The sequence below is a fragment of the Marmota marmota genome, unplaced genomic scaffold (genome assembly GCF_001458135.2).
Source record: "Marmota marmota marmota unplaced genomic scaffold, marMar, whole genome shotgun sequence".
Taxonomy (NCBI): domain Eukaryota; kingdom Metazoa; phylum Chordata; class Mammalia; order Rodentia; family Sciuridae; genus Marmota; species Marmota marmota.
Genome location: NW_025999897.1, coordinates 4,880,339 through 4,991,318, shown reverse-complemented (window position 1 = coordinate 4,991,318; position 110,980 = coordinate 4,880,339). Strand labels below are relative to the sequence as shown.

General features: G+C 39.2%; 1 protein-coding gene across 1 annotated transcript; it reads left to right on the top strand.

Moving 5' to 3' along the window:
* Window positions 1–34,418: 34,418 nt before the first annotated feature.
* Window positions 34,419–93,743, top strand: Abca8 (ATP binding cassette subfamily A member 8). Its single transcript, XM_048798189.1, is given in 42 exon segments — window positions 34,419–34,590; window positions 35,715–36,107; window positions 39,323–39,424; window positions 40,475–40,679; window positions 41,303–41,467; window positions 45,467–45,570; window positions 46,200–46,245; window positions 46,248–46,416; window positions 47,956–48,097; window positions 48,413–48,598; window positions 49,718–49,865; window positions 50,761–50,929; window positions 52,200–52,258; window positions 52,943–53,053; window positions 53,852–54,027; window positions 54,398–54,517; window positions 54,917–55,055; window positions 56,410–56,500; window positions 59,638–59,777; window positions 61,292–61,411; window positions 66,262–66,460; window positions 67,671–67,837; window positions 68,937–69,070; window positions 69,820–69,957; window positions 72,436–72,543; window positions 77,153–77,326; window positions 77,519–77,632; window positions 79,509–79,628; window positions 80,399–80,464; window positions 80,919–81,010; window positions 82,321–82,441; window positions 83,080–83,197; window positions 83,840–83,931; window positions 85,831–85,991; window positions 86,413–86,488; window positions 86,562–86,656; window positions 87,424–87,543; window positions 87,750–87,890; window positions 91,819–91,898; window positions 93,192–93,247; window positions 93,376–93,409; window positions 93,412–93,743. Coding segments are annotated over 41 exon segments (4,878 nt in total). The 5' UTR covers window positions 34,419–34,590; window positions 35,715–36,089; the 3' UTR covers window positions 93,474–93,743.
* The last annotated feature ends 17,237 nt before the right edge of the window (window positions 93,744–110,980 follow it).

Below are 110,980 nucleotides of genomic sequence, written 5' to 3'. Positions count from 1 at the left end.
GTCTGGGCAGGCATAGATAGATAATCTGATCTAATCACCGGCCCCTTCAATGTAGAGTGTTTTCTCTGGGTGTAAAGTACTTTGTGGTATTGACTATTGAGATTATTGAGAGTTGGGGCTGCTTACTACAACAGTGGGTTATCACTGCATTGACAAATGCAGTAGTTCATGACAAGGAAAGGGTGAGAGCAAAACCTGGAAAAAGTGATACAATTACCTGGAAAAGTGATACAAATACCCTGTGGTCACTGATGCAGTTGCCCAAGGCCTTGAACTGATCCAAGTTGTCTTTCCCCACTCCTCACCTGGAGCAGAGGCCTGCAAAGGTGACCATTCCCACTGTCTTCTTACGTGGTTAGGGTGTTGATGCTCTGGCAAGCTGAGACTTCTTCCATTCCCAGTCTACCTGAACCATTCCATGCCAAAAATGTCTAGATAGTAACTTGCCTATAACCGGGGTTAATACAATTTTTTTTTCAATTTATTGAGTTCTATCCATGGCAATTTCAAAGCAAAAGAGTTAAAATCTTGGGTTAAAATTGCTATCTTGAAATGGAATTCTTATTGTAAGTTGAAGACTCTTCTAACTTAGTTATACAAAGCTATATAATTTTTTTAATACTGGGAATTGGACCCAGGGATGCTTTACCACTGAGCTATATCCCCAGCCCTTTTTATTTATTTATTCTGAGTCAGGGTTTTGCTAAGTTTTTGAGGGTCTACGTTGCTGAAGCTGGCCTTGAACTTGCAATCCTTCTACTTAAGCCTCCAAAATTGCTGGGATTACAGGCATGTACCATTGTGCCCAGCTAGATATACAAAATTATACCAAATGAATGTTTGGAATATTTGAAGTAAGTGATAAGAATAATTTATTCAGATGGATTAATAAATGAAAATATTACCACGGGGTCATAATTAAATAATTTTACTGATACTAGGTTTAATTATTCTTATAAGAGATGTGAATTTCTCAACACTGGGCCAGTCTATAAAAACCATTCCTTTAGAACAAATCTAATAAATTAACAATGAAAGTGGTAAAAAATCAATAAGATTTGTAGTTCATGACAGAATATTTTCAAGAGAACCCAGGTCTCAGTAATGCTTACACAATAGTCAGTCAATTATTCCTGTGAATGAAGGTAAAAATTCAATGAACTGCAGTATGTACTGTGAATCAGCAAAGCCTCTGCAAATCAAGTTTGTCAAGGACTACCAAAAAAAAAAAAAGTCTATCACATAGGAGTGGCAGTCCACCAGCTATAGACGGCAAAGCTTTTGTGAGGGGGTGGGGCTTAATAGAACAAACAGGTTCCTGTTGAGTGGATATAGCAATTCCTATGTATATAAGTCCTTACACCTTCCTGAAGCCTCACCTGCAGCTTGGGTGTGTGTTTAACCAGCAATACCAAATTACCTCAGAAATTCTGAGAAGGAAAGGACCTCAGAGACCCTACTGCCATTTGCTTATTATATAAGTTAGAACCTGACAGATTCCATTACTTGGTCCTAGAGAACCAACCATGGGAACTTCATCTCAGGGCATGATTAATTTTTGTAGACTTATTTTTTGAAAATGCATGGGTGGATGCAAACTAATTTTTAATATTTCTAGCTACATAAATTGGGATATAAGGTTCTAACACAGGCTGGATAATGGCTTACAATTCTCTTTTTGCTAATGGACGTACATTAAATCATAATTTGATTGGCCAAGAACAAAGTCTCTTTTATGATTCTCTTAATTTGGAATTTCACTCTTCTCTGAATAGTTTCACGATCTTTTTGAACCACATTGTCCAGTGATTCCTTAGGACTCTCAGCATTGAGAACTTTTTAAGGTGGAGCCCGCTGACAGATGGTATGGAGTTCAGGAAGTGATCAACTGGAGATGGTGAAACAACTGTCTTTAAAACAAAAAAGGAATGTACCAGTTAAAAAAATACACAGTGGTACATGCCTACCTGAGGCTTAGGTAGGAGGATCACAAGCTCAAGACCATACTCAGCAACTTAGCAAGGTCCTAAGCAACTTAGTGAGACACTGTCTTAAAATAAAAAATAAAAAGGGCTGGGGATGTGGCTCAGTGGTTAAGTACCCCTGGGTTCAATTCTTGGTACAAAAAGAAAACAATTAAAAATAAACAAATATTTTTAAAAGGATATAAAATTTGTCAAAAATGTTTTTATCAAATAACATATTTTTATCAGTTGTATATTGTTCTTCCAATGTTCATCTTCAGCTAAACTTGTATTATTCTCATGTTAAGTAGCTCAGCTTGTTCACTATTTGATTATATCTTTACTCTCTTCAAATCTTGTCCTAGCAATGTTTTATCTATTTAGAACTTACCACATCTCAAAGCCTGAATATTCTTTGACAGACCTTCCAACCCTAGCCAATTTTGCCCCCCTCCTCTTTTTATTTTTTTTAATCAAATTCTACTTGTTGGCCAGATTTTACCTTCCAACACACCCATCCTAAACTCCCAAACCAGATCCTGAAGGTCTCTATTGTTCCATTTGGGAAACAGAGCATTGCCAGAGAAAATCATTTATCATGCTTGTCAAATGCAGTAAAACTCTATGTACATGTATTTAACTGAAATTGCTCAATAGGCTATAGAATTAATATCCTTGGGGCCCAAGACAAATACCAAGATCACAACATCTCTGCACCATTATGTGTGACATTTTCAGATGCCTAACACCCACCTAGATGATCTCATGTCCTTAGCTTTCTCACTCTCAATGATCTTTCATAGTCCCTGCCCACCATCCCCCCATACACACACCAAAGGGTATAGCCCAATGTACCAACAGTGTTGATGTTGGAAAACCCTGGTACAGGTAAATACTGTGCAAAAAATAATCTAATGATGTGATCAGGTGACAGAAAAGAAGGTTAATCAGAAAAGACCTCTTTGGGGGATAACAATTAAACTGAGGATTCAGTGTCAGTGGTCTGAAAATGGGAGACAGATGGACAGGCCAGAAGAGCATGTGGAACAGGCCAAATTAGAAACAAGTTTGAGTGTTTGACATGATGGTAATGTGGAAGGGCCTGGTAAGATGGGACAGTGAGTACCATGAATTTTAGACCAAGTGGAGTTGAAAACCACTGAAAGGTGTTAAGAGGGAAATTCATATTATCAGATACATATTTAAGAAAACAATAACACTTGCCTCTGAACGGAGAATAGATGGTATGGCCTCCATAGTGGATGTGGGAAAATTCAGTAGGAGGCTGTTGCAATAATGCTGATTGAGAGATAACAGAGCCTTAGAGGGGTGAAGGCTGTGGGTGTGGAGATCGTGGGTGGGTTGGGATATACTTTGGAACTAAAATTAGTAAGACTTGTGGGTGGATTTTCTGTGAGCATCTGGCAGGAATGGAGGTGAAGGGTAGTTAAGATTTTCTTAGCGTGAAAGGGCAGAGGCATTTTCTGAAATAAAGAGTGGGTGAAGGGAGGGAGAAGGTATGATAGGGGAAGCCAGAGAGGGGGAAAAAAATCAAGATTTTGCTTTTTAGAATATTCACAACCTGATTTATATTATCAGACAACATGTCAATCAAAAGATCCAGAACTCCTGGGTAAAAAGACTTTTCTCTAAGCTCTTTACTTTTTGCTCTTTATCTAAAGATAGTGTTTTATGTTTTGAAATCTGTCACTTTTTTCTGGGGCATAGAAAGGAAAAATTAAAAATATTGGATTTCCTCTGCCAAACAGCTCTTTAGGATACTATATCAGGCAGCTCACCAAGTTACACTGGTGGTTCTCTGCTGCAGGAACTGGCTGGAAGTCAATATAAAAAAATTTTGTTGGTCAGTGGTCATGTGAATTCAATGTTCAGCAAGTCAGGAAAACTACAACCATGATCTGCCTCCAAAAACAGCTTGGGAAATTTCAAAGCAGGCGAAACAGATGGAGCCTAGCAAGGATGTTGTTCAGACTAAGAAGAAACATGAACCATTTTCCTGGAAATAATGAGACCCAGGGATTAATTCAGTTTCTAGGTTACTTTCTTCAGATATCCCAAAAGTAAGTTCATATGGTGTTTGTTTTTTTTTCTGTTTTGTTTCTGATTTTTTTTCTGATACATTTCATAGGGCAAAAAGGACTTGGATAATACCTAATTATTAAAAATTGCAATTATTATATCATTGCCATGGTATCCCCCAAAGACTCCTGTATTGAAAGCTCCATCCTCAATGCAACCATGTCCCGTGGTGAAACTCTTGGGAAGTAATTGGATTTTGAAGGCTCTGACTTCATCAGAGAGATAACCCATTGATAGATTAATAATTTAATGGCATTATCAGTAAGTGGTGGAAACTGTAGGAGGTGAAGGAAATAAGTCAGTGCGGTTTTCCCTGGAAGAGTTTTCTCTTCCCCAACCTCTTCCTCTCCACTCAGGCTTCCTGACTGTGTTGAATTGAACAGCTTTTCTCTACTACACCCTTCTGCCATAATGCTTCTGCCAACTGACCATGGACTAAAACCTCTGAAAAGTGAGCCAAAATAAATTTTTGTCCCTTTAGTCGATTTGGTCACAGCAACAGAAAGCTGACTAGAACAATCATGTTAAGCTAAACAACAAAAAATAAGACCAAAGTGTCAATAAGATGGAAATGTGCTCATGAATTAATTATGAAGAACTTAGGTCAATCTTTAGGACATATGTGACATGTGACTGAATGTGAGTGCATTTTCAAATTGCAGGTTTATATACAGACAGATATGATTTTATTACACCGCAATTTGCAGACATTTGGGACATGCTTCCTATAACTGGGAGACTTTTTACTGAACATTTAGAGAAATGTTTTTGTGGTCTCACTCATTTTCAGACTTCTATTTTAAAATATAAAATACTTTCTTGCATCTTTAACTCTTTGAATGTGATGTGTTGAATCCGATTGAGAAATATGTATTTCTCATTACAATAGTATTATTTCAAATCCTTTGCCATTTAGAATACTTTATAGTGAACAGCCTTCTATACTCATGGTAAAACAAAGGGTTTTCTTTCAACATAAACATTAGCATTGCAGGAGAAAAATCAGAATCTTTACATAAACTATGAAATTCACAATAACAAGACCCTGTCTTATTTTATTTTCAGATATGAGCTGAAGAGCCTAATAAATCAGGTGAGGAAAGGAAATAGTATAAGGGATAGTTTAACAAGTGACCTTACACTGTAAGACTGGTTTACAATGGCAAACCTACAGGGTCACAAGTCATAGTTCTTCAGGCTACATGGAGCTGTGGCCGATTCCCTAGTCAGGTGATCCATCACCCCCTTGGCTGTTTCCCCTCCTACATAATCTCCTTAACAGGGTCCACACTGCCAGGGGAAGCCCACGGTCTCTTGGACACCCTGGCTGAAATATCTGTTTCTCCCTTCCACTTTCATTTGTGTGCTTTCTGACCTCTTTTTCCATCTGTTTGAACCTAGACTTGCTCCCAGCCTCAGTGAACAGCCCGTGTAGTTTCTCTCTGGCAATACCCTCTGAGCCTCCCATGGGACCTGGCCCCTGGACGTCTCACCATAGTTTCCACTCTAGGAAACTGTGCCACCCTGTGTGTGATCCTGTCCCATGGCTGTGAGGGCTTCAGGCAGGGACACACATACCATTTACCTCCATGGTAGTATTCTACAACAGTGTAGACCATTTGTGGACAAAATGACATTAAAAATGAGGTCATGTCCATATCAAGACCTAGATTGGCATAAACTAGGATTGAGCTGCTGGCTGTGTGCCTAAAGTCCTGGTGCATTTATGCAAGCATTTATGTGGCCCTCTATTTTTTTTTTATAATTCATACAAAGCAATCTATTCTCATAGGCAATTAAGACCTTTCATAAACATTTAATGAACAGGGTTTTGTTTTGTTTTGTTCATGGACAAGCTCCAAGGAAAATTCAGCAAGTTATATTACGGGATTTGAAAAAGCTATGAAAAAGACATGATATTCAGTGAGGTACTGAAAACTATATTTAAATATAATAAAACATACTTATGAAATATCATTTAAGAAAATACAATTGAAAGTATCTGGATGTGAGAGTAGGAGAGAGGAGGACAGCAGATGGTGGTACCTCATTGCTAAGTTTAGAATTCAAAGAATCTAAGCACTTCCCTGGGAATATAGCGTAATCAGGTAGGACTTGTTGGCAGGAAATTTATTCTTATTAATATCTTAACATTTATTTCCTCTTCTTACTTTATTCATCAACAGAGCAAAAAGTTGAGAGAGAGAGAGAGAGAGAGAGAGAGAGAGAGAGAGAGGTATTTGTTGACAAACATGGGCTTTATCATGCAAGAACTTGCTTACAAAAAAGAAGAACGAGAAGGGACACTGGAGACACTCCTTGTGTATGACTAGGTATCTGTGCTGCTTTGTACATATGATGCCCCTGTGTGGCAAGTATCCTTCATAGATGGTCCCTGAAAAGCAAACCACATCTTTATACAACAGAGGCAGAAGGCCATATGTTGAAGATTAAATATGATAAAGTAGGGCAGCAACTGAGAATTCAATAACTATTTAAAAGCTTACAAAGGCGATTTTTAAAAACTAATATTTGTGCTCATTAATAAATACTAAGATTAGGATGATGGTAATTTTAAGAAATGATGACTGTATTAACCAATAGGTACAGGGAACAAAGATTTTTCATTTTGGGTCTCTTCCCTATTAAAACAGCATTTGGTTTCTTAAGAAAACAGAGACTTTGTGAAATGATAAGAGACTGTGAAGAAAAATCTCCATCAGTTCTTATAATCTGTACCATTAGGTGGTATCTGCTAACTAAGATGTGCTTGGTCTCATCCTCTGTTTCATAGATGTCCTCTTGAGGTCCCCTTATCTTGACTTGTGCTTCTCAATAGCACCTTCATTCAAAAGCATACACAAAAACTATAATGGATATTCATCACATGATTACTGTGTGTTAAGTCTTTACATACAGTTTATCCTCACAATGAATATGTGATCTTTATTTTAAGATTATCAAGGAACAAATGCTTGGTAATTTGCTAATAATCCCAAAGATTTAAGTTATGGACAAAGGATTAAAATCCATTTCTATTAGAGTATTAATGTCTCTTCCCTTTCATGCACAATACCCTCACTCCAATGCAGAGAAACAATAATTCACTTTTATCAGGGGGTCAATGGCCAGCATCTCATTGGGGGTTCTTCTTCCTGCCCAGGAGGGTGTAAGCCACCCTAAAACTTAAAATCTCAAATAATTAGTGAATAACAGAACACAAATACTCAGAGATATATTTACAAAAGGTGAAACCCCTCATATATCTAGTCCACATGGGTTCTGGAACTAAACAAAGAAAAAATGGCACTGGTGGTTTATTTAAGGGGGGACATCAAAAGCAGGGATAAGATTTCAAGGGCAGAATCTCACTTCGTGATGCCTTGCAGTAGCGGTTGATTGACATCTTGGCAGGTCACATCCATCTCAGGTGTTGTGTGGGCCACGGTAGAGCAGGATAGAGATTCACATTGTCCCTGGGCAATTGACCAGAGGAAATGTCCACTGATCATTCCCAGACACCAGATGTCTCTATCCATGGGCGGTGACCTACATGTAATCCATGGACAGCTCCTGACACATTTTATTCTTTCAGTCTTCTTAACACATTTATTTGCATTTATATATAACAGAGTTGAATGCAATATCTCAGGAAAATAGATTATGTTAATAATATCCACTTTGCTTCTCTACTCATTTAAAAACTTTACTGTTTTGGAGCATATCAATCATGCATAACATGTTTTATAAGGAAAATAGACTTGTACAGTGACTTCCACTGAAGGAAATCAGTGCCTAGTTGAGCTATATACACACTCACTATTCTACATTATTTTGGAAATATTTTATGCCTATACTTTTTGTATAAATAATGTAATTGGAATGGACTGATATTTTTGTATCATTAGAATATGCTCATTAATCAGAAATGTGAGACAAAATACCTAATTTTAGTGAACCCTTCTGATTTTATTTTAAACATTGGAAATGCATTTTTCTCATCTTTCATATAAGTGATTTATTCAAGGTCACTGTATGATTTGGGTTCATTTTCATAGAAAACTCTGCATAAGAAGGAATGAAATATGGTTTCCTAAAGTTGTTGTTTCTGGTAATAGACCCTACAAAAAATATTTTCTCTTGAAATGGCCAGAAGAAATCTTAGATAAAATACTTATTTTTAACAGCATTCCTAAACTAAACTCTCATGATGTTAGGAAAATCCAGTAGCCAACAATGGAAGGAACCCCTGTGCTAATGTTTACTGATGTTTCTGAGTTTACCAGTTTTGCAAACAGGAAGTCTGAGCCTCCATAGCAACTTCAGGACAAGTTTACATTGTCTTGGGCTTGCATCAGTTCTAGACCTTTGCATTAGGTTGGAATTTTCAATACAGATACACCTGTAATTCAAGGGAAGGGTCGGGGGAATTGCCCTGTGACAAAGACATAGAAAAAAGAAGCTATGTTCTATGTTTTACCTTGGGCTCCAGGTAAAGTAAAAACTACTCCTTTATATAACTTCTAGCATCTTCCTAGCTTTGTGTAAGGTAATTATCAAACAAGGACTACAAAACAATTCTGACTTAGAGGAAGGAAAAGCGCGCTATCAGAAAGACCAAGAAGATCTGGTAGCAATTGGTTAGAAAAGGAAATTTTTCAAAAGATAGAAACAATAGCAATTATAATAATCTCTGGGAAAGGAAAATTAGCTAAGTAAAGATGAGAAAAGCTTTTTTGAGAAAAATTATAAAACTTCGGTAAATAAATAGCATTAAAAATTTCTATTTATTAAAAGAAATCATGGCAGGGGTCATGTGTTGTGATATTTGTATCAAATGAAACAGACAAAAGATTAATATTCTGAATATATGAAGGATCTTACTAGTGAATTTAAAAAGACATACAGAGAACATACATAAAGTATTAAACTTCTTAGTAAATACTGTTGAGAAATACAAACATCTTGGAAAAAAAAAAGTGTGAAGATGACCACACAATTCAGGAAACTAATTATCATGGGAGGGTGATGGTAGTGAGAAAATAAGGTGGTAGAGGAAACTTTGGGAGATTTCAATCTCCTGATGTTCTATTTCTTAAAATGTGCAGTTAATACACAGATGTTTCTTCCACTTGTCTGCATGTCAGGTGTTACGTACAAAATACGTTTTCATAATTTAAAATGTTTAAAAGTTACTTTAGTACATAAGTAATTTCCTAACCTAATACTGATTCATCTTGCATAAGCAGCAGTTGAACTTTCAATAAAGGGTTAGTTTTGCCTTTTCTTTTTTTTTCTTTCATATCATATATTATATTCTAAGTGTTAAATATAATATCAGACATGGAAATAAGACATGCAATGAAAGCTTTTCAAAATATTTGATTTATATCTGCTACCTAATTATAATCTGTGATCTATATATTACATTTTAATTAAGTCCTTCCAATTTTTGGTCACTGGAAAAATATTCTCCCTCCTCTGAGTTCTCTCATCATTTCTTTAACAGAAGTTATAATTTTTTTTAACTTTTTAAAAAAATTTTATTATTAGTTGTTCAAAACATTACATAGTTCTTGACATATCATATTTCATACATTTGATTCAAGTGGGTTATGAACTCCCAATTTTACCCCGTATACAGATTGCAGAATCACATCAGTTACACATCCACTTTTTTACATAGGGCCATACTAGTGTCTGTTGTATTCTGTTGCCTATCCTATCCTCTACTGTCCCCCCTCCCCTCCCCTCCCATCTTCTCTCTCTACCCCATCTACTGTAATTAATTTCTCTGCCTTTTCATCTTTTACAATAATTTTTCCCAGAGATTTCCTGAGCATTACCTCCTTACAAGTTCCATCCAACCACCGCTGTGTTTTATAAGCAGTGTTTTCCTATTAGAAACTGAAAGGCAAGTGACTCACCGAGATTCAACCAAGAGATTTTATTGGGGGGCTGCCCGAAGGAAAGGAGAGGCAGAGAGTAGAGAGAGGAGAGGAGGAGGGCAGAGAGAGAGAGAAAGAAGAGGAAGAGGGGAAGAGGGCAGAGAGGAAGAGTGCAGAGAGCAAAGAGGAAGAGGGCAGAGAGAAGAGGAAGAGGGTCGAGAGGAAGAGAGGAAAGGACAGCGTGAGCTCACAATCTTGGACTTAAGAAGGGTTGCTTAGGTGACATGGCGGGTGCTGATTGGCGGGGTGACTCAGGAACAGCAAGCAGACACTATGTTCAGCGGAGATTGGTCAAAAAAACCTTTGAATTTGGCGCTCTTCCGCTTGGTGCCCTTTGGAGGAGGCTGGGGGTTAAGGGTTCCGCAGTTGTCCTCGGGAGAAGGTGGAGTCTCCCACATACACAACAGAAACTGCTTTATTTTGGTAGGTTTTTTTTGACTTGTTTTAGACTACTGCCATTTGATATTCATGAAAACTTATTTTAAAACCAGTACAAAAGCAGAAGAAAACAGCTCAAGAAATATCATGAAAGGCAGAGATGCACAGAATATGGGAAAGCTATAGAGTGAATCTAGAATACCCTTATAGTACCTGGTAACTACCATTCTATACTCTCTGCTTCTATGAATTCAACTTTTTTTGATTCCACATATAAATCGGGTCGTGTGTGTGTGTGTGTGTGTGTGTGTGTGTGTGTGTGTCTTCCTTACTGTGCTTGGCTTATTTCAAAATTCATGTTCAGCTCTTACTCATCCATCAATGATCCGCTCATGTTAACTCCTCTGTGAACTGTCATAGATTATACCTGGCTACTTCCAGGGCCCATTTAATTTTTAGCCTATTCCCACAATTATCACCACACTTCTCTTTGGCTTAAAGCAGCTCCAAACTACAGGCAGAAAAAGCCATTTTCGAACAGTGACTTTGATTTTTTTGTGTGTCCCTCCTTTTCTCTTCATTGCCTCATCTAACCAGAAATGCCAAGTTAGAATGAAAAGATAGGGTCAAAAAGGAAGTGAGAAATGTAATTTAATCAATGGAAAGAAAGGGCTGAGTTGTGTGATTAAAAAGTAGTTGGTGACAAATAAGTATAAATTGGATCAGTTTATGAATTATATATTTACCTGATAAAATAAAACCAGGTACATACATTGCCTAAGATTCCAGAGCCATAATAGCACACATAGATAATTAGATTCCCTTCTGTGACCATAATCCTCATCCTCTAATCAGTAGCATTTAATACTTTTTAAATGTTTATCATGAATCACTCACTGGATATGCAACACAAAACATTTTGTTTAGTCTTCAAAATAGCTCTTTTATGTAGATACTATTATTATTTCCATTTCCAGATAATTACATCTGTCAGTTATTAGGTGTGTAAAGGGGAAGATACTCAGAAGCCTATGATGTCATTCATTGGTTCTTCTTATCTCCATAATACTACCTGACCAATTAGGCAAATCTTGATCACTGTAAGGCAGAGACATATTTCCAACTTGTTTCTGTGATTCACAATGAACCTTGTCATTCGAGAGATCTATGTTACCTCATTGTCTAGTTTCCCCATCAGTGGAGTTTCGCTCAGGGATGAGGCTGGTCATCAATCAACACATAAGACACAGCTCACACAAAAGGAATCAGAATCTCTTCCAATGAGACACAGGCATTGTTGAATTTTTAAGTGCCCTGATAATTTTTTTTTTTAACGGGCAGTTGGGGGATACTGGGGATTGAACTCAGGAGCACTCAACACTGAGCCACATCCCCAGCCCTATTTTGTATTTTATTTAGAGACAGGGTCTCACTGAGTTGCTTAGTGTCTCACCATTGCTGAGGCTGGCTTTGAATTCACCATCTTCCTGCCTCAGCCTCCTGAGCCACTGGAATTACAGGTGTGCTAGGTGTCCTGATAATTCTAATGTGGAAAATGCTAATCAAAGTGTGAGTGCCATTTAACCACAACTTAATAAAATTGAAAAGTTCCTCCAGATATTCTTGTACCCAACAGACAAGATTTACCTAACCCTCTCAACAAAACTCAGACTTACTTATAGACTGAAGAAAGTTGACATCTTTAAATAACTTTTTTGGCTCTTTTTTTTTATGGTCAGAATTAAAAATCTTAAAAAATATATAGAAAAGCCTAAAAGTATAGTATATGTTTTTCTATTATAGTCCAATAGCTATCTTTAATACTGTATGTAGTTTATTTTGAGGAGGAGGGAAAATACATTTGGCTCATAGGGCTTCTAGCTACATAATAATTTATTACTTATTTTTTAAAATATTGTCTTTATTTTATTTATTTATTTTTATGTGGTGCTGAGGACTGAACCCAGGGCCTCACCCGTGCTAGGCGAGTGCTCTACCACTGAGCCACAACCCCAGCCCACTTATTTTTAATTTAATAAATTATTATCAAATGGCTATAATATGCCACGCAATGTTGTTGAACCTATGCATATAAACTTGTTCCATTCCTTTAAAATCACCTACTTTCAGAATGTATAAAAGAGGAAGACTGTGGTACAATTTATTTCACAAATGAATGATACATATTGGCAGAAATTATGGCAGTGCAACAGAAACACATAGGCAGCACATAAGTATAGTTGCTTAAAATAAAATACCCATTTACTAATTTTTCGTATAGAAGAGTTTGGCAGTAGCTGCCAGAAACAGCCATGTAACTTGTGGAACCTAGCTCACCCCAGGAAGTTGCTCCGAGAATCATTCCATGAGAGTCTTTTTGAGCTCCTCATTCCTGCTCTGGGACTTTATCTAAGTAGAATAAAGTGTCTCTTGTTCTTCAGTTTCTCTTTCTTGTGATTCAGCTGTCCCATCCTAAATATTAGAAGATTTTTCTTTATTGAGGAGTTGTATTCCACCATTTATTTTCTCTTCAGAGGCATATTTTTGTTGTTTTTATTTTCAGGGTATTCTGAATAATATTAATGAACATCTTTATGAAGTTTTTATTGACAGTTTTTCCTTTTTCTTGAAATTTCTGCTCCCTGTATAAGTGAAGATAGTGTGAGAGTCCGGGTCAAAGAATACTCTTACAGAAGGTTCAATCAAAAGCACATGAGATGGCACTTAGGAGAGATCGCTTAGTTTTTGTTTTACAGATATTGGTATTTTGGAAGATGCATAAGCTGAAGGGACGAGAAACCCAGGGAGGGTTGTTGGCACAGGGCGAGTTGTCTCTTCCCTTAATGGGATGAGTAAGACAAAAGGTTGGCATGGCTCTCTGGTGACAGCAAATCTGGGCAGTTGCCAGGATTCACTTCTTCAAATTAAAACAGAGGAGGAGAGCTCTCTTCACACTGTGAGTATTAAAGTGCCATGGCATCTTGCAGTTGTAGTGTTAAAAAATATCTAATTGGAAAAGCAGAAAAAAATGATAAAATAAATTCCAGTATCTAAACTTCTTGATCACACCTGTTATGTTGGTTGACAGTCATGATCTTTATGTAATTGCACTGACATACTGAATTTGTCATTTGTCGGTGATAGGCAAAAAGCTTGATCATACAAGTTTTCCTCTCTTCCTGTTGCTTCCTCCTTTAAAGTTTCTAAACTGGAGGTGATGGATTGCTATAACAGGGCTTTCATTCCATTTCTCGTAAAGCTATGAATTTAGTTAAGAGAATGCAAGGAGTACTGTTTTCAGGACTATGTGAATTGTATTCATGGCTACAATCATAATGGACTCAAATGGCATTGACTCTTGGCTCTTCGCATAAGCAATGTTTACCAGCAAAGCTCATATCATCTAAAACACATTTCAAAGAACAGAACCAAAGCTTAGGGAATTCACATATCCTTACTGGAATTTTGTAGGATGCACACTCTGAAATTTTTATTTTATTGAAATACAGCAACTCTACTCCTGGCTTTATAAAGCCTTAGTCCAGAGGGCATCAAAGATGATCCCAAAATCAGACACAGCCTATGTCATTTAGTTTGGCCCAATATGGGTTTGATTTTAATTTTAATTATGTGCCAATATTAAAACATTAGGGCATTATTAAATTGCAAGGTTGATTTGTGCTTCTTCAAGGAAAAATAAATTGAAAATCTAGTAATGTACATGGGCCACTCTTCAGTGTTTGCTATATTATCAGTATTCAAAAAGACTATACATTTTACTCACTAATTTATATTTCCTCTTTCAGGATTCATAATCTTTTTGTTATATTTTAGAATTACCACTTTTCATTAGCATATGATAGTAGGAGACTAAGTAGCTTCTTGGTTCTTAAGGATATGTTAGTAACAGGCTACTTGGAATGTTTACTCCATTGTCATTCAAACCAATCCAGCACATTATCTGAGGTGGGTGTATCATCTCATGGACTGTGCTCTGTCGGGAGTTTACCATATGATTCCATTTGGAATGATCTCAATGGATCTTAATGTTATTGAGTAGAGCTCGAGATTATAGATTAGCATTTGGCTGTTTCCTGGTTTCCTGGCTTTGAAAGAACAGTATGCTGTTCAGAGTGTTAATTTTCTAAATGCAAAGGGGAACTGAATCCTCATAAAACTTTGTTTGTTTGTTTTGAGGACTCGGTGAGCTAAAGCATGTGAAATCACTGAGCACTGAAGCACTGAAAGAGCATATATATATATATATATATATATATATATATATATATATATATATATATATATNTATATATATTTAGTATCTAAGCACTGGATGCCACTGTGATCATCCTAAGGTTATTATCGTCTTTATTCATAACAGTACAAAATGGATTTGCTCAAGGCTGTAACAGCTGACTCACTGGTACTTCATCATTACTCCAGATTTTTTCAAATAGTACACATTTCCACTGTTCGCCCAGACCACTGAAGCAGCATCCACTGAAGCAGCATCTCCATATTTGAGGCAAAAAATGTCTGTTTCTTCACAAAATTAGATTTCATGTGATCTAAGTGTGTGTGAAGGAGAACCAAATTACTTATCATCATTTGTAATTATTTGTATTAGTCTAAGATAATTACACTTTTCTCCATTAGTGAGATGTTTGAGCAAAGGGATGCATTTTTTAACAGTACATTATGACCTATAGCTTTGCATAGGGCCAGAACATGGTAAACATTAAATACATATTTGCCAAATAATAAATAAAAGAGGTTGTTAATGTATTTCATGCCCTATTCAAATCTAGATTTCATATAGGGGAAGATATGCCATTAATCCATCTGTATATAGAATTAACCATGTGTCCAACATTATTTTCATATACTCCAGTACAGTCTCAAGTTACTTTCTCATATCATATCTCATTATATGCCCAAGAAATATTCTTTTAAGAGTCCCTTCAGTAAAAAAGTATTAGAAAGTTGATTCCAGGACAAACTTTGGTAATAGTATGTTAAATATTATTTTTCTAACACTATTGCTATTAAAATCTAAAAAAAATGGCTTTTAGATAAAATTTAAAGTTTAGATGAGTTTTCAAAGAATGTTTAAAAATATTGAAAATGAGCCAATAATTTATTTGCTCTGTTTCTATGTGAGTACAGAGAAAACCTCTGGGGTTTTAAAATAACTAATTATTGGACAGTAATGAATTTACACATATGATATCGGGAATAACTGAAGACACCTAGCAAGCACACAATGGAAGTACTAAGGTACTGAGGACAAGCTGGGTCAATATTGTGTGTGTGTGTGTGTGTGTGTGTGTGTGAGAGAGAGAGAGAGAGAGATTCCTTGGTGTGACTTGTCATTTACAGAAACCTGCCACTACTATCAGCTGTCTATACAAGGAGCACCCAAACAAGAAGAAATTCCTCTTTTTTAAGAGAAAGAAGAAAATTGCAATGATAAATACCTCTTCCTGTATTAGAAAAGGTTGGACATGGTACCTATTTTATGTTTGGCTCTGGAAGTTTTTCTAAACTTTAGAGTCCTTGAACAGAGAGTTCTGCACTCAGGAACTCTGCTTTCTCCTGTGCCCTGCAAAGTGGCCTTGATAGTTTCTTCCCCAGTGAAAATTAAACCCTTTGAACAAAGACTCCATTGTGTCTGCACTAAAATTACAAGCTTTCTGTTCACATCAACCCTTATAACTGTGGCCTTTTCATTTATTTGATAGCTGTCCAAGGGGCCAGTGCTGCTCACCAGGGAACTCACTGCAGCTATGCTAGCACATTCTGAATCTTGACCATGGGGTAAGAGGACCCTGTTTCCTGACTTCTGCTTCCTGCATCTGGCACAGCTGGCTTCCCCATCTATGTGCCCTTGGGCAGATAACAAACTCAGAGAGCTGCCAACCCTTGTCTGTCATAGTAACAACTAAACATTATATTGTATATAAAGCACATAGCACTTACTACGTAGGGAGACTTCTGATGCTAGTGGCTGTATTAGTCAGCTTTTTCATCACTGTGACCAAAAGACCTGACAAGAACAATTTTAGAGGAGGAAAATTTATCTGAGGAACCACAGTTTCAGAGGTCTCAATCCATAGATGACTGACTCCATCTGAGCCTAAGGTGAGACAGACCATCCCGGCAGAAGAAAACAGCTCAGGATATGGCAATCAGGAAACAGAGAGAGCTCCGCTCACCAGGAACAAGATATGTACCCCAAAGGCACACCCCCAGCGACCCATTTTCTCCAGCCACACTCTACCTGTCTCCATTTATCACCAAGTTAATCCATTTAAGTGGATTAACGCACTGATTAGGTTTAGACTTTTATAACCCAATCATTTCACCTCTAAGTTTTTCACATTGTCTCACACCTGAGTTTTTTGGAGAACCTCATACTTAAACCATAACAGTTGCTATAATTAATGCACCTTTTTTGTGGTACAAGTTTCAGGGTTATTAGGACATAATGGAGCAGTAAAAGCACATCCATCAAGATGATAATCAGAGAGACAAAACCAACCTCCTGACAGGTGGGTAGACAAGATGAATAGAATTTTTTGCAGCAATTCTCAGGTGGCAACCTGGAAAAATGTTACTCCTTAGTTTTTTAAAGTTAAATAACACATTGAAGAATAAATCAACGAATTCTTATTTAAAGCACATCTGTACAATTCATTGACTGGAGACATGTGTTGACTGTTTTTGTTACCTTTCAGTGTATCAAGAGGGAACATCACCCAAGGTCAGGTAAGGGATCATTATCAACACCATGATGAAGATGAAGATCCCCATGCAAGAGGAGTCTCTATGGAGAAATCCTGAGGCCTCCCCGCAGGTGACTCAGCAGGAAAGGTAAAGAGGGCTCCTGTTTTTTGAAAGGAAAAAAAAAGAAAAGAAAGAAGCTAGTGAAGAAAGGGTAGATTAAGAAGCTGAAGTTGTGTGTGTCTTACTGTGTGCCAGGTATTGTCCTAGTCTTCATCCCGACCTTAAAGTACATACTGCCATTCCAATGAAAAACAGGTAAAGATCTCGTGTTTACAAGGAATCCAGGATCTGAATTTTATTAGCCCCTTTATTAATAGAAATTTCCTACCAAAACGCATGAGATGTCATATGAAAGAGTTGATTGATGGCAGAACTAGAATATAGTCCTTATTTTTACTCTAAATGCACAAGTATCCCAGTTCATCTCATGGATGACACCATCCCTAGGAAAATTATAGAGGTGTTTTACTTTGGATTGGGCAAAGGAGGAGGAGAAGGCATCGGGGTAGGAAAGATGGGGGAATGAGAAGGACATCAGTACCCTCAGTACATATATGATTGCACAAACGGTGAGAATCTATATCGTGTACAACCAGAGAAATGAAAAGTTGTGCTCCATTTGTGTACAATGGATCAAAATGTATTCTGCTGTCATGTGTAACTAGTTAGAAAAAAAAATTTTAATGTTAAAAAAATTATATAGATATTTTCCCTTAGAATTTGCTGCATATGACAGAAGAACTAGTACTCACAAAGGGGGAAAGGCCAATCAATGGAGAAATAATTCAGAATAGCAAGAGCTACTTTTTTCATGCATCACACAAAGGTAACTTGTGCAGTATACTGCTAAATTCAAATGCTTCACAAGCACACATTAATAAATAAGTGTGGTGGGTGGGATTGACTACCCCATCAGTAGAAGAAAACAGATTCTTTGAAGTGGACTCTAACTTGTTTTGATTATTTGTGATAAACATGTTCCCATTAGTGCTGATGTACAGTGGGTGCTCCTCAACAAAATGAGGTGCGTATTTCCTCAGGATGTTCACTTTGCCCTTGGGGACCCATCTGCTTTATCCCCATGAGGAAATCATCTTGACCTGAGCAAGAGGAGGGGCTGGGGAATTGGAGGCTCTGAATGAATGGATCCAGATTTCCATGGTACCTAGAAATTTTAAGAAGCTGCTACCTAGTCTAAGAAGCCTGAGTTCCTAGTTAAGCATAGATGGTAAAGGCAGGTCTTAAAATGTTACCTAGACTGCCCTTCTGGTTTCATTCCTGAGAGCCTGAGACACTAAAATGATTCTCATCTCCTCTCCCAACCCTCCTTCTTGTCAACTTTCTTCCTTTTTTGGCAAGCTGGGACGGGAACCAGGGATTGAACGCAGGGGCACTTGGTCACTGAGCCACATCCCTAGCCCTATTCTGTATTTTATTTAGAGACAGGATCTCACTGAGTTGCTTAGCACCTCGCTTTTGCTGAAGCTGGCTTTGAACTTGAGATCCTCCTGCTTCAGCCTCCTAAACCACTGGGATTACAGATGTGTGCCACTGTGCCTGGCCAACTGCCTTCCTTTAATTATTGTGGATTCACTCTAGAAGGTTTTGCTGTGCCAAATACTCTCGTATGTGAAAACAGACGTGGAAGATGTTTTCTGTGGTGCCCCATGAAAGGAAAGCAAGGAACTGGGAGAAGAGCGAGCGAGAAATGAAAGACGGAGACCATGTATTCTGCTGTCATGTGTAACTAGTTAGAAAAAAACTTTTTAAATGTTAAAAGAGACACACACACGAAAGTTTATTTGTCAGAGCTGACAAAAAAAGGCCATCTCTCCATAGATGGGGAGAGGCAACACAGGCTTGGGGTTCGAGACTTTTATGGGGGAGGTTCAAGGATTAGAGCAGCCAGGTGGGTCCTAATGTAGGCAGTTAAGGATGGGGTTGGTATGAGGGAGTGGGGAGCCTTTCTCAGAAAGGCTTTTGGGTGGGAAAGTGAAATTTTTTTCGTAAGATGTCAGCTGTCACTTAAGATGGCCATCCAGATGCTAAGCAAGGACCTTACACTCTGCCTACCAGAGACCAGCCTCACTCTCTCCTCCCAGGTACTCCTCTCTGCTGGTCTATCAATTGCCAGTGTTGGATGGATGACCTTTATCACAGATCTTCTTCAAATTAAAGACAGGTTTAAAAAAAACAGTTTGAGAAGAGACTCTGGGAAATAGATAATTCCAAAATTCAAAGATGTCCATTAGAAATGATGAATTGGGATATTCCAAGCTACCTCTCAGCTTTGAAAGTTCATTTTGAATTCTAAAAGCAGAAAACCAAGAAAAGAGTCTCTCTCTCTCTCTCTGTGTGTGTGTGTGTGTGTGTGTGTGTGGCAAGTGATGTCAGATTGTTTTTCATTCTGAGTATTTTTACTTTTTTGGCACATGTAATAATGTCAGATAAGACAGAAATCACTATACATTGAAGGAGATCACTTTATTTTAGACTGTAGATATACACTCACCTCAGACACTGTATTTAAGATGTATTTCCTTGTAGTCTGTGTTATTTTATTGGCTTGAGCCATGGCACAAGAAACAGACTTCCTATATAATAGCCCCTCTCCATTGGTGGGCTCCACTTTAAAAAATTGAGCTACTGCATCAGTCCCACTGGGCTGTTTCATTCCGTCCAACTTGCAGGTCTAGCCCATGAGCTCTGCTAGTTGCAACTTCTTTCCTGAACTGTTTTCTTTTTCACTGCTCAATGGTATCTTGGATTGCTTATCACATGCCCTGAAGAAGAGATTCTGATGGAAGCCAGAGTGGGGACAACACCGCACATCCGGGGTCTGTTGGAATTGGGGGTACTGAGACCCTGCCAGTCGGCCTGGAACACTCCTTTGCTGCCAGCCTGCAAGCCCAGTCAGATGACTATTGGCCAGTACAAGACCTGAGGGAAACAAACAAGAGGGAGATGGACATCCACCCAACTTTCCCGAACCCATACACCCTCCTGAGTGCACTTCCACCAGACCGGCAGTGGTATACGGTCCTGGACTTGAAGGATGCTTTCTTCAGCCTGCCCCTGGCACCCAAAATCCAAAAATTGTTTGCTTTTGAGTGGACAATTAACCTGGACCAGACTCCCCCAAGGATTCAAGAACTCTCCAACGATCTTCAACGAGGTGCTGCATGAGGACTTGGGTGAGTTCAGAACAGAACACCCTGACTTAACCCTTTTGCGGTATGTTGATGACTTGCTGATTGCTGCCAAGACTATAGAGGAATGCATGCAGGGGACTAAGGCCTTACTCAGAGCTCTGGGAGACATGGGCTATCGTGCATCCGCTAAAAAGGCCCAAATCTGTAAGCCAGAGGTAACTTACCTGGGATACTTGCTAAAGGAGGGACAATGGTAGCTCACACAAGCTAGAAAAGAGACTGTGCTAATTCCCAGGGCCCAGACCCCACGTCAGGTGAGGGAATTTCTGGGGTCGGCAGGTTTCTGTAGATTGTGGGTCCCTAGCTTTGCTGAGCTTGCCAAGCCCCTCTAGGAAGCCACTAGGGAAGGGCTACAGCTTCATTGGACTGAGAAAATGGATCAGTCTTTTAACCTAATTAAACTGCTTTGCTGTCAGCCCCTGCCCTTGGACTCCCTGATGTCACTAAGCCCTTTCACCTGTTCATTGACGAGTGCAAGGGAGTCGCCAATGGAGTCCTTACCCAGTATCTGAGCCCATGGAAGAGGCCAATGGCATCCCTGTCAATGAGGCTAGATCCTGTGGCGGCTGGATGGCCACCTTGCCTGAGGATCATTGCAGCCACCACCCTGATGGTGAAAGACATAGATAAGCTGACCATGGGACAAGAACTGTACATCACCACACCACACGCAGTTGAAGCGGTGCTGAAGCAACCACCAGATGGCTAAGCAATGCCAGACTTACTCACTACCAGGGTTTGCTACTTAACCCTCTTAGAATCAACTTCCAGACACACTCAGCACTTAACCCTGCGACTCTGCTACGGGACCCAGACTTGGAGGCACCTCTGCATGATTGCGCAGGAATTTTGGCTCAGGCTCAAGGCATTCAAGAGGACCTTAAGGATCAGCCTTTACCCGACGCTGACCTCTTGTGGTTCACAGATGGAAACAGCTTCCTCCAAGATGGTCAAGGTATGCGGGTGCGGTGGTAGTGACTGAGACTGAGGTGATCTGGGCTGAGCCTCTACCAGCTGGGACTTCCGCCCAGAGAGCCGAGTCAGTGGCACTGACCCAAGCATTAATGCTGGGTATAGACAAGAAACTGACAGTGTATACTGACAGCCGCTATGCATTTGCCACGGCCCACATACATGGAGCCATCTATAAGGAAAGGAGGCTCCTGACAGCAGAAGGGAAGGCTATTAGAAACAAAGAAGAAATATTAGCCCTAATTACTGCCCTGTGGCTGCCAAAGAAATTAGCCATTGTCCACTGTCCAGGACATCAGAAGTCCAAAGACCCTATAGCCAGAAGTAATAACCTGGCTGACAAGACGGCCCAGGGAGTTGCCCTTCGAGGAGATCCTGTCTTAGTAACCAACCTTCCAGACCCAGGACCCAGACAGCTACCAGACCATCCCCAATATACTAAAGAAGACCTGGACTGGATTCATAAATTACCCATGTCCCACTGCCCCTTGGGGCAGGAGTGGTAAAGGGCAGCAGAAGACAAAATCATACTGCCTGAAAGAAGGGGAGAACAGCTGTTGCTAAAAATGCACCGGACCTCTCACATGGGCACTAAAAAGATGCAAGACCTGGTAAGACACGCCAAAATAAAGATTAAAGATGCAAATTCTAAGATTGATCAGATTGTAGCTAGTTGCAAAGCCTATCAACTGACAAATGCAACCCGGTGTAAGGACAATCCAGGATTGCGACAGAGAGGTGATAAGCCTGGAGCTTATTGGGAAGTGGATTTCACTGAGGTAAAACCAGTAAAATATGATTATAAATATCTGTTAGTTTTTATAGATACTTTTTCAGGATGGGCTGAAGCATTTCCCACAAAGCATGAGACAGCACCAGTGGTGGCAAAGAAGCTGCTAGAAGACATCTGCCCAAGTATGGCCTCCCAGTAATGATAGGGTTGGACAATGGACCACCTTTTGTTTCCAAGGTAATTCAGAGCTTGGCTAATGTTTTGGGGACCAATTGGAAACTGCATTGCACATATAGACCCCAAAGTTCAGGACAGGTAGAGAGAATGAATAGAACTCTAAAAGAGAACCCTAACTAAATTGTCCATGGAGACTGGCGGTGACTGGGTGATTCTCCTTCCTTGTATAGAGTACGGAACTCTCCGTACAAAATAGGACTTACACTTTTGAGATTATGTTTGGAATAGCGCCCCCTTTGATTCCCAGTTTGCAGTCTGATTTGCTAACTGAGTTTGATTACCAGCTTTTACAATCCTTCAGGGTCCTACAGAGGGCCCAACATGACTGAAGGCCCTCTATAAGACTGGACCACCTCCGGAACCTCACCACTTCAGGCCAGGAGACTGGGTGTTCATCAAGAGGCATCAGCAAGGAAACCTGAAACCACGCTGGAAAGGACCCTACATAGTGGTGCTGACTACTCCCACTGTCCTCAAGGTCCACGGGATTGCCACTTGGATCCATTACATCCATGCCAGGCCTGTGGACCCCCATACTATGGTGAAGGATTTCATTTCAGATCAACCGGACTGGCAAGTCGTCAAAAATAAGGACAATCCCTTTAAGCTTAAGCTTGAACATAGAGAAAAATAGGTTAGGTTGCCATATTTTACTTTCTTATGATCCTAACTGCTTGATTTCCAGTAGGTGCTGTTAGCTGTAGGTTTTTGTCACCATGTTATCCTTTTTAGAAATGATGATCATTTTTTTTTTTTTTTGTAAGAGAAATGCTCTGTGGTGGGGCTTTAACACAGAATCAGAACCCACATCAGCCCTAGACCCAGAAGGAGAATCCCACCAAGATGTAGGGCCTGCCCCAATAGACCCCCAACTGAGGGAACCATGATTGGTCCCCAAGTTTCCAGACAAAGGGGGAATGAGAAACTGATGTGACTCCATTTTTGAGAAACCAGCCTCTAGCTCAGAGCAGGGCCTGTCCGAAGTGGGGAGGGGAGGAGGGGAGGTGGAGGAGTGGTGGGGTGGGGGATGAGGGGGTTACCCTTGTCCTTGGAAAACAGGTTCCTAGGCACATAACATGAACCCTGCTGAGTGATAACAGGAAAGGCCTGTGGAGCCAGATACCTAATTTCGGACCATAACAACAACCAATCAGAGTGAGACAGGGAAGATACCTGAAATACCAGGTGATTGATAACATTATTAGGCAACCTTCTAGTTTAACTTGTATACCCCTCATGGCTTAAACCAGTCAATTCAAATGTATCCCCCTCTTGAACTCACCAATCACCCCTACCCAACTTGTTTCCGCCAGTCAATGTGCTAATCAATGTTAAGAGTTGTTGTTTGATTTCCCCCCCCCCCCGTGTGAAATGATTTGCTGCGTGATGTTGTGACACATAGAGTATCCCCCAAAACCTATAACTCCTCACTGAACTAAGGGCCAGGACTCACTCCTCAGGACCGCTGCGTAGTAACGGTTGTGAGTCCCGGCTCGAGCTTGCAATAAAGACTCTTGTGTGATTGCATCGGATTTGGCTCCTAGAGGTCCATTGGGGTCCCACAAATCTGGTGTTACAGAAATATCTTCTGACCCTGTTGATAACACCTGATGCCTTCGTGATACACCGACTGCCCATTCTCTGAAGAGGCCACCCCAGCTCTGCAGGCCATGCCATTTGTCACAGCATATTCCAGATTGGCATTGCTATCATTATTGGCTTGGGACTTTTAGTGGCATGTTTCCACCCAAAACCAGTCTACTGGGCTCTTCTTGTAACTGTTCTTCCCTATCTATTTTTGTCAACCAGAAGAGTTTTCAATCTGATGAGGGTCAATCTGCAGTGATTTCTAGGAAAAAAGCTAGAATTATATTATATAGGTGCCTAGGAATCCACTGACACCCATCTCAGCTATCTCCTGATGATTCCCTGTTCAGAACGTCTCTTCCTTCCGCCACCTGCTTCTCAGACACGGCAGCTCAATCACGGACCCACGTGCGGGGAAGGAAGAGGCCTCGGCATTGCCTCATGCCTTAAAGACAGATTTGAAAAACTGCTAAGCAACTTGGGAACATAGCACTGACTCCTTGGCCTCCAAACCTAAGCAGACGTGTCCTGTCCAGGAATGTTTGATTATCACTTCATTTACTGCTTGCCTGAATTTGCATTTGTTCCCTATGAAGATTTAGTAGCCAACTAGATTTAAAAATGTGTGAACCCCTAGTTTATATTCATCCTTATGCAGTAAAACAGAGGAGAACAGCTTCTCCCAGTCCACCCTGGAGCAGGTGGGTCAGTTTTAGTGATTTTCCCATCAAATCTGAGTGTGTGAGATGTCCCTCCCTCAGCGCTGCAGGAGGCAGGGTAACAGCTGCCTCTCTGGGCTCACCCCTCCCTTTCAGGTTTTCCTGAAGCTCTCCAAGGAGCAGGAGCTGAATGATTTGGATAATGAACCCCAGTGAAGTGGAAGCTCCTCCCGCCGGAAGAGCCTTAGGCCATGAGTACTCCGTGTTCCTGTGGAAGCCTGTGGTTGCTTTTTAAAGACCTCTATTTTTGTAGCATCAAATGTCATATTCATAGAAACCACATTGTGAACACTGAGATGGTTCTTCTTGTGGGGAAGGTGGGGGGGGGGGCAGGGGCGGGTAGGCAGGGCGAGTAGCTGTCCAAACAGTATGGTCAGAGCCACCTATCTGAGCGCCTCCCCATTCCAGTCTCTGTGTCTCTGCACATCATATCTATTCTGTGCTCAGCTTGTTAAATATGAAATACATCTGCAGCAACAGATTGCTTTTATTCGTTGATGTGTAATTTAATCCTGTATAAATATAATGCAGTTTATTTAGCCAACCTAGCTACTGTGACTAGAGCTGCTATAAGTATCCTCTTATACATTTTTGGCAAATATATTCATCATCAGTCTCCAAAGAAACACAGCCAGTGGAATAGAGAGATAGATACATAGATACATAGTCTTAAGATATATAGAGATAGAGATTTAGTAAGGATTGGCTCAAGCAATTATGGAGTATGGAAAGTCCTGCAATCTGCCATTATCAATCTGGTGCAGTACCTGTTCACACCCAAAGGCCTGAAAAAAGGGAGGCCAATGCTGTTCAAGTCCAAAGGCCCAAGAATATGAATTGCAAGGGCAGGAGAAGGAGGATCGCGTACCCTAGTCACACTGACACAGAAAATTAACCAGCCCAGAGGAGACAAAGTATTCGCTTCTGTTCTGTCTATGCACAGGAGACCAGCTGCTAGGTATTAGAAAAGGTAATTGCTCATAGTAGATACTGTCAAATATTTTTGCAAAGTAATCATGCAAATTTACTATTATATCAATAGTACATGACGATTCTCAGGCTTCCATGTTGTTATTTACCTCTTCACTATCAGATACTAGTGGGAATGGGGGGAGTCTCTCATTATTTTAATTTATATTTCACAGATGAATATCAGTATTAAACATCTATTCACATGATCATTCATCATTTGGATACTTTTTGCATTAAGTAGCAAATGAGTTATTTTGATCACTTTTAAAAATCAAGTTCAATGCCTTTTTGCTTATTGACTTACAGAATTTCAGGTATACTGTGAACATGAGTCCCTTTGTTGGGTAGACCTGTAGTGGATATATGCTTCCAATATGTAACAACCAGAGCTCAGTTGTGCTAGTGGGATGGGTTGCCAAGAGGCCAAGACACTTGGAAATGGCATGGGGTGAGAGGTAAGGTTTGTTGGGGAATACTTATGGGGAAGGTCCAGCGGTGACAGACTGGTGACAGATGTGCAGTGTCAACAGCAGGACAGGAACACCTCTTCCCTTACCATGCTTCGCCTAGTAGCACCTCTTCTCCCTCACAGAGTTTGGTCCAGTGACGGCTGGCTGGACAAGGGATACATGTCCTTTCCACAGTGCCCTCAGTTCTGTGCCAGTGTTCACAGGTAGAGGGGTTTTATATGTTAGGCAGCAGAAACATTGGCAGAACTAGCTTGTTCAGGTTGCTTTGTATGACCAGCAGCCCAGGAAGCAGCTATCATGGCACAGATGCAAAGCAGCAGCTTTCCATAGATAAAGTTAACTTAGCTCCCAGCATCCATGAGAGAATGTCAGTGGCCTCTAAGAAATCACCAGCTTTCAGGCTGGGGCTGCTCTTACTGTCCTCCTTTGCTATAAGGATGATACACAATATTCCTTTGATTTCATGGTAGGTTTATTCTTTTCATTGTTCTTTTTAATGAACAGAATTTCTTAATTTATGATTAATTCTGTTGTGTCTTGTCTAAAAAAATAGTTTGTCTATCCCAAAGTTGTGGAAATACTGCTTTGATGATATTGCTCCTTTCTGGTAATTACGTAATTTACCTTATTTTTCTTCATTTTCACACTGCTAGGACCTTCAATACAATTTTGAATACCAGTGCTGATTGTGGAAATCTTTCTTCCAAATCATAGACTTAAAACATTCAACATTCCATCAAGAATGATCCCTTATTTTTAATGCCTTGTGATCTCCCTACTATGGTGTTAAAGTAGGGCTGGCCTCATAAGACAAGTTGGGAAGTTGTGTGGATTGCATAGCGTCAGATATTTGAAAGGACTCTCCTGTTTGTCACAGCAACACAAAGCCAGATATTTGAAAGGACCCTCGCAGAGCTTTATTGAAGTTAAAGTATGTGCTAGAACAGAAAAAAAAGAGTGCACTGGGGCCCTGAGAGTGGCTCTGAGAATTCTTTCTAGGCCACACAGAATGTGTTTCTGTTTGCAGGATGTACTGCCAAGTTATATGCAAGAAAAGTATCAAGAATGACTTTCTTGACATCAAGAAAGTGTGGGTCAAAGTTTCCAGCAAGATCTTCTATACCCCACTACTCACATAGCCATGTCAGGCTGTGGCAACCCTTAAACCAGGTATAATAATCCTTGTAAAATACAGTCAAGCCACCCCTGGATCCCATCAGAGAAATGTATGTATTTAAAATGCACATTACAAGACACTAGTCAGCTCATCTTCTTGTTATTTTGGTCTACAGTCAGTATCAGACTCCCAAACCTCCCCCCAACGGTAAAGGACAGAGCAGTCCCAGTCTGGGTGAAAGATTCTTTATACCATCCAGCCATCTGCCCTTGGCCAAGCCTGCTTGATTATAAGTTCTTATCTTCGTGAATTTTCCTGCATGGTTTGCAGCATTTATAAAACAAAAGAAGTAAAGGGACAAACTCCAAAGTTTTAATATTCATGTCATTTCAGGAACAGGAGGTATCGCCTTTAAGTGGTGTAGGCAAGTACAGGTCACAGTTTAGTATGTATGACTGACAAACTAAGATTGATTTTCACCTTTTTAAAGGGTGGTGAACAGATGACAATAACACAACTGAGAAGTATGTGCACCAGAGGCTATGTGGCTCACAAAGCCTAAAATATTATTAACTGGTCCTTTATAGAAAAATGTTGTGAATTCCTGGTTTGAAGAGGTATTTCAATTTAATAAGTATTTCATTTAAAAAAAATAAAGCCTTGCTTGTGATTGTTCACAAGCTTGACATCTTTTGTCTCCTTCCACTAATAAAATCTGAAGTTTATGGAAGGAAAGGACAGATCAACTCCATATGTGAACTGATGACTAGCTAATTCTGGTTCCTCCTCCAGCTAGTTATCTCCCATCAGAAGAGCATTTTCAGCAGGTTCTAAGTGGATCTCCCCATACCATAGATTTTGTTAAAATCAATCAAATTAATATTACTAATGAAACTTGAATATACCAGATAGTGATTATATCAAAAATTGTGTTAAAATTGTTACAAAATAAATCAATTAGAATTACAGCTATATTTTCTCAGCCTTCCCAACAAAATTTTTGTCCTTGTGCCAAATGTGATCATGTATCTGGATCTCATGCAGGACTGTAATCCCATCCTTTATCACTGCCAACATAAATTAAGCAAACTTATCATCATCATTTTATAGTACAGTGCTGGTGGAACATCTAGACTGTCAGATCTCTTTCAGTTTTCCAATACAATTTTAGTGGCTACCACAGCTATAGTCCATCAATACTGTTTGACAAAAGCATCAAAAAATCTTTACTCTTATATTAAGTATTCCTTCCATAAGTATTAAGCATCAAATATCTTTTAAAAATCATCAAATATCTATTAAAAAGCATCAAATATCTTTACTCTAGTATTAAACTTTTCCTCCAAAGATTGATACATTTTTGTCTGCTAGCATATACTTTCCCATCAATACATTTCCTAATTCTTCAACAGTACAAGTTTCAGCAATTGGATTACCACCACCTCCATGATCAGCAATCCTGATGGGGTTCTCATTCCCAGTCAGGAAGTAATCTAGTTTCAAAATACCATCTCAGCATCTGCTTTCTTGAACCATTTCTGACATCAAATATTGAATTCTCTAGCATAGGACACTAAGTTGGAATTTTGAAACTAAGATAATTAATAGGGATTAAAATGTATTAAAAGAAAGATGAGGAAGGAGGATAGGAAAGAATGAGAAATGAAATTGTGTTGTGAAGCCAGAGCGAGAAAGTCTTAGATAACACACGGCCTCCCTTGGTCACTGGATACAAATTACCCTAGGAAGAACAGGACCTCATGCCAGCTTGTTCTCAGCAGCTGTTATAATTTGGATCTGGAATGTCCCACAAAAATTTCATGTGTCGAAAGCATGGTCCCCAAAGAAGCAGGTTTCAGAGGTCAGGCGTTCAGGCAATGATTGGATCAGGAGGGGTCTGACCTCATCCATTTGATAGACGAGTCCACTGGGAGCTGGATGGGAGATGTGTCCTAGCTGGAGGAAGTACCTCACTGGGGGCATGCCCCAGAAGGACTGAAATCTTCTCACCAGCCCCTTTCCCCCCACCTCTGTGCTTTCTGGCTGCTAAGAACTGGGCAGCTTCCACCATGTCCTTCCACCACGATGGTTCTGTCTTACAATGAGCTCACCATGGACTGAGTCCTCTTAAACCAGGAGTCAAGAATAAATCTTTCCTCCTCTAAGTTGTTCTCGTCAGCTGTGTTGGTCACTGTGATGAAGATAACTAACACAGCTCCTGAGGATGATTCTGAAGGTGTGGACATCTGGAGGCTGTCTTCTGGCCATACTCCCTGAAGCTGAGTGGCAGTCCCTTTCCTGAATGGAGAATTAGGGCAGCAGCTCCCTGTTTGCCACAGCAACACAAAGACCTTGCCAGTCAGTCAGTTTATGACTCATGATTTAATATGAGCACATCACAAAGGCACGAAAACTTAGTGCTGTGGATAAGCACTGTTGCCCCACAAATCCTCGAAATCAAATTTTATGAATTTGCATCTAATTCTTTCTGATTTTCAAATGTGATGCAAACTGATATTTAGCTAAGTAATGAATTACGGATATTGAGCATTCCTGAACAGAATTTGAGGCTAAGTACCTGCACAGTTTCAATCTTCTAATGAAAGAATCATTCACACTCACCTATACTTAGGAATTCACTTTGGTGTGAACGGAGGGAAGGGAGAAATAGTTCTATGGGAAATAAACCTAGATTTCCATGATAGCTGCCAACTTTTAGATTGTCTCCAGAACACTAGGTTCTTTTCTGGGATATAATTGTTCACAGTCAAGCATGCACCTTTAAAAATAAGGTAAGAGTTGTCAAAATTAAGACTTGGATTGCCATTTGGACTGGTCTTACTCTCTTCCTTCCACAAATCTAGAATGTTAACTGACTGTTTTTACCCTCTGCCCCTCATCCTTCTTGTGAACCAGATTCCTTCAATTACCAAACTGATATTTATCAAATATATTTATCAAATTAAGACTGTAATGATGTTTTATAAAGATGTGCTTCAGTCTTAGGTTGTGACCTAAAAACCAGGAACAAGCCTCAATCTAATTTCTCAGCTGTTCTTCCCCAAATTGCCTGTAGAAAATATGTAACAGGCCAGATTTCTTTCAAATTAAAAACAGAAAAGAAATACAGTTTTGAAACTGGACTCCAGGAAGCACACAATTTCATACATTGGCATAATCTACGTGACATATTACATTGGGATACAAGGTGGTCAAGTGTCATGACCTCATATTGCAATCCAAGAGTGCAAAACCAAGAGGCTAAGGCACTCCGCTTCTCTGTGTGTATATTGCTGAGGACTGGTTGTCTCTTTGAGTTTGCTTTGTGGTGTACGTGGTAAACATGGCAAGACAAGGAGATTGCACTTTGTTAGTGTTCAATGCCGCACACATTAAGCACACTGTATTTACAATGCATTCTTTGCACCTGCATAGGATTTTATTGGTTTATGCCACAGATTGGGAACCGGGCCTCTCATGCAAGCATGAAGAACTTGTTCTCCCTCAGTTAGTGACACTCTGCCACTGAGTGTCCTGCATTCACAGGTCCAGCACAGCCTTGGGTCCCTTTCCTTGCTAATTTTCCTTATTAGCCCATGAGCTCTGCTCATGGAAACTCTCTCCTTCTACTGTTTTTCCTGCCGCCTGCTCTAAGGGAGAGATTCGGATGTCCTGGTTCTAGAGATCCATATGACTCCCGTTGACAGCATCTACAGTCACAACAACTTGCTTCTATCCATTCTCTAAGCTGAGCACCCCAGACTTCTAAATCATATGGTCACTTGTCACTCTCCCTGGATTGCCACTGTCGTTGGTCCTGGCCTAGGACTATCGGTGGTATGATTTCAATTTTCTGAACGCCTATTTCAGCCCTAACTGTCTTTCTCAGTCTACTTTGGTCAATCAGAAGAGGTTTCAACCTGGTTAGGGTCAAGTTGCTGTGGCTTCTGGAAAGAGGCCACAAGGCTGTCTTCTTCCTAGAAAACCATTGATATCTTGCTCTATGACTTTCTACTGCTTCTATTTTCAATGTCTTCTTCCCACAGCTTCCTGCCACTGTTCTGAATGTGCAAAACATGGATGCACATACAGGGAAGAAGAGGACAGGCTTCCTTCCCTGTAAATTCAGATGTCCTAACTGCAGCATCAGCATAGAAGCATTTTCTTAAGTACAAGCAAATGCATTGGTATGTTTTACCATTATGACAAGCTCAGTTCATGAACGTTTATTACCTTATCAAGATACTTTTGTATCTTTTTTGTGTATTGTATTTTTCAGACCACCTTAATGTACAAATACATGAATCCTTGAGCTGGGGATGGAACTCTGTGGCAGAGTGCTTTTCTAGCATGCATAAAACTTTGATTTGGTCCCCACCCCCCCAATAGGAACATCTGTATTAATGATGATTGCTAAATTACAGAAAGGTGATAGGTGTTCATATACATATGTAAATATCCATGTATGACATAGGAACCCTTAAAATAAGATTATCTTTTGACAGTTACAACTTTGACCTAAAGTGCAGCATCTCCCAGGCCACCCTGGTGCAGCTGGATCTCGGCTTAGGGACCTTACATCTGCATGTGAAAAGCCATAGATGAATAAGTCATCTACTTTCCCCATACTTGGAGCTATAGGAGGCAGAGAGACATTTTTCTTCTTTCTTTTCTCTTCCCCACAACTCAGGTTTTGCAGGAGGACTCCAGGTATGGAATTGGATGATTTTGATGAGGAAGGTGAGCCCTCACTGAAGTGGAAGCTCCTCTCTTTAGGAAGAGTCTTAAAGCCTATGTGGGCCATGATTCTGGATAAGCCTTTGCTGTTGGGTAAAGCAATTATTTTTATAGCCTCAAAGTTATGCCCTAATATTTGATTATAATACCTGACCTTTGGCATAAGCTCTTGTGAAACCCATGCTACAACAGAAATACTAAAATGTATCTTCATGCCAGAAGGAAAAGAGCAAGTACTAGAGTAGTGACAGTACTGACCAAGATCAGTCAGTCACAGGCAAGATGGGGAGTGGGGTGGAGAGAGAGAAAGGAATTGAAAGCATACACAGATGATGAATAGATGGTACACTGATCATGAGACAGAGATGGATACAAACATAGATATTAGTGATAGGTAGATAATGAATTATATGTAGATGATAGGATGACAGATAATTCATACATAATGATGATAGGTAGATAGAAAACAAATTATAGTCAGATGCTAGATTAATAGATACTAAATATAAAAAAGATACTAAATATATAAATAAATAGATAGATAATGGGTAAATAATAGAAGATGATAGATAATTGACAGATTATGGATGAAAGGGAGATTAAGTTCCATTTTAATTGTATATCACTTAACTTTTAAAAAATTACCTTGATAGGATATTTAAAATACTAAGTATAACAAAATTTTTTTCAATTTTTCTCCAAACTTTCCACCAATTATTTTATTATTTTTATGAGCCTAAATAAAGTTAAAACACAAGAATTACGGTGAGAAAAGTAAGTCACAGAAGAAGCACAGTGTTTGCTTTTGTGACTCACCTTGAATTTTTAAAAAAATTTGTTAACTTACTTGCTTTTTTGGTTGGTTTCTTTCTTTCTTTCTGTTTTTATTTTTTTAATTTTTTTTTCATTTTTCTTTGCAGTGTTGGGGATGGAACCCAGAACCTCACACATGCCAAGCGAGCACTCTAGCACTAGCCAGCCACATGCCAAGGCCAGGGGTTGTTTATTTTTTAATCCAAATTGAGAAATATGAATTTTTGCTATTCTGAAAATTTGATCCTTTATAAAATGAAGAATTTAAGTTGTTAGGTAATTAAATTTTAAAATAAATATGTATTATTTTGTATAACTAATAACTCAAATGACCAAATTATGTGAACATTTTAGATAAACACTAAATTTTAAAATAGTTTTCAGTGTGTTTTCTTATGAGGTATGTTCAATTGATTTGGAAAACACCAAAACTTGATTATGTATTATAGCTGATGTAAAAAAAAATGATAAAGAAAACTAATGTCTACTGAGGAGGGGTTGTTCCTTTGATTTTTATACATTCGCTGACTCCTTTTTTATATAGATATTTTTTATTTGTTCTACTTAGTTATATATGACAGTAGAATGCATTTATGCACTTTGATATACATAAATAGGGTATAATTTCTGATTGTTTATGTTGTAGAATCACATCCGTCATGAATCATATATGTACATAAGGTAATAATGTCTATTTCATTCTACTATCCTTCTTATGACTCCTTTTAATATTGCATTTCCAAATATGTTGTGGGCATTTGCTACTTTGTATAAGAGAGTTGATAAATATAGTTTCACCTCAGAGAACCAGGTAGGGGAGATTGAAGGTAAATTTCTTTAACATAATCTTAAAATATGTTACAGATTTTATATATTTATATCATTTTTCTTAAATAAGTAGCTGACCTAATTCAAAAACAAATATAGTTGATCATACTTTCTGCTATCAATATCATTTTGACAGATTGAACTGATAAATGTACAGGCTTTAGACTTGAAAATCATCACAACTCTCATTCCCACCACTGTTGGATGTTGGCCTGATGGTTATGCTATCTGCCAAATGAAACAATAGCAAAATACACATTTTTTTCAAGTGCATACAGAATATTCATTCAGAGAGATCCTGTGCTGGTTAAGAAAATAAGCCTTAAAAAATTTGCATGCAAAATGTTTTCTGATCAAAACAGAATCAAACTAGAAATCAAAAACCAAAAGAAAGCAAGGAAAACCCCCAAACATTTCAAAATTCAACAATCAAATAATCCAGGGGCCAAAGAATAAGTCTCAAGGGAAACAAGAAAAGAGTCTGAACTGAAGGAAAATAAAACTGGGATTCTCGGGAATACAGATCTCGATGATTATCTGAGAGAGGCTGCCCAAGGGTCCTGAGCTCTGGGTGGAGCAAGAGCTTTTCTCTTTATTTTCTCCTGGTTTAAAGAGAGTGTTTTAAACCTCCATGTTAGCCCCAATCATCTTGGGCGTAACAGAGAAGTTTATGAACATTAGAAGTTTAGGAATATTGGGTTTGCTGCTTACAAACGCACTTCATGGGATACTTCAGGCAGCCACGCATAAATGCCACTGCTCTGCAGGAACTGGCTGAATATCAATGAGAAGACAAGAGTGATCACGTGGGCCTGCTGTTTGGCTGGGCTGACTCTGACATCATAGCCTGTCTTCTGAAAGCAGTCCGGGACCTTTTTATAAAGTCAAACAGATAAAGCAAATTCTAGAGATGTGCTAGGGACCGGGATAAAAAAAAAAAGTACGTTGTTTACTTTCAGTTGTGGTCACCAGCAGATAAACTGTGTCTCTAGATCCCTTGCTTCATATTTCCCAAAAGTAAGTTCGTCTTGTTTTTGATTTTTTTGTTTTGTTTTGTGGTTTCTTGTTTTGTTTTTTTTTTTGGTTTTTTTTTTTTGGCCTTGGGGATTTTCTTTTTTTCCTTCTTTTTATCTTGTCACAGAATAATAAGATTTTGTGAACTGAAGGTTAAATATCTGCAGAGAAATTAGTTTGAAAATTAATGGGCTATTTTGAAGTGCTTTGGTATCTGGAGCTTAATATTAGATAGGTAAAACAATTGAATTAAATTGTGAGGTTTTAACAAGTATGCACGTATGGTATTATTCTAAACCAGAAACTGAGAGTAAGAATAAGCAGAGATTGGCTAACAAGTTGATTATGAAGAACTTAAAAATCTTAAGAACTGACTTGGAAGCCTGAGTTGTATTTGAAGTTATAGTTTTTCACTTTTATCGCACAGTAATTGTGTTTTTCTGACTTTGAGACTGTTTACCAAGAACATTTACAGAAATCTTTTTTATTATCCCTTTCTCTCATTCTCAGGCTCTAAGAATTTTAGAAACCTGAGAAGCTTTCCAGAATCTTTTCCTCTTTGAATATCATGAGTTGAATCAGAATGTGAAATATGTAGCTTTTCCTTCTCACAGTACTGCTTTGAATGTGCATGGTTTGTGGTAGACAGATGATACATGTTTCTGTAGTATAAACATTTTGTTTTGAATTTAAAAACAGCATCAAAAGATAAAAGTCAAGTCATTCCAGTTGGAAACCATTTGCCATATGCGTATCAAGGAATTCATGTTATCAGTCTTTTTACCAACTGAAGAACATACACCAGTTGGGGAGAAATAAAGTTGTAATACTAACTTACAGTGGAAGATGGAAGGGGTGGGGGAGGGATTGATGGCTCCATGCCACCCAGGGCTATGGCTGATTCCACAGCCAGAAGATCTCACTCTGAGCCATCTCACTGTCCCCTACAGCCCTGCATGACCCCCTTCTAAGTGCCCATTCATAATTCTCTGCACTAAGAATGCCCATGGGGAGCCTCAGCACCCTCTCATGGAGCAACCTGACCTACTGCTATTTCATTCTTGAAATTTCCTTTCCCTCCTTCTCTCTTTCCACGGGCTTCCTGACCTCTTTTCTTCATCCGATAGACTTGCTTCCAGCCTCAGTGAACAGCCTGTGTAGTTTTCCTCTCTGGCAATATCCTCTGAGCCTGCCTTGGCCAACGGGATGGCCTTTGGAACTGGCCCCTGGACTCCTCACCCCAGCTTTGATTAGGAAACAGCAGCACCCCGTGTGTGATCCTGTCCCATGGCTGGGACAGGGGCTTCAGGTCGGCTCATACCCACTCCTCATCAATTATGGACCAGTTCACAGCAGCCCTGTGTGTCCATGGGGTCTGCAGAGAGGGAGGAGACCACTTACTTCAGAAGTCAGGACTTAAGAGCCGGTTGCCAGTCTTCGCCATGGAGCTGCTGGCTCTGTGGTAGAAGTCCTGACCCAGCCTTCCAAGTCATATTCCTGGCATGCTTCCCAGAAAACTGGTAAGCATTCCAGAATCTCTTTATTTTCTATAATGTAGCTTAGACTCCTCATTCCTCCCACAGGAAAGACCTTACAAAAGCACTTGTGTTCCACAGTTTTCAGGGGAGGCCCAGCAAATCATATTTGTATAGTGTTGGTTAACTGGGGCTATGGAGAGAAGTGGTAATAGTATTAGCCTCTGAGGAATTTTGTATCCCTGCTACAATAAAATGTAGATATATATTCCTCTACTAATTCACACACACACACACACACACACACACTCCTCTACATGTTCTTTACTCAATGTCAAATATCATAAAACTGATTTGCTTCTTTATTAGAGGAAAGTTCTGGTCTACTGCTGTTGTAATCCTTAGAGGAGAAGGCAGTATCCATAGAAGAAAAATGCTGCTCCTTGCAGGCAATTTTAGGTAAAGTATATAGGGTGTTTCATAGAGAACTAACCCTACAGAGGACAAAGGTTGGTGAATTCTTAATCCAGCAGAGGCCAACCCAATCCCAATTGAGGGGAAATGCTTACCCTCTACCTCGAACACAGTCCCAAACATATCACTCTCTATTGTTGGAAAAATTATTTCACTATGTACTTTAAGTTAAAAATTGAACACATTTCTAAGTAAGAACGACTAGAATGATCGGGTTGGAACTCAGCAGCAAATTAAAATATCTAGACAATATTTGTAAGAAGACAGAGATAGTAAAAGATGTTAAGCTTTCATAAAATAAGTCATAGTTCCCTGGGAAACTCCAAAATTTAAGAGTGACCATTAAAGAACTGTAAATACCTCTCATATCTTTGGTACAGGAGAGAAAAGAAGAAATTTTTTACCAATTTAAAAAGAATTTATAAGGTATGAAGATAGACAGAACTAAAAGCAAAGACAGCATAGGTTTAATAGGAAAATAAAACACAATGCATGATCATCCCAAACAAAAAATGCATGCATAACATAATTCACTTCATAAAATATAGCTACCAGTTTAGATTTCTAAACATTGAAGCAGTTATAAAATTTTCATACTTGGTTGAATATTTAGAAATTCACCCCAGGGTTAAGAAATTGTTAATGATTTATTAGACAAATATTAATCTCAAGAAACTAGTGACTCCATGTTACCAGAAATAGAAAGAACCTTCCATTGAAACATGAGCTGTAGAGCCATCTTTTATACACCCAACCACTTAGCCTTTAAAGTCACATGCTAAAAATCAGCAAAGGTATAATAAGAATGCCAAACCTATTACTAAAGTGAGGAATTAAAATAAAACTCAATCATGAAGTCATTGACCAAGTAAATCTACACAAAGGGTATGGCCCTAGACTTGTAGAGACAACTTTGAAAAGAACAAGGAGAAAGACCTTTCCTTGTACTTCAGAAGGCTTATTATGGAGCTCTAGTTACTAGACTGAAGGTAAGACATACACATAGAGATTAATTGAAAGAGTAGAGTACTTGAAAATGCATATGCATGTACGTGTATAAATACACATATATATATATACATCTGGTATTTGAGAGAATAGACACAACAATCAAGAAAGGAGAAACCATCAAGTAACTGGTGTCTTGTCAACTTGCCTGACAATTACAGAAGAAAAGAAGAACAACAACATGGTAGGTAATTGTCTCACATCTTATACACAAATAAACTTGGATTAAAGAACTAATTATAATGAAAAAATCTTTGAAACTATTAGGAATATGTATTTGTAACTTCCCAAAAAGGAAATACTTTCTAAACCGGATATACACAGGAAATACAGAATCAGAGGGAAAAGTTGTTAAATTTGACTAAAACAAAATTAAAATTTGCTTATGATAAAATGTACACTGATTTTGGATTGGCAAAGCTAATGAACTAACAACAAATAAGCATCTGGAATAATAATGAACTAAAAAAAAAAAAAGCCAAACAGAATACAGAAAAAGCTATTTACAGAAGAAATCTAAATAGTCATTCAACATGAAAAATTTCTATGAAAAACAAAATGATACAAATTCAAATAATGAGACACCCTACACACTCTTCAGATTGACAAACATATGTTTTCGCTTAGAATGGGTCTGGGAGTTATAGATTTTTTTTTTTCTGTTGCTGTTCTACCCTCAACTTTCTCTGGCCCTGTCCACCTGAGCCACAAAGGGAATCTCTCTCCATTCTTTCACCCCAACCCCATCAATAAGCCACTGTGGCTTTTGCTCAGTTTAGTGCAAATATGGGTTGAGGGATTGTAGGCTTCTTGCTCCAGCCTCTCTATTGAACCCAGTACAAAGGACTCACACGTGGGTGGGGTTTTCTCAGAATTTCTCTTTCCCTATTTACCAGCTTACTCCCACCTGTATTTACATGAAGGTCTGGTACCTCCTTCAGTGGTTGCCTAACTCTGCTTTAAATCCCTGTCGGGTGCCCACAGCAAACCTCTGCAGCAACATATCTTTGCTTGGGAATGAGGACAGGGAGTTTCCAGGAAGTGATCTGTTCATGACAGGTTCATACGCTAAAGAGTAAGTCTCCCATGTGGTGGTGTTTAAATGATGGACCCTAAGAATAGGGGGTCTAGGGGGAGGTAATTAGGCTATTGGGGACATTGTTTGGGGAAGGGATTAATGCTGGTCTTTCAGAGTAAGTTGGTTCTCAGGAAAGCAGGTTGTAAATCAAGACCACCTCATGAGCTTGATCTCTTCTGCACACAGTTCTCTTTCCATTCTTATCCCGTGCTTTGATGCCACCAAGGGACCATTTCCAGGACACCAGTACCATGCTGTTTGGATCCTCTGGCCCTCAGAATTGTGAGCCAAATAAACCTCTTTATAAAATACCCAGCCTTGAGTATTTTGTTATAGAAACAGAAAACAGACTAAGGAAAGTCCTCTAGGGACAAAACTGAACATCATGCCAGCTAGCAAAATTGGTAATTCAAGGGGCCATATCCATCTTCATAGGGAAGACTATGAAAGGCGAATTTGGAGCTAAGAAGCCATAAGTCAGTAACTGGCCAAGTGCCTTACAAATCCATGATGGAGCAGAGCCTGGAAGCAGGGAGAGGATGGCATGGGAGTAATAACATGCTAACTCAGGAACACCCAGACTGTAGCACTCGTGTGGGATACTGGAGTTACCAGGCTGCTCTTTTTCTGTCTTCAGGTTATTTGTTCCTGTTATGAACGCACATTTACTCATTTTCTCCCCTTCTTTCTCATTGAACAGGGCAACACGGGTAAAAGAAAGATAAGCGTGTGTCAACAAATTTGGACTTTATTATATAAGAACATTCTTAAAAAGTGGAGAATGAAAAGAGAGCCATTAATGGTATGATTCATTATCTGTGCCACTTTGTATTTAAGATAGGAAGATGTATATTACCTGAGAGGCATTTATGCTTTTGTTTTATATTTCCCCTACCTAAAATAAAATGAAAACCCTTTATAAAGCAGAAGAATCCGTTTTTAAGACTCTAAATCTACTTGAAGACATTTAAATTGGCAAAAACCTATAAATTGAGGCCTAAAAGCACTGAGGCTGGCCAGAAACTGAGAATTAGATAAATGTTTTAAAAGCCAATAATTATTCTTCTTACTAGTGTTCCCCACTCATTCATAAGTAGTGATATTCTAAAGACACAGCAAACAAATCAACCCACAGGTAACTGTGGAATTTCTTTCTTTAAAAAAAAATTTTCATTTTCTTCAAAAGTAGTACAAAGTTTGGGAATGTATAAGTGCCAAGAAGAAAATTAGCATTACTTTTTAATGGTACCATGTAATTAAAAGCCTGGTTGAACTTTGGTATCTTTTAAAATCAGTTTCATAGAGCAAGGTAGCATATTGAATTAAATGGGAATTATACTGTATATACATTGTGAAATCTTTGTAAAATTATGCATTTGGGAAATATGGTGATTCTTAATAGGAATTTGCAAGTGACCAGGATTTATAACTAATTACTGAAACAGTGTTCCTCGTTATCACTCTGTTGAATTTCCAATGGCTGAAACTTGGCGTATCATCCCTATAGCATGCTCTGGGTCTCTTCAACACAGGGACTTTCAGCAGAATCAAATACATCAATGAGTGCGTTACCAAAGTAACACCAGCTGACAATAATTTAAAATGGCGTGTCCTGTTGCGTTTCATTTCTCATGATCAGTCCTTTAGCACTGGTACTGATGCTCAATCCATTTGAATTACTATTAATAGTTCATTGAAATTACTCAGTTTGTTTTATACATTTTTTAAATGGTTCATATTGCAAGATGTGTTGAAATTTTAAAAAGGAACAAAGGGACGAATTGTATGACAAATGACTATGGATGAATAATTTGAAATCACAATTTTCTCTCCTCATTCTCGGGCTGCGTAGGAATGGATGAACGCGTTGCTCCTCCTACTTTGTTTGTACTTCTATCCTATTGGTCATCAAGTTGAAGACTTTTCTTTACGGCCTCCTGTGAACTTCGGAAGGGTAGATTCATTTAATGAATCCAGATTTGCAATTGAATACACACCTGTCACCAATGTAACCCAACAGATAATGAGCAAAGTAGCTACTACCTCCTTCATGACAGGTGAGTTGTCTAGCAATCCACAAGGAATATGTGACATCAGAATCCATGCAGATGCAGGCATTTAATTTACATTTTAGCTGATAAAATTGTGTCAATTATCAAAATTGCTAAAATGGGAAACTGAACATACTTCTCCTTTGTTGGAAATAAAGGATTCGTTTAAGTTATGTCAACATAGGCACTCTACATATTTTGAAAAATTCCCTCTTTTTTTGAATTTCTTCACCTTACTGTCAGGATTTGTACAGGAAAATAACTATATTTATTTCCAGTATCAACAAGCGCCTAATTGTATACCTATATACAATTTTAGATTTATTAGAATACTAATTATTCTACAAATAGTTTAATTGGTATAGTATATGTTATGTTGATGAAATTGGCTCAATAATCACAACATGTGGGGGAAAAATAACTAAATTTTATGTTTTTCTTCTGATGGTATCTAAATGAAACTTTAGAAACATCTTCCCCCAACATTTTAGATTTCATGACTCTGCCAAAGTCAATACATGATTTCATTTTATTTTCATAAAGAACTCTAGTAAAAGCTATTGAACATGACATCTCGAAGGCGAGTCTCCCGGTAATTTACTGATAACATCACTTTCTTGTAATGGCAGGTAAAGAAGTCATGGGACTATCAGATGAAGAAAGCATTAAAGAATTGAAAGCAGATTATCATGAGGAAATAGTAAGAGTCATCTTTACAAACACATACTCCTATCATCTGAAATTCTTGTTGGGACGAAGAATCCCGATCAGTAAGGAACACAGGGACCATACAGGTAACTTTCCAGCCATATGATCACACTGATCACTATTTCATTTATGTTTGAGCCATTCATAGAAACAGACGTTAATATGTCAAGTTAGGTCATCTCTGTCATGGTGATGTCCATGTCATTCTACACATTCAAAAAATGTGCTTTCATCTTTGAGTAAACTAACATATTCAATATATGATCACTATATATAGCCATATACATATATCCAGACATGACTTATGTGTATACATGTGTACACCTATACATATAAACATACGTTATCTGTGATATATAGCTGTAATATATGGTTGTTAAGGTAAAATAAAATTTATGGATAAAATAGAACACACTTCCCTTTAAATGCTTAAGTAAATCCACATGAAAGTAAGAGCAATTCTCGAAGGTCTAAAATGGAGGGCACCAAACTCAGTGTTAATTGGTTATTATTGGTGCTATATGACTTTGCCAAGCTCAGCAACCAAGAGATTTGGGTTTTAGTAGCTATGTGGGAACAGAGGAGAAGATCTTGGGTTTGTGTGAGATGAAGTTTCCTGAATTAATTTGGAATCTGGAGGGCTGTGTACTCAGCAAGAGTTCACAAAAAAAGAGACACCTGTTGACAAAGAAAGAATAAAATGAAGTTTGTTGTTCTCCCTTTGGGCTCTGAAATAATACAAAGAGAATTCTTAAGAAAATCATAGCTTTCAGTCACCTTCTCCTGAGTCTAGAGTTCTTCCTTAACTTGAGAAGCTAATCTGAAAAATCTCAACTAAAAAATATAAAGTGCTCCTAGGCTAGTCAGACGCTGGGATGCTTGACAGAGGATATTATAAATTTTCTCTAGAAAAATACTACCTCAACTCAGACAGCAGAGACAAAATATCTCTAAATGCAAATTTACTCTCCAATATGTAAAAACAAGGTACCACAAGAGTCAAGAGAATTGCCCAAGCTGCGTGTATGTATGTATGTAGATAGATAGATAGATAGATAGACAGACAGATATATTTCCCAGTGGAATTATAAAACTGAGAATATAAAATAAGCAAGTAATTTAAGGAATAATAGACTTTTTTCAGAGAAGTTGACATATTCATTCTAAAATTTGCTTTTTAAAAGGCAAATTTAAATATCAAAATCAAAGTATCCAAGCTACTCATTTTTAAAAATGAAATAAGAAATTAAGACAGTATGTTACTGCCACAGATGAATAGGCCAATGACAGAGAAGAGAGAATCTTGGAAAATTCTCACATAAACATGGACACTCATATATGACTGAGAGGACATTACCAATTAATGCTGAGAACTGCAGGGAAAATTGTCTCTCCATAAAGAACAAAATAAAATTATCTCGTATAGAACAACCAATTTTAGGTAAAAGAATTTTAAAAGTCCTGCAAAACTTTTGGAAGTCAGTATAAGAACATACTTTTATAACTATTGGATAGGAGGACTTTCTTGCAAAAGAAAAATATATAAACTACAAAATAAAAGATAGATATATTCAGCTAGATAAAAATCAAGTAATTCTTATTATCCAAAGATACTGTATAGATAGTGAGAATTTGAGGTAGAATTGAAAAAAAAAAGATATTGATAACAAATAAAACTAGCAAAAGATGATTTCAGAATATATGAATATTTTCTTTGAATAAATAAGAAAAAGACCTCAAAATAGGACATTATTGAAAGACATAGCAGGTATTTCACAAAACATGAAACACAGATCAAGATTAAGCATGTGGAGAGATTTATACCTGCATTAGCAATCAGAGAACTGTATTTTGAAACCACTTGTTACATCATTTCACATTCATTAGATTTGCAAAAACTAACAAATAGTACAAAGTATTGACTAGGATATGTAGAAAAGAGAATGCCTATCCAGTATCATATAATTTTCTAAATTCTGCAAAAATTGAATAATATATAACCCATCATCATAAAAATCTTTTTAGTAAAACTCTCATCCCTACATTAAAAACTGGTAGCCTGTTCTCTCCTTCCTGAGTGCTTCGGAAGCTCTCAATGAAGAGCCAGACTCAAGGCACTTTAAAAGCAAGTGTGGATTTCTCATCTTTCTTCACCTGCTTCTACAAGCAGAATGAGTCACATATAATAGTGCAGAAAACTCATTTCATTTGGAAATCCTTAGTTTAATGTGGAATAGAATATCCCCCAACCTCTGACCAAAGAACCTTGCTGAACTTGTAGCCTGAGTAAGAAATAAGCTTTTGTGGTGATAAGTTGAGGTTTAAAGGTAATTTGTTACTATAGCATATCATAGACTATCCTGACTGATATACACACATTCATGATAAAATATAAAAGAATTCTTCAAAAAATTATAGCTTTCAGTCTCCTTCTTCTGGGTGAAAAACAGTTTTAGATTTTTTAATCAGGGCTGGGGACAAGAGTAGAAAAGTAGCTTAGATACTTTTATTTTGATATTTAAATTTGCCTTTTAAAAAGCAAATTTTAGATATTTTTTTAATGGAGGCTGGGGACAACAGTAAAGAGAAAAAAAGAACTAACCCAAATATCAGGAGAGTAGATAAATAAATTGATTGGCTCACATTTCTACAATGGGATTACATAATCATAAGAAGAAATAAATAGGGCTATTTAGACAGATTTCAAAGTTATTAAACATAACAACTGAAGTAAGGTGCAGACTAATGAATATAATGAGATCTATGGATTAAATAGAGTTTATGTTTAAAAATTACTTATATAGTTTAGGGTTACACAGTAAAAGCCTAAAGACATATGTAAACATGAAGTTCAGAAACATAATTAGCTATTTCAAGGATTGGTGCTTAGGAAAGAACATTTAGACAGTATGTAGAGGAGTTCAACTGTATTTGTAATGATTTATTTTTAAAATTTGGTGATAAGTACATGTGTGTCTATTTTTATATTATTTGTAGATCTGAAATATTTCAAAATAATTTTTAAATATTTAAAATCTTAATGCAATATGCATTTGATTCCTATATTTAACTTTAATTAATCTTATTAAAGACTACCACCTTAATATAATTTATTAAATATTATAAATATATTCAACATATTATACATAGTTCATATATAAAATAGCTACATTAAATATATTAATATCAATGGACTGGTAGATCTTCTTTTTTTAATAAATAAACATTTTTCTTCAAAAGACATTCTGATTGACATGATTTAAGCACAGTGAGTTTCCTGATTCAAACTTCCATTTGGCCCTTTATGCTGTGTTGTACTCCATGTTAGAACAAGCTGTATTTCAGTGTTTCTCAATGCACACTAGAAATCCTGCTGTTTTGAAGAACATTGTTATGGTTTAGATATGAGGTGTGCCCCAGAAGTTTACATGGAAGACAATGCAAAAAAAAATTTAGAGGTGAAATAATGGGGTTATGAGAGCCTTAACCTAATCAATGCATTGCTCCACTTGAACGGATGAACTTGATGGTGTTTGTAGGCAGGTAGGGTGTAGCTGGAGGAGGTAGATCACTGGCAGCCTTTGGGTATACATTTTGTCGGAGGTGAGTAGGACTCTGTCTGTTTCCTGATTACCATGTCCTAGGCTGCTTTCCTCCACCCTGCCCTTCTGCCATCATGTTCTTTCTCATCTGAGGCCCCAGGCTACAAAGTCAGCTGTCAGAGCTCTGAAACCATGAACATCAAACTTCATTCTTGTGAGGTCTTTTGGTCACAGTGGTGAAAAAGCTGACTAAAACTAATATCAAAAAGATATTGTTTTCACAATGCAGAAATAGAAGAGTTCCACAAAATTCTTGATTGGCAGAGAAGCACAAAAGGTGGTATGAGAAAGATGACTACAGGCAGAAGGTTCCCCAAGACAGCTCCGCCTGACTCGTTTGGAGAATCATTACTATAACCTATGTTTTCATGTTTTAGAGCCAAAATAAGTCCATTTGAATTATGGGCCACTGAAAAGCCCATTTCCTGTGATCAGAATTGATATAATTCTAGTGATGATTTCTTGTCTTTTTTAATCACAAAGCTCATTGTTTTGAAGAAGATGAAGATGTTGACTGTTACATCTCAATATTCTGGAAGGAAGGTTTTGTGGCTCTTCAAGCTGCCATTAATGCTGCTATTATAGAAGTGAGTACAAAATGTTCAATGAAAACTAATTTTCTATGCAAACTAATTATACCAGAGGTACTAGAAGTCTCATGGAAGGAAATATAAATGTCTGGCCCTGTTCTTTCATTTACTCATTTGTATCTTTACAACAAAGACTACGAAATTTGCTGTATGTCGTTAGGAAATAGGGCATACAGAGAAGAAATGTTGTCAGGAAACCAGGGATATAATAAGGACATCAATAGAACAGAAGTAGGTGATCATGGGCATATCAAAAAGTCCTTGTAAACAAACAAGCAAGTTTCCCAGCCTATAAAGCTGTGGAAAGAGTCTCATTAAAATGGCAATTAAACTAGAAGCTTGAGGTGAGGGGTTTGTCAAATCTAAGATCAGAAAAGGCATTGCAAAGAAATCATGAAGTGACATTGGGTGGGGAGATAGTCAAACACAGTAATGCTAAGAATTCTGGAAAGCCTGGAATCCAAAATCCAGGTGGACCAGTGCAGTACACGGATGTGGAAATGTAGGCCAGCATCAGATCCTAGAAGGATTGCACATTTCTAGGAAAAGAGATGATAAAAACAGAGACACAAAACCCCAGCACGTCATTCAGTGTGGAAATTTTATTTATTATTATCTTTCTTCAGACCACAACAAATCATTCAGTCATGGAGGAACTTATGTCGGTTACCGGAAGATACAGCCCTTTATTAGTCAAGGAGGAATCGCAACTGATTTTTTCATTTTCTTCTGCATCATCTCCTTTTCCCCATTCATTTACTATGCATCCATCAATGTCACGAGGGAGAGGAAAACGATGAAGGCCTTGATGACCATGATGGGCCTGCAGGATTCAGCGTTCTGGTGAGCTGGGCTGTAGCACAGTGTTCTCAATGGAGAATCTCTGGAAAAGTGGGTGTCTGCAGTGTATCTTTATTAAAACCTAATGATTTTCTAACTTTTCCCTTTATCCTCCGAATGCAATAAGTCACCCTTGGTATAATGTTTGCCAGGACGAGACCGAATGTGACTGTGATTCTCTCGGGTTTAGTTTGCTGGGCAGTTGTGATAATGGAATGGGAAAGACAGAGGTCAGCATCTTTGCCAGATGGAAGTGGAATTCCAGCTAGAATGGGACTGCAAGGGCAGAAGTCAAAGCTTGAGTAATTCCAAGAATGGACAAGGTTCTGTGTGAGACCTGGAGAGTAATTAATTGACAGGGCATGGAGAAGGACAAAAGTAACCGTGAAGGGAGGGAGATGGGTGGGTTGGGCATATTGTAATCAATTAGGAGTTAGAGTTCCTTCTGTGCTAAAATCCTGAAAATCAGTATTGACCTCTTTACTGAATTAATATTAGAGGAAATTATAGTAGAGCAGTGAAATCTGGAGATTCTAGAGCCAAACACTTGGATTTGAGACTGTTAACATCTTTGTTCAATGGCTTCTCTGTCAATAACATGAGTAAAACATAGAAATGTCATTTCTGCATTCAGCTATGGTGAGAAGCAGATGATTTACTATTTGCTAAGTTTTTTAAACACTGCCCAATACATAATAATTGCTCTATGTGCTAGCTATTATTGTATTGGTCTTGCAGCTATTTTTTTATTTTTTTTAAAGTATCTTTATTTCATTATACTGTCTAAAGAAGACTGTAAAACAAGATAAAGAAATTGATAAGAAAAGCATAGTGGACTATTCTGAGACAAAGTAAATGGTATGATTTTTAGCACTCTATCTCACTGGAAAATGAGTGGAATTAAGGGCAAGTATGTAGACTTCTTGATGTATTCATGCAGAGAAAGGTGAAAAGAGCTTTTGGTAAGAGAAGTGACAGAATTTCACATGAGGAGTAATTTTTTATCTCCAAGGAAATTTATGAGGCTTCTCACCCTTTAAGCCTCTAGAGAAAAAGATATCAGGGATTCACAAAGGTGCTACCATGAACTAAGACGATGACCCATATAACCTCACCTCACCAAGTTCTCACCATAGTATAGTTTTCTATTTTCAGAGGAATAAAGGGGAGAAAAATTGGTTACAGAGTTTTCCCACAGTCACAGGGTAAGAAAGTCCAAAATGAAATGTTACAACCCAAATTCATCAGACTTGAAACCTAATTATTTCTTTTTTTTGTTTATAATGATGTATGTGCATGTGTGTTTCTGAAATTATTTTTCAGAAAAAGAATATTCTTAATCCCTTATGAATTCTGTTTAAAAAGTTCTAGTTTGCAATAGCATATCCTAGAATAGGCAATAAATACCTGCTGCACAACAGCATGGGTGTATGAATGAATGAGTGGGCAAATGAACAATGAAAAATTACAGTACAATCCATGGTGGGTCCTTCTTTTCAACTGAACACTCAGTACTAAAACAAAGCTCTGTTTTTGCACCAGGCTCTCCTGGGGTTTGCTCTATGCTGGCTTCATCTTCATTATGGCCCTTTTCTTGGCACTTATTATAAAATCTACCCAGTTTTTTATTCTGACCAACTTCATGGTAGTTTTTACTCTCTTTCTCCTTTATGGATTGTCACTGGTGAGTTGATGAATTAAATTTTTCCCTGTCTATCCCTTGCCTTAAAAATCAAACTGTTGGTTTCAGATTATCTTATTTTGTCTACACATCTGTTTTCTGCCTGCTCTAGTTGCATGCAAAAATCTATAGGTGGATACACTTGGATTAGTAATGCTTTGTGATGTCAATTATTAATACAATTGGCAAAATAATAGTTTCATTCGTTACATGCAAACTAATAATAGAACTAAAATGTTGTTTGTAAAATCCCTCCTGTTATCATGCTACTAATAATTCCTGGAGGGACCTTACCTAGTCGGGTCTTCTCTTGTTTAGATTGCTCTGGCTTTCCTGATGAGCGTCTTGGTGAAGAAGTCTTTCCTCACTAGCCTAGTGGTGTTCCTCCTTACTGTCTTCTGGGGGAGCCTTGGATTCACAGCGGTGTACAGATATCTCCCAGTGTCTTTGGAGTGGATTTTCAGTTTTCTTAGCCCGTTTGCTTTCACCCTTGGAATGTCCCAGGTAAGAAGACATCTAATGATCCGTGAAAAGCGTCTTTCTTCTCTGGAAGAATCTGTAATCAAAAAAAAAAAAAAAAAAAAGAGAATCTGTAATAGTTTTCATACTTCAGCATGGTGAAATTTAAAACCCTCCTGTAGACTTTTTGATTTTGCAAAGCTGAACTTTTAAAAGCTTTGAAAGTACTTAGCCCAGCAAAATAAGCCTAAACCAAAGGCAGGGGGTGAATGATCAATACAAAATCCCTTGGAGACCATATAAAGCATTTTCTTTGGCTATTAAATACATATTTGATGTTATGAACACCATGTTGTGAGCTCTAGTCACATTACATACAGTAGGGCCCCAAAGCTGCTTCCTCCCCTCTAAGGTCACTTTGTGCCCATGGATCCACATCTCCCCATCCCCTCCCCCCTGGACCCTCCCCGGCTTCTGGTGACCAATCTTCTGCTCTCTATTTCTGTGGCTTCAGCTTCTGTTCATATTTTGATTTAGCAATTTAAGACAACATACACCATCAAGCTAAAAATACCTTGAAAACATATTAACTAACTAGCAAACTGTTTCTTTTCATAAATTTTTTTCTTTTATTTTATTGAACTCACGTTGCCTTCCTTCCAAATAAATGGTGTTGCCAATCATGAAATATCTGGTTTTAGTGCTTAAGAAAAGAATGGTTAATAATAAAGCAATTCTTCATTAGAATATCATAGACCCTACTGGGTTGTTGTTTGTTTGTTTGTTTTTAACATACTACTATTTTTTTCCAGAATAAAAATTATTTGTTATGCAGCCATTTTCAGAACTCACCCTTCTTTTGACTGTGTCTTATTTGGTAAAAGTCTAAATTTAGCTCTAGTGCCATCATTTGCCATGTTTCCCTACCTCCTCCTAATGCTCCAATTTCATTTAGAACACACTTTCCTCACCACAGTTGTTAACACCTATTACAGTTTCTCAACTGTCCATGCCTTCTGATACATTTGACAACCATCAAGTAGGCCATCTCCTTGTTTAAATTTCTATTCCCAGGAGGAGACAATAAGTAGCCATCTTATTCTTGTTATTTAAATTATTTAAAATGTATCACAAATGTAACTTATCTTTTTTTTTAATTTTCAGCTTTTACACTTGGATTATGACGTAAATTCTAATGCATTTCTTGATGCACCAGTCAGCTCCAATCTAATTATAGCAACACATTTCATGTTGGCCTTTGCCACTTTCCTCTATCTGGCACTCATGATGTACTTTGAAAAAATTTTTCCAAGTGAGTGGTTATGATTAAAATCAAACATCATTTGAGTAACATTCTTTCCTAGAACAGATTTCTTAATACATGTACGATTTATATGTTACAAACCACTTTGCTGCTTTTGTATAGCTAGTTAGCATGGCAGTTCAGAAACACACAAATGTAGATTTTTTTTTTAATTATAGTTCTAGAGATGGAACCTGAGCCTCATGTATACTAGGCAAGCATTTGCTAATGAACTGCACCCCCAGCAAATTATAAATTTGCTTCAGAGGAAAGTTATTGTCTAGGAATGAGATAAAACAGGAATATAAAGTTGCTTTCTAAAGTTCCACTGTTGAGTCTGAATAATTTTTTTTGCCCCATTCTTCCCCTTTCCCACAAATGTGTTGTTTTGTTAAGTCCCATTCTATCTTCTCTTAAAATATTCATTTTATTTTTCCAGTAGTCATTTCCCAATGTCTTCTTCGTTTGTTAATAAAATGACACAGAATTCAACAGGCCCAAAATCATTTGCATTTTGATTCTAATATCTGGCTTTATTAGGGTTAATTGAACGTTTATTAAAATTCCTCCTGAAAACTTTTTAATCTCAGTTTCATTGCTTCCTATAGGAATAACTATTATAATAGAGATATCTTGGTGATTTTTTTTTCTTATGTAGTTGCACATGTTAAAACATGCTCATTGGGACTCAGGCCTAGCTTAATAGTTGAGCACTTTCTTTAGCATGAATGATTACCTGGGTTTAATACCCAGCATCAAAAGTAGAAACAAAAACACAAAAAATGTATTGCCTTGTGTTGACCAACAAGGCTTAGCAGCAAAGGGGTTGTATTGCCAGGCTAGGTTAGTGTCACTCTTCCCTAAAATTGCTTATTGACCTTATATTTGTCACCGGGTCATGCAGATGAATTTGGACATCAACATTCACCCTTATTTTTCCTGAAGCCCTCATTTTGGTCACGACAACAAAAGGCTGATCATGTGATCCTTGAAGATAAAATAGATTCCAGTCCTTCATCTAATGACTCTTTTGAACCAGTGTCTCCAGAATTCCATGGGAAAGAAGCCATCAGGTAACAAGGATGTGAATGGAGTCCAGGCCAAGGTTGGGGAGCTAAGAATTGATCCTGAGACAAGCAGAGTTCTCCCTGGGCTCTGGAGAAGTGACCATGCCACAACACTTGCATCACTTCTCATTTTAAAGAATTCCCTTACTAGCCCCCTGCAGGGTTGACATCTACATTAAATAAAAACTTAGATTTCACCAGTGAAGACATGTCAACAAAACTCTTGCTTGGATTCTTGGTCTTTTTGTTCGTTTCTTTCTTTCTCCATCCTTAGCCTCCCTACTTTCTTTGGCAACATTTATTCACACTTTATACACATTGCATTTATGATACTTCTCATTTTTTGACAGTAAAATGGAATCAAAATAGAAATGAGAAAACCTAATTACATAGTTTAATATGAATAAAACCTGCACTGTCTGGTGAACAATAAATGACAAAATAACATAAATTTGACTTCACTTTTGGATTCCAGTTACCTGGTAGAATGAAATCGTGCAGATAAAATATCTAGAATTCCAGATCTATGATAGCACCCAGCACATGTTAACTCCATTCCTTTCCACTGCCACCACCATCATCATCTCACCAATGTCCTCTTAAGCTTGTTGAATGTTCACCATGAGCCAAGCGTTATGCATGCAAGATGAAATAGTTTATATAACATGTAACACAATCCTAAAGCATTCGAAATTCTCAGATTGCAATTACTAAAACTTACCTGGATCTAGTACCCTGCCTAAAATAACAGAGTAACCAAGTGGTGCAGATGACATGAGTCAGGTGGGTAGCCCTGTGAGACCCCTGCCTCCCTATTGTGACGCACCATCTCTCTTCCTTATGCTACCTTTCAAGGATCCTCTGGAGACTGAGACTCAAGAGATCACCAACCTGTGCTAGTAGTTCATGCTGACCCTTTTAGTGTTGGGTGCCCACATCCTCTTTTGCTCTGACTTCCTTAACTTTGCAGTCCAGAGATGGCCCTGTAATTGATGTTAGACCATGGCCCAATCCAGGGAAAGAGTCTCAACTGGTAAGACCCAAGCACAAATTTTTAAAACTCATCAGGTGATGCCAATGTCCAGCCAGGACCACAGTATTCTGCAGGATTCTTGAAGAATTCTGTCCCACAACCAGGACTGCAAGAGAGTGACTGCTACCTCTCTCTCCATCCTAAAGATCAGTTTCATCTGATTCTGGCAGCCAAACTGGAATTACAGACCAGAGAGAACTGTCACCTTGAAGTAGCTTTTCTTTTTTCTTTCTTTTTTTTCAGAATCAGAAATATTACAAAAGAATATAAAGGAAAACCTGATAAAATAGAAGCTTTGAAAGGTAAAAAAAAAAATTATATTGAAGTCAATTTCATGATTTAAATTCACATTGTTTTGCTTTTATTGAGCAGTTAATGATAATATCTCAGATTTGAAAAGTTATTTGAACCCTATTATAAATTTTCCCCTCTAACACATCACTTTTACTTTATAAAAGTTAAGAAAAAGTGGGTGTTATAGAATTACATGTATTTAAAGTCTATAGTGATGTAACCTACAGATATTTTTTCCTACACCCTCAATTTTTTCTTCTATAATCCAAAACCTATTGGTAGATACTCTACTTTTTTTCCTTTTCTGAAGGGGGGGGCACTTATCTACTTACCACTTGGGAGTTTTAGCTATGTGATACTTTATTATTAATCTATTCTCCCATTCAATAAATACTAACATCCACCTACCATGCCAGGCAATTTCAATGAATTTAAGGGTATAAGGCATGTTTCATTCATTTTAATCAAATAACTTAGAAAATTCTAGAAAGGATTTTTTAAAAAATTAGTTTTTAAGGGTATTTTTATTTTGAACTTACAATGTTTTCACACTAGAAAATACAATCATTCCAGGAAATCAAGTATTAATTTATTGGTTCTGTAACAGAATGTTATTTGTGATTTTTATTATTTTCCTTCCTTCCTCCCATTTCTACTCCCTCCTTCCTTATCTTACCTTCCATTCCTCCTAGACCTGGTATTGGACATTTATGAAGGCCAAATCACTGCAATCCTTGGTCACAGTGGAGCTGGAAAATCAACACTGTTAAATATTCTTAGTGGGTTGTCTGTTCCCACCAAAGGTGAGAGTTCTTTTTTCCAAAGTCAGGTTGACAAAGAAGTAAGCTGATAATATAAAATCCTCCTGGTTATTAATGATAAACACAGATACCAAAGAAAAAATGGAAATCTATTTGTAATATTATTCCATAAATGTTTGTGATGTTTAATTACTACATATAGAATGTAAGTATTTTGTGATGATTATTTTCATGGTCATCAGTTTGGCATTCCCATATGTATCTGTCAGCTTTTGCTGCATGACAAATACTCCCAAACTGAATGGCTTAAAATAAAAATGTTTTATTTTTTTTTTTCATGACTCTGTGGGTTAACTGAGTGGTTTTTCTCTGTTCTGAACCAAGTGATTGACACTTGGTAATTTAACATGTGCCCCCTCACATATATGAGGCTTCAGATAGGACAGCTGCACCTCTGTTTTGGCATGGACTTTCATGTTGCAAGAGGCTAGATTGGGATTTTTACCCAATGTTCTTCATGATCCCAGCAACAAAAGAGGACAAGTCACAGTGTGTAGCTATTCATCAGCTCTATTTGTATCACTGTTGCTAAGGCCCCAGTGGGCATCTAGCCAAACCTAATTATAAATGGTAAGAGACTGCACTACATCATTAGGAATAAAATCCCAGATGGGAACTCCTTTTACAATTTACAACTGAAATGAAAATTCATAATGCCTAAATTGTATAAAGCTTGAAGATAAAATAGTTTATTTATTAGTGCATTGATTATGATTTTTTTATTTAGAAATACTCTGTTTTACTCATTATCCAGATATTAATGTAGAATCTTTGTAACAGGTTCTGTCACCATCTACAATAATAAACTTTCAGAAATGGATGACCTAGAAAACATCATCAAGATCACTGGAATTTGTCCACAATCCAATGTGAAGTTTGACTTCCTGACTGTGGAAGAAAACCTCAGGCTATTTGCTAAAATAAGAGGGATTCTGCCACAAGAAGTGGAGCAAGAGGTATATAAATACATTAATACTCATGTATTGGTCAAAGTGAGATTGCTAATCCTATTTGCTCAGTTTTGTTTTGTTTTTCTCTTTTATTAATTATCTGTGTGTAAGTCGTTGGTAAATGTTGAAGAGGAAAATCCAATTTAAGCAATAGTGAACATTTAGATAATTTACAATGTGCCGAGCATATCCTTTACTGTAAATGTAGAACTCATTTATTCCTTAGAACGACACTATGAGATAAAGCTGTTATTATTCCCATTTTATGCATGTAGAAACTGAGGTTCAGAGAGAAAGTAACTTGACTGAGATCACACAGCAGCTGAAAAAAGAAATGAATCTTGGTATATGACATACAATGTTGTCTTTTGATTAGATACAAAGAGTTTTGCAGGAATTGGAAATACAAAATATTCAGAATGTCCTGGCTCAAAACTTAAGTGGTGGACAGAAAAGAAAACTAACCTTTGGGATTGCCATTTTAGGAGATCCTCAGGTGAGTTCAGCTAAATTTATGGGTGTTTTCAAGTTTTAGAAAGTGAAACTTTTGATGAGAATTCAAACCTTGTAATTGAAAAAGGACGTGTTTGATAAAATATTTATAATAAAATATTCAAAATAAGAACAAAATCCTAATCACAATACCTTTTAAATACAAATAAAGGATGGGGGATGTAGCCCAGTGGTAGAGTGCTTGCCTGGCATACACGAGGCTCTGGGTTTGACCCTCAGTACTGCAAAAAAGTAAGTAAATAAATGCATATAAATAATATGGTCTTTACATTGTTTTCTGGAAAAACTTCACCTTAGGAGAAACACACATACACACACACACACACACACATACACTCACATACACACACACACTTCTCCTTCATACCTCCCTCCTCTGCAGGTTTTCCTATTAGATGAACCCAGTGCTGGAATGGATCCCTTCTCAAGACACAGAATTTGGAACCTCCTGAAAGAGCGTAGAAGAGACCGTGTGATCCTTTTTACTACTCAGTTCATGGATGAGGCTGACCTCCTGGCAGGTAATTGCTGGTTTTCATTGAATATCCTCATGAGGACTTCAGGGTATTTGAGAAATGTGGATTGGTATTCTGGACAGCTCTATTTAATACTGGCAATCTAGCCATCCATAGTAATCTGTACCACTGGGGACGAGATGCAATTGGGCCCAAATCTTCTCACCTCCAGCCATTTCTATGTATCTTGTAAAATTTGTATTATTTGATGATGTAGGAGTGGGCTGTTCCAGGGAAGTAAGTAGAGTCAGTATTCTAAGAGATTAATTCTCTCAGAATAGAGACATATCAACTTGAAATATCCAAAGAATTTTAATGTTTGATCCATCAAAATGTGTTATGTGATGATTCTCTATGATAGACAGTATATTCACATAGTTGAATCTCCCTGATGAGTTGGTGCAAAGATGACCTAAAATACATAAATTAGATTAAAATAAAGTAAGAACTTTATGGAGTCCTTACTAGCTCTGTCTCTGTGCAGACTATAGACACTCCTTAACTGGAGTTAGATCATACTGTGTTTTCTCAAAAAGCAAATGGAATTCATCTATTCCTTCCATGCTCCCCCTCCCTACCCCACTATGAGTCAGTCACTTTATATCAGAGAAAACATTCGGTATTTGTCTTTTGGGGATGGGCTAACTTCACTTAGCATTATCTTCTCCAACTCCATCCATTTATCTGCAAATGCCATGATTTTATTCTCTTTTATTGCTGAGTAATATTCCATTGTGTATTTATGCCACATTTTTTTAATCTATTCATCTATTGAAGGGCATCTAGGTTGGTTCCACAGTTTAGCTATTGTGAATTGTGCTGCTTTAAACATTGATGTGGCTGTGCCCCTGTAGTATGCTGTTTTTAAGTCCTTTGGGTATAGACCAAGGAGAGGGATAGCTGGGTCAAATGGTGGTTCCATTCCTAGTTTTCCAAGGAATCTCCATACTGCTTTTGACTGCACCAATTTGCAGTCCCACCAGCAATGTACGAGTGTACCTTTCTCCCCACATCCTCGCCAACACTTATTGTTGTTTGTCTTCATAATAGCTGCCATTTGACTGGAGTGAGATGATAAACTCTAGGTAGGGCAGAGGGGTGGGAGGGGAAGAGAGGGGGCAGGGGGTTAGCAATGATGGTGGAATGTGATGGACATCATTATCCAAAGTACATGTATGAAGACATGAATTGGTATGAACATACTTTATATACAAACAGAGATATGAAAAATTGTGCTCCATATGCGTAATAAGAATTGTAATACATTCCACTGTCGTGTATTTAAAAAATAAAATCAATTAAAAAAAAGAATTTAAAAAAACTGCCTATCAAACTCTCTTCTTTGATTCTTCCTTTTCAGATAGGAAAGTGTTTCTCTCCAAAGGGAAACTGAAGTGTGCGGGTTCTTCATTGTTTCTGAAGAAAAAGTGGGAGATCGGTTATCACCTAAGGTAGGGCCACCAGGGAAGGTTCTTTTGGTAAAAGAGAGGCTTGATGGAGATGGAAACAAACATGCCAAGAAGATCTGTGTTCATTATATCCAAGTGCTTGCACACCCACATGCACATATCTGTGCAGAGCTATTGATACAGAAATCATGTATGTGTGAGAGTTGACGACTTTGGCGACGCCTGAGATTGAGAATATAAGATGGCAACAGAAGTTTAGATAAATGTGTGTTAGGAAATATATTCAGAATGCATGGTCTATGGAAACATTTATTAAGGGAACTTTTTCACTGATATATTCTTTCATACCCTAATCATCTCTCACCCAGGGTGTTAATATAATTTCCTACTTGCTTCCAATTCCTTCGGTGCTTCCTCCTTTTTCTTGACCTTCTCCTTTCCATTCTTCTCAATTATTAGTGTTTTGAATAGTAGCATGTGAGAGCTGTTATTTATTTGGATGATACTTAACATTATTTTATTTCAATCTTTTATTTTTGAGATGGGAATCATCATTACTTTTACTTTACAGATAAAATTATATACTCCCTATGTGTCTTAGACTGACTATTTTGTGCTGCTAGAACAAAGTACCTGAGACTGGGTAATTTATAAAGAATAAACATTTATTTCCTACAGTTCTGGAGGCTGGGAAGTCCAAGGTTGAGGGACCACACTTGGCACAGTTCTTCTCGCTGCATCATCCCATGGTAAAAGGAGAAAGGGCAAGAGATCACACACAGGGCAGGGTAGGGGGTAAACTCATCATTTTATCAGGAATCCATTCCCACAATAACTAACTCACCTCTATGATAATGGCATGAATCCATTCATGAAGAGAGAGCCTCATGACCTAATCACCTCTCAAAGCTTCCACATCTCAACACCATTGCACTGGGATTATTTCCAGCCCGTGAACTTTGAGAGACACGTTCAAACCATAACACTACGTTGTTGTGTGGTAGAGCCACGAATTGATTCTCAATATGTTTAGCTTCAAATCTAGTGTCCAAGACCATGTTTTAATTTTTAAATTAATTGGTTAGTTCTGATTTATATCATTTATACTTAAAAAAGAAAATAAAGATAAAATGACAAAACATAACAAACAAACTTCAGAAATTTTACCTACCAGAATCCAAACCATGTAGCCAAATAATGCTGGTATGACCCGTCTGTCATGACTCCCATACCATGTACCCTGACCCAATTCAATACCCTTTAGTTAAAGTGAAATAGTCATTGCTCCTTGTGCATGTCCTACCATGATCTACACTTTTTTTTTTTTTTGAGGCTAGCTGTTGAACCCATTTCCACCTGTTTAAGTCCTAAAGAGTTAAATGGATAATATCTCATGCACACTTTGATAATCTTCCTGTTTTGTGTGATGTCCCAATTTTGTTTTTAATTCCCTGAAGCATTTAGTTTGCACTTTTTCTTAGAAGTTATTTAGACTTTTTGAAACTCAGTTTTCTCACTTATAAACTGGGAGTAATAACTCCCAGGTTATAAGTAAAGGTTATAGAAAAATAAATGAGATGTTGCTTAGAATCTTGTGTAATATTGAGGACATACCTATGCTCTCAAAATAAAGGTGCTAGTCAAGATTCCCTGCCCATGACTCTTTCCATGGGCTTCTGGACAGTAATTTTCATAATTGCTTCATGTTCTTCTTCAAAGCCTGAGGTTAACAAATTATGGCCTTGTGAGCCAAATTCAGCCCCCTTCCTGTTTTTGTAAATGAAGTTTTGATTGAGCCCAGGCTTGCAATTCTCTTACATATTGCCTACAGAGCTTCTGAGACACAACAGAGAGTTGAAACACATGACTAGACTTTTCAGGCAATGTCTAAACTATTTGCTACCCAGCCATTTACAGAAAAAGTTTGCCAAGCCTGCCTTCCGACGGATAAGCTCCTGAGGAAAGACACTGTGTACCACTTACAAAGTCCTCCAGAACACCCAGCTCAAGTTCTTGTAAGGGGCCAGGAAATGTGTATAGCTTGTTCTATTTCATGGCAGATTCCCTCCGTGGGTTTCAGTGCTTCTAGGAATAATACATATTCTTATAAGTTCACGCATGCCTTATGAGTACATGGAATAATTCTGACTGAAGCATTTAGCTCAATAAAACAGCAACCATTTTTAAGGGCTAAGTGTTAGCATCCCTATTTTTCAGTTCTTAGCAACCTTAAATGTTAGAAATCATTATTCTATTTTCCTAATGAGGAAACTGCTGGGATAGGTTAAATTAGATTTTTCAAATGGCAAAAACTAAGATTCAAAGTAAAATCATGACATATTGTTATCTACTATATACTTACTAACCTTGATTGTTCAATTTTTATTTCCTAGAATGGGAAAATAGTATGGTGTGTTTGAATGGCTAGACTTCTCAATGATATTTTGTTCTTATTCAAAGTTTTGGGGTTGACACTAGAAAGAAAGCTAAAATTGGGGATCCCAGCTCCCCAAGCCCACATTCATCCATAATTAGTTTCTATCTATAACCCAGTTTCCTTCATAGCATTTACTACTATTGATAATTAGTTTACTTATCTGTTTGTTTTCTTCCTGTCTCCCTGACTAGATAATTTCATAAGTGCTGGCTAATGTTGTCTTATTCACCTTGTACCCTGAGCACTTAGTGGGGTGATGTTTATCACATACTAAGAAATTAGCATTGAATGATTAACTCAATAACAGTACCTGTTTGGCATCTATGACTATCAAAAGTCTCTTGTTCTTTCAAACCAGTACGATAATCCTATTTAGCTAACTTAAAACTTCCTCGGTTAGACATAATTGTCAACATTATCCATCTTGCTTATTCCTGATCTTTGTTGCATTCCTAGTATTTCTACCATGTAGTTATTCTCCACTTAAGGACCTGAATCACTATTGATCTTCTCCGGGCACCATCCCTCAGTAATATGACCAGTAATTCTGTTTAGCTTCATCTTTGCTTCCCCACATTACATTTATATGATTGGGATCTTTGTCCTCTTATTTAATGTTTTCATGTCCCGTTTTTTTGCATTAGACATTAGCTGGTTTTCTTTGTCCTATAGAGATTAGAGTTGATTTTCATGCTATTGGAGACTATGTCAAAAAACATACCTTTTTTTTTTTAAACGCCAGTTTGCAGTTGAATGAACTATGTGCTCGGGAAAAGATAACATCCCTTGTTAAACAGCACATCCCTGGTGCCAAATTATCAGCAGAAAGTGAAGGAAAGCTTGTCTATACACTACCCTTAGAAACAACCCATAGTTTTCCAGGTAATGTTTATAGAAACATGAAATTAGTATATAAATAATATCCATAATAAAAATAATGGTAACTTTTATAACTAACATTCATTGAGAACTTATGATGTTGTTCAGATATTTAAATGTAAGCAAATCAATAGTCAAATAACAACTGCCTATAGTGGGAAATATTATTATATTGTGATAGTAATGCTTGTGCATTTTTAGAGAGCTTCTTTTAATTCTGTTCCCCTGGTGGTATATAGCAGAACATTCTAGTAATCATAACTGTACATGAACACAAATGGTTGAAACCTCTAGCTTAACTATGTTAATTAGCCCCATGATATAACTATTTCTCTTGGCCAGGCCGTTGTGATAACTTTGAGCTTTCCAGGCTAATGGACAGACGTTTACTAATTCTGTTTATCCTTCTGTTCCATGACCATGAAGGCTGACATTGAGTGGCTGGATCAATTAGCCTTGCCATATGTGTGGTTAACAAAGACATATAATTATTCTATAAAGTCACTCAAATATACATTTTATAACATAAATATTCCTTAGAAGCATTCAGCAAAGTGTTTGTAGACTGCTAATTAGTGTATTGTAAGAGTAATTAAAATATAGGGAAAGTTTGTAATAGTTTTAGGTAGAATGAAGAATAACACATGGTACTTGTTAGCAGTTCAAATCTCCTTTCTACCTTTCCATGTAAGATATTCCAGCTGAGACTGGACGCTTCTAACATCCTTCTGTCACTGGACTCTCCAGAATGAAGCCTCGGGTCTTCTATAATCACTCTAGTCTTAGAATCGGGTTTTTACTTAAGCTTAATTACCCACTATAATTCAAATCCATGCAGGCAGGGACATTGCTCTTGGTTTTATGAACAATGATTGATGCCATAGTATTTTTAGGTAAATGAACTAAAGAAGGAACGGATACAAAAATTGCTAGAGGGAATCTCTGCTATCATACTTTCCTACTAGCCCAAGAAATTCTAAGTCGATTCTTCATTCTCTATTAGAACTCGGGAATTATTTTTCAGAAACAGAAACTAATTTTAAAATGACTTAGTTCCTCCGTCTGTCCTTTGACAGGTGCTTTGAGAACTGAAGAAGATTTTGAACCATCTACCTAATTCTCAAAAAATATGTTCTTTCTCTTCTGTTGGTAACAGCATGAATGTTTCCCATTTGTATCTGTTATCTGGGGGAAAAAAATAATCTTTAAGTAAAAAAGTTTAGCATTGAGAAGTCCAAAATTTCATAATTAACTAAATCAGAAAAATCTAGAATGACGTTATAATAGAAACATAAATGAATATAAACTAATATTTGACCATGAGAGTAATATTTGGGTGAAATAGAAAATACATAGATTGAAGAATAAGATTATTTATTATGAAATGTTAATTTTAAAAATCTTAGACAAATCTTAAGCATAACTTCATATAATTTATTTATTTAATTTGGAAAGATGTCCTTAGTTTGCTCATGGCTTTTGCTGTTTTGATTCACTGCTCTGATTGTTTTCTTTAGAACTTTACACCAATCTTGATAGCAATCCTGGCCTAGGAATTGAGAATTATGGTGTTTCCATGACAACTTTGAATGAAGTGTTCCCGAAGCTAGAAGGAAAATCAGCGCTCGATGAATCAGGTAAATAAAATGCATGAAAATTTTGTGTGAAAATACTCATGCAGTGCAGTTCATAGCTCGAGAAGACCCTGTTCCAAAGATGTGATTGCGAAACGTTGGTTTCCATGACTAACGCATTTCTCAGATAGGCTTATGCAAAGATGAGCTGTGTCCTCTGTCAATATTGCCTTGACTGATTGCATAGCTCGTTTTCCTGCATCCAAGGGTCATTGCCCTCCTCACATCCCAAGATCAATTTCAGATAGAACCTTCTTATCTTCTTGTCTGCACACTCTGCATCATTCTGCTGTGTGCTGGCCTCCAGGGTTTCTGAGAAGTCAGCTCTTAAACTTATTGAGGATGTCTTGTTATGATGAGCCATTTTCTCTTGCTGCTTTCAATATTCTCTTTTCTGACTAGCTTTGGACAGCTTGTTCATGTCTTTAGAGCTTTACATTTATCCTACATGGGGTAGGTTGGGCATCTTGGTGTTTTAGTCAGCTTTTTTTTTTTTTTTTTGCTTTTGTGACTAAAAGACCCAACCAGAACAACTGTAGAGGAGAAAGATTTATTTAGGGGCTCACAGTTTCAGAGGTCTCAGTGCATCAGTGGCTGGCTCCATTCTTCAGGACTCAAGGTATGGCAGAGGGAACCAGTTCACATAATAATCAGAAAGCAGAGAGAGAGAGGCCTCCACTTGCCAGACACAAATATATACATTATAACCACACACCCAGTGAACCTCTTCCACACACCCAGTGAACCTCTTCCTCCAGCCACACCTCACCTGCCTCCAGTCACCACTCAGTGAATCCCATCAGGGATCAATCCACTGATTAGGTTAAGACTATAACACAATCATTTCACCTCCAAACCTTGCATTGTCGCACACGTAAGCTTTTGGGGGACTCCTCACATCTAAACCAAAACACTTGGATATGGAAATTAGTGTTTTTCATCCAATTGGGGAAGTTTTTAGCCTCATTTCTTTCCTTCCTCTCCTTTCCTTCGGACACTGCCATTGTTTATTTGTGACTTGGTAACATCCTACATTTCTCTGGGACTCTTCATTTTCTTTGTTCCTTTTACTTTATGTTCCTTACCCTGACTAATCTCAATTTTACTTCTGTCATGTTCACCGATTGTTCTATTTGCTGAAATATGTTAAGTTCTGCCGGTGAATTTTTCACTTTCAGTTGGTACAATTTTCAACTCTAAAAATTTTATTGGGCTCTCTTTTATAATGTTTGCATCTTTAATGATGTGTTCAATTTGATGAGACAAGGTTGTCATACATGGTCACTTTAAAAAGCCCTTGCACCTATTCCCTTTCCTCTATTTTACTGATCTTCCTGTTTATGCTTTTTATAAAATTAGTGTCTTGTAGATACACATAATGTGAGATTCACTGTAGTATCCTCACATATGTACCTTGGAAAGTCAAGTCAAATTCATTCCACTGTTTTACCTTTATCCTGTCCCTCCTCCCTCCCCCCATCCCCTTCTTCTACATCCCTGATTTTATTTCTTATTTCTTTTAATGTGATTATTGCTATGTTTATGTTTATATCTATCATATTGGTCCCTTCTAGTCTTTGCTTTTTTATTCCTTCCTGCCATGATTTTTTATTAGTAGTAAATAACTTGCTTCCTTATTTCCTTTTTAGCTGTGGTTTTTTTGGTGTGTTATTTTTCATGGTCACTAGAAAAGTTTATTTATATACTATACTCCAGCGTTGCTATACTGGTTCACACAAAATACAACTACCTTTAAATGAACACACTTATCTCCTCCCTTTTCCTTTTTGATATTTCCTATCATGCGTTGTAATTATATGTGCTTCTCAGTTATTATTATTAAACTCTCACCCAAGTCACATACACTTATATATCTGTAAATCAGTATCTTTAACTGAAGAGCTACAGATAGATGATTGATTGATAGAAATGAGTCAGAGAGAGAGAGAGAGAGAGAGAATATAAACGATTTTAATGTTCTCTTTTATTTGCCCATACATTATATCTCTATTGGGCTCCTAACTCTTCCCTCCTGATATTTTATCTAGTATAATTTATGATCAGCTTAAACAGCACCTTCTATCAGTTCTTATTTGGGACTTTTGAATTCTTTGGATCTGTGGGTGCAATTTATACTGAGCAAAAAAAAATCTTAGACATCTGGTGCTGCCCCACAGGCATTAGATTCCCCAGTTAGGTTTTCCAATCTTTGTTTTTCTTTGTGTTAGAAATTGGACAATGTCTAAAAAATAAAAAGGAAAGTAATTGGACAATGTAGGTTTGCCTGTCTTCAAAATCACAGCTGTCTTCTGTTCAGACTGTTCTGAAGCCCAACTATTAAACTCTCTATTCCTGATACTGTATCTTTTAACAGAATGTTTCCATTTGTTCATATTTTAACAGTTTCAGATTCTCTACTGAACTTACTTATTGGCTCACTGATATCCTTCATATTTTCCAGTGGATCTTGGAATAAATCATAAATATTTTTAAACCCATGTGTGTTAAACCCAACATTTGGACCACAATCACTGATGACCCACATCAATAATGATTTTGACTGTTCTTCTTTTCTCTCTCGGTCACATTTCCTGCTTCTTCTCATATCTTATATTTTTTCTTATGTCATCGACATATTAAAAAAATAATAATAAACACAACAAAACAGTAAAGACTGAAGAAAGCAATGCCCAGAAAATGAGTTGACTCTTTTTTCTGTCAGGATGCTGATACAGATCACTAGATTAACCTGATCTGTATTTGGCAAGTATGTGGACTTTTGGACAGCTTTTCCTCCTTTCCCACTTCCACATGATTTGAAGGTCAAATCAAATCTTTCCCTTCGGCATGACCTTGAGTTACAGCATTGATGCTAAACTCTTCAGATCTCTCTGCGACCTACAGACCTACAGGAATCTCTGAGTTAGTGTGGGTGAGAGTGAAATCGAATCACATGGATGCAAACACACAGGTGAGGCTTTTGCTGGGAATTCGGAGAAAGGAGGCAGAGCCAGAGAGCAGTGTGGAAATCAGGATTGTGGGGCTGGCTCTTGACAAAGGGAGAGGCTGAGTGTTATTCATGGGAAAGGGTTGCTTGCAGGGGTGGGCTAGAGTTTAGCCATATTAATTGCCTTTGGGTGCCTTCTAAAGGTGTTTTTCCTTGTCCTGGAGTCAAAATCACCTCTCTCCTAATGATGCTGCGTTTGCCTGTGGTAAGGATGAGTCCCTGTAGCTTTTAAGAGAAGACAAATCATGCAAATAACAGGTTCAGGGCCCGGGAACTTCCTACTTTGGCGTCTCCTCAACGGTTTTGTCCTTTGGGTTGTTTATCACTGGCTTTACTGATGCACCTGGTTTTTGAAGCTGAAAATGTTTAAGGGTGAGTGAGCAAGGCATATACCAAGCTTTTGGAATCTGACAACCTCCAAGTTAGGGTAGGGAAGTAGGGAAAAGCACACATCCTCTTTTTAATGGCTGTTAGGCTACGAAGCTCCAAGAGTGCATCTGCCCTTTTTCAGAACAGGGGTCCTGACTGTTCTCAGCTCCCCCCCCAAATCCTCCAGCAGCAGAAATTTCCTTGACTTTGTGCCTGCCACCCTATTTTATTGCATTTTAAAAATTTATTGGTTTATTTGACCACTGGGTACTGAGCCCTACACTCCACTTAAATCAAACTTTGCCCCAGCTCTCCCTCCACCTTACCACCCTCTACGCAGACTTCAGCATGGCCACTGAAGTGGCCAGCGCTATACCCAGCAGAGGCCCATGTGTCCTCAGTTACCCCTTCTGTGGGCTGGCTCTTGGTGGACGCTATAATTCACACAGAGAGCCCCACTTGCCTTCATGTCTTGCAGGAGACCCTGGACACCTCCATGTGGCTCTCTCTGTTTTTCCTTCTGCCCCAACCTCTGGTGCACTGTTCGCATGCACTTGGTGACGGGCCCCCTTGAAAGAATTGGTAGAGAGTGTGGACTCATTTTGTGACTTGGGCACCACGTGATTCTAGATGGGTACGGTAGCCCAAATGTGACCATAAGGGTTTGTTTCATCCTGCTGTTGGCCCTTTGTCCATGCCTTTGGTGGGCTCTCCTTCTGCCCTGTCCCTAGGGATGAATGCAGACACAGGAATCTTCTCCCCTATGAATGAAATAGCTTCTCTTTTAATGAAAGTTAATCCTTTTAGTTTTTATGATGCCCTCATCTTTCTAATGGATTAAAAATGACAAATATCTATTATTTAAAACGATTCTTTTAATGTGCTTCTCACCGCTATCTTGTTCAAGATCTTTATGTCAGAGTGTGAATTTTTCTGTGCATTTCTGGGGCTTTGAGTCGGGTTTATTTTAGCATTGTACAGTGGGCAGCCTCCTGGGGACCTAGAGATAGCAGAGAATGTGCAAAGGGTAGAAGAGTGCAGCCTCAAACACTGTGCACATTTTAAATCTCTCCAGTAATGACGATTTATAATTGACCCCCAGGCGGATAACTTATCATTCATGGTTCACTCCCTGTGTGTAGCATGTCAATCTGTAGCTTGCTTCTCTAAGTGAACACACAGAAGATTGCTTTCTTTACTAAATTTGCAAATTACACGAGGCACTAAAATGACCTTGCATTTTTAATCTCATCTCTCGAATGTACAGTGCATATTCGAATTATCTAGGAGCTTCTTTCCACTCCTCTTTTTGTTCAAAAAACAAATCTTGTAAATATTTCCCTAGCTCAAGGCAGCAGCCAGGAAGGCCATGTCTACAGGAAAAGACTCGAACTACCGTCAACCAAGCTCATGCCGTAGGCTCAATATTACACATCTGAAGTGGGATTTAATAAATTGTTTCTTGTGTGGTTTGCAGGTGTCAACATTCTAGGAGAAGCACAAGGGGAAAGAGGTGGGGACACAGAAAGACTTGTTGAGATGGAACAAATTCTCTCCTCACTTATGGAGATGAGAAAGACAGTAGGGGGCGTGGCTCTCTGGGGTGGACAGATCTGTGCAATTGCAAAGGTTCGTTTGCTAAAGTTGAAGCATGAAAGAAAAGCTCTTCTATCACTGTGAGTATCAGAGTGCCGCAGAGTTTTCCCTTTAGCTGATGTGTGGAAAATAACTAAGGAGTAAAAATAAGAGGGAAATTTTTTTTTTAATTTCCTGTGTCTACAAAACTGGAAAAAGTATAATATTTATTTAGTCAGTGGTCTAGTGGTTTTCTATTAGGGGACTAACAGGTCCAGAGACAATTCTAGAGGAAAAGTTGGAATGCTGTGAACTTCCCTGTAATATTTCTTCTCACTCAAATTCTGCACTATGACAGGTGGCAGACGTGTTAGGAAGTGGTCCTCTTTCCCAGGATCTATCTTAGTGGTTATCCTACTCATTCTTCCCTAGATGTCGAGATTCCCCTCCAGTCGGTATAAGCAGTTCACTCTCCTTCCCAACTCTGTGCACAGAAGACACGGTCCCTGCTCCCAAACTCACATCATCTCCTTTTGTACCTTAACACCCATTGTACCTCGGCTGTCAATCAATGCTGTGTCTCTGAACACTGTATTTTGCTTTAGGAATAAGGAGGTCGGTAGCCTGCCACACAATTGAATCTCAGTAAATATTTGCTAAAGAAATAAGTAATGAGAATTTGAGCAAGATTTAAGAATAAACCTTCCCTATTAAACTGGAAACACTACATACCAGTCTAGAGAGAGTGAAGTATAAAGAGATGCCCATCATTTTGCTGACTTCAGACAAAATGTTATTATAAATTAAGGATGGGGAAAGGTTTTGAAGAAACAGAATGGCCGTATAAGAAGATATTTCGATTTATCTGAATGGAGAATGTAGGAAAATAAAGACTAAAATATAATTAAAGATTTGAGCCTGGAAACTAAAGAAATCACATCACTCCCAAGTATAAGAAGAGGAGTGGACATGAAGAAAGTCATGGGCAAGGTGTTGAGGAATGGCTGGTAGAGGGCAGAGCATCGCTCTGGAGCATGGGAGGCAGGCAGGATCTGAGCATGAGGGACAGGACACATCCCACGGAGGGGTATGGGCTGCCCAAAGGCCAGAGCAAGGGAAGGGAAGGATAAATCTACAGTTTCTCCCCTCCAATTTAGGAGGAAAAAGGACAAAATACTCAAGAAATGAGCAGAGAGCTGTGTTTAATTTTCACAATTTCTTGACCTCAGTACATTGCAATCTGCTCAGACCCTTCTAAAAATTAGGAAATGATGGTGCATTGATTCACATTGGCAGTTTTATCCCATACAGGTTGTTGATTCTGGTGGTTGGATTTTCCCCTCTTTTTTTGGAGTATATCTTGGTGAAAGTTCATCAAAACAGTTACACTTTAGAACTGTCTCCTCATCTGTACTTCCTGGCTCCTGGACAACAGCCACGGGACCCTCTCACTCGATTATTGATCATCAATAACACAGGTAATGATGTGTTTCAAATGTAGTATGGATCCATGGATTAATACTTTAGTCTTAAATTGTTAAATAATATTCTGTAGGAGGGAGACTCCACATTTTATTAGTCACCCATCACAGATGGATAATTTCCCCCATTAATTAGTTATATAAATATTGCTTTTAAAAATGTTAATCTGTACATTCTTTGTGTGAACATAAGTATTCATTTTGGGGGGGGATCATCCTAGGAATACAATTGTTGGGTTACAAGATGATGTAACTTTAAGGATGTCCAAACTATTTTTCAAAGTGAAAAACTTTATATTCACACCAGGGTTCTAATTTCCGCATAGGCTTGCCGACATTCATTGTTTCCTGTCTTTTTATTCCACCCATCACAGAGTGTCTAGCGATACCCTGTGGGTTGTATCGGTGTTTTGCTAAGGCTCCTGGTGTTGAACATCTCTTCGTGTGCTTACTGACCTGTTCAGAAAGAGTTCTTACTAAATTTTAGCAGATTTGCTTGAATAAATATTTCTTCATTTTCTATATACCCTTGGGACAGTTTCCAGAGATTTTTTTACTAGTTGGGTTTTTCTTTTGAGTAATTTTTATAGTTATTAGTCATTCTTCTGCAGGAGAGGGCTGTGGAGTCTTTCATATAATCACCATTCAACAGGTTGCTTTCCTGTTATCAAGAGGCATTTTGAAATCCAATTAATAATCTTATTGGATTTCAAATAATTAATTAATTAATTAATTAATCTATCTTACTCAGTAGTAAAGTGAGCTTTAGTAAATTTGATGGTTAATTAGTTAGTAGGAATTATCTGTCACTAAAACCTCCATCCCAAGATTCTAGGAGAAAACAAAAACAATTTCAAAAACCATGTGGTATTTTTAAAGATTTGTGCATTATCTAAGCACAAGCAAATACTCATACAAAGTGAACTCCTTGAGAAATGCATAGATTCTTACTTCACAGAAGCAGGCATGTTACCAGGTGGAAAATATCCTCACGGTCCATGTTATAGTAAGTGACATTAAAAGACATTGTAACATAACTACACAAATTGAGATTAATTTTTTTAAGTTTGTAAATATCTGTTAAATTACATCTCAGGGGCGAGCATTGATGAGTTTGTCCATGCCGTGGAGCGCCAGAGCATAGCTGTGGAAGTAGATGCAGCTGGAACTAGAAATGGTATAGATGACCCTTCTTATAATGGAGCCATTATAGTATTTCATAATGAAAAGGTATGCTGGTCTACATTTAGTAATTTTACCAAAGGTGTGGGAAGATAACATAATATGAATGTACTCCAGCCTCCAATTTAAAAAGCAAAAATGAAAAACAAGTACTGTTTCATTTACTTGGCAAATTGCATTCCTTGGTATAATACATGATAAATTTATATATCTATCACTATTTACCAATACAAACTGTGTATATTAGCAACATTCATAGTGTAAAAATACCCCTTGTCAAGTGTACATTTATGTGAAAGAATCTGTAGTTTATCTCAAGGAGCTTTCTAATACATATATCTGGAACTTCTGATTCATTCTAAACAATAAACACCCAAAACCTGATTCTATCCCTAAGCAAGACACTAGTGTCCTGAAAATCAAATGCATGGTTTGTTTGTTTGTTTGTTTGTTTACTATATACATGTTTTCTTTTATACTAGTATTTGTTTTTATTTCCACAGTATTTTTTGTTTACAAAGTGTTTGTGAATTTTAAAAAATTATTTGGCACCACATTAAAAACATAATCTTGGGGCTGAAAATGTGACTGAGTGGTAGAGCGTTTGTCTAGCATGTGTGAAGCCCTGGGCTCTATCCCAGCACTGAGAAAAAAAAAAACAGAAACAAACAAACAACAAAAAAAACCCCAAAATTTTGAAAAGTGATCTCAAATGAAAGTATTAAATTTTGGCTTCTATGGGGGAAGAAAAAAACCACAAAGATCTTTGCTGATTCATAAACTTGTCTGTGTTTTAGAAATACGACTTTTTATTAGCATGCAATACCAAAAGACTGAATTGCTTCCCAGTTCTCATGGATGTTGTTAGTAATGGGCTACTTGGAATGGTTACACCATCAGCACATATTCAAACTGAGTGGAGCACATTTTTGAGGGTGAGTATAACTCTTACGGACTCTCCTCCCAGATCGTGCTTTTCAGAGCTGGCATCTAATTCTTGGTGAGTGAACCACACTGGTATACATTAACATTTGGATTCATGCTGTTTCTGCAGCTCTGGAAAATTCAATCTACTTTTTTAGAGTTTCAAATGTTTTTAAAATGCAAAGTAGAACTAACAAGACATTTTCCAAAGAAAAAGATGAAACCACAAAAAAGTGAAATTGTGTGGCACTGTGACTAGCAAAAAAAATTAATGAACCAGAAAAACGAGGAGGTACTAGAGGAAAGCAGACAGGATGGCAGGCAGGAAGGAAGAAGGGTGACGTTTTCACAACTTTAAGAAATGCTACAAAAGAAGAAAATTCAGGACAAAGTTAAGCCTGGAATTGCACACTGTTGACGTTAGAAGTAGGCCAGGTTCTTGTCCAAAGTATTCATTCTTTTGGCCTTCCTTAGACCTACTAGGCGAGCTTTCCCAAATACGGGATGAAAAAATTCCTGTTTCTAAACAAAGGCCCAGGAGACTGGAATGCACACAGCCCGTTAAGTTGGGAAAACAGAGTAACTATGATAGCTTATAATGATTTGTTTACTTCATAAATAATTTCACCCCTTTGGAGATACAGGGATCCTGTATTTCTTAAACACATGTGTATCAATATCTTGTACTTAGGAAAAGGTGTAGAACATAATAAGCACTAAATAACTTATTTGTTAAAGACACAAATGGATGCAAGTGGTCCTCAAATTGTTTCCATCTCACACAACTCTAGAGTTCTATGATAATATAGATGGACATTGATCCTTTACACATTTTTATACAGAATGAACCACATATCCACCATTATTTTCATATGCCCAACAAAAAATTTTGTGTCACCTTCTCATACCATCTCATTATATGCTCAGGAAATAAAGATGTCTTTCATTAAAGGTGCTTAAGGAATTTAATAATTAAAGCCAAAGGTTTTAGTCACACATTGAGCATTAATTAATCTTAGAATGTGTGCTGTGATGGTTCATGAAAGAAAAGTGACCTCAACACTCGGAGCGACCAAGAGATCTTTATTGCAGCAGTGCAACAGAGGAGGAAAGAAAGAAAGAGAGAAAGAGAGAGAGAGAGAGAGAGGAAGCGCATGCAAGAGAGAGATAGAGAAAGCAAGAGAGAGAACAAGAGAGAGAGAGGCCCGGCAGGAGGGAGTTTTTATAGCCCAAATCTAATGAGGTCTTTGGGTCTGCAAGCTGCCTTGTTGGCACAAGGGGGGTTAAGTGTTCGGCTTTGAGCAGGGGGTTGAGTGTTCAGCCTTGAGCGGGGGCTTGGGCGTTTGGACTTGAAGCAAATAGTTGATAAAGAACCAGACAGAGGGTTTGAGTGGCCAGGTCATCCTGCAGCTAACTTTGTTTGGCATGCCCTGCAGACAGCTTACTCAGCCTGTCCTGCACCTAACAGTTCATTTAACCATCAATAACTGCGAAGGTCTTCTCAACTTTCTTAAAGCAGGATACCTAATTTAGTAAATTCCCTCTCTAGGGGAATCCTATTTTAACTAGACTGAGTCTAATACCAGCCGGCTAGTTCATCTTGTATTTATGTACCCCACAGATTTACTTTAAACTCTATCTCCAGCAACTCGTTTTATTGGTTGTTCAAATTTACCTTCTCGTTGTCCCCAAAGTAGGAGCTACCTGGAGTTTCAGACTGCCATGCCCCGTCCCACCCAGAGTCAATGGTTTCACACTGAAGCCTGAAGGGGCCCACACTCTGTGTGCACCAGGAGCATGACAGTGAATGTCACTGTCATGATTGATTTTGTGGTTAGCAAGAGTCATTCTGAGGCTCCAGCTGAAGATAACCGGGATGTGGTTATTACCCCTGCATTGACTTCCAAGACAGGTCGCAATTATTCCATCCTTAAAGAGGGTCACGATCAGGAACAGCAATAAATTTTCTCCCATGCTTTCATTCTCCTTTCTCGTACTTCACCTCTACTTGTGAATCCTCAACCAAGATTGATCTGGTCTCTCGATGTTACTGGGATGACTTCTCACTGGCTAAGAAATATGGTATTTGATTTAGGTAGGCTATCACATTCTAAATAAGACCTATTAGAAAATTCCAAGTGTTGACTCTGAATTATCACTTATTACTTAGCATCAGAATAAAGTTTAGAATGCTAAGGTAAGGAGAGGGTTAAGGAGAGGTTTGCTGCTACTACTTTCCAACTGTGGGATATGATTAACATGTGCATGTTCTTTGAATTGATTTCCTTACCTGTAAATTTGAGTATAAAGTCAAAAGATTAAAAGTGAAGCTTCAAAGCTATAATAATAATGAAAGGACTGAGAATCTCAATAGGAACCTGCAGCAGGATTCCATAAAAACATTAACATTGATTAATGTTTGAAATTTTATTGCAGAAAATGAACTTAGAAATCCCTACTTCAGTTCATTGTGCTCTTTGCTTTTCCAGAGAATATGGGATAATCCATTTGAAATCCTGGGATACACCTTATTCTGGCTGGTTTTGGCATCCAGCTGCCCTCCTTACATTGCCATGAGCAGCATTGATGATTACAAGGTAACAATGAGTAATGAAATTTCCCACTAAATTGTTTAATTAGCAGATAATGGTAATATAAGATTTTCCATGAAGATACCTATGCATATATAATTGAGCATTCAATTCAGGCATAAATTCTACTGAATTAAAATAATAGGAAGTTTCATAAGTGGAAATATAAGTATATATAAATAAATGGATAATAGAGAATGATTCTAAAATTTCTAAAGATATACAAAGAACCTTGAATAGACAAAATAACTTTGGAAAAGAAAAAACAAAAGTTAGAACATTTGAGCTTCTGACTTTTAAGTCTCATTACAAAGTTACAGTCATTAAGAACAGGTTGTGTTAAGAATAATCTCACAGGTATCTGAAATGGAATAATCATTTCAAAAATAAATGCACACATATAATATCATCCGCTGATTTCAGTAAAACTGCCCAGAAGCTCACCTGAGGCTGTTACCCTCTAGGGGTGTTGGGTTTATTGTCTCCGTTCAGCAAAGAATTGAAGAACAGGACACAGAGATAGCAAGCAAGCGGCAGGTTTATTGCAAAAGCTACAGAGACAGACTTCTTCAAGGAGAAGGGGCCCCTGAGCCAGGAGTCCAGTGGAGGAGATTTGGGTTGTTCTTTTCATGGTCTCTGGAATTTCCTCCTTGTCTCCTCCCCTGTCCACATGCCCCTTGCTGTCATTCATTGGTGCCCCCTCTGTTTATGTGTCTGTTTTAGTTTTTCTATTGGATCCCATGCTTAGGGACACAAGTATAGAAGTGTCTGTCTGATTGGGTCCCCCGCTTGTGTCCACACGCACTTTTGTCAAGCAGGAAGTTGGCCTCCTTGGAAGACCCTCTCCATGTTCCTTTTTTCTGGCCCTGGCCCAGACCTCCTTACTCATCTTCTTGTCCTGGCTGCTTAAGCCGGTCCCTATCTCCCTCGGGGTTAAGGCTAGACTTTTTAGCAAATTGGGATGGGACAGCTTGATACCATTATGAGAAAAAAAAAAAGTGATCTTAGCACAAACCTCACACCAGACACAAAATTAATTTGCAATGAATCATAGACCTTGGGGTAGGCAAATATTTCTTAGATGAGAAAGAGGTACTATAGACTATAAAAGGGGAAAAAAAGAGATAATCTTGAACTTCATCAAAGTAAAAGTAGCTTCTTCTCCTTGTATAAACACCAATAAAGAAAAAAAAAGTCAAGTCACAGGTTGATAGAAAAATGTCCATACTACTTATGTATCTGACAAAAGATTTTATCAAAAATACGTAATGAACTGATACCTCAGTAGTGAACATAAGTCAATTTTAAAAATGGGCAAAATATTTAAACAGATACTTCACCAAAGACAGACAGATGGAAAATACTGCCATGAAATGATAGCTAAAACCATGAGTAATGAGAAAGTTACCCCAACAAGATACTTCTACATAACATGAATATTGTTGAAATGACTGGAGAAATCAAGTTTTTGAGGAGTGGTGAAACTAGTACCTCTCATGCACAGCTGGTGACCATCACTTTGCAAAGCAATTTGACTGTTTCTTGTAAAGTTAAAAATACACCTCCTGCTGCAACTCCTCAACTCTTCTCCTGAGTATTCAAGAAATAAAAGCCAGGTGTGTTGGTGCACACCTATAATCCCAGCAGCATGGGAGACTGAGGCAGCAGAATCACAAGTTCAAAGCCAGACTCAGCAACTTAGTGAGATCCTGTCTCAAAATAAAATATCAAAGGGGCTAGGAGGATGTGGCTCAGTGGCTAAGAGCTCCTGGGTTCAATCTCCCAGTACTGGAAAAAAAGAAAAAAGAAAAAAAAAAAAAGAAAGTCACATTGACTTGAACAGAAGCTTTATTCATACTAGTCAACAACTTTAAAAAACACAACTGTTCCATCAAGATGTGAACTGGTAAATTCTGGTATGGCCATATGATAGAATATTACTCAGCAATGTAAAAGAATAGAAAATAATAAATCCATTGGTGTGGAGGAATCTCAGAACCAAGAATGAAGACAGACGCAAAAGAAAAAATACTAAAAGATTTCATTTAAGTGAAATTCTTAGGTAAAACTAACCTATAGTGACTAAAGGCATGTTTGTGGGTTTTTTGTTTGTTTGTTTTTTGCTTTGTTTAGGGATCTTTTTGTAACCAGTAGTAAAGGCTTTTGAAAGGAGCACAAGAAATTTGGGAGAATAGTGGAAATGCTCCAGGCCTTGATGGTTGTGGTGAATGAATATATGCATTCATCAAGCCTCATGCAGCTGCATATTTATTATGGGTACTTATTCTTGTTTGAAAACTATACTTCAAAAAAGTTAACTGGAAAGTCAATGTTGAAGTAGAAGGAAATGACATGTTGGAAAACTCAGACTTTAAAAAGTTAAACTCCAGTGTTGAGCTGACAATTTGTAAATTCTGATTCACAGTTTTTCATTCACCCAAATGAATAGTTTATGTGTCTACAAATCACCAGAGCATCCTGCTAAAATGAAGATTCTGATTCAGTAGTCAAGTCTTGAAGGGCAGTCATAGGGTGGCACGTTTATATGACCATCTCAGGCTACGCTCATTAGTTTAGTCACAGATTGCAATAGAATATATTGTAACATTCCATTTTTGTTACTCTATTATATAAAATCCATGAGACCTTGCAGAAGTATCCCTGTTTCCTCACCTTCCTCTGCTTCACTTCCTGCCTCTCCCAAACTAGTTCCGTTGCCCAGGAAAAGAGAACATGCCCCAAGTACTGTTCCCTTTCAAGGGCAGAATCTGCAGGAATCCTAAGAGATGCTGTTCCCAGATGTGACAGATACTGATAGTCACTGATAGTCAGTCACTCTGGAGTTAATATTGTCCAGACTTTAAGACTTCTCCTAAGGAAACCGCCAGAACGAACTTTCTTTGGCTGTACCACAATTTCACCGTCTTTATCCTAAGACCTTGTCTGTCATTTCCCTGTTTCTTCGGAGGTTTTTACCCCTCTTATAAGTTGGGAAATCCTCAGCTCTCAGCTTGGGGCATCCTTCTCATGATCAATGCTATTGTCTCCCAGCTAAGCTCATCTACCATTAGGGTTTCGGATCCTCCCTCTCTGCTGCTCACTCACAGATTGGACTCCATGAACCATCTCTAATTTGACCTCTATTTTGACCTTCAATGTGACTCTAGATTCCCTCTCAGCATTTCCTTTGTAAGTATCAGAGAAGTATCAAATTTCATGCTTGCAAAACTGAATTTGGGATTTTCTTAAACACATCACCCCTTCCTATTTTCTGTGTTCTTCAACAGAAGTACCAGGTGCTCTGTCACCCTCCCAGCAACCCAAGTTGATCCTTCCTTCCTCTCGTCCCAGTGTATCTAGTCAATCACCAAGTCCTGATCCATTCTCCCACCTGAATGGACCTGTGTGATGTTGGGAGACTTTGATATGAATTTTCAGGTCACATTACAAATTAGTTAGGAGCATCACCTAACTAATCAGAGCCCACCAACACCTGAATTTAGATGTTTTTTAAAATGAAAAAAAATGATTCCACATTACTAGAATAGTTCAATGTATAAGTGTGCTAAAATCACATCAATTGTCATGTAGTTTGAAAATACATAATTTAATGTGTTTTTTCAGAGAATAACAAGAAATACAAATCATATTTATATTTATGATTCTCTTTTATGTACATATACATACGTATTTGGATGGGTAGTGAGTATATGAATGTCGACTATGACAGAACCACCCTCACTTATTTTATTCAGATGAAAGCATAAAGTAATTATATACCCATGATTACATGTGACTTGTGTGATTATATACTTCTATATGAAATATATAAAGTATATAAAATACAATACTATATTTAATGGTGTATAGCATGCATACTATACACAATGTATAATTAAAATATATTTAATTATGCATGATATGTAACAATACTAATAATATGTGATAATTAACATGGTGATAGCTTAATAATATTAATTACATAACTTATACCCAATATATGATATATGAATTTTATAAAATTTATAATTAATAGTGTCCACAGTAATTATATATTTATATTGAAATTATATATTGCTGTATACATTATATGTTATAATTATATATGTATTATATACTACTAGGTATAATGTATAATTAACATACTAATACTATTATATATTACATGGGAATGTCTTATATGGTATATGTAATTAATCAAGTCACATTTAATTATGAATGTTTTCTGGGGTGTTTGAAAACTGTGGTAGTTTAATACTGCATCCTACCTAGTATTACCTATGCAGAACTTCACAGAGGGACAGAACAGGAGTCCCTGGTGGGAAGCAAGCGACTGAGACAGATGGACTCCGCCTCCCCCTGCCCTCTGAGCCACGAGGTCACCCATCGTACACGCAGCCCTCTAGCCTCGGTTATTCTGAGGTCTTTGTCGTATTCCTTATTAGTGTCCTTCAAAAGCAGCAGATGGACATTCGTGTCCACAAATAATCTGCACGAGCCATGATCCAGAGCTACCACAAATAAGGGTTTTGTTTCAACAGTCTCTAACTTGGCCCGCATTATCTGAAGACTCAGGCTGAAAGGTCCTCTTGTGTCTTTGCTCTCTCGTAACCAGAACAGCGTGAGGTCGCTGCTGCGGATTTCGGGCCTCTTTCCTTCCGCCTACTGGCTCGGGCAGGCACTGGTGGACTGGCCGCTGTACTGCCTGTTTTTCCTTTTTATGTATTTAATGGATTACGTCTTGAACTCCCAAGAGACTGTATTTACGCTTGTGAATTATTTCATTCAAGTAAGTGACGATATCCATAAAGCAAATGGCATTTTTATTTAATTAGGGGATTTGAATATTCAAACTCTTTTATTGGTAGCATGTTGTCATAGATTCAGTGACTGTCAAATCCTGTGCCATAACAATGTTGTGGAGACGAAATGTCCTCCGAGATTGCATTTGTGTTTGATTTCACATTCCTGTTGATTTCAGATCCTGTGTGCTGTTGGGTATGCCATATCCCTTATCTTCTTGACATATGTGATTTCATTCACCTTTCGCAAGGGGAAAAAAAATAGTGGTATTTGGTCATTTTGCTTCTATGTTGTAAGTATGTTTCTTGTGAACACTTATATATTTAGCCTATGATTTGAATTAATATTTTAAATTTTACCCTCAGTAGAATAATAAATTAATATCGCAGTCTAAAATAGTTGACATTTTCCTCACATGTGGATTCTTTTCAAAATCTGCATCTTTCCCCCATCCCATTTCCATTCTTGTCTTTCTTTAAAGGTGACCAAATTGTTTCTAGAATTATAAGTTTTGAGCTAAAAGGAAGTCTGGAGACTATCTACATCTTTGTTTTACTGCAAAACAAGAAAATCCAAAGCCCTTCACAAACTTAAGCAATTACACATTCCACTACTAGCATAGTTAAAACTAGAATGTACTTTCTCCAAACTGCCTAAGAAAAAATTAATTCCACAAAACCACACTTCTTTTGTCTAAATTAGGAGGGAAACTTTGTGTAACATGTGAGTAATATAATTTTCTGTGACTTCAGGATACAAAAAGTAACTTATTACTTCAATAAGTACCTACTGACTTCCACCAAAGTGTGTCACAAATGAAGACTAATAATAGGGAAGAAAAGAGATATTAAATAGATAAGTTTCATCCTGAAAGAGTTCTCAGAGGAAAGGCAGATAATAAATAGCCACTTATTAAAACTGGGTGGTAAGAAAAGATTGCCTGCAGAGTTATATTCTATCTTAAAAGTCTGTTACACAGTGGAGTGATAAGATGCTTGTAGAAACCAGAGAAGGGTGTTACCTATGAAAATGAAAGCAGAGATTTTCTTTAGAAAGTGAAACCTAGCTGGGCATGTTAGCACACCTCTGTAATCCCAGTGGCTCAAGAGGCTGAGGCAGGAGGATCACAAGTTTGAGGCCAGCCTCAGCAACTTAGTGAGGCCCTAGGCAACTTAGCAAGATGCCATCTCAAAATAAAATAAATAAATAAATAAAAAGGTCTGGGGATGTGGCTCAGTGGTTAAGTGACCCTGAGATCAAATTCTCAGTCCTCCCCACCCCCCAAATAAGAAAGTGAAACCTCAAGAAGAGCAAGATTTCAACACATAGAGGGAAGCACAGAGATGCCTGTAGTGGATAATGGGTGAGCAGGCCTTCAGGAGAGAAGCCAAGCTTGTCCTAGGAATGGCTCACCATCTGTGAGGCTGTGCATGGACTCAAGTTGGAGGACAGGGGGTCCTCATCATGGTATCAATTTGCACATGGCTAGCCTTAAAGAATGTGCTCAGGAATTTATTCTCTAGGCTGTGAGAAGCCATGGGTGCCTTTAACACAAAGAAAAAGAAAAATATTCTCACAGCCACAAAAAATGATGATCTGTGAGACAAAGAAATCAGAAGCGCTAAAGGTTTGAGAAGCCCTTGCAAGGTTTTGGAGGAGACAGATCCAGGGCTTGGGATGTTCCTGTGACTTTCTCTTGTCCCTGAATTTTGTGTTTTACACGTTTGCCTAAGCCACTCCGGGTTGGTGAATGCTTACCTTTCCGAACTGAGAGAGTCGCCAGAAGTCTCCTTCCATTGTTGATGGTGTTGTTCCTGTAAAAATATCAATTTCAATTTTTCCCTATGTTTATTGCTCATTGACTGTTCTGAGTTTTATCCCCAAGAAGCACTATATGCCAACTTTTTATTGCTTTTCTGTAATGAAAATATTCTGCGTATTGGGTTCTAAGTTTATCCAGTCATATCTTATTCATGATGCTCTAGGCCCAAGGAATTTATTTATGTCACTCAGAGAAAATGTTAATGGAGATGTGTGTTGATTTCAGTTTGGGTCATGAGGTTGGAGTTAAAATTCAGAATGCAATACCTTTAAGATGAGCTGCTCCTCGATTTGGAACATACATTGAGATTCAGAGAGATTAACAAGCATATTTGTGTTTTCCCCAGGTAACTGTATCCTCTGTGCTTATATGTGTGTTGGAAAACTCTGAAAGTGTTCCACTATTTTTCATCATTTTTTTAGTACCACAAGCCACACTGATTGGCTGTCTGTTCTTATATTTTCATGTGAGTAATGCCCCTGTCTGACCCAGTGTGAGAAACACATGACCAGCTGTGAAGGCTGAGTCTGTGTTGGGGTTCTGCAACATGCAGATCATGCAGGAAGCTTAAAATTTTCCAGCTCGTGGATTCCAGTGATTTTCTCTTTATGGGACGATGTGTTCCAACTGACCTGTAATAGAAAATGTGGCCCTGGTTAAGAGGCCAGGAGGAAGGGGATGAGTGTTGGAAAGAGAGCAGCCTTCACGGTCATTCTCTCAGGCATGCTCAGCTTTAGAAGCAAGTGAGTCAAGTGCCCCTAACCCTTGAGCCTTCAGGATTCTAGAGAAGCATCCAATATGAATACAGTCCCTTTTCCTCTGGCCAGCTGCTACGAAAAGGAGAGAGGAAGGTGCAAGAGTGAAGAGGTTCAGTGGGAAGGGAACAGAAGGGAAGGGACGCTATGAGAGAAACAGTGGGCATAGAAAGGCACAGTGTGGCCTCGGTCCTGGGAGGCTGGCTCAGATCCCCCGGATTCCCTCACCAGGCCATCAGGGATTGGCTGTCTGTTCTTATATTTTCATTTCAAACATTCTATTGCTTCAAACAAAAGCTCAGGGACCCTAGGAGGAAGGAGGTCAGGCCTCACTAGGCCATTTGGGATGGACACTTGCCTGACACTCCTTGGAAAATCAGAGAAAATGCTAGCAGGGCTGTTTGGGGGTGATTCAAATTGATGAGGATAAGATGCATGCAATGAAAAACTTCCTTTTTAACGGTTTTATTTCCTCTTGCAGCTTTTCATGTTTACTGTCTTCGATGATGAACAACATACTGGAGAACTATTTCTGGTCTTCCTAATTGTAAGAGCACACTCTTCCTTTGTAATTATTGTGCTTTTTACTGTACGCAACAATCTCAATTCTTAAACACACTCTGAAGTGTTCGTTTGTTTGTTTGTTTTTTAATTAAAGCAGAGATACAATATCTGTGGTCTATGGAGATTTAATGTTTATAAAATCTGGGAAAGTTATTTTACAAGGATGAACTGAGAAGATAATGTACTTCTAAATTTTGAGAACACCTCGATTGAAATGATGTAGCAATATCACATAATTGTAATTGTTTCTGGTGGTTTTGTAAATAAGATTGAAAATTAATATGATAGCATCCTGATTTACCTACTAGCTATTGGAAATTTGTAATGCTTTCCCTAAATACATTTGTGTAAAGTCCACTAACTCCTAGTTCATCGCTGATACTTAAACCATGATCTTTTTTGTGTTTCTAATTGTTCTTTTCTCTCTTTATTTCCAGCCCTTCCTTCATGTTATCATTTTTCTTTTTATTCTCCGATGTCTGGAATGGAAATTTGGAAAGAAACCCATGGGAAAGGATCCCTTCTTTAGGTTGGAAGAAATCAAATGGATTCTTTTCTTTAATTGATCAATGTTTTAAGATATTTCTCTTGTATGTGAAGCAATCCATTCACAAAGACATGCCTTGTGCTAGGCTGGGATGGGGTAGGAACAACGTACCAGTACAAATAAAGAGACTTCAGATACCTAATCCAAAGATTGCAATCTAGGGCAGGAAACAGACCTGAAATATTAGATACAAAAATCTCCAGGCTGGGACTGGGGGCCCACATGGGGAATCCCAGCTACTGGGGATGCCAAGGCCAGAGGCTTGTCGGTTTGAGGCCAGCTTGCGTAATTTAGCAAGACCGTGACTGTCTCAAATTTTAAAAGCAAATAAATAAAAAGGTCCATGGATATAGCTCAGTGGTAGAGCACACCTGGGTTTAATCTCCAGTACTGAGGGTGGGTGGAAGGCTCTATCCAACACTGTCCTGTGGAGCACCCTCAAAAAGGTAAATCTGGCTGGTTCCGTTTAAGGAACAATTGATCTGAATAGATTGGTGGTTGAAGGAATGCTATCCATCCAGGGAGAGGAAATAGCGTGGCCAACAGGCCAACGACATGAGTTAGTGAGCAGTCAGATGGTGGACCACAGACTGGTTCAGGTATAGATGGGACTTAGTGGCAGTGACTTCTGTGAACCATTCAGCGATGCTACCGTGACCCTCTGTGTCTCCTGTACCATTTAGGTCTCATCTTTCACTAGTACAGAGAGTCAGAGAGTGACTGCCAACAGGGAAATCAAGGGAAGAGAAAGAGACCAGAAACAGACGAGTTCTGAATGTGACAGGCCAGACTTAGGATGGCGAGAAAGAATAAACATGCATGGATTCCAAAGAAATGGCCAAGCTTCATGATGGACCAAGCATCTATTTTATATTTTCTGAACCAGTCCTGATTCCAAAGAATCTGGCTCATTTTCCCCATAAGAACATAATACCAACATGTTGGGGTCAGAGCTAAAATTCTCAGAAAAATTGCTTCATGGAGCTATGATATAAAAATTCTTTGTCAGTTAATGGGCTTCAGTTACCCCCCTGAAATAGAAAAAACATATTATTTCTCTAGGTATGCAGAATGCAAGCTACCTGAGATGAGAGGGTTGCTCAGGGCAGTCCTGCTGTTAACAGAAGCAGGGAGCTTACAAAGGAGTAAGAAAGAGCTTACTGCACCGAAGGGAGGTGATGGTGGTTTGTTAACTGTGCAGCCTCCTCAAGCATAAGTTTGAAAGAATGCAGTGTTCTAAATACCAGGAGGGAGGCCAGAAGTCAATTGTTAATGGATGTGTTCAACTCTAGAATTTCTCCAAAAAGTGGTGATGTGTGTCAAAATCCAGAAGAACCCCAAGAGGAGGATGAAGATGTTCAGATGGAAAGACTGAGAACGGCTGATGCCTTGAATTCCACAGACTTTAATGAGGTAAAACATGTAAAGTGGCTCTTTCATCACATTATATGTACGTTCGGTGATGTATGCATCCACCAGTTCTCAAACCACTTGATTTTCTTTCAGCCTTACATGAGGATGGCTTCTTTAATAGGTTGTCGCCATTTTCCCATCTAATGGGCAGATGGAAAGTCAAGTTAGCCTTCTGTGTGTTTCTTAGAGTATATATGAAGCCAAGTGCAATTGAAATGAGGAAAGCCAGGAGAGGCTTTCAGAAACCCGAAGAAGTAATGCATGTCCCTACCTGTTGGAGAAAGTGCACGGTACAAAATTCAGAGTCAGATCCCAGCCAGGGCACGCAGTGTTGTCCTTTGAGGCTGAGACAGTCAAGTGCTTTTCCAGTTCCCTTTGCTCCTGCTCCAAGGCGTCGGGCAGGCTGTATGAAATAATGTGCTCCGGAGTAGCAGCTTTTGTAGGAGAGGAAAATGACACTGTCTCCTCTCCAAAAGTAAGTGCGAGTCTAGGAGAACGACCAATACGCACATCCCCTACTAGCAGAAGGACGTCTCTGATGCCAGGCCTGGGCGGCAGAGGGTCAAAGCAACGGGGAGAGAGCTGATGCTGTTAGTGGAGAGAACAGAGGTCTGACACGATTCACTTGACCTTCACAAAAGCCAGTCATTGTCGCCAGCTGTCTATGCAAGGAGTACGCGGGAAAGAAGAAGCATTGCTTCTCTAAGAGGAAGAGCAAAGTAGCCACCAGGAATGTCTCATTCTGTGTCAGGAAAGGTTGGACACTTCCCCAGGGGTGGCTCCTTAGAGCTCCGAGGTTCCTGGGGAGAAGTGCTTAGGCACCATGTCTGAGTTCACTTGCAGGTCGTGGAGGGTGGCCTCGACAGCTCTTTTCACATGTCTCACTCCTAAGTTAAATTAATTCGCTTGCCCCATGATTAGGGGCACAGTCACGTCTATGTTGAGCCTGTTCAAGGGACCCACCGGAGCCAGGATGTTGTTCTTGAATAAACACAGTTGGTTTCCTCATGGTCATTATTTTTCACAAGAGAACGGGCTGGGGAGGCTCCAGCATCTTCTGTAATCTCAACCAAGAGGTGGTCGATGGCCTCAATTTGTGTCATTGTCTCACAGTGGTTAGGATCACAGGAGGCAGACTCTGACACTCCTGGCTTCCAAGAGTGGCTCTGCCACTCCCCATCAATGTGACGTTGGGCACATAACCTCATTTTTGAGAGTTTTTGTCCCCAAATACATAAGAAGAGATTATGATAATTTCTCAGGATGGTTGTAACATTGAAATGAGATACTACCTACAAAACACACGGCAAATATTAGTCACATAGTGAGACTTTAGATTATTATTCTTAATTTTACCATTACAATTAAATCACATTGTCACCATTTTTTTTTTTCCAGGTGAAGTTTTAGGGTTGTTAGGACACAACGGAGCTGGTAAAAGTACATCCATTAAGGTGATAACTGGAGACACGAAATCAACTGCTGGACAGGTAGGTGAATTATATGGGACATATGTCATTGAGTGGTGCTCAGAATAAGTTTGTAAGCTGTGACAATTTTATAAACAGCAAGATGCCACTCAGTCATTACATGATAGACCAATATGTAGAATGTAGTACATAGAAGAATATTTTAAACATTGGCACAGAGCTACACTCAAAACTGAAGCCCTGAAAGGGAGTAATTATCCATGATGTCAAAGGCAGTAAGAATTTTCTGCATCAGATCAGAAATCAAAAATCCATGAGCATCATCATCTTTCCAATATGTAATATTTTGATCTTGAGTTAAATTGCTTTAAGAAACCCCAAAAATATTTATTGGTTATCATCATTGTCCTTCACAAAGCACTTTGTTCCTGAAATATGTTTTTTTTAATGAAAATATACTATTTCTTGGAATGTTTTAGTGAATGGTGACAAATAAGCCACAGGGATGTGAAGTGGACTGGTACTTCAATTTCATTTACTGAAGTGGCCAGGCAAGCTCAGGTTTATCAAAGGGAGAGACATCATGGGATAGAAATAAAACTCTTCTCTGAGATTCTCTGGCAGAATCTTGAAAACTCCTTTGAGAAAGTATGTCCAGGGGGAGCACAGGACCAAATATAAAGGAGGAGGTCTGTGGAATTGCTCCATGGAAAGGGGTGGGTGGTCAAGCCCAGAGGGAACGCACAGCCAGGAGTACTACTGACAAGTAGCCTACTAAGAGGAGAGAACACAGGTGTTCGCCAGCCTCAGATGCCACCGCCACTGCCTAGTGAGAGCAGGTGTTCACCAAGGGGACCTTTGAGTAAACATTGGTGAGTCAGCAAACCCTAACTGGACTCCCTGCTTCTGTAGTGATGGCCCTTCACCTCAGTCACCACCTGGACCCTAAGTCAACATTTAATTTCTTATTAAGCATGCGAAAAAAGGAGACATAACTGCTCCTTGATTATATTGGGACAAAATGTTTTAAAACCCAAGTAAGGTCTGAAAACCAGTCAGCCATTGGCACGTCCAGAAATGAGCTGAATGGGATCAACCAGCGGGATATTCTCGGCCATGTCATTCTCTTGCTAACCTTGCTCTGGGACTGGCAAGTCACCTCCCCTTGTCTTATGGGTGGTGGCAGGAGTGGACTGCCATGTCCTTCTGCTACACCTCTGTCCCTCTCCCCTTGCTCGCTCTGCTGCAAGACTGCTGCCTCTGCCTCGGGTCCAAGAAAAACTTCATGCCTTCATGGGACTTTGCTCTCAGCCTTTGCTCTGCTTCAGATCCCCTGGCCCCAGCCTCGTCCGTGACTGGCACCTTCTCTTCTGCTGAAATGACCCCTTCAGCAGACAGGTTCCCTGAACATCCACACCAAAATCCCTTCCCCTGTTCTTCTCCACCCAGGCTTATAAATGTCCACCCCAGCACCCCTTCTGGCCCATCTTGGCTCTGTCCACTCATTTCTCCATTCCCTGATCCACTCGATAGACTGAAAACTCCAAACCACATGGCACTCATTACCCCGCCGTCCATTGTCCTGGTGGGCAGCACAGCATTCATCATGTAGGAGGCACCCAGAGACATTTCATCCATGAGCAAAGCTAAAGAGTGGGTCATTAAATTAAGGGGCCTTATTCAGTCAGTGTTGAAAACATTGGCCATCACTGGGGACCACTATGGCAGGGCGACCACACTTGTGGGATCCTTGGTGTTCAACTCGGATTACAACGCTGGCTGCACACGTTGATTTACAGGCACTGACCCTGACAAGCTTTCTCCCATGCACATGATCACAGATCATCAAACTCCAGGTGGCCCTGCAGCCTACCTAAGTTGGTGAAGAGAAGGCTGCGCTGGAGGGACTCCGAGAAGTACCGCCGAATGTAGGCTCTGAGTCAGACCCTTTATGCACAGGTGCTACTCCAAGGGAGCAATGGAGGGGATGCCCCTGGGTTCCTGGGGTACTGTCCTCAGGAGAATGTGCTGTGGCCCAACCTGACCATGAGGGAGCACCTGGAGGTGTTTGCCACCGTGAAGGGGCTGAGCAGAGGTGATGCTGAGCTCGCCATTGCACGGTACACGGGGCGCCTGCAGCTTCTGTGTCAGGGAGGGGAGAAGACTGGAGTGACAGCATCCACGGGAAACTCAGCACCGGGTGTGTAAACACCCACCCAGGTCGTGCTGGGTGGATGCCCATCTGGAAACTGGTTTACTCAGATTGATAAACATTGTTTTTGCTCTCTCTTATTAAACAAGGAGAGAAAATTCATTAGTAAACTTTATCAAAAAGACTGCAGTTTAAACGATGGAACAATAATTTGGATATCTTTCAAAAAAGCACTGTCTTTGTGGGTGGGGATCCGACCAGAGGGTGATATGCACTCCCCTCCCCCACCACTTGGCCTCTGAGCTCTGCTCCCCACCCTGGCCCTCCCAGCTTCCCCTCCCCTCAGCTGGCCTTGGGGAGCAGACTGAGGCTCTGCTGGGTTCCTTCAGATTGGTGGATGCGTTCAAGCTGCAGGATCAGCTGAAGGCTGCCGTGAAGACCTTGTCAGCCGGAATAAAGAGAAAGGTATGGGACAGGGCTCAGGTGGCTCTGTGTGCCCTGCAGACAGGTGCAGGACAGACTGCCCCTCTCGTTCCAGCTGTGCTTCATGCTGAGCATCCTGGGGAGCCCGTCAGTGATGCTTCTGGATGAGCCATCCACCGGAATGGACCCAGAGGGGCAGCAGCAGATGTGGTGAGGAGCATTACCCCCCATGGGGGCTGGTACAGACCACCTGGCAGGGAGTGTGTGAACTGTTTTTCTCCTTTACAAATTGTCTCTTAAATTGTTCAATGTAAATATCTATATCTATATCTGTAGATCTATCTACACACACACACACACACACACATATCGATTTCCTTAGTAAAACCAATATTTGACAAAAAAAGTTTCCCTGATAACATTTCACAATCATTTTTCATTGAAGGAAGAATAAGCATCAATAGGGCTTGAAGGAGCTCACTCTGGGTACTACCGTGGCTCAGTACCTGGCTTAGGTTAATATGGACGTTTCTGTACCACTCCCGTGGTGGTACCCAGTACTTGTGTGAGAACAGTAGTCCTCCTTACATTGGGACTGTTCATCTTGTTGTGTCTATTTACTGTGCGTGTATTTTCTTCCCACCAGGTCGAGACCACACTGTTGATGATTGTGTCCTTCTGTTTTCCACGCACCCTTTCTTCCTGAGCATTTCTCTCTCAATGCAGCCTTGTCATGACAACGCTCTCTATAAACGCCCCTCTCCAACGCACCTTCCTTCCGCACCTTCCGGCTCAGCAGCTCTCACCTGGCTCGCCCTTGCCCATCCTCCCTGTCTTCTTGAGTCCTCCCTTGCTTAATCTCTTGTGCTAACTATTCCCATTCAGGCCCAGTGAAGATTTCTTTTTTTTTTTCCTATCTATTTATGACTAATAAAAAAAAGATTCGCTAAATTACAAATACTCTCCTGACAGTACAGGCAGGCAATCCAGGCCATCATTAGGAACACAGAGAGGGGCGCCATCTTGACCACCCATTACATGGCGGAGGCAGAGGCAGTGTGTGATCGCGTGGCCATCATGGTGTCTGGAAGGCTGAGGTGAGAGCCTGTCATGAGGCCACAGGTGACCACGAGGTGCATGTCTGGAGGTTTTTCCTGTGGACTGGGAGAGATCACTATGCGGCTGCACCTAGGCTTAACATGAGGACCTGGGGATTGGCCAGCAGCAAACCAAGGGTCTTAAACATTGCACCATACGCCTTTTCTTCCTTCCTCTTATGACTTCATGCTCCTCTGACCTCTAGGTGTATTGGCTCCATCCAACACCTAAAAAGCAAACTTGGCAAAGATTACCTGTTGGAGATGAAGGTGAAGACCCTCGCACAGGTGGAGGCCCTCCATGCAGAAATCCTGAGGCTTTTCCCCCAGGCTGCTCGGCAGGAAAGGTAAAGATGGTTCCAAATGTCCTCTTTGCCCTGTCCGTTACATCGATTTGTAAAGGAAATGTCAAAGAAAGATTATTCACTGGACACTGTAGGAAGTAAGTCAGAGAAGGGAGAGGTGGTGTAAAAGCCTCGGCCACGTGTGCCAGGTACTATCCACGTCTCTGGTCATCTTCTTGAATCCTTGCAGAGATTTTCAAAGTAGATACTGTGATTCCAAAGAAAAGGAGATAATTTCAAAAGTTTTGTGAGAGTCTGGTGTTTCATAGATGAATTATTATCTGTATAAAGAGGGAAAAAATTGATGGGGAGACAGATTAGGTGCCATGACTAAGCTAATAAGTGACACAACCAGGATGTCAATCTAATCGTTTTGTTTCAAAGCTATTAATACTTTGAATTTTATATGGATTTGCATAATGGTACCATTCTGATGAAAATTAATGTAGCCAAAGTCAAGGATTAACTTTAGGGTCGTTTTTCACACTTCAAATTTCCTGAAGAGGAGAAATTATCTAGGAGTTAGGAGAGAAAAAGGAAAATGAAAAGGAGTAAGTCATAATGACAAGGCAGAAAAATATGTTTCTACAGTGGAGTATAAATATAAAAGTAATGCTATAACTCAATGTGTGCCTGTGACTGCGTGGAACTCTATCACAGAGGTCCAGGGAATGAGTCAAAAAGATGAGAATAGATACCCTATAACCATATGAAATGCTATCCTACCAAATAAAATCTAAATATAAGATTTTCAAATGCTAGAGAGACAAACATTTATCTGAAAAATAGAGTATTTAAAATTACTATTGCTGGCATTATTTACAGAAATCCTGATCTCCCAATCAGAAGCTCAATGATATTACTGTACAGTAGGAGGACAGTGTGAGCCTGGTGGGGGAGAAGAGGTGTGGAGGTCCTGCAAGATACACCTAGATTTTACCCTTGTTGGGGAACTTGAAGAGTTGACAGTTTCAGAATGTAATTTAAGGAGGAAGCCAAGGATCAGGTGTTCAGCTTAGAAAGTTAGGTGGGAGGAGATTCTGCACAATCTTGGAAGAACATCTGCTCCGTACATGCTCACTTCCTTGCAAGACGCCAAGGACACAGATCTGTCTTACTCTCCCTCCCTGCAGCTATTCCTCTTGGGGAACCACCCCACTTCTGGTTAGAGATTCACCCTAGACTTTTCATTCACACCAAGCACACTCTACTGAAATAAAGACCCAGATACCAAACGACAGTAATCAAAACACTGTGATACGAATATAAAGACAGAAGTACAGACCAATGGGAGAGAACAGAGAGCCCAGAAAGAGATCCATGCCAACATGGTCAGTTGGGCCTCAACAAACGGACCAGGAATACACAGTGGGCAAGGACAGTCTCTTCATCAAATAGTTTTGGGGAAACTAGATATTCACGTGCAGAAGAATAGAATTGGACCCCATTTTGCACCATACATGAAAATCAATTAAAAGTGGATTAAAGACTTAAGCCTAAGACATAAAGGTATAAAATTCCTAGAAAAAAAAAATAAGTGAAAACCCTATGATACTGGTCTTGGGGATGTGTTCATGGATAGGACACCAGAAGTGTTGGCAATAAAAGCAAAAATAAACAAGTGGGGTTTCCACGAACTAAAAAGATCCTGTACATCCAAGGAAATAATCCACCATGAAAAGGCAGCCCACAGGGCAGAGGACTATTTGCAAACTATGTATCTGATTGATAAGGGATTAGCATCCAAAATCTATAAGAAAGTCCTATACTGGAATAACAAAATAATAACAATCTGATTTTAATGACTCAAACGGACCTTTCTCCAAAGAAGACGCACAACATGTATATGAAAAAAGCATTCAGTGTCACTTATAATTTGGGAAATGCTAATCAAAATCACAATGAGAGGTCACCTCACACCTGTTGGAATAGTTACTATTGAAACAAAAAAAAAAGGCAACTATTGGCAAAGATGTGGAAAAATTGGAACACTTGCACACTGTTGGTGCAAATGCAAAATGGAACAGCCACTATGAAAAACAGTATGGAGGTTCTTCCAAAAAGAAAGAAAGGCAGGGGGAGTGAGAGAGAGAGGGGAAGTGGGGGAGGAGGGAGGAAAGAAAGAAGGAAGGAGAGAGAGAGAGAGAGAGAGAGAGAGAGAGCTACCATAATCATATAACCCAACAATCTCACTTTGAGGTATATATACACAAAAAATAAAATCAAGATCTCAAAAAAAGATCTGAACTCACATGTTCATTGAAGTAGCGCTGTTTGTTTTTAAATTTGTTTATTTATTCTTTTTAGTTATATGTGACAGTAGAATGTATTTTGACATATTATACATGTATGGAGTGCAACTCCCCATCCTTGTGGTTGTGCATGATGTGGAGTTTCACTGGTTGTGTATCCATATATGAACATAGGAAAGTTATGTCCAATTCATTCTCTGTCTTTCCTAATCCCATCTCTGCTCCCTTCCCTTCATTCCCCTTTGTCTAATCTAATGACCTTCTATTCTCCCCTTCTCCTGATTGTATGTTAGCATCCACATATCAGAGATGGCTTATTTGGGGGATTGGCTTATTTCACTTAGCATGATAGTATCCAGTTCCATCCATTTACCAGCAAAATCCACAATTTCATTCTTCTTTATGGCTGAGAAATGTTCCATTGTATATACATATCACATTTTCTTTATCCATTCATCTATTGAAGAGCACCTGGGTTAGTTCCATAGCTTAGCTATTGTGAATTGAGCTGCTATCAATATTGATGTGGCTGCATCACTCTAATTTAGCCCGAGGCCAGCATAGGCTTCATAAGTGAAGGTTTGACTTCGTGAGAAATCCAAAAGGGAGTTTGAATTAAAGAGACAGACTCTAATTATCTTTAAACCAGCTCCAGGATGGTTTCCTGTACCCCCAGCCTCAAGCTACCTATTAGAGTAGGGAGATTTACTGAAGAGGCCAGTGAGAAAGAGAGAACACTCCAAGGAGTGGACTTCTATTGGGGAACAAAAAATTCTGGGGAAAATCTCATCCAATGAAGAATAAGGGGGGGGGGGGGTGCAGTGTCCCAAGGTCAGGTGAGATGATTGGGGAATGATGTGGGGAAAGCTCTGGACACAGATGTGTCTAAGTGCCTCTCACCCAGCCAGGGAGATAACTTGAATCACGTGTGAAGATGGCCTCCTACACTCGAATATGCTAACTTTAAGTCCATTGGGGATATGCTGAGGAGTGAGATAACTGGGTCAAATGGTGGTTCCATTCCAAGTTTTCTGAGGAATCTCCATACTTTTTCCAGAGTGGTTGCACTGAAGCAGCACTGTTTTTGAATAGCTAAGACATGAGAACAACTTATATGTCCACTAACAGATGAACGGATTCTTAAAAAAACTGTTATATTTTATACCTACAATGGAATACTATTCCACTTTTAAAAAGAAGGAAATTCTGCAATACATAACAACATGGATGAACCTTGAGGACTTTCTGCTAAATGAAATAAGCCAGTCACATAAAGACAAATACTGCATGATTCCACTTATGAGATAGCTAAAATAGTCAAGTTTATAAAATCCCAAAGTAGAAGGGTTGTTTCCAGGGACAGAGCTGGTAGGGGAATGAGGAGCTGCTAGTTACAGAAATAAATTTTCAGTTAAATAAGATGAAGAAACTCTAAAGATCAGCTGTTCAACCTGATACCATCTGATATGACATTAAACATTTTTTTTTTTGGCACTAGGGATTGAAACCAGAGATACTTTACCACTGAGCTACCTCCCAAATGCTTTTTGTTTTGTTTTATTTTAAGGCAGGGTCTCAACATTAAGCATTCTTAACCATGTTTATGAAAGGTAGAAAGACCAGAGCAATGTTGACAGGTAGTTGACACTCGCCGTGGGTGGTCTCTCCTCTCCTCTCAGGTACTCTTCTTTGATGGTTTATAAGTTACCAGTGGAGGACGTGCAACCCTTAGCCCAGGCTTTCTTCAAATTAGAGAAGCGTAAGTACCGTGACTTTGAAATAAGACCCTGAAAAGAAGATATCTTTGAATTACATACAATCTATCCCTGTGAAAAATGAAATGTGACCTAATGCATTAAATTTAAAAATTGAAATCTCAAATTGAATTTTAGGAGCACCAGAATCATAGGCATTTTGAGTCTGTGTGTGGCAGAGAATGTTGGAAGTGATTTTTATCTTTGCTTTGAGGGGCTTTCTTTCCATGTGGTTTTGCATATATACTGGCACAACCTAAGTCCAAACTTAATTATTTGTACATTTAAAGAAAATGCTTTCTATTGGAACATGCCTATATACTCAAAATTCAATTTTCTATCAGTTGGCATATTGTTTTATTGCCTTGGGCAGTATATGAAGAAACTGGCTCCGTCTGGCCACTGAAACAATCTTCTTGGGTCTATTGCACTTCATCTGACCACACCCCATGTGTTATTAGAGGGTCAGGTTCTCCTTGCCATTTTAGCCCTTGCACTCTGCAACCTGGAGTGGTGCTGGTTAGAACTCCACTCTGTACTGTTTTAATTGTCACTGCTGTGTGATATCTTCACACAGTTGTCACCTGCCCTAAGGAAGAGAATTCGATCTCCGGGGTCTTCTAGAAGACCCCATGACTCCTGTTGATAGCATCTGCCTGCATTCATGCTGACAATCCTCTTTCCATTCTCTGAGCTGAGCACCCAACCTTCCAGGCCATGTAGTCATTTCCTGCACTCCCTAGATTGGCACCAATCCCAGTACGCCTCTCAAACTTGAACCAGCATATTTTCATTCTGCTGGGCTCCTATCCAAACTCTAACTGCCCTTCACCATCTATTTTGGTCAACAAGAAGGGTTTTCAATCTAACTAAGAGGTCGCTGCAGTGGCTTTTAGAAAGAGCCCCCTGTACACAGCCACTCCCTAGGAAACCTCAGATATTCTGTATAATCAGAGGCGACCTTTTTCAAAATGTGTCTTCTTTCCGCATCTTCCTGTGTTGGATGAGCAAAAACACCGGCTCCCATGCCGGGAAGAAAGCCTTATCAGCCTCATGTGCTCCCTTAAATCCAGATTTCAAAAACTGCACAGCCTATAAGCCTAACAAGAGCCATTATTTCCCCCAAAATATAAGTAAACTTCTCAGTTTGTTTTTAACTGGATGATGTGTTTAAGTCATGAATAAATATTATCTTCACCAAAAATTGAAATTGTCAAAAAAAAAAAAAAACGTTGACTTACGAGACCATCTGGATATAAAGATACATGATCCGATAATGTTTGTCCATCCTCCCACAGTCAAACAGAGCTTCCACCTGGAGGAGTACAGCCTCTCCCAGTCCACCCTGGAGCAGGTGGGTCCCATTCCGGGATTTGCACCATCTGTGGAACCTGAGTGTGTGAGATGTGCCTGCTCTGCCTCCCTCAGAGCCGCAGGAGGCAGAGTGACAGGTGCCTCTCTGGGCTCGCCCCTCCCTTTCAGGTTTTCCTGGAGCTCTCCAAGGAGCAGGAGCTGGATTTTTTGATGATGAACTTGATCCTTCAGTGAACTGGAAGCTTCTCCCACAGGAAGAACCTTAGGCCACGAGTACTCTGTGTTCCCGTGGAAGCCTGTGGTTGCTTTTTAAAGACATTTATTTTGGTAGCATCAATGTCATATTCATAGAAACCACATTATAAACACTGAGATGGCTCTTCGTGTAGAGAGAGGAGCGGCCAGCTTAGCTGCAGGGACATGGTGGATGGCCTGTCTGAGCCGCCTCCTGCCCCAGCCTCTGCACCCCCGAAGGCTGCTCTGGCTCCATTTTTCTGTAGAATGCTAAATAAATACGGTTACTTTTATACAACTAAGTTTCTAAGTATGATAAACAGACTTCCTTTCATATTTTTGAGTCAAAAATCTTAAAACACACTTTTCTAACTCAGAGTAAGTATTCCATATATTTACTCTCTGAATATTTATGACACTTTAAAAAACTGATATCATCATAAAAATTTACTTTTTGAAGTAGATTTCAGTATGTTTGTTATGGCTAAAAGTCACACAGCATCATTCGTCATAGTATCTGATATCAATGTACTTAATACACCCATTGGCAGCACTACGACCCAGACACACTCTGCCAAACCAAACACCTGCCATTAGGAATAGATGGCACTTTTTATTTCTTTAAACCAACCAAGTCCCATTTTCATGGTATTTTCATATATAGGCTGCTGAGAGCCATAGCCAAGTAGGAATGACACATGGCATTTTTGGTTGAAAGGTGACGCCAGCAAGCCATTGAGATGATAATGATTATGTTAAGAAGTGCATTCAATTGGAGATTTGACCCCTGCTGTCTGCTGGCCTGCTACTTTGGAGCTCTCCTGGATTGGGGAAGTGCCTTAGGAGGGAATTCCGGAGGAATTTCCTGTTGGTGTAGTGTGTCCCGGGAGAAGGCCGCATGCGTAGCATTCGCGGGAGTTTTGGAAATAAAGTTTGTTCCTACTTGAGTGGCTCGTGATTTTGTGCCCAGCCAGACTGTGGCAATAGGCCTCAGAGGTACCTGGATTATAATTGATCTTCCATGAATATTTGTCATTCAATTTCAGAAAGCTGATAAATGTAATAACAGAGCAAGTGATCAAGTAGGTTAAAATGAAAAATAAATATCATATATATATTTTGAAATGTATTTGTTATTTTGTGTACTTCATGTGATTTTTCTCTCTTGACTCAGTGGTCTGCTATTTACAAATTTCATTGAAATCCTATTAAAATAATTTCTAATGCTGATGATGAACTGGTAACGGGGTAGATACTGGATGTAATCACTTTAGAGTATTCTGCTATACCGGAACTTAGACTAGTGCTTTGGCTATTGGCCTCATTATTATCCCTCATCTTTCAAATATATTGATTACAAACCAATTCTAATTACCCTCTGTGACTACCCCCAATTCATGTATAAAACAGACAATTAACAGAGAGGTTTCATATTTCTATTTTGGGGGCTCAAGTTTACCTCTCTAGTTTATTTTCTGTTACACAGAAAGATGTAGCTTGGAATCCCTCTTTCGAGACATGTTTAGGAGTCAATTCCACCTCACTCCATGGAGTGATTCATTGTTAGTACTGAGGATTGCTTACTCTGCATATATTACCATGCTAGAGAGGACGTGGTTTTTACACCAATGGCGCTTTCATCAAGAGTATGAAAAAATTTATGTCATAATTCATTTTTTTTCTTGAATAAACCATACATTTCTTTGTTAGAATATTCTTGGAAAAGGTACTTAATTAAGTACTTAAGGCAGCAATATATTTTGGAGTAAGTCTCTTGATAAGATGGGTGACTCAGGGGACCCTGGGAATTAAAAACTCCTCTGTGATTTATTTCCTCCCCCTCCCCCATGTGTGGGTTCAAATTGCTCTTGAACTCACCTGAAAAATTTATGATGCCTTCTACTCTCTACACCTCTCCTCAAAGCAGTGGTTCTCCAAGTGTAATCTATGTACCAATGTCATCACCATATAGGAAAACTTGCTGGAAATGCCAATTCTAGAGGTTCATTTCAATCCTCTTGAGCTAGTAACTCTGGAGGTAAAACCCAGCCATCTGCCTTCAACAAGCCTTCCATATAATTCTGATTCGTGTGATATTTGAGAACCACTAGATTCTTTGTCCCCCTCCCCAACCCTTTTAGGACTAACAAGTAAAAATGCAGTATGTTTTGATTAGTACAACTTTCTTCAATTTGTTAAGAACAAAGAATGGCTCAGGTGCACTGAGAAGGTTGAATCCCACCTACCATATCATTAGAAAGACCTATAAACAATTATTAAAAATGAGAGCCATGTATCTATCTTTAGGTGTCAATAAAAATTAAAAGGCAATAATATTTTATGTGATATCAAAATCATGATAGACATAAGCTTCAGTCATTTATTCATTTGATTTTTTCAAAATGTAATCATTGGTGGCTAAAATTTCTCCTCCACTGTACTGTCGCTTTTCAGGGTAGGCACCATGTTTGTCTTCGTGGTCTCAGTTGCCAGGGCATGACGGATGCTCAGTAAATGGTCAAGTCAGTATCCAATACAGTGCAGAAAAACTGAAAGGGCAAGTGAGAGACAAACACAGTGAAACCGTCCTTACTTTAAAATAAGCTACATGGCTAAAAATGACCTGAATGTTGTGTGACCCAAGGTCTGTGGATAATTGAACCATGGCGACTGATCCTTCTAGTTAGAATCTGTAAGTTTCCGAGCTCCAGAAAAAAAAACAGGAGAATTCAATTTCAAGTAGAAAATTCAGCAAATCAGATGATAGAACAAAGTTGTCATGAGCAGTTCACTTTTCTCAAGAGATGGACCATGTGATGTACCATGGACGGGACTTAATGATTTTTTTTAATAGATGTATACTATGACCCCCTTACGTGTCAAGTATTAACACAGCCACAAGAATATGAAAATAAGACACTATCCAGAAGCTAGAGTTTCAAGAATGATGTTGTACAGAAGGCTAGGAAAGAGAACTCTTTAGTGAAGGATCTTTCATGGGCATTCTTAAATCAAAAAGATGATTATTACCACTTTACAGGTGCAGAATCTGTGTCATAAAGAGTTCGAGTACTTCGTCTAGGATCACATAGTTGGCAGAGCTGGAATTTGAATCTAAGTTTGCCTGACTCCAAAGCTTCTTGATAATTCCTGTGCATACAGAATGAAAACAAATAAACGCATTGCCAACACAATCGCACAAGACCGAAGTGAGAGCAAAGCAGACGGTGGGCTCTTAACTCTTCCTGGTTGTTAATATAAAGCTCAAAGCAGAGAAAAGTTCAAGGGAAAGTTTCCTTGAACCTGAGTTCTAAAAGGTGGGTTACGATATGGCAAGTGGCTGCAGAGGCCAACAAGAGGGGCAAGGCAGAGTGGGAAAGAGGTGGAGTGACAGAGGGCAGGAAACCACTTCATCCAGTCCCCATTCTGACTTGGAGACGGGCAAGACCAACTCACCATGAGATGATTGTCTCAACCTAGAGAACTGGGCCAGAGGAAGAGAGAGGGGGAAACCAAAAAGTTCCCAGAGCTACTTATTTTCAGACCTGTGCCCTGAACCAAAGGTCTCTTGGCCAATGTTTGCACAATAGCCAGATCCATGACTAGTGGCCATCCAGTATCAGATTTGACTGGATTCTTTTTGCAAAATGTGAACAACAGCTGCTGAGCTCTTCAGTTGCAGCTGTCTAAGCAAGGACACATCCAAGTCGTGCTTGTTGAAAACTCTATGGATTCCTGTGTGGAGGGCTATTTCCTCTGCTTTTTCTCAAGAGAGTTTTTGAATAGCTGAGATGTTTAAAAACAAACACTGGGAGAACGCTATGTCTGTGTGGACACGAACTTCTGAAATTCTATGCTGCACATCCACTATTCAAAAATAGGAAGGAAGATTTTATTGTTGTTGTTGTTGTTGTTGGTCCAAAAGTTCAAGAGCCTGGCTCCTTTAAGAAATCCCAACAGGACAGGAAAAGAGAATTGGTGAAGAATTCAGAGACAGGGAAAAGTGAGCACTGGGAGGAGCGGGGTGGAGCCAAGGGGTGCCCGGCTAGAGAGGGAAGGGGTGGACCCACCACCATTTTGTATCATAATGAAAACTTGCTGGAGCTCCAGAAGGACAACAATTTAAGAAGTTTGGATAAAAGGAAGCAAAGAATGTCTGATAAGTGATTGGATCCTTTAAGACTATAGAATGAATTGGGCATATGTATGAATACGTGACCCATGCAACTCCACATATGTGCAACCACAAGAATGGGATCCTAATGGGAATGGGTTGCACTCCATGTATATATAATATGTCAAAATACATCCTTAAAAATAAAGAAGACTACTTAGCAATTAGCACAAATATCCCTAGTCAAGGTAGAACTATGATAGCCTTATTTCTTCCCTCAAAACCACCCTACAAATTACTTCTGAAGACCAGAACTTCAATAATAATGCTTATTCTATTTTTACTTCTGTTAAACCAGGCAAACTAATTGTATGCTCTTAAAGTTTCTGGATGACAAATTGACCAGGGCTGTGGTAACAAATGACTATAGAATTAATCATCTGACAGTTCTCTTATGCAAGGAAGGAGGTGGATTCTTAGCCCCCCTTCCATAACATATCCATGTTGCATTTGGGATTTTGATGCTCCTAAGTCATATTAGCTATCTTTTCCCTCAGAGCATCTAATTACAATTTTAAATTAAAATACAAGCAGAGTGTGTTCTAGTGGATATTGAAACTCTAACCTTTACCTCCACTGGGGTTCAAAGACATTAAACAGAAGAACTAAGGCATTCTCAAGGCAAGGTTTTGAATACATTTTTAACATTAACACACAGAGCATTTTAAAGGGACCTTAAATTTTAAAAGACTGAGAAACACAAGTTTAAGGGGTTTTGTTTGTTTGTTTGTTTTTAATTTGGTCCTTTTTAACTATTTATTCCCTTGAGATTTTTGTATCAGCTGTAGAAAGCATAATGCAGGTTATTCAATAACTTTCAATTGTCCCGTACAATAAATGTGTTTTTTAACTTAAATATGCAAGGATTTTAGAAGAAAATGACAGAACTGTTGCATATGGAATTCTCAATTTTTATATATTCCCAATCATATTGAAAAATGGAGTTAAGATAGCTTAGAATTTAGAAAAATGCAGCCACACTGTTAGGATAAAAACAAAAGAGCACAAAATACCTAGAAAACCTATGAGCTGAGGGAAAGGATGGGTAAGAAACCAGGCACATGGAAAGCAATACTCCATTTCTACAATTGACTTTAAATGAGCACAGTGTAATTTTTCATCTGCAGATTATCTCAAAGGCATCAACCTAATCTGGCCAGCACGATTTCACAACAAACATTTTAAAATGCCACAGCTGCTAAAAGAAAAACAAACAAAAAAAACCTCTGGGGGAGACAGAGATGTATCAGTTGGGAACATTCCACAAAACAAAGGGGAAATGAATACTACTAGTCCTTGTAGAAAGTCAAGAAAATAACTGTGCAATAGTGACACTCTACTAAGAAAAACTAAGGTTTTTTTTTTTTTTTTTTTTGGTTTTTTTTTTTGTAAAAACAATAAGCACTCATATATAAGAACTTAAATTCATTTGTCTGGTTTTCCCAGATGCATTGGAAGACAACTTCCAGAAAAAGCAGCATGAGGTCCCTTTAATAGAGAGCAAATAGAAAACTGGACAAAAGCAATCATTTCAAGGTACTAAAAAAGAAAAAAAAAAATGTATATATATACAAAATGAGAAGTCGTCCCTCTTAGCAAAGAGCCACTGCATCTGGCTGAACCCGAGGAGCATGGGACACCTGCCTGAGGCTTCGGCCCTGCCCCGTGCTCAGCCTGCAGAAGCTGCAGGGAGCGTTCTATGTGGGAACTGGGAGTTCCTAGGCTGGCAGCAGAGACCTGCAGCTCCACACTGGAGATGGGAACTCTACTCAAGGCAGTAAGCAGACCAGCCAGAAACCGGAGAGGTCCTAGAAGTTGACGAGCCACAGAAAGGCCAAGAAAATAACCTCACTGTTGACCAGCCTGTGCACAAGTTAACAGGTAAAGGTGAAAGTCGTTAAAGAGGACTGAGACCCTGCGGGAAGCTGAATGTATTCCTCCATTCACATTGTGCAGGCTGCCAAGCGGGGACCTTCCAGGATCCCAGTGTCTATAGCAACCTCTCTGCCTGGATTGTTGTCTGACCTCCAAAGTAAAAGGATGCTCGAGAGACCCTAGGGAAACAGTGCTAATCTATGTCTGCTCTGCCCTATCCAGTGACCACTGCCAAAAGCTCTCTCCACTCCAGTACAACCTCAATGATCAGTTACTCATCAATAGATGAATGAACAAAGAAAGTGTGATATATGTACACAATAGAGTTTTACTCAGCCATAAAGAAGAATTAAATTATGACATTTGCTGGTAAAGAGATGGAACTGGAGACCATCATGCTAAGTGAAATAAGACAGACCCAGAAAGTCAAGGGTCATAAGTTTTGTCTCATATGCAGAAGCTAGAGTAAAACAAGGGAAAAAGTGGGAAAGGGTCAGATCACAACCTTGGTTTTCATGTGGTTCAGGGCACCTGGGGACAAGGGACAGCAGAACCACTTATTCTAAAACATGGCTACATAAGCAGCAGGAGCTATGGGTAGGAAAGTGTTGGGCACACACCATGAAACACATGCCAATACAGACTCATGGAACAAGACAACACACAGATCTAACTCTGCTTAGAGGAAACTGGGACTCACTGTGGTGTGGAAACATGCCCACGGAGAAGAGAAATGTACAGGAGTGTTTAAACCAGAAGACTTCCCAGTCAGAGATGGCCACCTGCAAGGGTCTATGGGCACACATCCTCTGTACCTTCCTGAATGACCTTTAATCAAATAATGAGTTGAAAAAGGACCTGGATCAAGATCATTTATTGTGCTGTATTTGATCTCCTTTTCTCTCTGCCAGGTTTCCGGAGAGATAAACCAGCTCTATCTATATAACAACCCATGAATAATGCATACATACATACTTTTGTATCACCACCAGAAACTTGAGAAGGGTCTCAGTCCCAAGCCAAAGCTACAAGAAATTGTTTTGTAGACAACCTCACCATCTGGATTGAAGTAGCAGGAGTCAAATCTGGTCATTGTTAAAGGGCTTCCTTTAAAAATATTGAGGAGTTCACAGAAAATCTGGAAAAGCTAAAGAACTAGTCTCAGACTATGGTCAGTAACCAGAAAAAGTTAGATGGCAGGATAATACAGCTAATGCCACACCTCGGGGACAATCAGGTTTGCAGGGCCAGCCCCACCAGTGCAGGATTGTTGACGCCAGCAGCGTTGGCACTGAATTCTCAATGCTGCCACTGACACAGAACACTCAACACTGCCACTATGGAAATTGTCTCTACTATCCTCTGACCCTGGCCTCCCCTCCCACAGTCTGAGACTCAACAGGAGTCTCTCAATCTGGACTCTTCCAGGTTAGGGCTGCTGTGCCCAGTTGCCAGTGAGGGCAAGAAGGAGGATTGGTCCATTTGGCTTCCACGGGGACAGCCTGACTCTGCATTGCATGGAGGCTTCAAACTTTATATATTGCCCAATCTTGCTTAATTGAAGAAAGGTTGCAGGAGGATTAGAATAATAATGGCTTGTTTTGAGCAAGTAATACTTCAGGGAATGCAGAAGGATGACTCATAGCGGGGGGAACACAACCCTTCAAAGATGTGACCCCACAGGAGGAAACATCTGGTAGATTCGCAGCTAAGGAAGTGTTTGTGACAGAAGAAAAGCTCCCAGTGACAAACAGGGAGAATCAGATTCATGGCAGGATTTTTGTACTGCTCCTTGTGTTGTGTGTGTGTGTGTGTGTGTGTGTGTGTGTCTACTGCCGAATTCTCCTGCTCTTCTTGATACTCATCAATTACTAGAGATCTTAAATATTTCAACGCCACATAAGACTTTTTCTTCATACCCAAATAAAGCATGCTAGACCAAAACAAAATCCCTCGACACACGCTCTTTAGCTCAGAAAGCTTGTACCTTTAATACCTTTATTTTTTAAGATGGACTCTATTGATGGTGGGTTCCACAGGTGAACTGACAGCTCCTGACATGAGAACCAAGGGATCTCAGTGAGTGGCTGGCTCTGTCCACCTCATTACAGTTGTAACCACCTCGCTGGTTGCTTTTGGAATGGCTTTTGAATTCCTAATCATGTGCAAAAATTTCAAGTAACTTCCTACATGTTGACAAAATTGATGGCCACCTGCTCTGGACCTGGCCACCTCCTTACTGACAGCAGTGGTACAGAGTTGGGACTCTCCAGAATCGCCAAAAACTCTTTTCAATCCCAAGTTTCTAGCAAGCTGTACTCTGGGACTTTTCTCTCTTCTTTTTTCAAGTCCAAGTTTGCAATGTCCATAATTTTTTTTTAAGTGAACTTCAAACACTTCCTTCAACAGGAATGTTCTGTATCTCAGAAACTTTGCCAAGTGAAGCTATTTAATGTGAAGAGGGGAATCCAAAAAATTCAAATCAGTATTAGAGATGAACAAAAGAAAAATCTTCAAAATGCTATTTGTTTTTAACTTATTCTTGCTGGAAACTCAGTCTTAAAGTCACTAAGGACCACGTATGCCTAATTTTGTAAATCAGGATAAAAAGACTCAGATGTGAACTACGAAAAATCTTTGAAAAATGCTGAGAGCAAAACAAACCACTTGGGTCCTACATCAATTATCATTTGAAAAAGCAATTGAAATGAAGAGAGTTCTATCCTCTTGCTGTTCTTGAAACTTCGGCAGGTAGAAAATCTGTGGTCACTTGAAGGTGGCCTCTCACACACACTCAGGAGGTCAAGGGAGCCTTGGACTATCTCCCTTGTTTATCCCAATTGTTCAGTGAAGTCTTTCTCCAGGGCCATTTAAAGAGGGGAAATGAGAAACGTGTGGCCTGCTCCCCAACTTAGGTCCTCTCCCATGGAGCCAATCGGGAGAAAGCCACAATGCGGAGGATGGCATTCTTAATCCTGTGCAAAGAGTCTGGGGTGGCTCACAATGTCTGATGCAGAAGGGAAGAGAACAGTCTGCATGAGGACTCCAGTGGGTGCCACTGGAGTGACCAATTATGTGATGGTCAAGCACTCGAGAAGGCGGTGAGTCCCGAAGGAGGGGGGAGGGAGCAAGACAGAGATGCTGATGCTTAGGTTGCTTGGAGCTTGGATCTCAGGCTTAATTGGGAGATTTCTGTTTCAAGAACAATACCTCCTTCCCTCCCACTCCAAGTCCTCAAAGATTATGTTCAAGATGGGAAAATAAACGTCTGAAGAAAGGGAAAAAAAAGGAGATGATAGGTAGACCAGAAACTTTGAGGCATTCCTAAGGAATAAAAAAACTTAGCACAAGCACATGGAGAAGGGAAATTTGCCCCCAGATGCAGACTGGAGGAGACCACAGGAGAGGTGGGAGTGGGACAGGGCACCACATGCAGCAGGGTGGCAGCCCAGGGGTGAGAACCAAGTAACAGGACTTTATTTTTGGACAGCTGACCCCCCTCAATACCTTCCTTGAACCAGAGGTGCTCACGCACACAGGGTTGTGGAATGTTCAAGAGGACAGTGGTAGTCAGACAAGATTGAGGCAAAGGGGGATGAGGGTATTGGCTCTGCAGCTGTGTTTCTAATAGGCTAATCCTGAGCATGTCAGCCTGTAAGCCTTTTGCCTCCTTGGGACCAATTAGAAACTACCCAACATCTGTGGTCCACATTAGTGGGTTGCTTAAGCTCCATTAGTGGGACATTCTTCTCCCCTGAAGTCATTCAGCTTTGTCATTTATTATTTCCCCAGCCTGATTCTCTGTCCTTTTCGCTAAGTTGGGACTTATCAAGGGCTGCTCAGGAGTGATCCAGCCCTGACTTCTCTGAAGAGGCAGTCTATGTGCCATTGCTTCTTGCCTGGGCCTGTTGATCTGGTGTGTTACCCATCTATGCCTGCCAACACCTCTGGCTCTGCAATCCCCAGTGGTTCCCCACATCTGTGGTGTGTCCACCTCTGCCTTCTAAGAAGAGTGCAAATCCCAGTGAATTTCCCATTATTGGAACTCTTCATGCCTAAAGGACTCAAGCAATACACTGGGCACATATTTAAACATGGCGCCCACCGGAATATACAGAAGAGACAGAACTGTGCTCAGGAGGCCCAGTAGAGGACAACCTCTAAACTAGAAGTGGAGCAGGATCTAAAGTGGGAGTTGTCATGGTTGTTTTTCTTTGTTTTATTTTGTTCTAATAGACTTCAATTTTCAGTGCATGTCATCAGCAATATGTCATTAACATAGACCAAACACATTTGGGTCTCTCCACCACGTCAGAATTATTAAATAAATCCAGATTACACCACTTTCATCAGTACCACTCACTGAATACTTGTGGGTCACCTGGTAGTCATAGATGGGCAATCCCAGGGTTTTTTAATTCCAATCTTCATTTCTTCTAGGTCAAGATCCAGATGGACAGCAGTTTCACAGTGTCAACTTGGAGATGTCAGCTTGGAGAAGGACTTGTGTGGTTATCAGAAGCAGGAGAAGCCACACTCTGCTAAAGCCCAAGGGCAGGTTTAGAAGTTTGTTGCTGTGGCGATTTTCCTGGGCAAGGTTCCTGACAAGTGATCAGGTGACAGGATCAAGGTGCTGTGATGCGCTGTGTCAGGGTGTTCTTCCTTTTATGGGTCTCGAGTGGAGGGGTTACTTCATTTGGTGGTCTGGTGTGTTTGATGAACTCATGGGTCTGGTTTTTCCAATATGAGTTTGCTACAGCTCCTACCCATGTGCTTCTAATTATTTCAGCTAGTGCACAGGTGGTCCCTTGTTCTAGCACAGTGGATTTATTAATCAGTTTCTGCCTGATGGTGGTTGTTTGCTTGCGTAAACGAGGTGTGGAGTCATTCCACCTCAACACTTCAGCTCAGAATGGAGTCGCTTATGGCAGATTACTGCTCTCAGAAAAATGGAGTATCAAAAGTCAAAGCCTGAAAACGTCTGTTCTATACCTCACGGGGTAACTCAGAGCTGAGCAGTGTGCTCTACATGATGCAGTTTTAGGTTTGCAGATCTGAGTAGAAAGGTAGAGATTTCTCACACAGCCTCTGCTCTCACACATGCACAGCGCCTCCGTGACCCATGTTCCCCACGTGGGGGGTACTTTTGTTACAACTGATAAACTTATGCTGATACATCATGTGGTGTTGTACATCCCATGAGTTAGGACAAATTTATATTAACGGTACCATAAAGGGCAGTTTCACTGGCCTAAAAGTCCTCTGTGCTCTTCCCGTTCAGCCCTCTCTTCCCTACAAACATGGTGCCCTGATCCAATACAGGCACTTTGGTTAGTACTTGTCTCAAGTTTGATATTAAAAGTAGATTTGAATTAAAATGGCATAGAGTCCATAATAAATGTAATTCATACCATTATGTAATTTGGCAAGGAATAATTTTAATAATTGTTCTGAAAGCAGGAACATTAACCTGAACAAAATGGGACTGACTTTGAGCCTCCTGAGGTAAATGTTGAATCTCTTCTTCTTCTTCTTCTTCTTTTTATTTCCCACTAAACCTTTGATCTGTGTCCACACCAACATGTGAAGTATATTATTAGCTTCATCAAGAATTTGGCCTTCCCATTTATCTTGGAGTAATGGGGGTTCTGGAGTACTGAGTGATCACATTAGCATGATCAAATGTTACACTAGTTCTTTTGGTTTTAATGATTTGGGCCTATGGTTTCTGAATCCAATTTACTTATTGGATTCAAAAATTAATTATGGTTAAATATTATGTCCATCTTGCAAGAAATTAATGAGGTAGTAGGCCTCTGATACCTGACTAACGATATGCAATGAAGAGTCGTCACGTCTTGGGACTGAGCCTTAAATTGCTGAGTCAATTTGAAAAGAGGAGGCTTAGCATGTGTTTTAATTCATGTTGTTTGAATCAGTATTTTGTTCACCTCTCTGTAAGGTGGGAAGTTAGAGTCGTGGTCATCCTCAACAAATTAGGCATTTGTGATATTTCTTATTTGTTGACTTCCTACTATTGAAAAATCTCAAACATTGACTGGAGATACTGGAGGAGTTGAACCCCTTGCTTCTAGAGTGAGAAATAAACCCACATCTCTAGCCAGTTTGGCAAGTGGATGTAGCTCAGTCGGGAGAGTGCTTGCCTTGCATGCACAAGGCCCTGGGTTCAACACCTAGCACAAAAAAAAAAAAGGAAAAGAAAATTCAAAGTGTATGTCACTGTCCCAAGCAGCACAGCTGAACAAAATGATCATCTCACCTTTTCTTCAAAATTAACTTCAAGAAAGTTTTGCTTTGAGAATGAGAAAATATGTTCTACACATTCTACTATCAGAGAATATGAAAGTGAAGCTAAAAGATGCTGCAGGAAGTAATATAATCAGGTCTGAACTGGCACCTGGGTCTTGTGATCAGGGTTCACTGGAACATCCTTAAGGAAAAATGTCTATTATTTGCAGTGACTTTTCATTCCACACCATAGGGAAGGACATGCCCAGTGTCGACATCCTCTGAGTTTACTGCCACTCACCCTTGACAGCTGAGAGCTCTTCCTGATGCACCAATCATGAATTATTCAGTTGTGATCTTTAATCACTGACTCTGTAAACTTGTGCAGCTCCAGTGTCATTATCCCCTAGCCCCTGTGATTTAGAGGCTCACTTCAGTATGTGGCACAACCGCAGCTTTAGGGATGAGGAGTCCAACCCCAAGCCTGCCCAAGACAGTTGCAGATGTCAGGGGAGATGGGACATCACTGAAACTCCTCTAGTCCATGCTCAAGTCTCATTCAAACATGTCGTTGTCACAGTTTATATTAGGTATCTTAAAAAAAGTTATCTTTAAAAACAAAAACTGCCTTTTGTGAGAAGGAGACAGTTGAGATGTGGACTTGGGAACTAGAATGTTGCTTGATTATAGAGCATTTTGCCTGGCAAGGGTGAGGGCCTGGGTTTTTTCCCAGCATCACAGAAAAGATAAGATGGGAAAGGATGGGAAGGGGGAAATGGAATTCATTTGTGTTAGTCATCTTTGCATCACTATGACCAAAATACCGGACAAGAACAACCTAGAGGAGGAAAAGTTGATTTAGGGTCCATGATTTCAGAGGTTCAGTCCATGGCCAGCCAACTCCATTGCTCTGGGCCCAAGGAGAGCAAGAACATCATGGCCGAAGAAAGCTATCAGCACATGGCATCCAGGAAGCAGACAGACAGAGGAAGGGGCCATGGACAGATATAGTCCAGGCCACAACCCCAGTGACTTCCTTCCTCCAGCTACCCGCCACCTGCCCACTGTTACCACCCAGTACTCCACACCAATGATTAACCTATCATGAGATTACAGCTCTCATGATCTAATAATTTCACCTCTGGACATTCCTGTATTGCCAAACACATGAGCTCTTTGGGGGACAGGTTTAGATCCCAACCCTAATCACATTGCTTCACTCTCCTATAAAAAATTAAGCATTACCTAGAATCTGTGCTTCAGCAGAGAATAGAGCAGACACTTTGCAGACTAGGATCTGTCTGACAGTGAAACATTTTGACTGTATTAAACAGGCCCATTGTTTGGTCCACTTCAAACATTGCACCAGCAACATCTGGCTTTCTGCTTCTATAGTGTAAAGAATAGTATAGTTATGTAACGTGCATGTTATATGACTGTATAACAATGCATCTCAGTATTATGAATAAGTATAATGCACTAATAAAAAATAAATTTTTAAAAAAAGAATGTTACGATTCACAAGAGCTCCTACCTGCAATGTTTTATTTGAGTCTCACAACAACCCCATAGGTGAGCAGGATGCGAGAGGAAGCCAAGGCTTGGCAGGGTTGTGAGATTTACCCAGAAGAAAAAGCTAGGAAGAAACCAGTGTCCGATGGCCTTGGGTTTCAGATCTCCTCCACTTCAGGATGGGGGAAGGGGAAATGGGGACTTAGGATTCAATGGCCACAGAATTTCAGTTCTGCAAGATGGAAAATATTCTGGAAATGGAGTGCTCAAGAATGCGAATTTGCTCGGTTTGACACTGAATTATGCACGTGGAAACTGTTAATCATTCAATTTTCTGTCACATGTTTTACCACAATTAAAAATGTTAGTGTGCACGTAAAATAACTGTAATGCACATAGTAGGTGCTGGGTCTAATATAGCTACTGGCTGCCTCTTTTCCTCCCTTGTGATACAGCATTCTTCTGATACGGCTGAGATTCTGTGAGACCCAACTTGAATGAAGGATCAAATCACTTTCTAAAGATATTAGATCTTAATTCTTCACCTAAAAATATATTTTATATTCATTTCTAAAATTTTGAGGGAATACTGAGAAAATCAAAATGATGAAATAGCTCAGAATAAACTATTGGCTCAGAGTCCAAAATCTAGCTCATTAAAACTTCTAAACAGCAAAAGCTTCATCAAGGGATAGCGTGGCCTCGGAGAGATACACAAATCTTATAAAGGTCTAAGAAACTACCAAACACTTTTTTTTAGTCTTTCTCACTATAAGGGTCTTACTTGGTTCTCACCTCTATCAATTGATGCTGAAATTATTTTAGTTTAACTGCAGAAACTCCATATGACTTCATCAGCCAATAAGCAAGATTGACATTTTGCCTTTAAAGATGAGGCTCATCAAGCGTTCACTAAAGCTTTCTCAATGTCATAAACTAAGGGACAGAGCCACTCTTGTTTATAGTTTAATTTCAAATCCTTTCAGAGCTCCCTGGGACTCACAGATGTTGAACAGATGTTGCAATTTGTAAAGCATGAATTCCGCCCTAACAAACACAAAGATAAGCATTATTCTCTCTGCCAGTTACATCGTTTTGCTCTTCCAAGTCCTCAGTAACCTCAAAAACAACTGAAGTCGTGATCTTGCTTTAAGGAAAAATAATTCTTTGCAAAATACATCAAATCTCAAAAAAAAAAAAAAAAAAAAAAAAGGACACCTGGCAAATCTACACCACTATTGTAGATCAGTTCACAAAATTAATTGTGTGGGGTTTCTTTTCTCCCTAGTCTTTAAATTTATTTTTAATTGACAAAATTTTGCATATCTATCATGTACGACATGTTGCTTTGAGATATGTTGGCACCAGGGAATGGCCGAGTCAGCTGGTTGACATTGCATTGCTTCATGTAGGAATCAGTTCACACCGAAGTGTGGAGATTTACTGGCTGCTATTATCTTCCATCGGAAGGGTTATGAAAGACAGCCTCGGAGAATGTCAGCAGGGAACAGGGAATAATGGAAACTGTAGGATTGGAATAAACCAAAGGAAGGACGGCTGCAGCAGGCACTGCCTGCAAGGTCCTGTCCACTGTATCTGACCTCAGCTTCCACATGCATGATTGGCCTCGCGTTCTTATAATAAGGACACCCGAAGCTGCTAAAGAAGGGATCTGTGTTCCACCCGACTTCATGGGGCCACCCCAAAATAAGTGTGTGCGTGTAGTGGAGACCTATTGTTTCTACTGCTCAAAACTCCAATTTTCCTTAGAAAAACCACCTGTTGTAATAACGCTTCAGGGGATGCATGTAGGACTACCTCTTGTGTCCCAGTTCTAGGTGACCCAGCCTGCCCTTCAGTATGCTCCATTCATCCTAGACACATGGATCCTTTTATGAATGGCACTTAGTTCTATGTCTCTGGGCATGGGAAATTTGAGGGTTGATGAGAGATTTTATTTGTACTGATTCTACTAAATAGAAGGAAAATGTGAACTTGAGATTATGGCAGCCAGAAAAAAAAAAAGAGAGAGAGAGAGAGAAAGAAAGAAGAAGAAAAAAGGAGAGAGAGAGAGAGCAGGGTATGGAGGGGAGGAGCAGAGAAGAGAAAAGAAGAAAAAAGAAATTTAAGCTTTGATCTGATGAAGATGCCCCAGGTGTATAGATGCAGAAGCCGTCCACAGGAACCAACCCTAGACCAGGAAGCACTCTAGGACATAGGGACTTCAAACTGTTCAGAGCAGCAGAGAACATGATTCCGTCAACTTCCCCACTGCATGACTGTGTTCAAATTGGTCATTAAAACATCCTTTCAGGTGGCACTCACGGCCCCCCCAGGCCCTGTGCTAAGGGCTTTTGAAAATGCAGGTTCTTTCACTGTGAGCAAAAACCCACGCAGCAGTTATGCCTGTTATTTCCATGATACATGCACAGCTAGTGGGGTTGGGGAGCCTGTCTAGCCTGAAGCTCTGTGGAAAGACTGGAAAAATGGCTTTAGTTTGGACTGTTTAACTCAGATCACAATTTTCCAACCACAAGATCCCAGTGACACATTCCTAACCTCACAGAACCCATTGAGAAGGTGCCTTTTCAGTTGTAAGATGACAAATTGAGACAATGTTTAGTATCCTGTCCATCTCCATCATTCAGAAGTATGAGAATATAAAAATAAGGAAACTCTCTGGAGCATTGTTAAAAAACAAGAGTGCCAAAGGACAAATTAGAAACGAATGGAGAACAAAAACATTTGGAATCAAATTGACTGAAATGCTTCTAAGAGTCTATGATTCAGCCCGAGAAAAGAGGCCCCCCCACTTCTTCCCCCAAGAGTTAATGAAACATGTTTCTCTGTTAAAATATTAGAAGGGCTTCAAACAGAAAATAAGAGCTGGAAACAAAGATTAGACTTGGCAAATTGAAGTTTTCTTGGACTTGGCCCCAAATTTCCCACAAAACAAAGTGGAGATGATGGGGAGGGGCTGAGTGCACTAGTCCATGAGCCCGGAGACAATGCCGGCTGACAGTGTCGATGACTGCTCACCTGGACTGAATAGTTTCAAATCACTTAATGGGCTCAGCTGGCTCAAGATTTCACTCCCACCTAATGGACATCCCAAAGACATGCTAGAGGAGGGTGGCAGAAGCCCCAGGGACCCACCAGAAGGTGAAAGAGCAATGGTGTCAGGAGCGCAGTAGAGGTCTGCAGAGAGAGGGGTCCATTGAGCTTAGAGCTTATGATGTAGGAGGAGACACAGGGTCCAGAGGAATTGGTGGCCCAAGGATCCTAGGGCTGCTCTCCTAATGGAGAAAGGCCCTCTGCCCAATATAAATTATAGATGGAGCAAAAGCTTTGGTGAAAAAAAAAAAAGTCAAGGAAATGATGGACAAAACACATCCTAAAATCTCTTCCTCCCCCCTGCTGCCTCCATGTGGCAGAAGGAAATTAGAAGAGAGGCAGTCGGGAAACTGGGAAGCCATGATGTTCACTGGGTCGTCTGTGTGGGTGCTGGAGGATAGAAGATACCCAGGAGGATGTCGGGGTTAGAACGGAGCAGAAGGTGATGCGACAAACACCCGTGTCTATCACGAGGATGGGTCGTGAATCCACGGTCACACCAAGGCAGCCTCCAGGAGGGGAAAGCCAGCATCCAGAAGTGGATGCCGAGGGCCCCTGATTAGTAATGGTCTCGCTGGGGAGCAAAGAGGCCAGGCAGCCGTCTCCCACCTGAGG